Raw genomic sequence first — 144,179 nt, forward strand, 5'->3', positions numbered from 1 at the left:
TTTCTGTTCCAAATTTCATCAAAATCGGTGTTGCAGTATTACAGCAACCAGCGAACAACGCTGATCATAATGTTGAACAAAAGTAATACACTGAACTCTTATTTGTTTAACAAAAGTTAACCCCCCAACGATATAACTCCCCAACTTGATAAGATTATAAAAATATTTATGCTCGCGAAACTTTACAACAAAATTCATAAACAAAAAGGGGGAAAATAAATTCTTATATTATATAATTTTCTCTTTATCTCATGCTACAGGTTCATAGTTATTATGAAAGTTTTGCTGTGTAACGGAAGTTGTTTTGATTATGGATAAAGTAGTTCCTGTTGTGTTTCAAAAGTGCAGAAATTCTTAGCAGAAAATAAATTTATCTTATGATAAATATTAGGCTAGGAAACATTATGATGCTGAAAATTTGATTTGAAAATCGAGATTAATAATTTTGTTATCAGTTGCCGTAAGTTGCAAATATTATTTTTAACCTACTTCCAAAATACTAGGAGGTTATACAAGATGTAATAAAAATAAGTGATAATACTTTAGGGTGTGTACGTGTTCCCTGTAGAGAGTTCACTGTGAAAGTAGCAGCGCTGAAAGACGAAATTTTTTTTTCACTTTTGTATGGGCAAGGGCCTGAGCGTCACGAGTTTCCCCATACAAAAGTGAAAAAAGTTTTTGGTCTTTCAGCGCTGCTACTTTCACAGTGAACTCTCTACAAGGAACATGTACACACCCTAAAGTATTATCACTTGTTTTTGTTACACCCGGTATATATATATATATATATATATATATATATATATACTAGATGTCCCGCGCGGCTTCGCCCGCGTATATTAGGAATTTCACAGAAACCGTACATTTTCAAACAAAAATAGCTATAAGTACTCCTTCACGTGGTCTACTCTATATAAGTGCCAAATATTGCTCCAGTAGTTCGTGAGATAAACCCTTTCTAATATTTTCCCCGTTTTTACTACATTTTCCTGAGTTTTTTCGGTCGTATTAGTCTTAGCGTGATAATATAATATAATATAGCCTATAGCTTTACTCGATAAATGCGATATCTAACACTGAAATAAGTTTTTAAATCGGACCTGTAGTTCCTGATATTAGCGCATTCAAGCAAACATACTCTTCAGGCTTATAATATTAAGTATAGATTTTTTTAAATTATCGCTTGACAAACTCGAGCCTCGATCTTAAAATCTATGAAAAGGCTCATAATCATGGGACGATGCATGGTATAATATTATGGTAGTGATGATGATGATGAATGTAATTTGCATAGTAGCATATGCTTTCCGTTCTTAAAACAACGCCGAAACTCCCAAACTTGTATCTATGAAGAATCAGGAGATCTCTCAGCACCTTCCGAACCACGGTATACCAGGTGTACTTCGGTGCAAAATCTTACTTGTTTGTAGCATATGCTTAGAATCATAGACATAATATAATACGACAGTATATATTATGTCTATGCTTAGAATACTTCTCACGAAACCGAAGTCACCACATGTTTCCCCATAAAATTTGAGGAGTTCCCTCGATTACTTATGGATCTTTCATCAGATCACCACTTTTGTGAATATAATACCAAATTGGGATGATACCCTACATACCAAACGAAAAATTTTGAAAATCGGTAAACAAACGGCGGAGTAATCGTTGAACATAAGAAAACGAACATAACACCTCCCCCATTTTGAAAGTCGGTTAAAATTGTAGCCTATGTGTTATTCTGATGTATAAGCTATATTATTGTAAAGTTTCATTAAGATCCGTTCATTAGTTTTTGCGTGAAAGAGTAACAAACATCCATACATCCACACATCCATACATCCATACATCTATACATCCAAACAAACTTTTGCCTTTATAAGCAGGTTGTAACCAGGAGGGAGTTTAGTCCGTAGGTTACTGGGTAACAGCACAGTAAAGTTGGACATATCCGTATGGGCCGGCCAATAAGGAATCCATGAGGATTCTCCCGCCCTCCCCGTGGACATACAAATTTTGATACTATTTTTACCTAATACCTTCTTTAGGGGTGGAATTTTGAAAACTTCATTTTTAGCTGATGCCTAAATAATATAATATTTTAATCAGCACATGAATTGAATAACAAATTTTTTTTCAAATTAATCGTAGCACCATCTGTCAGGACAAACTAAAATTGAAATAGAATAATATTGACTGCGATGATAGCGCCGTCCGCCGGATCTAATGTAAAACATTCCAAAATCAACAACTCCTTATAAATAAGAAATTAATTGAAAAAACATTTTCCAGTAGACCAAACTGTAAATCTAAACCATTCTCGAATCTCCACGAACACACACAAAAAATTTCATCAAAATTGGTCCAGTCGTTTAGGAGGAGTTCAGTCACATACACACGCACACAAGAAATATATATATTAAGATATATATTTTTTTTTTTATCAAATTCTATTGTCTAAAGATAATCTTCTCTATAATTTTCTATCTGTGGCTTCTTTAGGAAATTGACAATCTCTCTAATCATATTTTATCATCATCTCTACTCTGGAAATCACTGTTTTGAATTCTGAAAGTATAAAATTGTGATTTGTGGCTTTTCCAAAAACAAAACGCTTTAGGTTCTTACTCTACCTGCAACTTTTACATTTTATTAATTGATGGAGTTCTTACTAATAATTTAAAATACGCGCAGAATAATATAATTTACATATTTTTAATAATACGATCATTATTATTTGCATATATTTTTTATACTTTATCTCTAATTTTATATATACTATAAACTGCACCTGTGACGAATCAAAAAAGCTTGATCAGCAAGTGACAGGTGTGGGAGCGGGACAGGGAGATGCACTAATAAGAGACGGCAGATGTGACGCTGACTTTTAAAGTAATGTCGACCTTATAACCATAGTTATAAGAACGAAGTAGTTCTGTCGATACGGGAAGGATTCTTCTCAGAATAGCTAATTCATGTCATGATTTTAAAATTTAAGTATCATTGCAGTCAACACCTGGTCAATTTGATGTTATTATTGTGTGGTCGCACGGTTTTGATAGAGACAAGTGGCAACATTTTTGCATTTATTCAGAAATCTGACTAGACATTGCCATCATCTACTTATTAGGTATTAAATGGCATAGGAGCCGTTTTGTTCATCTTAAAAAAGGTGGCGATTTTTTAAGTTTAATCAAAAATAGCTAAGTTCATCTCAAATCAAGCATTTAGCACTTTTTATGAAAAATGATGTTCAAGTTTCTACACTTCTACCGGCAGTTCTGGGGTGTAACAAATTCTTTTCATCTCTACTAGAAAATTCATTTGATGCGAAGGAACCGTACATTTTTCGCGAATAAAAAGTATCCTATGTTCTTTCCCGTGACTTAAAGTATGTCCATTCCAAATTTCAGAAAAATCGGTTTAGTGGTTTCGGCGTGAAGAGGTAGCAAACAGACAGACTTGATCAGCATTTATAATAATAGTATAGATTCTTCCAGGCGACCTATTAAAAGTACTCGTACATTCTACAAACATAATATTATTATAGCTGTTAAAGTTCAAGTTGCAAAAAATGTAAACCCTTTTTGACCTTTGACGAAGAAAGTCGTTTCTTCACCTTTTGTGAGTTATTTCATACTTGTTGTGACAGCTTCTATATTATTCAATGTACTATCTTTATCTTATATCTTTAAACGAGCAATTCTTGTATATAAATATATATTTGGAATCTCGGAATCGGCTCCAACGATTTTCATGAAATTTAGTATATAGGGGGTTTCGGGGGCGATAAATCGATCTAGCTAGGAATCCTTATTGAAAAATGTCATTTTAATTGTGTTTTATCAAATACCGAGCAAAGCTCGGTCAAATAGCTAGTTTTTATTATAGGTACTAGGTTTTTCTGGCTTTGCTCCCGTGAAATTGGCAGACTTTGATTTTTTGTTTTAATGCCCTAGGGATGGAATTTAATCGTATGGCGGGAGGTTAAAATTTAATTCAACTCGAACCAGTAAGTAGTTCCTGAGTTTACTGCGTTCAAACAAACACACTTTTCACCTATTATATTATGCCCACAACTCCATTGCGTCAAAATTCGTTTATAGCGGGGAAATCGTACTTTTTTGCGAGATGAAAAGGACTTAGAATACTATGCCTAATGCCCTTCTCAGGGAATCAAAGTCCATAAGAATCTCCATGCCTTTTCCACATCAGTTCAGCCGTTCAAGCGTGAATACTAAAGAGGTAACAGACAGATATATACATTTTCGCATTCTATACTATCTATACTATTTTTTTTATAATATTACAAAGCGGAAGAGTTTGTTTGTTTGTTTGAACGCGCTAATCTCAGGAACTACTAGTCGGATTTGAAAAATTATTTCAGTGCTAGATAGCCCATGTATCGAAGAAGGCTATAGGCTATATTTTATCACGCTAAGACTAATAGGAGCGAAGAAATGGAGGAAAATGTGGAAAAAACGGGGGGAAAATATTTTAAAGGGCTTATTTGTACGCGCTAATCTCAGGAACTACTGGTCCGATATTAACAATGCTTTCAGTATTAGATAGCCCATTTATCGAGGAAGGCAATAAGCTATATTTTATCACGCTAAGACTAATGGGAGCGAAGAAATGGAGGAAAATATGGAAGAAAGGGGGGAAATTATTTGGAGGGGCTTATATTCTCACGAACTACTGGAGCAATTTTTCTGTTATTTGGCACAGATAAGAAGTAAACCACGTGAAGGATCATAGGCTATTTTTTTGGGACTAATTTGTCTGTGAAACATCTAATTATCACGGGCGAAGCCGCGCGGAACGTCTAGTAACTAGTTTATAATATTAGTACGGGTGGATACGTCTCGTTATTCCCGCAACTCAGTCGCGCCGATATTAGTTTATCGCGCGGGAACCGTACATTTTCCGAGACATCAAAAGTATCCTATGTCCTTTCCCGAGGCCGTAGCCAAAGTCCCTTTCGTTAAAAACGATGACGAAATTCGTTATCAAAATGTATGGGATTTGACATTAGTCTTTTTTTTCATATAACGGCACTTCGGCTATAACCATGGCCAGTGTCGAGTATAATATTATGGCGGGAAAACAATATTCTTTAATACAATTTTTTATTTAATATCGTCAGGTCAGTTAGGTCCAAAGTCTAGTCAAAGTCTAAGTATAAAGTCAATACAGTCAAGAAGTCAAGTCGGTCGATTCAGTAAAGTGGTAGGACGCTTTACTGAAACTTTTGATGGAGTTTTGGAGGGAACACAAAAGAGCACGTTTCTGGTTACTACATCACTTTCCCACACTTGTGCACGATAACGAATATTTAATGGTTAATATCCTACCAATATTACACATTAAAAACCCAGATAACACAATTTTAGGAAAATAATATAAAAACACAACATCACTCTTTCACATTATCCCAAAAACTCCGACATTAGTCTTGGCTAGCGAAATGTCATTTAGCGATGACTTATGTCAAACCGCATCCATATTGAGGTAAAGTAATTTGCAACAAATTATGTTCTGACAAAATTGTTGTATGACGTATAGTTTCCGAGTTTTCGGGAAAATAGTGTTTTCACCCCTTTTTTCAAGATGGCGGCCGGGGGACAAGGGCGGCGACCCCACAAACTTGAGGTTAAGCTTCTATTGACCCCCCTAACATATCCCAAAAATAAAATTGCGTCCTCTAATAAGTGCAATATTTGGTCCTAAAATTGTAACATTTCAATGGACTATAGGGCCTCCGGCCCCTGAAGCATCTCTTTACCAAACATCTAAATCTGTTCAGCGGTATAAGCATGAAGAGGTAACAGACAGACTGACAGACCGACAGACAGACACACTTTCGTATTTATGATCTTATATTTAAAATTCTCGTGTCACAATGTTAGGCCGCGTACTCCTCCGAAACGGCTTTGCTGATTTTAACCAAATTTTATATGCATATTCAGTGGGTCTGAGAATCGGCTACTGGGTACTTATTATACAGTGTGTAACAAAAATAAGTGATAATACTTTAGGGTGTGTACGTGTTCCTTGTAGAGAGTTCACTGTAGAAGTAACAGCTCTGAAAGAAGAATTTTTTTTTCACTTTTGTATGGGCACTGGGTGGGGCCCGAGCGTCACGAGTTTCAACATACAAAAGTGAAAAAAATTTTTGGTCTTTCAGCGCTGCTACTTTCACAGTGAACTCTCTACAAGGAACTCGTACACGCCATAAAGTATTATCACTTATTTTTGTTACATCCTGTATTGATAAGTGCATTTGTTGAATAAATAATAGTAAATTATTACAACTCGAGACTGACGACCATTGTTTGTGCGACGGGATAGCGATGGACGTTGCCATGGTGACATACTTATTTAGTCACTTCAATTTTTTTTTAATGAAATAAGGGGGCAAACTAGCAAACTTTCCATCAGGGTCACCTGATGGAAAGCAACTTCCGTCGCCCATGGACACTCGCAGCATCAGAAGAGCTGCAAGTGCGTTGCCGGCCTTTTAAGAGGCAATAGGGTAATAGGGGAGGGTAGGGAAGGGAATAGGTTAGGGATTGGGCCTCCGGTAAACTCACTCACTCGGCGAAACACAGCGCAAGCGCTGTTTCACGCCGGTTTTCTGTGAGAACGTGGTATTTATCCGGTCGAGCCGGCCCATTCGTGCCGAAGCATGGCTCTCCCACGTATAAAATAATATGGGCGAAAATGGGACAGCTAGTATTAGTACAGGAGTATGGATGTAACTAGTTTGTAAGAAGTACCTATTAGTTGTTTACAAGCCATCGCAATGTAACAGTATCCGCGTCTTACAGTAGTACGGCTTCGATGTAATCAGGATTAGTCTGATCGTAGCGATTAACTGGACTTTGTTGATAGTGGAGGTATCAGGTGGCAGGTAGCAGCCAGGCAGTCACGAGATAGTGAAATTGAAGAATACGGAAGGATAAAAAATCGGCCAAGTGCGAGTCGGACTCGCGCCAGAAAGGTACCGTACCGTTAAAGAGAAAAAATAGGCCGAAAATTGTGTTTTTTTGTATGGGAGCCCCCCTTAATTATTTATTTTATTTAAATATTATTACTAATTATTAAAGTACACATATATTAAAGGCCTTTGTGAAAATTTCAAGTGCCTACCTCTTATCATTATTGATTACGAGCATAAAAGACCAAAAAATCACGTTTGTTGTATGGGAGCCCCCCTTAAATATTAATATTATTTTGTTTTTAGTGTTTGTTGTTATAGCGGCAACAGATGTACACAATCTGTGAAAATTTCAGAAGTCTAGCTATAGTGGTTCTTGAGATACAGCCAGATAGACAGACAGACAGACAGACGGACAGACAGATGGATAGACAGACAGACAGACAACAACGAAGTCTTAGTATTACTATTGTGGCGGTACCCACAATTCGCCTAACATTCCTGCATCGCGCTATCGAAGTTTCGGAGAATGACGTCAGTGGGCTTCGGCCTGACCGAGCATGCTATCTCGCTCGGTCGGAAGATCTTCCTTTTCGGCCGCCACGAACAACGTTAAACTATATATATATATATATATATATATATATATATATATATATATATATATATATATATATATATATATATATATATATATATATATATATATATATATATACAGGGTGTAACAAAAATAAGTGATAATACTTTAGGGTGAAGGGGAAACTCGTGACGCTCGGGCCCTTGCCCATACAAAAGTGAAAAAAATTTTTGGTCTTTCAGCGCCGCTACTTTCACATTGAACTCTCTACAAGGGACACGTACACACCCTAAAGTATTATCACTTATTTTTGTTACACCCTGTATAACTAAAAACGGGAACTACTACTAGTTCCCGTTTTTACCCTTTGGGTACGGAACCCTAAAAACGGTAGTTTAAAAACCTAATCAGTTTTAAAAACTTTAACCGTACTATAAAAAAAATACAACATTTAGATAAAGGATAGCCGCGGTATAATTTCTAATTAAACACCTCATTTTATGTTAAAAATGGAATAGTATTTTAGCCGTTATGAGGTCACACATACAAAAACTAACCAAATCATTCCCTTCTTTAATAAGCACGTAAAATTCGACTGCATTTTGATATACCCAGTGTATTATACTAGTAATAATAATGTTTATTGGAGAAATGTAAAAAAAAATCTCCCGATTCAAAATTAATAAGTGCCAGTGAACAAAATGCTAAGGTCGGGTTGCACCAGAGGCGTGGTTAAAGTTAACCTTAACTTTCCAACAAGATTATAAATGAAAGCGGGCGGGGGCGCTGCTGGTAAAGGAGAACTGGCAAAAATGGCGTTTTTGTATGATGACAGCGTTAGTTCCTTTTTTCGTCACGCGCATTTAAAACCTTGTCGAGCTCTATGGTTATGGTTAAATATGGCGTCTTGATGGCGTCCATTTTAACTTTAACCAAAGATTTGACATTTTGCATTGTAGTTAAAGTTAAAGTTACAGTAATTATCTGTTAAAGTTAGTTGGTGCAACCCAACCTAAATATTGAACCGATCAATTTACTGGAAGTGTCACTTTCTAACAAAAAGATAAATGTAAACATTTTCCAGAACTAAGCGGGCTGATGATAATGGAATAATGCTAGGAACTAGATTTCAATCAGTCCACCCATTTGCTTTGTCCACGCCTTTTTTTGTTCATCAAGGGCATGCGCATGGGCGTACCGAGGGGGGGGGGGGGGGGGGGAGGGCAACAGCCCCCCCCCGGATCATGTTGACGTCCCTACTAAGTATATTATCTAGTTCTTTCATCTATAAAAATAAAAAATAATAAAACGAATTTTTGCCATTTGTTTGCAATAAGTACAATATTCTTACAACTAAAAATTATTAATTTTTTATTCTGTATAAACACCTAGCTTATAAAAAATCTGATTTGCCCCCCCCTGGCCCAGAATCTGCGTAATTTGCCCCCCCCTGGCCCAGAACCTGGGTACGCCCATGGGCATGCGTTATAGCGCAGCCAACATCGCACGTGAGGCATGCCCGCGTCGCTATGACACTTTTCTTTCCAACGCGGGTGGATTTTGACGCATTCAATTACTGAATATGCCAAACGAAAGTTGAATAAAAAGATGATGAGGAAAATTAAAGATGAAATTGCATAGTGCGGTATGATTTTGATCTAGTTTTTCAGCTCAGTGCTGGAAAAAATAAATTTCTCTATTTCATGAAGGGTGCAACTGGCCTAGTGATTCCAGTGGATTGATTGGTTCAATATTTGACATTCAGATTCCTGACTCTTATAATTATTAAGTTTCGTATCGGGATTAAAGCGTCCGTGGCCTAATGGGCAGACCTTCGGTTCGCACTCCTAGAGGGTGCAGGTTCGAACCCGGGTGGAGGCGTGTACCTATGAGACATTTCCTGATCTCAAGTACGTAAATACGGACGCTCGTACGGTGCAGGAAAACATCGTGAGGAAACCCGCACATAGTTGGTCCCAGACGTATTGACTAGTTCTTTCCTCTGGACTAGGCCGACTATGATGTGAGAATGCCGTATGCGCTTGGGCAACCATACGGACATTTAAAAATCTTGTCCCAGGCACTACAGTATTTGAGGAGTGGTTACTTCGCTCTGAAAAATACTGTATAAATCATCCATAACGGATGTAAAGGCCTAGTTTTTTTTTATCGGGATTCCTGACATTAAAAAAACAATTTCATATAGGGGGTTATTTTCTTCGTCATTTAATATTATTATTTGTAAGTTAACATCAATCTTTTTCTATAAACAACATTATCTGGGGATTGTTTCTGTAGACATGGATGGAATCTTTTATCTTCGTCTACAGAAATATTATGTTTTATGAAACGTTTTACCACAAAAGGTGTATTTTTCCTCTGCTGGTAATTTTTTGCGTTCATTAGGGGTGATTAATTGCTTTAGCTAAAAACGTCTGAGAAAAAATTTGGCCCTTCAGCCTTCAATGGCTCTTCAAAATTTTGTTTTTCACTGACCAGTATTTAGAATCTTTAAGATATTTTTTAACCCTTTAAAATGAACTTAAATACTGAGAATAAAGTAGAATGTTAAAATAAGAAATTTAAAAAACAACCACAACAAAACTATTTTAGGTGTCAGGAATCAGAATGAAACATTTTGAATCAATTGACGAAAATTGACGACCTCTGTGGCTCAGTTGGTGGCGCGATGGTAGCGCAAGCCGGGGTCGCAGGCCGGACGGAACAAAAAGTTTTCAATGTCCCTGGGTCATGGATGTGTATTAAATATTTGTATGATATAATAAAAATCTTAAATATATGTAGAATATAAAAAAGTATTAAATATATTTCCGTTGTCTGGTACCCGTAACACAAGTCCTTCAGGTACTTAGCACGGGGCCAGACTGACGTGGTGTGATGCATCCATAGTTGAACTCGCCCGTATCGATCGATCGATCTGTCTCGATCTGTATCTATCTTGATCTATATCTACCAAAATTGATTCGTCCAACTCAACACGGCATAACGTGAAGAGTTAATAGACGGACAGAAAGTCATACTTTGTCATTATTATATTATTAGTATGGATCTCTCACAGAAATACAAGGATCTAAAACACAAGATAAAAGATATATAATAAACAAGTAGACGTTACAAATTGCTTTCAAAAATAGAACTGCATAGCGACTGCGGTGGGAAAAAGACAAAAGATGTCAGACAGAGATGAAAGATGCAACTGAAATAGATCGATCTTGTTTTTTGTGACAATATGAGGACAAACATACCGACATCTTGAAATAACTATCTGTATTTCTTTTTGTTTTGAAGTCGATTAGGATTTAGGAACGACGCGTTTGTATACGAACAAAATGTATTCTAGAGTTCTCACAGTATGAGATAATTATAAAATCTTCGAGTCTGTGACATTGTAGGTGATCTATGGATCTACTGATCCGATTTTAATAAAATTTCAGCAATCGAATTTCACGTTGTCTTTGAGTTGTCATGCTATAACAATTTTGAACTTCTACCAAAAATTTTATAGAAATTCCTCCGTGAAGTTTATTAAATTAACATCTAACTACCGCATTCAGAGACATGTTTTAATGACGATTATACGTCAATTTAATGAAAAGTTTGACTGAAAACTTTTAGGGCTCATGTCAAAAGATTCCTTTAATTATAATTAAGTAATTAATTTCTCTAAGTGCGACGGTTAGATCTGAGACACCATGTTACATAGCGAATTGTTATTTTATATTTTTGCTAGGTAAGTGCTAACTTCGGTGTCGAAACCATCGATTGCATTTTGACTAAGTGCCCAGTTACCTGTAAAGCCTGAAAAATGCAGCGCAAGCAGTAGTTGTACCATTTTTTTAAATTTTTATTTTATGAAATAAGCGGGCAAACGAGCAACCGGGTCACCTGATGGAAAGCAACTTCCGTCGCCCATGGACACTCGTAACATCAGAAGAGCTGCAGGTGCGTTGCCGGCCTCATAAGAGGGAATAAGGGAGAGTAAGGAAGGGAAAAAGGAAGGGTAGGGAAGGGAATGGGGTAGGGGATTGGGCCTTCGGTAAAGCGCTGTTTCACGCTGGTTTTCTGTGAGCCCGTGGTATTTATCCGGTCGAGCAGGCCCATTCGTGCCGAAGCATGGCTCTACCACGTAAAAATTCGAACGAAAATAAAATAAAAACTAAGCTCCCACTCTTGAATATAATCTTTTCGAATAATTAAATGTTTTGTATCGTTTTGTTAAACTGAAAATAATTAAGAAGACACTTTCACAATCATTAAGGGACAAAAAGATGTGACGCCCTACGCGCCCTACGCGTCTGAGGGCTCAAGCTAGGGTTGTGTCTTTTGTGTTTTTTTTAATAGAACGTCAGACTATTTTCCTAAAATTTAAGTCTGAAATATTTCCTATAAATAATCAGTACTCAAGATGCATCTCGGTCTCAAGACACGGTTCAGGCTCTATGATTTGATGAAATTTTGACAGCCAACCAGGCTGTCAAAATTTGGACCAATCATAGAGCCGAATCACGTCTTGAGACCGAGATGCATCTTGAGTATTGACTATTTATACCGGCCTTAGACATAAACATCCAAGATGTAACTGCAATTTCTTTTCATTTGTTTATCGCACGGTAAAAAATGTAATTAAATTTTTTTTTTTTTCTATCCTCGCACTCAAAATATTTTCATAATGAAATGATTAATAAACTAAATCATATTATGATTTTTCTTAATATTATATTACATTAATTATGCTTTTTGTTAAGAATTATATTTTAATTAAAGGTGTTGAAAGTGATAAAATAGTTTGCTGTCTGTAGCAAATTGAGTGGTTAACTGGTTAAATGATTAGTAAAACTGCTGTTACAAAATTAATTATTTATAGGAGCGTCCAGATTTAGCGTTTTGTATTTTTGCCGTGATCGTTCGACTCGCTCGTCGATTTCACGTCCATTTATTTAAAACCCATATTATTTAAGCAACGCTTTCCACTACCATTTAGCATAAACCTTGACCAACACTGACACAAAATCTTTGGCACCAAGGAATCCAAGGATTCGGGAATGCTTATCGTTGGCAACCCTATAGACTCCCTGTATGTCGCTCAGTGTTTGTATAGCGCGCGGGTCGGCCGCATGTCGATACGAATTTAGAATTGTTTACGTTTTGAATATCGAATCGTTTGAATAATCGAACATTGTTTTATTTAATTCTTGAATTTACGGTCATTTTATTATTTAATTTTTAAACACTGTTGTTTGAACTGACAATTGAATTTTGTTTGTGGATTTTCGTAAAATGTGTGAGTGAATTTCTGAAATGTTCACGGATTTCACTGCTATGGTAAGTGTAATTATTACTTTAAGTAATCAAAAGTAAAGTCTACATAGCTTAACGTAAAACCGTAATCTTTCTGATGTCGGTTACTTCAGCAACAAGTATTTTTATAATAATTAATAACATTGCCATAAAAATAATTCAAGACGTGAGTGGAAGAATAAGGTAAGTGACATGAAAAAACTTCCCGTTTTTTGCCTAAATGGAGGCTTTAAGGCCGGAAAAATAATTTGAAATAGAAAAACTATGGATATATATGTGTAGCCAGATATATTAGCTAGGTTATGAATGAGATAAGTTACAAGGTTTATTAAAATAATATTAAGAAAAAAAATTAGTTATTGTCCGTATGTTACGAAATGTTACTTGTTCGATTCTTCCACTCATGTCTTCAATTGTGTAAGAATTATGTATAATACAAGTACTATTTTAATAATATTGAAGAAGAGTCTTAAATATACTTGCTTATACCCGCGGATTCGTCCGCATTTGCATTAAATTTTGTTACCTTATGGTGGTATTTTGATTTTTTTAACCGACTAAAATAGGGGTGTAGTTTCACGTATCTTGTCTGTCAGTCTTTCAGTCAGTTCGTGGAGTCGTAGCTTCCAAACGGGTGGACTGATTTTGATGTAGTTAAGTAATTGATGCCTATTAGAGAGACACGCATGAAAATGTCAGTAAGTATAGAAAATCCGCAGCGTTTCGCAGTGGACAGACCTTTGGCAGCAGGGCTACTGGCGCCTGTGTGCAAAAAAAGGATTTTGGTGCCCCTTTAGTCAATTTTTTTGGGACCTTGAGTTTAGCGCCCCTAAAGATGGCAATTTGGCGCCCCTAGAGGATGGCGCCCGTGTGCATTGCACACATTGCACATATGATAGCGGGGGCCCTGTTTGGCAGTGGTGTCTTCTTAAATGTAGTTTATTTCAAAACCTTAAAAAGCAGCGCCTCATCGTGTCGCGTAACGCGTTGCCAACAGGTTTTACACAGAAACCAGGCTAGATACAATTATTAATACAGTCTTGGAACCGTACATTTTTATCCAAATTTCAGCGATTGTTCATTAGTTTGAACGTCAAGACTCAAGAGGTAACAGACACACTTTCAAATTTATAATAATATTAGTATTTATTATAAATTTGAAAGAAAGCTTTTATACTTAAATTAAGTATACTATATCTTCTTATATTATATAAAAATGGATTTCCAAATGTGTTAGTCGCGCTAAAACTCGAAAACGGCTGAACGGATTGGGCTGATTTTAGTCTTAAAATATTCGTAGAAGTCCAGGGAAGGTTTTAAAGTGACACGAAGTTCACCGGGACAGCTAGTTAAGTATAAAGCCGAAGTGTTTGGCATTTGTTTCTTTGTTTAAACGGTGCTAATCTGAGGAACTATTGATCTTTTTGTGCTGGATAACTAATTGGAAATGTATTTTTGTGCTGGATAGTCTGTTATGCTGTTTCTAATACGAGCAAAAAGTCAGAGGAAAATGTGAAAAACACGGGGAAAACTATTTGAACGCGCTGACCTCTAGTACTGGACCGATTTTTATCTTATTTGGCACAGATATAAGGGGCGTGTACGTGTTCCTTGTAAAGAGTTCACTGTGGAAGTAGCAGCGCTAAAAAAAATTTTGTTCTTTCAGCGCTTCTGCTTTCACAGGAAACCCTCTACAAGGAACTCAAACTCAATTTTTTTTATTCAGAAAAAATATTTAGCAAATGTTCTCTGAACGTCCACATGATGCCTACCACCGGTTCGGGAACTGACCCGGCAAGAAGAACCGGCGTAAGAAACTCGTACGGGGCATACTTTTTTACCAAAAAAGTGAGAAAAAACTAATCTTTTAAAATAAGGATTACAATACACACCCTAAACTCTAAAGTAAAGTAAAGTACACCACAGAGTTGGATATTGGCTATTTATTTTGTGGCCCATTCGTGCCGTAGCATGGCTCTCCCACGTTAGTTAGTTTTGTGTAAGCGTCGCCACATCTTATCACGTTTCAACCTCAATCTATACTAATATAATATTATAAATGCGATTGTGTGTCTGTCTGTCTTTTACCTCTTCGCAGTCAAACCGCTAAACCAAATTTGGTCTTTGGTTTCGAAATACTTTCGAGTCCTGGGAAAGGACATCAAAAGTATAACTTTTTATCCCGGAAAATGTACGGTTTTTTTTTTATGAGATAAGGGGGCAAACGAGCAAACGGGTCACCTGATGGAAAGCAACTTCCGTCGCCCATGGACACTCGCAGCATCAGAAGAGCTGCAGGTGCGTTGCCGGCCTTTTAAGAGGGAATAGGGAAGGGTAGGGATGGGAAGGGAAGGGAAGGGAATAGGGTAGGGTAGGGAATAGGGGATTGGGCCTCCGGTAAACTCACTCGGCGAAACACAGCGCAAGCGCTGTTTCACGCCGGTTTTCTGTGAGAACGTGGCATTTCTCCGGTCGAGCCGGCCCATTCGTGCCGAAGCATGGCTCTCCCACGTATAAAACGGTTAAATAAACTGATTTTGGCGCAATCGTCTTTATTCTAGTGAGTTATATTTACAGTGACCCAAATTTAGTCCCTCATTTCCGTTTAAGTATTAATTTGTAAATTAATTTATACATTGTTTGTCTAAGGACCCCTACCTTTAACTTTTGACCCTTCCAACCTTAGTATAATCCCTTGTTTTGTAACTTTTGAGGGCTTTATATATAATCATCATGATCAGTGCCAGAACGTTTAACTTAGGGTCAATTCAGACCGCAACCCGACGCGCAGATGCATTTCTGAATTGTATTGATTTGACAGATTGGCAGGACATCTCACGCGATTGAAATCTGTCAAATCCATAGAAATTTAGGAATGCATCTACGCGTCGCGTTGCCGTCTGAATTGACCCTTAGATGACGCCAGCAACCCCTTTGCGCCAATATTCGTTTATGGCGCAGGATACATTTTTCCGGAATAAAAAGCATCCTATGTCCTTTCCCGGGATACAAATTATCTCCATGCCGAATTTCAGCAAATTAGTTTAGCGGCTTAAGCGTTTAAGCGTGAAGACGTAACAGACAGACAGATAGACAAAGAAACAGACAGACCAAAATCATAACCCTATCTTTGGTTTTTAGTCCATTAAAGGTCTGTTTCACCACTTCCTGATAAGTGACGAATACGCTATTCACCAAATAACTTGACAGATCAAGTATGGAGAATCTGTCAAAAAAGTTGTGAATAGCCTATTCGGCACTTTAACAGAAATTGGCGAAACAGGCCCTAAAACTTTTTTGTTATCGCGTCAGGTAAAAACCTAACCCCGCTTTTTGTAGTCAGATACATTATTTTTAACAGAAAATTAAAACCGACTTCCAAGGTAAAATATAGAGAAAGGAAATGTTTGTCAGTGGATTAACTTTCAAGCACGCTTTCAAGTAATCAAATACCATTCATCTTCACGGGTTATGATTACAATTTGACATTTGTACTTTTTAAAATACAATAATTAAAAAAAAACGTCAAAATGACATTACAGCTTTTTAAATTGTGTTTCAAGAAGTCCAAAGTCCAAACGTTAAACTAGAATCCAGCCATGTTAAATATAATATTATAAAAAAATAATGCCTGCACACTGATTTCGGCGACTGTGGCCTGTTCACTAAGCCAGCTACGAAGTGACTTTATAGTGCTGAAGTGTATACGCAATACACAAGAGCACACTCTCTTCCAAATGATGATGATTGTACGATCTTTCGCTACAGCATCACTTTCCAAACACAAACATAATTCGTCCCAGTTAAAGGACGTAACGAAAACGAATAAAAAGGAAAAAGAAAGAAAAAAACGTAACCGGTAGCGTAGCACCTGTTGTAAAGGGCCCATTCCCAGGACTAGAACAGGTTGGTGCCCGAAAAAAACTAAAAAAAAAACTGTGAATGGTTGTTTTTATTTTCTTTTTATTGATTTAGGAAGGTCGTGCCGAGGTTGTAATTTGTTAGGAATATAATGCTTTAACTTTTAAGTTATGTAAGTTATCCATACTAATATTATTTTAAGTAGGACAGTTTGTCTGTTGCATTATGCTTAAACATTTGAACTTTTTTTGTTTTTTGGTATGGAGACAATTTGGCCTAGGGATTTTTTTTTCTCTGGACAATATCCTTTTGCCCGATTACAGCGAAACTAAAAGGAAGGTATTGTCTTACGCATTTGCGTCGGCCCTTAAAATACCTTTACGGTAACCACGACAATACGAAAGTATTATTTCTCACCAGTTTTCTATAAGACCGTGGTGGCTTTCCCACGTTTGTAGACCACCATGCATAAGTGCGAAGTAGTAAAATATAAACTCATTCTTTTAGTGACAATAAAACCTTTACTATATCCTTTGTAACCGGTTTTTGTTGGTTTCAACTGGACATAATCGGATTTTTCTACGAAATGACAATTAAGTTAAATGGTAACACTTATTTAAGACATAAGTGCCCTTCCAGGCCTAGACCTAGTATAATGAATACCTTTTTTTATATAATTAGCCAACGAGCAAACAAGTCACCTGATTGAAAACAACTACTGTCGCCCATTTGCTTAGTCCACACTATGCCTTTTTCTGTTCATCAAGGGCATGCGTTATAGCGCAGTCAACAGCGAACGTGAGGTATGCCCGCGACGCATGCCCTCTGTCCGTAACCAAAACTTCAAAAATGACAATATTGGCGTTGCATTCCTTGACGCATTCAGTTACTGAATGCGCCAATTTGAAAGTTGATGACGAAAATTTAAGATGAAAGTGCACAGTGTGGACATAGCTAACATTAGAAGAGCTGCAGGGCGTTGCCAGCCTTTAAGATGGAATACGCTCTCTTCATGAAGGTTTGCAGGTCGTATTGGCCAGGAAATTTGGTATGGAAATACCTTGAGTCCCGGAAAAGGACATAGGATACCTTTTATCACGGAAAAAGATCTCGCGCGATAAACGATTTTTGACGCAGCGGAGTTGCGGGCGTTATCTAGTCATGATATTTCGATTAGACTTGTGGTAAACGCAATCGAAACTATATACTAATGGTGATTGAAAACCACATAACGTGTGGGATGAAAAAGTCTGATGAATCTAATAACTTTTTTATTTCCGACAATTGTTACAAAATGGCTGGCTTGGCTCGAGGTGTACAGCGGGGCTAAAATGGTCGCTTTGAAGAATCATAATATGATTCATTTTTCTAAAATCTCAAAATGCAACTCTGCTTGCAATTCATTTCTGTATTTTTGTACTGATTTGACATTTGTCAGTTTGACAGTTTTGACAATTCATTTGCTGAATTGATTGAAAGGCTAATAGTGACCATTTTAGCCCCGCAGTTCGACAAGGATTTATTTGAACGTGTGTGACATTGACGGTAGCGCTGCTGGTAAATGAGAACTGTCAAACACATGTCAAAAATGACGTTTTTGTATGATATAAGCGTTTAGTTCCTTTTCTCGCCACGTTCAAATAAAGCCTTGTCGAACTGTACACAAAAAGTGTTTGGATTTTTTAAATAAAGGATAAGGAATAAGCCAAGCATAAGTCAAAAATAATAAGTAGTACTTTAAAAACCGACTTCAAATTGTACGTAATTAAGAATTGAAATTACCTATCTCAAAAAATACCGAATCGATTTTGATGAAACTTGCACTATTCCCTAAGTTGAACAATACCTGGTACAATAAAAAAGAATCATTTAAATCAGACTTGTAGTTCCGGAGATATGCATGCACAAACATAACAACGTACACTTTTGAAATTTGGCACATTTGTTCAGAAGCTGATATAGATTAACATAATTATTATGCAAAACCTGGGCAGTTCTGGAAATATTACATACATACGCGTCGAATGTATAACCTCCTTTTTTGAAGTCGGTTAAGAAAACCAACACAACTATACTAATATAATATTATAAATGCGAAAATCTGTCTGTCTGTTACCTCTTGAGTCTTGACGTTTAAACCACTGAACCATTTTTTTCAATTTTGTTTTTGTTTGGATGGTTCAGCGAGTAAGATTTAAGAGCTCACCTGACTCTAAAAATCAAACATCGTCCTTCTCTCTTCACACTCACGCCCGTCTTTCATATGCCAGGTGAAAAAGGACGGCGCGGAATCATCGCCGAGTTAGTTTTACTTGAATAAAAGACGAACGATAATGATTATGAAAAAAGTGTTTTGAGCAAATTTAGGTTTTATCAATACCTTTTTAGATATTAAAAAATATTAAAGAAAAGACAGCAAACTTCGAAGATCCTTAAGCAAAAATGTGTCTAAAACAAGGTTTTTTGTAAAAAAGAATCAATCGAGCATTTTTTGAGTAATCGTGTTTTCGTCTTAAGCATTTAATCTTTATGAACTGAAGTTACTTGTGTCAAAAAATCAGTTTTCTAGACCTTACAGATTTTGAGATCTAGGTTAAAGTATGTAGTCAAGTTAGGGTCATATGGGCTCTTAAGTATATGGATGTGTCTTATTACGCGGTAACCTTTTGACGTGGGAGAGCCATGCTTCGGCACGAATGGGCCGGCTCGACCGGAGAAATACCACGTCCTCACAGAAAACCGGCGTGAAACAGCGCTTCCGCTGTGTTTCGCCGAGTGAGTGAGTTTACCGGAGGCCCAATCCCCTACCCTTTTCCCTTCCATACCCTCCCCTATTCCCTTCCGTACCCTCCCCTATTCCCTTCCGTAGCCTCCCCTATTGGCTATTCCCTTCCCTACCCTCCCCTATTATCCCTTAAAAGGCCGGCAACGCACCTGCAGCTCTTCAGATGCTGCGAGTGTCCATGGGCGACGGAAGTTGCTTTCCATCAGGTGACCCGTTTGCTCGTTTGCCCCCTTATTTCATTAAAAAAAAACCTTACATTTTTCTGCGATGAAAAGTATCCTATATCCTTTTCCAGACATATAACTTTCGCATATTTATAATATTAGTATACTATTAAAATACCATCGGTGTAATCCTTGGTGGTCTATGCTATGTCAGCAAACTAATTGGGTAATATAATATTACATGTACTATAATATGATATTGTGGCACGTTATATGTTGCATATTGATACTTGAGAATATCAAATTTCCTTGATGAAATTATGCCCTGAATGAGGAATTTACAGGGTGTAACAAAAGTTTTATACGTGGGAGAGCCATGCTTCCGCACGAATGGGCCGGCTCGACCGGAGAAATACCACGTTCTCACAGAAAACCGGCGTGAAACAGCGCTTGCGCTGTGTTTCGCCGAGTGAGTGAGTTTACCGGAGGCCCAATTGTTCTTTTAGCGCTGCTACCTTCACAGTAAACTATATACGGGAATCGGGATACATGCACAGTACGTACCGTACATTTCGTTTATCGCGCTAGAACCGTACATTTTTCCGGAATAAAAATCCTGTGTCCTTTACCGGGACTCAAAGTATCTTCATGCCGAATTTTAGCGAAATCGGTTCAGCGGTTGTGAAGAGGTAACAGACAGACAGACACACTTTCGCATTTGCAATATTGGTATGAAAGTATGGTTTCTATAGCACTTCCGCATTCTCTATTTTTAATTTCCTGTAAGACCGGGTTGCACCAACTAACTTTAACTATAACTTTAACTATAACATTAACTTTAACTACAATACAAAATGTCAAATCTTTAGTTAAAGTTAAAAATGGACGCCATCAAGACGCCATATTTAACCACAACCATAGAGCTCGACAAGGTTTTAAGTGCACGTGGCGAAAAATTTAAAAGGAACTAACGCTGTCATCATACAAAAACGCCATTTTTGACAGTTCTCCTTTACCAGCAGCGCCCACGTTCATTTATAACCTTGTTGGACCAGCTGCCATCTGTCAATTTCTCCAGGCAAAGTTAAGGTTAAAGTTAAAGTTAACCTTAACTATAACCATAACTTTAACTTTAACCACGCCTCTGGTGCAACCCAACCTAAGTGTAAGCTATATTTAACTAAATACACTTCTAACGATAGATAACTTTGTATAGATCTTTATTGATCCTATTAGCCATTTAAGGACTCATTAAAGCCCGATCTACCGCCAGACAAAAAGCATAATGGTATTTCCTGTAAAATAATTACGTAACATACCTGGTGATAATAGGCTTATACGGGGAAAAATGTAGGGAGTAGACTTGTGAGTTGATTTCAGTTTTTTTTATGAAATAAGGGGGCAAACGAGCAAACGGGTCACCTGATGGAAAGCAACTTCTGTCGCCCATGGACACTCGCAGCATCAGAAGAGCTGCAGGTGCGTTGCCGGCCTTTTAAGAGGGAATAGGGTAATAGGGGAGGGTAGGGAAGGGAATAGGGGAGGGTAGGGAAGGAAATAGGAGAGGGTAGGGAAGGGAAAAGGGTAGGGGATTGGGCCTCCGGTAAACTCACTCACTCGGCGAAACGCAGCGCAAGCGCTGTTTCACTCCGGCTTTCTGTGAGAACGTGGTATTTCTCCGGTCGAGCCGGCCCATTCGTGCTGAAGCATGGCTCTCCCATGTCATAAGTTACAATCGAGCTTAGAATCGAATACACTTTTTTTTTAATTTTATAAAATATTTCCAATTATTTTGAACTTTAGCTAAGTTTTCATCTATTCAAACCTGATTCTTCTTAATTTTCATGCACTTGATTAAATTCTTCTCTATTGCTGCTAGTACTACAACACGAAATTTTCTGCAACTGAAACTCAATTATTTTCAACTTGAACTCAATTCTCATCAACTCGAACTAATCCCCCCGACTGAAAAAAATCTCCTGAACTCAGTTCTGTTTATGTCAAACTAAAATTTTTCTCAACTTATAGTATAAGTTGAGAAAAATTTTAGTTTAGTTTGACATTGTTTTCAACTCAAGACATCTCTCCCAAACTCAAACTTAATTTTTTTAACTAAAAATCAAATACAAATTTCCTCCACTTACACTAAATTCTCCTCAACTGAAACCCAATTTTCCTCAACTCAATTCCTCTCAACTCAAACCCAATTTTCCTCAATTTTTTTTTAACATTTATTTCGTGCTTAACCTAGGTTTCACCTCACTAAGGCCTAGGTAATGGTAACAAATGTGCGGTGCTAATGAAACTTAATGTCCCACGTGTTGCGTCGCCGGAATTACAACATTCGTTACGTCGCTACATTTTTGTCGCTCGTACTTAATTATTTAATTTAGCATTAAGGGTCAGGTCAGACCGCAACCGCGTTTGTATGGATTTGAGGAACTTGCAAGATGTCTCGCGCAGTAGCTTTGTCCACACTGTGCCTTTTTCTGTTCGTCAAGGGCATGCGTTATAGCACAGTCAACAGCGCACGTGAGGCATGCCCGCGGCGCATGCCCTCTGACCGTATCCAAATGAACAAAAATGACAATGTTGGCGTTGCGTTCCTTGACGCATTCAATTATTGAATGCGCCAATATGAAAGTTGATGACGAAAATTGAGGATGAAATTACACAGTGTGGACACAGCTAATTGAAATCTGACAATTCAGTACAAATTTAGAAATGCATCTACGCGTCCCGTTGCTGTCTGAATTAATCCTAAGCCCTAAGGGTGGTTCCACACTGAAACATGACGACTGACGAGGTGACAAAATTATAGAGAGGTGTTATAAGTTTGAGGTCATTCCATCACAATGCGAACCGATCCTTAGATATACTTGCCGTTCGCAATGTTGGGTTGCTTTTTAATTTGAATGGCTCATATTTAAAAAAAAACTACATCGAAATATGTCCTCCTCTTAGATGCCACGAAGACACAACCAACAGTCAGACACGTCAAACTTATAACACCCCTCCTTTTGAAGGGGGTTAAAAATGCATCGCATTTCCTCGTTATGTTTCAATGTAAAAAAGTGTGGCACTCGGGGACTGCCGCGGTAAAGTTATTGCATAATGCATTGTATATTTTATCAACTTATGCAAAATTTCGCATACGCAACCCAACTAGTCGCTCGCGAACAAACACCGTGCCGAAAATCCTCGGAAACGCCGTATCGTCGGAGTGGGGGTGTTAAGTTCTTTTCGTTACGGAATTTCTTGATTTGGTCACTGCACTCAAAGCCCGCGATAAAACCTAGTAACACTAGATAAAGCTAGGAATGTACATAGCTCCTATTTTTCCTGCTTACACTCATGATATCCATAAGCTTTGTCCACACTGTGCCTTTTTCTGTTCGTCAAGGGCATGCGTTATAGCCATTGACCTCCATTATACATATAATGGAGGTCAGTGGTTATAGCGCAGTCAACATCGAACGTGAGGCATTCCCGCGACGCATGCCCTTTGACCGTATCAAAAAAACAAAAATGACAATGTTGGCATTGCGTTCGTTGACGCATTCAATTATTGAATGCGCCAAAACGAAAGTTGAATGAAAGAAGATGACGAATTTAAGACGAAAGCGCATAGTGTGGACATAGCTATACGGTATAGAATTACGGTAACACAATTTTTGGACAATTGTATTTGGCCTTCGCAAATCTAATAAGGGTTGGTTCAGTTTATTGACTGTAACTTTATTGATCATTCATCATCATCTGATTGCCAGAATAATAGGAATTAAGAACCTACTAGTAGGTAGAGAATAGAGATCCATGGAATATTACAAATAACGCTTAAACGCTTGGACGTGGGAGAGCCATGCTTCGGCACGAATGGGCCGGCTCGACCGGAGATATACCACGGGCTCACAGAAAACCGGCGTGAAACAGCGCTTGCGCTGTGTTTCGCCCAGTGAGTAAGTTTACCGGAGGCCCAATCCCCTACCCTATTACCTTTCCTACCCTCCCCTATTCCCTTCCATCCCTTATTTCCTTCCCTTCCCTTACCTACCCTCCCCTATTACCCTATTCCCTCTTAAAAGGCCGGCAATGCACCTACAGCTCTTCTGATGCTGCGAGTGTCCATGGGCGACGGAAGTTGCTTTCCATCAGGTGACCCGTTTGCTCGTTTGCTCCCTTATTTCATAAAAAAACCGCTGAACAGATTTCAATGAAACTTGGTGTAGAGATGTGAATATCAGGAAGGATATGGAATCATCCTAAAAATGTGCGGTTCCAACTCGATAAACTGGTAGAAATAATTTAAAGCCACAAACTAGTCAAAACTTTTTCACGCACCTTAAAAGACTACAGTTTCCCAGAGTTTTTCGCATATAGTATCAGAAAAGTTGATAGGGTCCTAGCATAAAGTTAATATACCTAGCGGTATAGAGCAACAATTTCGAGCTGTCAAACGAAACCGAAATTGGTTTACATCTGGGTGTAAAATTAATATGTGTACGTATAAGTACACTTTTATTTAGGAATTTTGTATGTTTTTGATGAAATAAAGAATTTTTTATTTTATCTATTTCACACTTACAGAAGCATCTTTCTATGAGATTAAATTGTCAACGTGCCGATAAGTGCCGACTGGACGTGAAAAAAGGAGTTATGCTGTCATGTATCACACGTCTCTTTTTACCACGCAGTGTTACTGATAGTGGCATCACGCTTGCTCAGGCCTTTGTTTCTCTATTCCGCTAGGTATATTAACTTTATGGGATCTACGTAGTTTGGCCAGCTGACAGATCACAATTACATGGAGTTGATATGATACGGCGAAACGTTGGTCTGTCAACTGCCTAGGAATCAATTTCCTCGATGGTTCATCGGAAAGGATTGTTTGTCTGTTTGCAATGAATCGACTTTGGAACTACTATTATAACGCCTTTGACGTTTTGTATACAGAAGTTAAATAGGATCAGTTGCAAAATGTACACCTCCAACGGGACTTCCATTAGTAATAACTAGCTATATATATATATATATATATATATATATATATATATATATATATATATATATATATATATATATATATATATATATATATATATATAAGCGGATGGGTGTATTGCACACTGTGTCGGGGCGCAAAAATCGGCCTCCATACAAATTGTATGGAGGCGGATTTTTGCGATGAGCCCCGGCACGGCCCGTATCAGTGTGCTCACTCCTAAGATATAAGATAATAACACATCCATCCATACTAATATTACAAACGCGAAAGTGTGTCAGCCTGTCTATCTGTTCACGCTTAAGCCGCTAAACCGAAGTTCCAATTCCCGGTAAAGGACATAGGATACTTTTTATCCCGGAAAAATGTACGGTTCCCGCGCGAATTACTGCGCAACGGAATTGCGGGCGTCATCTAGTTAGATCATATATTTTGTTACACTATTTAATCCTGTTACTGCTATGAATTACTTTTATGGTAAAACCATGCCTTTATATGGAAGTAATATCATAGTATGTTGCAGTTATAGAATACAGTTATATTTAACTGATTTTGTAACGGTTAAAGTTACTAACGAGTTATTTAATGTGTATCGACCATAATTATTCCAAACTAGAATTTCCTGAGACTTCGCTTATCGCGCGGCAAATAACTTTATGGAAAAAATAGTCCAGCTCTGGGACTCAAAATAATGATGAAAACAAAATGCGCCAAAATCTATTCATATTTAGTAACAGAAAGAAATTAATGGTATTTAGTAAAGGAACACATCTTTTTCAATCTATACTCGTAATATTATAAAGCGGAAGAGTTTGTTTGTTTGTTTGTTTGAACGCGCTAATCTCAGGAACTACTGGTCCGATTTGAAAACAGTGTTAGATAGCCCATTTATCGAGGACGGCTATACGGTATATTTTATCACGCTAAGACTAATAGGAGCGAAGAAATAGAGGAAAATGTGGAAAAAACGGGGAAAATTATTTGAAATTGCTTATTATTTTAAAAACTACTGGAGCAATTTTTATGTTATTTGGCACACCTGAATAATAGACCACGTGAAGGGACATAGGCTATTTTTTTGCGGAAAAATGTACGGTTTGCTTGAAAATCCTAATTTACGCGGAACATATTCTAGTTTACAATCGGAACATCTAGTTTACAATAATAGTTGTTGATAACCTGGGGGGTGAGCCAAATTCTTTTCGTTTTCGCTTCGTTATAGAATCGCCGATGAAAATGTATGGAATTGACATAAGCGTTCGTTAATATGACGTTGACGTTCGACTCGTCTAATGTCAATTCCATACATTTTTAATCAGCGATTCTATAACGAAGCGAAAACGAAAAAGTTTCGGCTAAATGGCCAGAATACCATTGCGTACGAATTCGTTAATCGCGCGGGGACCGTACATTTTTCCGCCATCATAACACGCTGGTTATTAGATAAACTTCTGTCAAAAAACACTCGAAAACCGGACTGTCACTTTTACGAATACGTAGCTATTTTAACCGACTTCAAAAAAGGAAGTTATCAATTCGACGCGTATGTATGTAATATTTCCAGTACTGCCCAGTTTTTTCATAATATGATCTACGAGTATATCAGCTTCTGAAGAAATGTGCCTTTCAAAAGTGTATGTATGTATGTTTTTATGTTTGTGCGCGCATATCTCCGGAACTACAAGTATTTAAGTGATTATTTTTTATTGTACCAGGTATTGTTCAATTTACGGAATACTGCAAGTTTCATCAAAATCGGTTCAGTAGTTTTTGAGATAGGGAATTTTAATTCTTAATTACGTACAATTTGAAGTCGGTTTCATGTTTTTTTTAATATGAAATAAGAGGGCAAACGAGCAAACGGGTCACCTGATGGAAAGCAACTTCCGTCGCCCATGGACACTCGCAGCATCAGAAGAGCTGCAGGTGCGTTGCCGGCCTTTTAAGAGGGAACAAGGTAATAGGGGAGGGTAGGGATGGGAAGGGTATAGGGGAGGATACTCACTCGGCGTGAAACAGCGCAAGCGCTGTTTCACGCCTGTTTTCTGTGAGAACGTGGTATTTCTCCGGTCGAGCCGGCCCATTCGTGCCGAAGCATGGCTTTCCCACGTATAACGTACTATTATAATATTTCTGCTATCACGCCGAAGCCTGCTCTTAGTAATAATTATTTATATTTTTAACCATAAGATTACATGCAAAAGGCGTGGTTCCTGCCATCTTAACGTGGCCTAAATACATAATGACCAAAACAACTTCCTCATTGATCATAAAGTAGCCGATCTTGTAATTATGCGCGGGCATGCTGTCTTGTAATTAATTTTAATTCATATTTTAACTGTAGGTTACTCGTTCATTGAACTAGTTTGTCCCGTGGCAACCGTATTTACATATTTACGAAATAATATCCTTTCTTAGGACTCGGAGATAAAAACTACTTTATGTCCTTACTACACAAAATACCTCCATACCTTACATTTGAAATTACCTATTGGCTATTTCTTTCTTATTTATAATAATATACGAGCTTCTGCCCGCCGCTTCGCTCGTGTTAAGAAATATTATTATATACAAACTTTCATCCCCTATTTTAGCCCCTTCAGGGTCTATGATCAAAATCCTTTATTAGCGGATGCCTACGTCATAACATGTACCTGCATGCCTTTCAGCCCGATCGATCCAGTGGTTTGGGCTGTGCGTTGATAGATCACCATGTCACTCAGTCACCTTTGAGTTTTATATATATATATATATATATATATATATATATATATATATATATATATATATTTGGACTTTTTTAAGACAATACACTACTGAATAACTAGAAATAATAGTATTTTAATAAAAAGATAAACCCGACTTCAAAATTGTAAGTAATTGCGAATTAAAATTCCCCATATCAAAAACTACTTAACCGATTTTTATGAAACTTGCAGCAATCCCTAAATTGAACAAAACCTAGTACAACAAAAATATAATTACTTAAATCGGATTTGTAGTTCCAGATATATGCGAACACAGACATAAAAACATACCTACACACATGATACATACCTACTGCATACATACATACATACACTTTTGATATTTGGCACATTTGTTCAGACGCTGATATCTAAGACTAAAATAATATGCGAAAATTGGACAGTTCTGGAAATATTACATACATACGGATTGAATTGATAACCTCCTTTTTTGAAGTCGGTTAAAAATAAAAATTAAGGATCATAATAATATGATAGATCATAATCTATCTAATATACAGTGTGTAACAAAAATAAGTGATAATACTTTAGGGTGTGTACGTGTTCCTTGTAGTTCACTGTGAAAGTAGCAGCGTTGAAAGACGAAATTTTTTTTTCACTTTTGTATGGGCAAGGCCCGAGCGTCATGAGTATCCCCATACAAAAGTGAAAAAAAATTTTGGTCTTTCAGCGCTGCTACTTTCACAGTGAACTCTCTACAAGGAACACGTATACACTTTAAAGTATTATCACTTATTTTTGTTACACCCTGTATAAAAATCTCGTGTCACAATGTTAGATATTGTATTTTGACGTCAAGAAGTGTTATAAAACCTATTTTGACTAAACGAATTTGACTTTGACTTTGACTTAGATTGCGCACTCCTCCGAAACGGCTTTACCGATTTTAACCAAATTTTATATGCATATTCAGTGGATCTGAGAATCGACTTCTGGGTACTTTTTATATTGATAAGTGCATTTGTTGAATAAGTAATAGTAAATTATTACAACTCGAGACTGACGGCGACCATTGTTTGTGCGACGGGATAGCGATGGACGTTTCCATGGTGACATACTTATTTAGTCACTTCAGTAAAATAATACCGGCGAAATACTTTATATGATAAAGAAACGTATGCCATCATAGATGAAGATAATATTATCTTTGTTCTGAATTTCTGATACAAGCTTATTGAACACCAAAATATGTGTTTGTACAATATGTTTGTGACAGCCCTACAGAAATTACTAGAACAACTCAACAGAATCGACACACAGAGCGGATGTTTCCCTTTGTTCCGCCGAATGTACTCGCTTCAGGGTTGACACAACAGAGAAAATGATTTTTTGCAAAGTTTATCATACAATTTTGTAGTTAAAATACAAACATATTTTAATGAAACATATTCTTTTACTTCGAACAGACCTAAATCCAGTTTACACGATTTCTTAATTTTAAAGAAAAATAAAATATAAAAATACCAGGCAAATGCAAGGAAAAGTCTACCAGTTATTGATAAATAAGTACCAATTTTATCGGCGAATGCGAAATCATTTAGCTTTAAAAGAAAACTAGGCCTTTACATCCGTTGTGGACGATTTATATACAGTATTCTCAGAGCGAAGTAACCACTCCTCAAATACTGTAGTGCCTGGGACAAGATTTAAATGTCCGTATGGTTGCCCAAGCGCATACGAGTTATGACTTCTCGCATCATAGTCGGCCTAGTCCAGAGGAAAGAACTAGTCAGTACGTCTGGGACCAACTATGTGCGGGTTTCCTCACGATGTTTTCCTTCACCGTACGAGCGTCCGTATTATGTACTTGAGATCAGAAAATGTCTCATAGGTACACGCCTCCACCCGGGTTCGAACCTGCACCCTCTAGGAGTGCGAACCGAAGGTCTACCCATTAGGCCACGGACGCTCTTTAGCCATAATATTATTATTATATTATTTAGCTATAATGCTGCTTGGAATTTATATTACAAAAAATACAAAAATACAAAAATCTTTATTCACGAACTTAAAACACTATATTACATACCGCCATGTCCATAGCAAAATTAAATTGTTGAGCACCATGAAAATAAGATTTTCTTTCAGAATTTAACATTCTGTTCGCTTAATTCCCAGAGTACCGAGATTTTTTGCTAATATTATACACATAAGGATGAAACTTCGTCAATTAATCACTACGGCCTGTGTTCGACGCTAACTCGATTGGTTCACAAACACTGCTTCACAAAGCTCCGCCAGGGTTGCCACTGCCGAGAAAATGTAGTTACAAAATGTAACTAAATTTTGTAACTACATTGCAGAAGGAATTACGTTTTGGACATGTATATTAAGTTGTGTGAATCTGTGTCTGTATGTTACCTCTTCATATTTAAAATGTTGAGAAAAAGATTTTGTATCTTGCAACAGCAATGCGAAAGAGGAAAATTGTATAATACTGTCGAAACCTTATTGCACAAAATGTTTGATGTGTTGAAAAATGTCATCTAAAAACGGACAAATTACTGCCTCTTCTGCGTCGCGCCGGCAGTCTTATATACCTCCGTCTTACAAACTGTCAGTCAGGCGGACTCAGGGCACATGCAAGAACGTCGAACTTACAATTTTCTACCCATCCATAAAAAATGTTTTTCAAACTCCTAAAAAGGAGTAAAAATTAAAAAAATCACAGTTTTCTTTTATCTACCAACCCTAACAATGATAACATAGGTTCGAGGAGGAAGTCTAGCAATGCTGAGAAACCTGTCCCATGCCAATTACCTATCTGAAAAGACATAATTTAATGGGGCCTTAACTATCAAATAATGACTATGTGGACAACTGTCCATACTAATATTATAAATGCGAAAGTCTGTCTGTCTACTACTATGGTAGGTATAGTAATACTAATTGATGCCCGTAACTTTGTTGCACCAAAATTCGTTTATCGCGTGGAAACCGTACATTTTTCCGGGATAAAAAGTATCCTATGTCCTTTCCTAGGACTCAAAGTATCTCCATGCCAAATTTCAGAAAAATCGGTTCAGTGGTTTTAGCGTGAAGAGGTAACAGACCGACACACTTTCGCATATTTATAATATTAGTATGAATGGGACAGTGTCTGTTTGTATGTAAGCTTAAGCCGCTGAACCGATTGTGATGAAATTTGGTATGGAGATACTTTGAGTCCCGGGAAAGGGCATAGGACACTTTTTATCCCGGAAAAATGTACGGTTCCCGCGCGATAAACGAGTTTTGGCGCAACGGAGTTGCGGGCGACATCTACATAGAATTTATCTAAGTATAAACGTATCATCATAGTTTATAGGTTCAACCACCTCTCCAGTGGGCCCAGTGGCTTAGAGCGTGGTTCTTGACTCGTCCGGTCGTGGATTCGATTCTCATTGGAAAAATATTGTTTCCAATTTCGTTAGGGCCAAACAGGCTAATCACCTGATTGTCTGACAATGATGATCCATGCGTCGGATGGGCATGTAAAATGCGCCTGACCTAGAGCCAGTCGTGTCATTCGTCCCATATAATATAAAATTCTCGTATTTGTTGCCAAAGTTTCTCGAATTGGCTGGACCGAATTTGGCGATGCTATGTGTGCTTAAAGCTTGCCAGGTCTGCTAGTTTAGTAAAAATAGTAATATACTCTGTGGAATTATATATTGCTATACAGTATGTACATAAATCTATGTAATGGGGGATTATTACAGCTCGTTTTTGTTCTGTCCTTAGCTGGGACATTATCATAATCACCTTCCCATAATCACTGTAGAAAGGAGAATGGCAAGTCTTCATACATTTGCTGCCTTGCGTTAGTATACTTATTTCTACATATTTTGTAAGATGAACCTTCCTATATGCACTGTAGAAAGGAGAATGGAAAGTTTTCATATGTTTACTGCCTGACTCATGTCCACGTTTGTGATATTGAAGTTGGCATCTTTCACTGTGGAAAGGAGAATGGCAAGTCGTCATACATTTTCTGCCTTATCCATGTATGTGTAAATGTTTGAAATTATATACACTTTTGGGATGGATAAAAAATTTAAACTAGCATCAGAAAAAGTGCACATATAAAATATATTATGTGTGCTGGTGTTTGTTATTCGCTTTTGTCTGTTAGGCCTCAACTACTAAACTTAGCGTATACCATGACGAAATATTTTAGAATTGAAGAACAAACTGTTTATTTTAGGATCATATCAATATCACTTTAAGTGTTTCATTCTTGCGGTCACCCATCTTACTCCACACCGCGGCATTGCTTAACATATTAAAGATCTATCTTATAAAAAGATCTTTCAATACCACCAAAAAAGACCTCTGATTCCAAACCAAATCTATTGCACTAGAGTTCCATCTTAAATGGATATGTAACTTCATCCACCATTTATAGAAAACCTTGAGAACAGTTCCATTTGTTAGTGACAAGGGATCTATCTATAATGGTTGAGTTTTTCTAAAGTTCAATAAACTCTGGTTACGACTTACGACGATATCTGGATAATAGACTTTGTACAGTGTTTTTAAAATGCGAATGTGTGTTTGTATGTCTGTAACGCCTTAGATATTGAACCAATTAAAAAAATGTACCTTAATGCTTTGGTCTCGGAGGACCTATAGTCAAAATGGAGATACGAGGCACCAGCGGCCATTGACCTTTTGGAGTAAACATGGACGGCTTCTTAACGGTTTTTAGGGTTCCGTACCCAAAATGTAAAAACTTAGATTTTACACTTAATTACTGAGACTTCGATGTCTGTCTGTCCGTCTGTCTCCAGGCTGTATCTCAAGAACGGTAATAGCTAGAGAGTTGAAATTTTCACAGATAATTTGTCATGTATTTCCGTTGCCGCTATAACAAAAAATAAAATAAACTAAATATTTAAGGGGGGCTTCCATACAACAAACTTGGTTTTTTGGCATTTTTTGCTCTATATCAATAATGGCTACACGTAGGTACTTGAAATATTCACAAAATACCTATTGGTATTATTACTTTAATAATATGATAGTAAAATTAAAATAAAATAAATATTTAAGGGGGCTTCCATACAAAAAACACGGTACGGAACCCTTCGTGCGCGAGTCTAACTCGCACTTGGCCGATTTTTTTATATTTTTTTCACGATGATCCGCACAAATCCGAAGGCGGAAGCGTAATAAAATATAAAATTAATTAAAAATGTAATCCATGACGAAGCGGGCCGGATTATTTACTGATTAATATTTTATTGTTATTCGTTGATGCCGGAACACGGATCAGATATAAGCTACATTTTCATGATAGGCTACATTCATGCTTTTTGGATCAGGTGACGCCGCGTTAAAGTAAACAATCGGTTAAATATATCTACTTCAAAATTGGGTTATACAGAGCAAGTTAAATAAAAGCTTTTAAAAACCGTGTTGAATATGTTTTAGATTGCTTGTTTTCTATGAGAGGCCGGCCCGGCCTCTCTTAGAAAACAAGCAATGGAACAGCAAAAAATGGAAAGGCGTAAGCGACAAAATGGTTTTTGTCGAGTACTTAATTTATAAACCATAAATACATTTCATATAAGCTATGGGCAAATTAAAGTGTATGCTTAAACTAATCTATGTACAAATTTTGGAAGCTTAAATCACTCTCCTCTGTTGACAAAATAGGAATCCCTTTTTTACAGAGGTCTTTTTGATTGATTATTTTGTGTTATAAAAGTTGACCAATCGTGTTATGCTATGGATAATCCAAAGATTAAGACATGATGAATACTGACAATGAACTTTAATTTCTTAGCTTTAGTCATTGCTGAGAAAAATCGACACCGCTACAGCCAAATTATCAAGGCGTCGCCTTATGATAAAAGGATTCAAACTATTTTAATACGTTTGTTTTTATCTTCTACACCTACTTCATATTATAAATGCAAAAGTATGTCTGTCTTTACCTCTTCACGCCCAAACGCTGAATCGATTTGGCTGAAATTTGGTATTGAGATACGTTGAGTTCCAGGAAAGGACATATGATACTTTTTATCCCTGAAAAATGTACGGTTCTCGCGCGATAAACGAATTTTGGCGCAACGGAGTTGCGGGCGTCTTTTTTTTATGAAATAAGGGGACAAACGAGCAAACGGGTCACCTGATGGAAAGCAACTTCCGTCGCCCATGGACACTCGCAGCATCAGAAGAGCTCCAGGTGCGTTGCCGGCCTTTTAAGAGGGAATAGGGTAATAGGGGAGTGCAGGGATGGGAAGGGAAGGGAATAGGGGAGGGTAGGGAAGGGAATAGGGTAGGGGATTGGGCCTCCGGTAAACTCACTCACTCGGCGAAACACAGCGCAGGCGCTGTTTCACGCTGGTTTTCTGTGAGAACGTGGTATTTCTCCGGGCGAGCCAGCCCGTTCGTGCCGAAGCATGGCTCTTCTAGTCTATTATAAAATTTTAAACTAATGCGCAACCCCTCGCCTTCTGATTGGTCAATAATCAGTCAGTTGTGGTTTGTTTAAATAAATAAATAAAATAAAAAATGTTTTATTTCTGAGTAAATTTGAATCAATTTTTTTCAGAATGTCTACCTGATGCCTACTACCGGTTCGGGAACTACCCCGGCGAGAAGAACCGGCGTAAGAAACTCGCACGTGTTCCACTTTTTACCAAAAAAGTGAGAGAAAAATTGTTCTTTTAAAATAAAGTTTACAATTTTGTAACTTAATATTATATACAATGTCAACATACATAATTGTGAGTCATAATATAATAATGTAGAAGTAGCCTTGCAAGGAGCCATCCTACTCCCAAGATGTGCCATCTTCTATGACATCATTGACCTTATAATAAGCTTTGGCACACAAACGCTCTTTGACTACTTTTTTAAATTTATTAATGGAAAGATTTTGAACGTTTTCTGGGATTTTATTGTAAAGGCGTATACATTGACCTTTAAAAGATTTACTGACTTTACTAAGTCTGATCACTGGCATGTCCAGCTTGTGCTTATTTCTAGTATTTCTACAGGGAATGTCACTTTTTAACTTTAAATTTATTTATATTTTTTCTAACATATATTACATTATCCAAAATGTATTATCCAAAATGTAATGTTTGACGTACATGTATGAGAATACGAAACATACTGTAGATGTGATATGTAAATAACTCACTTAGAAGTCAATAATAATCTGTTTATTGTCCACACACATACACTATTGTTTAAAAACACAGAAGGAATAATAGGATAGCAAGCACAGAAGAGTAGAAGAAAGTCAGTAGTAACAGTATAGAAAGAAAATTAAGCCAAAAACTAGCATAGCATCCGCGTCGCAAAGCGTGAAAAAGCAGACTGATCGTCGAGCGAGCGGGCGCGGCCGGCGGCGTGCGTCGGCGCAGCGACTAGCCGGTTCTCGGACGCGCTCCTCGCACTCGTATGCTCCATCTCATTGACGTCACCGCGGTCACTTGTCGTGCGCGGTTCCACACTACGTTTTTCGACAACGGCACGGCACGGCACGTAATAGTTTATTTGACGTTGTGCATAATGTTATTAATAGTGTAAGTATTATATTATTTTATTTAATTAAGATAGGTTTTTATATTACTTTTATTTATTTTTATTTTAACATTATAAATATATTTTTATACATAATGTAAATATATAAATGTAAGTTTTTATTGTAAATAATAAACGTAATAAAACTATAAATATATATTAGGAGGATCCCTACATCACTCCCCTCCAGAGACCGTCACTACGGACGATAATAATCCGGGAATCTAACTTGTCTTCCGGAACGAGTTGTTTTTCGCACAAAGTGATCGCTCTGCGGTGACTGTGGTGGTTCTTCTGGAGGGTCAGTTTGTGGTGTATATGTATCGGACAGTAGATAGGCTGGTTTGATTCGGTCTATACTTACTGTCACGGGTTTACCCTTAACTAAAATTTTAAATACTTTATCCCCTCTCTCCACAACTTCATACGGGCCAGTGTACGCAGGATATAGTGCTCCTTTATTAATTTCTTCCCTCAAAAATATGTGACTGGAGGAATTGAGGTCTTTAAATATAAAGCATTTATCGCGCTTATGTCGCGATGCAGGTACGGGTTGTAATTTATTTACAACGGAACGTAAACGGGCAGTGAAATCGGTTATATCCGTCGTGCCGTTTACATTACTATGGAAGAATTCGCCTGGGAGTCGCAATGGCTCGCCGTAGACGAGTTCTGCCGAGGAAGATTGCAGATCTTCTTTGAAAGCGCTCCTAATGCCTAGGAGAACGATAGGTAACGATTCCGTCCAATTATGGTCAGCGTGACATTTTATAGCCGTTTTAAGCTGCCGGTGGAATCGTTCCACAAGACCGTTGGAGGCTGGGTGGTAAGCAGTGGTTCGACGATGTTTGAAACCAGCCACCTTGCCTAAGAATTGGAACAGTGACGATTCAAATTGGCGTCCTCGATCAGATACTATGTCGAGAGGGCAACCAAATCTAGCGATCCACATTGACAATAGTGCCTTACCAACTGTCTCCGCTGTGATGTCCGCTATAGGTACGGCCTCAGGCCACCTGGTGAAGCGGTCTACGGCTGTTAGACAGTAGCGGAAGCCATTAGATAGTGGAAGGGGCCCTACAATGTCAATGTGGACGTTTTTGAACCGTTCACGAGGCAACGTAAAAGTTCCGGTTGGCGCTGAAACATGTCGCGTGATTTTTGTGCGTTGGCATGGTAAACAAGTTTTGGCCCAATTTCGGCAGTCCTTTCTTACACCGGGCCAAACGTAACGTTGAGCCACTAATTTAGCTGAGGCATTGGCGCCGGGGTGAGACATGCTATGCAGGCTGTCAAAAACTTGTTTCCGCAAGACTTTGGGAACATAAGGTCTTGCTGAGCCAGTGCTGACGTCGCAGTATACCTCAGTGTTGTAGCCGGGTTGTTGCATCTTTTGCAGACGAAGAGATGTTTCGTCGCGTAGAAGCTGTGACAACTCTGGGTCAACATCTTGGGCTTTTGCGAGCTCTTTGAGATCGACTGGACTTTGTAACTCGTTAATTCGCGACAATGTGTCAGCAACAACATTATCCTTGCCGGAAATGTGCTTGATGTTGGTCGTGAATTGCGAGATAAAATCCAGATGCCTGTACTGACGCGGGGAACAATTATGTTTCCTCTCGTGGAAGGCATAGCACAGGGGTTTGTGGTCTGTATAGACGGTGAAATGTCGGGCTTCCAGCATGTGGCGGAAGTGCTTTATCGCCTCATAAATGGCCAGCAGCTCGCGATCGTAAGGCGAGTATTTCTGCTGGGCCGGGCTGAGCTTTCTTGACCAAAATGCTAGGGGTTGCCATACTTGGTCTTTATGTTGCTGTAACACGGCACCCATTGCTGAGTCAGATGCATCTGTGGTGAGAGCAAGTTTGGCTTCGCAATCTGGGTGTGCTAACAACGTCGCGTTACAGAGGCTCTCTTTGGCGATTTCAAAGGCTTCCAGCGATTCACCTACGAGGTAAACTGGTTGGGAGCCTTTGACTGAGCCAGTCAACAAAGCATTTAATGGTCCCTGAATTTGTGCAGCATTGGGCAAAAATCGCCTATAAAAGTTCAGCATGCCTAAAAATCGCCTAAGTTGCCTGACTGTTTTGGGCTGAGGGAAATCCTTTATAGCCTGAACCTTAGAAGCAAGCGGCTTAGTGCCTGAGGCTGAGATAAGGTAACCCAGAAATTGCACTTCGGGTGCACCAAAAATGCACTTCGAAGTGTTGATAACTATGCCGTACTTCTGCATACGCTCGAAGAGAAGATGGAGATGCTGTTCATGCTCTTCCTCTGACCTAGAGAACACCAGGAAGTCATCAAGATAGCAATAACAAAAGTCTAGCCCTCGAGTCATCTCATCCACGAATCTTTGGAACGTTTGACCTGCGTTTCGAAGTCCAAAGTTCATGAATGGGAATTCGAATAGGCCAAAAGGCGTTGTTATTGCTGTCTTCTGGATATCCTCGGTACTTACTGGGATTTGATTGTAGGCCTTGACGAGATCAATTGTAGAGAAGACTGTACAACCTGAGATGCTATGAGCAAAGTCCTGGATATGTTTGATGGGGTACCTGTCCGGGATAGTTCGAGAGTTGAGAAGTCGATAGTCTCCACAGGGGCGCCAACAATTATCTTTTTTGGGCGCTAGGTGGAGTGGAGACGACCAGGGACTCTCGGATGGACGTGCAGTACCGCTGCTCAGCATCAGCTCGAACTCTTGCTTAGCAATTCTAAGCTTGTCCGGGGCTAACCTTCTAGGGGAACAAGAAATAGGTGGTCCGGGCGTTGTTCTTATGTGGTGAACTGTGCTGTGTGTTACGGAGCGTGTCGTGCCTGCCGGTTTTAAAATATCAGGAAATTTTGAAAGTAACGCGTGATATCTAGTGTTGCCAGACGGAATTTTGACGGAACATACGTCGCTAACCATATTGGCAATATAAGCTACAGATGAAAGCGATGTCGTATTATCTATTAAGCGTTTGTTATGTACGTCTACAATCAATTTGTAATGATTAAGAAAATCTACGCCTATAATAGCTTTCACAACATCAGCAACAATAAATTTCCATGGGAAACTGCGCCTTAAGCTAAGATCTAACTTAAGCTCTATAACACCATAGGTCTCGATGATACTTCCGTTGGCTGCAGAAAGTTGGAAGGTGGTCTTGGCTCGTCGTTCACGCAGCGCAGATCGGGGGAAAACGCAAACGTCGCTTCCGGTGTCCACCAAGAATTGGACTTTCGAGCTGCGGTCTGTGATGAAGAGGCGACCAGTGGATGGTAGGCAGTCGTCAGTCGCCATTATCGACCGCCCTGCGCGTTTCCCGAAGTCTTGAAGTCACACGGTTTGATACATTTGTGCGCCTTCGCACCATACTTGCTGTGGTACCAGCACAGGGGGTACTTGCGGTAATTTGAGTTTGACCTGCTTGAGGACCTGTGCCGGCTACGGTCTCTTGGACGATGTTGGTTGCGAGGACGACGCTCCAGCTGCATGGTCAAGTTCCTGACGGCCTCCTTCAGCTCAGCTATCTCTAAGGCCATGGCCTGGGTACTTGGGCCTGGAACGCTTGCTGCTGCGGTTTGGAGGGTAGGCGACACGATGTCTTGGACTCTGTCTGCTAGGTCTGCGAGGACTTCCAGTGAGCTCGCTGGTTGTGAAGCCAATAACGTTTGAATATTGCTCGGCAGACGGCTGCTCCAGATGGTTTGCAGGAAATCGTTTTGCACCGACGGTCCAGCCAAACTTTGTAAATGGCGCAAAAATTGGGATGGTTTTCTATTCCCGAGTTCTTCGTGCATGAGAAGTTGGTGCAGCTTCTTCTCACGGGACGCAGAAAGACGCTTAATCAGCTCTTGCTTCAGCTTCTCGTATTTATTCGAAGACGGTGGGTTCGTTATAACGTCCTTAACCTCCTTCGAATATTGCGTTTCCAAATTACTTATGACGTAATAAAATTTCGTCGTGTCCGAAGTAATATTAGATATGGCAAATTGTCCCTCAATCTGTGCGAACCATATTTCGGGCTCTTCGGGCCAAAACGGTGGTACACGTATTCCGACACGGCAAATGTCGGACGGTGCAGTGGAAACGGGATCTCGTCCGTGTCGTGTACTCGGACCTTGCCGTGCGCCGCCATTATCTGACACGTTCGATTTTGCAGTATCACTGTCACTCATGATCATAGTCTAGTACTTGCGTTTATCCTGAGCGTCTTCAGAAGGGGTCACCAGTTGTAGATGTGATATGTAAATAACTCACTTAGAAGTCAATAATAATCTGTTTATTGTCCACACACATACACTATTGTTTAAAAACACAGAAGGAATAATAGGATAGCAAGCACAGAAGAGTAGAAGAAAGTCAGTAGTAACAGTATAGAAAGAAAATTAAGCCAAAAACTAGCATAGCATCCGCGTCGCAAAGCGTGAAAAAGCAGACTGATCGTCGAGCGAGCGGGCGCGGCCGGCGGCGTGCGTCGGCGCAGCGACTAGCCGGTTCTCGGACGCGCTCCTCGCACTCGTATGCTCCATCTCATTGACGTCACCGCGGTCACTTGTCGTGCGCGGTTCCACACTACGTTTTTCGACAACGGCACGGCACGGCACGTAATAGTTTATTTGATGTTGTGCATAATGTTATTAATAGTGTAAGTATTATATTATTTTATTTAATTAAGATAGGTTTTTATATTACTTTTATTTATTTTTATTTTAACATTATAAATATATTTTTATACATAATGTAAATATATAAATGTAAGTTTTTATTGTAAATAATAAACGTAATAAAACTATAAATATATATTAGGAGGATCCCTACACATACTATTTGATAGTATCCGCATTCGATCGCAATTAAATTGAAGTTGAATAAAAAAAAAATACCTGCAGTACACCTGATGATGATTTTTTCGAAACCGGTCGTGTATTTAACAATTTTGTAATAAATATATTAAAATAAAGTGGAATAAGTGCAAGGAAAGTGTATAATTAGTTAATTGAAGATGAATTTCCACCAAGAAGTGACAGTACATTCAATATCATATGAATTAAAATAACTTAGTCTTTTTAAAAGGTATTATGTTATTCGCGAAATAATCACGCTGTATACTCGCAGATCTATTTGAGAACATCCTGTGAACGGTGCATATCCGCTGCACCTGCTAGAGTATACCACAATATAACTACCATACAGTTGATTATTATCTTCTAAACTTTGCAAAATTATTAATATTATCATAACAAAAAAGTAGATCAGCATCTTTAATTCAATAACCTCTCTCAACACAAACTTTTAAGGCTTAAAGTTGGGTTTTAAGGATATTGGCATTAAGTCATAATGAAATATTAAAAGAAGGTCCAATGCGATATCTTTACGAAACCTCTCACTACGTCGTGGTACTTGGTTCACGTTCAGAAAATACGCGCAAAGTTTTGCACTATTAAGATACCGTAAATCACGCTTGTGTGTATGAGGATAGTCTACTGTATAATATACTTATATTGTGACATACGGATGCAATTTCTCCTGTCTATATAAATAACGGGCGAAAGGTTATTATAACGGATACAAGTCCTGAGGCTACTGTCGATCGGCATGGTGATTGCGACAGATTTGGAACAAGTATTTGACAGCAGATTTTTTTAAACAAATCTACTGTCATTCACGTGTAAAAATTTTTGACATTTCACATAATATTTTCTGTATAACTGTCAAATTTCTGTTGCATAGCTGTCGCAAGATAAACACCCTGCGTTATAGCTTTGACAATTTGATAAATATTAAGAGTCCTACAAGGATATTTCATATTAGTAGAAACTTTAAGAAGTTTTCTGTGTCTCCCACATCTCACTCACTCCCACATCAAGACACGTGATCTGATCAAATTTTGTAAGCGTAGGGAACATAATATTATACAGCCAACGTGCCGAAGGAGAGGTAATATCCAGCACTCTTCCCACCGCCTGCTTCTGCTGTTTAGTATTTCTTCTGCTTCACCTACTCACCTCCTCGACTGTCCAGCTCTACTACAGATCAGGAACAGGCACCTTGGTCGCCACGAACACTTATCCACAGAGGAAATTCGTGGCACCAACCCCAACCATATCGTTCAATACGACGACCTCTGTGGCTCAGTTGGTGGGCTGTTGGTAGCTCAAGCCGGGGGTTGCGGGTTCGAATCCCGCCGACGGAACAAAAAAGTTTTCAAAAGTTCCTGGGTCATGGATGCGTATTAAATGTGTGTATATGTATAGTATAAAAGTACTAAATATATTTCCGTTGTCTGGTACCTGTAACACAAGTTACAAGGTGTGAAGCGTCCATAGATATTATAAAAAAATATATATGAGCAGTATTGGGTTGGGGATGTTACTTTAGTGCGAAGGAGTCACAATAGATCCTTATGGGTCGCAGTGACGTAAGGTTAATAGCGACCTGCCTTCTTAAAAAAAAAACTTCTGCGGACACTCTGGTTGCAAGTGTCTTGAGGTAATTTCGTATACTTACAAAATTTTTGTCAGATTTATTTGCTGTGAAACTTCTGTCGCATAGCTGTCGCAAGATAATATCTGTCGCAATCGCGGGCAAAATGAGTTTTGTATCATGTAATGATGGCATTGATAGCAAACATATGAGAAACGTGATGTTGTCCAATATGTCGAGATTACAATATGTAAACAGACGGACAGACAGGTGAAAATTCAATTATTGGGAGCTTTTGATGTACTGCATTAAAGGATAAAGCAAGCATTGACGTCCCATGTTGCGTTTTAATATGCTCTGTATTTTTTTAAATACTTAATTAATTTTGCTGTCAATATTGTCTATATTCGAAATGCGGAGATGAGGCACGAACGGCCATTGACCCTACTAGTCTAGGAGCCAAATGCGAAATGCTCAAAATGCGGAGATGAGGCACGAACGAGCAATGACCCTTAGTGTCTAGGAGCCAAATGCGAAATGCTCGCATCACGGTATTCTGTTAATTATTTTGAACTCTTATGACAGAGACTATTAATATAGAGGTAAAAATTAATCTGAATAATTCACGGCAACTTTTGATAAGTCCAAACTTGGTAGCAAACTTATAACGCAGCAGGCATGCTCAGTTGTAACAAAGTATACAAAATGCGATAATATTTTTTTTATGAAATAAGGGGACAAACCATTTCTGTGGGGACAAACGAGCAAACGGGTCACCTGATGGAAAGCAACTTCCGTCGCCCGTGGACATTCGCAGCATCAGAAGAGCTGCAGGTGCGTTGCCGGCCATCTAAGAGGGAATAGGGTAATATGGGAGGGTAGGGATGGGAAGGGAAGGGAATAGGGGAGTGTAGGGAAGGGAATAGGGTAGGGGATTGGGCCTCCGGTAAACTCACTCACTCGGCGAAACACAACGCAAGTGCTGTTTCACGCCGGTTTTGTGTGAGAACGTGGTGTTTCTCCGGTCGAGCCGGCCCATTCGTGCCGAAGCATGGCTCTCCCACGTCTAAAATGTCAAAAATTTTCTTTTGAATTAAAAACATTTTCCACTTATTTGTTTTCTTCTTAAACTAAGTTCAATTTTGTATGAAATATTATTGTGTAACAGTTCCAGGGAGTAACATAATATAATGTTACTTTATTGTTGATTCGCAGAACGCTTTGATGTAAAACAGACGCTATAGTACTAAGGTTCACTCGGCGTAACTGGGCGGTAGCGGTCATTGACTCCCTGTCAAAAACTTGTCATCTATTATCTATTATATTATATAAAACTCAAAGGTGACTGACTGACTAATTGACATAGTGATCTATCAACGCACAGCCCAAATCACTGGACGGATCGGGCTGAAATTTGGCATGCAGGTAGATGTTATGACGTAGGCATCCGCTAAGAAAGGATTTTGATAAATTCCAACCCCAAGGGGTTCAAATAGGGTATGAAAGTTTGAATATTATAATACTTCTTAACGCGAGCAAAGCCGCGGGCAACAGCTCGTTTTCTATACAAAGCCGCGATTGCCAACATCTGACACCTTATTGTCAATCGCGGTTTATATAGAAAATGACAAGTTTTTGACAGGGAGTCAATGACCGCTACCGCCCAGTTACGCCGAGTGAACCTTAGCAAACGTAACGTACGCAAAATACCTAGGAAATTGTTATTTGAAAATATTTACGGTGTTCGCCGTATGTTTTTCAGGGATAAAACGTGTGTATCATCGTTTCCCGGGACTCATATCATCTCAATAGCAAATTTCATCGAAATCGGTTCAACGGTTTGGGCGTGAAGAGGAAAATACCAAATTAAGTTTGTCAGCACAGTTGACAGCCGAGATTCATTTAGTTCGCACTCAGTTGATACTTGATACGCTATTATAACTAGTTAAAAAAATATATGTTTGAGATGGAACAGCAGAAAATGGAAAGGGCGTAAGCGACAAAATGGTTTTTGTCGCGTAATTTAAAAACCATAAATACATTTTATTAACTAACTAACACTATGGGCAAATTAAAGTGTATGCTATGTGTAATCTAAGTACAAATTTTGGAAGCTTAAATCACTCTCGTCTGTTGGTAAAATAGGAATCCCTTTTTTTAAAGACGTATTTTTTTATTATTCTGTGTTATAAAAGTTGATCAATCGTGTTATACTATGTGTAATTCAAAGATAAAGACATGATGAATACTGACAATGAACTTTAATTTCTTAGCTTTAGTCATTGCAGCTGTGAAAAATCGATATCGCTACAGCCAAATTATCAAGGCGTCGCTTTAAGTACGATATTTTAATTTAAACAGCATCTCAAAAATGATCTTGAGTATAATATAGGGAGAGCCATGCTTCGGCACGAATGGGCTCGATCGGAGAAATACCACGTTCTCACAGAAAACCGGCGTGAAACAGCGCTTGCGTTGTGTTTCGCCGAGTGAGTGAGTTTACCGGAGGCCCAATCCCCTACCCTATTCCCTGCTGCAAGTGTCCATGGGCGACGGAAGTTGCTTTCCATCAGGTGACCCGTTTGCTCATTTGCCCCTTATTTCATTAAAAAAAAACTGATAAGGGCGGTTTATATACACGGGCCCAAGAGTATAATCGGTAAGATCGGTTTATTAACGCAGGCCTAAAACTTTTCGCTACCGTTTTCCGGAAAAATTGCGAAAAATCGTCGAAACTCGACGTGAATCCATATTCATTCAGCATTCCATAATTGAGCACATGAGCGGATGAAGAGGGTAAGTAACAATTTGAAAATGTAGTTTTTAGGGTTCCGTACCCAAGGGGTAAAAACGGGACGCTATTACTGAGACTTCGATGTCTGTCCGTCTATCTCTCCGTCTGTCTCTCTCTCAGGCTGTAACTCAATAACCGCTATAGCTAGACTTCTGAAAATTTCACAGATTGTGTATTTCTGTTGCCGCTATAACAACAAATTATACTAAAATCAAATTAAAATTAATATTTAAGGGGGGTTCCCATACAACAAACGTATTTTTTTTTCGTAATCAATAATGGCAACAGAAATTTACATAAAGGCCTTAGTTGTTTGTCTACTTTGATAATTAATAATAATATTTAATTTAAATTTAAATATACTATTATAAAGAGGAAAGATTTGATTTTTTGTTTGTTTGTTTGTTTGTTTGTTTGTTTGTTTGAGTCGAATAGGCTCCGAAACTACTGGACCGATTTGAAAAATTCTTTTACCATTGGAATCCTGCATTATTTCTGCTGAACATAGGCTAATTTTTATTTTGGAAAAATATAAGGTTCCGTAAGATATTTGGGATTTTCGGACGCAAGGTTTAAAAAATCAACCAGAAAAGTTACTTATTTTGCGTACGCTGCCTAAACTATAAAAGATAGAGGCATAAAATGTTCTAAGTAATTATAGATCTTTTAAATATCTACAAAAAAGTCCGCGACACACTATACCTATCTATGTTGAGTGAGGCACAATAACCATTTTTTTATTAAAAAATCTAGATTTTTTTTTGGACTATATTTAAATGCGTTTATTTAAATCATGCTATTGACCCTTATCAAAATAAATTATTTCATCACTAAGTACAGTTAATGTAGATAATATTCGGTCTTTGAATGATTAAAATTGGACGTTTGGTTTTAATGTTATGGCGAAATTAAAATATTACGATTTCTGCTGCACGTTGCGAATTGGGCGTCAAGGCGCGATGCGCGGGTGTGCGGTAGGGGAGAGATTTAATTATCAGTGCCACAGACTCGCCCGGAGAGTCCACGTAAATATTACCTCGATCGTGGGAATCGCAGACACAATAGATTTTCAATAGTTATGCGACAGCCGGGTGCTGCTTTATTGATTTGATATAGACTATCGTGCTTCATTATTATAATCCTAATTTCAAAAAAGCTTTAAAAGTTATGACTACGAAAGTAATATTTTTAGAACTTTTTAAAATAAGTTTTGAATGACTATTATTTTTGATTGCTATTATAATTAATTAATTTCTTTAACTATAAATCTCCAATAGCGGCAGCCGGCTGCCAGCATAACAATTGAAGATCTATTGTGTCTGCGATACCCACGATGCCGATGCACGATGGAAGTATTAATGCATATTTTTTAATCCACAGTATTTCTGCTGAATATAGGCTATATTAAATGGGAGAAAAAAGGGAACCGTATTAAGTGTTAATAATTGTGTAAAAAATCTACCAAAATATTCCTTCTTGCTTATCCATACTAATATTATAAATGCGAAAGTATCTCTGTCTGTCTGTCTGTCTGTCTGTCTGTCTTGCTTTCACGCCAAAACTACTGAACCGATTGCAATGAAATTTTGTATACAGTTATTCTAGAGTCTGAGAAAGGACATAGGCTACATTTTGATGTGGGAAAATATCTTATTTCCATGAAAATTTCGATGAAAATGAATTCGCATTGCGCGTGGCCAGCGTTCATCCCGGGGGTCCTGGGTTCGTGTCCCGCAGGCGGAACAAAAAGTTTTCAATGTTCCTGGGTCTTGGATGTGTATTAAAATAAAATTTCAAAAATCTTAAACATATTTTATGTATAATATTATAAAAAATCCAGAAATATATCGATGGAATGAACATTTTAGTTCTAATACGATTCAACAGATGGCGTTTTATTTTTTACTTTATTGTAACATAGAACTAATCATACTTATTATATAGTTAGTATGTTTTTGTTTATAGTTTTTAATACGTTAGAATATTATGTTTAATAATATTATCACTTGGTATAATAATAATCAATCTATCTTATCTTATGTAGAACTCCTACTGCATTTCTAATCCATACTATCCATACTAATATTATAAATGCGAAAGTATCTCTGTCTGTCTGTCTGTCTGTCTGTGCGGAACAAAAAGTTTTCAATGTTACTGGGTCTTGGATGTGTATTAAAATAAAATTTCAAAAATCTTAAACATATTTTATGTATAATACTAGCTGTTGCCCGCGACTTCGTCCGCGTGGACTTTAGTTTATAGCGCGCGGTGTCAACAAAATTTGTGTCAAATTTAAAAACTTTTTAATACCCTGGTAAGTGCTTCCGGTGTAGCGCGGCCCTTAATTAATCAAAATACCCAAAAACAGCTATGCAGTGTGCACATAATCTATACTAATATTATAAATGCGAAAGTATCTCTGTCTGTCTGTCTGTCTGTCAGTCTCGCTTTCACGCCAAACGCCAAAAGTATCTCTGTCTGTCTGTCTGTCTGTCAGTCTCGCTTTCACGCCAAACGCCAAAACTTCCGAACCGATTGTAATGAAATTTTGTATACAGATAGTCTAAAGCCTGAGAAAGGACATAGGACATACTTTTTTACTGGAAAAAAGGGTTGTAAGGGGGTGAAAATGCGTAAATTTGTTCAAATTAAGTTAGTTCCAACAATTCATAATAGATGGCGCCGTGCGTCTTCTACATCGCGCTGACGCTTGCTCAAAAGTCTTTCTATAAGACGTGGTATCATCTTTTTAAGTTTCGATTTTTTTCGATTGTTACCTATATCTATTCTACGGTATTAAATAACTCAGTACTTTATCTGCAGTGACGTAACCTTAAATCTATCAATGATAAATAGTTTATGGGTAAAGTTGTGTAATTGGAGGGCTAAATAAGCTTTAAAATTTGGCATAAAGTATAAAGTTTAATATAAAAAAATGAAATACTTATTGTGTGCACACTGCACAGCTGTATTGATTTAAGGGGTACCAGGGTTTTTTTATAAAAGCTTTTGACACCAATTTTGTTGACATCGCGCGCTATAAACTGAAGTCCACGCGGACGAAGTCGCGGGCAACAGCTAGTATTTAAATAAAATAAAAAATTAAGGGGGGCTCTCAAACAAAACAAAAATTTTGGCCTATATTTCCTCTATGACGGTACATATTTCCTCTATACGGGATCCTTCGTGGGTGAGTCCGACTCGCACTTGGCCGATTTTTTTGAATAAATGACAGGCTTCAGGATCGGGAAAATGATTATAAATAAAAAATAAGGATTCTTTATATAGCTATTGAGCTACATAATATTATATTAGCCAGAAGATGAACTAGGTAAGTTACAAGGTTTGTTCAAAAATTTGACGACCTCTGCGGCTCAGTGGTGAGCGCGTTGGTGGTTGCCGGTTCGAATTCCGCCGACGGAACAAAAAGTTTTCAAAGTTCCTGGGTCATGGATGTTGTATTAAATATGTGTATCATATAATAAAAATCTTAAATATATGTATAGTATAAAAGTATTAAATATATTTCCGTTGTCTGGTACCTGTAACACAAGTCCTTCAGGTACTTAGCACGGGGCCAGACTGACGTGGTGTGAAAAAAAATTATAAGGGAAAAAACAAAAGTAACTAGATGATTCCCGCAACTCCGCTGCGCCAAAATTAGCTTATCGCGCGGGAACCGAATTTTTTTCCGGGATAAAAAGTATCCTTTGATGTCCTTTCTCTACTCAAAGTATCTCCAAATCAAATTTCAGCAAAATCAGTTCATCGGTTTAGGCGTGAAGAGATGACGGATAGACCAACTTTATGACTATTTATGACAAATGTTAGTTACCCGGTTTATCCACTTGTGTCTTCAATTGCGTATCTCACATTCGGACTTTTACGGACTTTTGCGGAATTATAGCTAGCCTTGGATACGGTCCAGAAAAACTTCAGGTTGGACTTTTAAAGTAATTTCATTTCTATTGTGAAGTGATAGAGTAGAGAATGGTTTAAACTTATATCGGGTTAAAATTAAACCCGAATAAATATTAAAACGCTGATATTTGAACTGTATGTGTAACTATTCGTTAGAGGAATTCATAATTCTTACAAATTTTTACTGACTGAAATAAAATCGGGACTTAAAATATACAGGGTGTAACAAAAATAAGTGATAATACTTTAGGGTGTGTACGTGTTCCTTGTAGTGAGTTCACTGTGAAAGTAGCAGCGCTGAAAGACCAAAATTTTTTTTCACTTTTGTATGGGAAAACTCGTGACGCTCGGGCCCTTGCCCATACAAAAGTGAAAAAAAATTTTGGTCTTTCAGCGCTGCTACTTTCACAGTGAACTCTCTACAAGGAACATGTACACACCCTTAAGTATTATCACTTATTTTTGTTACACACTGTATAAAGGCCGGCAACGTACCCGCAACTCTTCTGATATTGCGAGTGTCTATGGGCGACAGTAGTAATACCTACTCTTCATCAGATGACCTCTTTGCTCGTTTGCCCCCTTATTTTATAAAAATTCTAAATAGTAAACTACTTAAAAAAGTTTTAGTATTTTGTCACATTTTTTATAGTCTGAAAGAAATAAGATGGCACCAGCGGTTATTGACCTTTCTACTCTAGGAGCCATGAGCAGTAAGCACATTGCTCGCACTATTTTTAACTTAAAAATTAAAATTAACCTCTTGTTTCTTAACCTCACACAGACTTTTATAGATTTATATCGGAAAATATTATGGTAAATCTCATAATTATAATCTCAAACTTTTTAATGAGTTCAAATATATAAATTACTGCATACTCAGTTCTAACCGAGTACGTCAACTACAATAATATTAATGATATTAACTTTAAATATATAAAAATAAGTCGGGTTTTCCTTCCTGACATTTTTTTGCATTCGTTGAAAAGGTCTCGGGCTCCGTGAGGCCTATAGGAAAAAAAATCAGAAAAAACTTAAAAAAACAGAAAAAATCAGAAAAGCAGGACAACAGGGAAAATCATTTTATGGCAAAACAATGTTTGCCGGGACATTTAGTTTTAAATAATATTAGAGGAAGTATGATAATAATAAGATATGAAAGATGTTAAATGATTTTGGTTAGCCTTGAATGTCTGTATAAATTGTGAGTTCTGTGTCCATAAGTCTGTCTACAGGCTACAAACAAACTCGCTTTTCTAGTTACTTCATTAATTTTAATTACTTTAACTAGACAGTAAAAAGTCAGCACCAACCATATAGGGTGAGGGAAGAAATAGTCACAATGGAAGGTTAATAGCATATTGCTTTCTCATGAGTCATGAACTATTATTTTACTATAACGGATTATTTTCTTTAAAACATCCACTTACGGAAGATTTATTTAGTAGTTAAGTTTAATTTAACGAAGATTTTGAAGGAGTATGTTTAAAGTGAGTTGAGATTAAGCCCGGCCGCACATTGTCCGAATTCTTACCCTATTCCCTTCCCTACACTCCCCTATTCCCCTCCCTTCCCATCCCTACCCTCCCCTATTACCCTATTCCCTTTTAAAAGGCCGGCAACGCATATGCAGCTCTTCTGATGCTGCGAGTGTCCATCGGCGACGGAAGTTGCTTTCCATCAGGTGACCCGTTTGCTCGTTTGCCCCCTTATTTCATAAAAAAAATAAGCCAATCTTGCAACATATAAGTACTACAGTGGCAGAATGTTAATAAGATTTAAATAGTTTATGTTATGCCGTTACAAAGTTTTCATCTTACCTAGCTCCGTGTAAATTTAATTGAATTGACCGCCATTAGCCACTTGAATTAGCTGAAAAGTTTCCAAGGAATGGAGATACGGCCGCGATACACACGGCTAACAAGAACGGCGAACGTTATTATAATATAGTACCTGGGCGCCCGCTTTGTTTGGTAGTTCTTTTTTGTTATATCGTAATTTGAATATGCCAAATCCATCGTCGTTTTAAAGTACATAATATATAAATTAGATATTTAAAAAATATATAAAGAATACTAAGAAATAAAGACAAATAAAAAATAAAATTTTCAAAATAACTATAATCGCCCGATCGGAACCGCTCTTGGCCACTATAAGTATAGTACTCGTATGGAACCCCTATGACTTCACCTTTTTATGACATGCGTCACCAAACAAAGTTTACCATCTACTTTTTATAACTACAAAACAAACATAAAACGATAATGTGAAAACTCAAAAGCATGTGTTTTTCCAGACATTAGACCTCTCTAGGTCACCTGATGACATGTTTTCACCCCGAAAAGGTACCGAATTTCAGCGAAAACGTTAGAGCCGTTTACGAGTAACGAGATTCCCGGTCATAAATAAAAATGTACAGTTTCTCGAAAATAAATTAACATAGAAGTTGCCAACATCTAGTATGATATATAGATTTTTTTAAATAACTTTGTCAGGGGTTAAACTTTTGGCGTCGGTTAAAAATGCTTTATAAACCCCAGCACCGTATGTATAATGCAAACGAGAGGGCCCCGGCTTCGTATATTATTCACTTTATCATTACAAATGGCTCTCTCGGTGACTGCATATCCTGGAATATCGTGGTATATATACGAGATATAGTACGTGGATATCTATGTTTATATCTAGGTTTATTTGTTACATCCTTTCGAACATATAGTTTACATGTTGAGTAGAGGCGATAGCGGTCATTGACCTCATGACAAAAATCTTGAGGCATTTTAAAGTTTCCTTTAAAAATTATAGTTTATAGCAATAAAGCCAAGTGAAATTAATTAGAGAAGTGTATGAGTCGCTTATAGAGTTGTGTGTGTAGCAGCACTGACCGCCCCTTGACTGCCCATATAAAATAAAAAAAAGTTATATTTTCATCGCTGACTACTTTCATAGTGTGAAAGTAATATCACTTTGTTTTATTACACCCTGTTTAGCCCGAGACTCAAAGTATCTCAATTATCGTCAAAAATAAGGAACATACAGACAAAATACATATTAATATAAGCATGGACTAATTTATTTTCTTTTGTTACAGATATGAATTGAAATCATGGAGAAAGTCGGATGAGAAAACGCAAGAAATGGAACAGAAATATACTCATATAAAAATTAAAAAGATAAAAGATAAACTAAAAATAACTAGCAGAAGATGCAATCCCTTGTTTCTTCTATTGCGGATATTCCAGAATATATTAATACAGAAGACATGGACATTTCAGAGTATTTTCATCCTGAAGATATGCATCATGTTGCTTATAAGTTGTGTCAGTGCACACAAGGAACAAAAGTTCGCTATGGAGCCACAAGATCAAGTAATAACACTTGTTATATAGACCCTGGGACGCTTGCCCATACAAATCACAAAAAATGTATCTTTCAGCGCTGCTTCTTTTTCAGTTAACTCAGTATAATAATGTGTATGTTACATCTTGTACATGTGACAAGATGTGCATTTTGATAGATATAACAGTACTATGATGGCAATACTGTCTATGTTCCCAATCGATATTAATCATTATAGTGATCATATACATACAGGCATGGCCCCCGTTAAATATCGCATGTCCATCATTGGCCACGTTAAAATAAATTTCCAATAACAGAATACAACCGAGCGAACTTATTCGATTAAATTTCACCATTTCAACAATCAACGCAAAATCCCTCGAAATTCAACCGTAAACTCTCCGAAACCCCCAGGTGTAACCCCCCTAGGGGTTGACCCCCAAGGGGGTGCAACCCCCCAATTATTTAAATCGGATTCGTAGTGTCCAGAAATTCATCATAATTGGTACACAGTAAAATAATTATTGTCGTGTATTTTGGGAGCGAAAATCGTGTCTATAATTTTGTTTATAATTTGGTCAGTTTTAAGCGTCGAATACACACGTCCTGCAGGCTGCAACAAATAAAACTAAAAAAGTTACACATTGCAAAGTTACGAGTCCTCAAGATATTATATTAAATAATAGCTGTGTCCACACTGTGCACTTTCATCTTCAATTTTCGTCATCAACTTTCATATTGGCGCATTCAATAATTGAATGCGTCAAGGAACGCAACGCCAATATTGTCAATTCAGGGACTAAAAGCGGTACCGTTATAAAGGGTAAGGGTATATACCGGTATAAAATTACGGTATTGCTTTGATTTAAAGGTTGAGTCAAAACGGTTGAACTTCACCATTGCGTACCGCAAAATAATGGAATATAACTTAATTTTTACGGTACTGATATATCTCTTTATTTTATTGCTACCCCAACCGAAATGATTTCGGTACCGAAATTATTTCGGTACCGAAATAATGCTAGGTGACAACATACGCACCGGTGCGGCGTTGCCAATTCGCAACTATCATATCATAATATTGTACAATCGAGGGTACAATTAATATTCATTTCAAACTCTTCCTGCACTTGAATGGAGTGGCAACACTATATTATTAGGTATTGTTTTAAAATTAACGTCCTGCTTGACCTTTAAGAAAGTATAAATGCAACTCAAAAAATTTGAGTAAGGTACGCGTATGTGCGCGTGCCACGTGGTGTGTGTTGAACTGTAAACGGACGGGATGAATATACAATAATTATTATTGCGAGCCCTGACGTGATACTTCGGCGGGAGGCGTAGCCGGGTGGAAAGAAAACCTTTATTTTACAGATTTAGATATCTAAAAAAATAACGATACCGTCATTTTGCAATACCGATATATATCAGTACCGTTATTTAAAGGTTACCGTAATTTAAAGGTATGACGTCATACCGCTAAATTTCTCTACCAATATTTTCCGGTTATGCAGTCCCTGATTGTCATATTCGAAGTTTTGGATACGGTCAGAGGGCATGCGTCGCGGGCATGCCTCACGTTCGCTGTTGACTTCGCTATAACGCATGCCTTTGACGAACAGAAAAAGGCACAGTGTGGACAAAGCTATTTAGTTATTGAGATTAGAAATAGGCAGGCGACGAGCATTTTTGCTAAAACGTGGCCCCGTGCGAGTTTCTTCTTGCCGGGTTATTTCCCGAACCGGTTGTAGGCAATAGGCATCACATAGAACGTTCTGAAAAAATTTGATTCAAGTATGTTTTCAGAAATAAAACAATTTTATTTATTTCATTATGCTATGTAATTTTTTTTTTTATGAAATAAGGGGGCAAACGAGCAAACGGGTCACCTGTTGGAAAGCAACTTCCGTCGCCCATGGACACTCGCAGCATCAGAAGAGCTGCAAGTGCGTTGCCGGCCTTTTAAGAGGGAATAGGGTAATACGGGAAGGTAGGGAAGGGAAGGGAAGGGAATAGTTGAGGGTAGGGCAGGGAATAGGGTAGGGGTTAGGGGATTGGGCCTCCAGTAAACTCACTCACTCGGCGAAACACAGCGCAAGCGCTGTTTCACGCCGGTTTTCTGTGAGAACGTGGTATTTATCCTGTCGAGCCGGCCCATTCGTGCCGAAGCATGGCTTTCCCACGTCTGAAATTTTTACATATTTTTACATAGCTCCTAGAATAAAAAGGTCAATGACCGCTGGTGCCATCTTAATTCATTTTGACTTTAGTTACAAGTATAACAAAATATATTTGGTTAATTTTACTATAAATAAATGACGTGATCCCATGTAAACGCACCTTGAGGTGGTTATGATTTATTGGACAGAATTTGCCTAAATTAATATTGGCGAGCGTTTTTCCATTTTCCTGCGGTCAGATTTATTAGCCGACATTGGTTATCACAAATATTTGGGTTATACACATTTTGTCGTAAACTTTTTGTAGAGAAGGATATCCATATTAAACATAATCTTATATATAAAATTCTCGTGTCACAATGTTAGGCCGCGCACTCCTCTGAAACGGCTTTACTGATTTTAACCAAATTTTATATGCATATTCAGTGGGTCTAAGAATCGGCTACTGTGTACTTTTTATATTGATAAGTGCATTTGTTGAATAAATAATAGTAAATTATTACAACTCGAAACTGACGGCGACCATTGTTTGTGCGACGGGATTGCGATGGACGTTGCCATAGTGACATTCTTATTTAGTCACTTCAATAAAATAATACTTGCGTCCGAAATACTTTATATAGCAAAGAAACGTTTGCCGGGACAGCTAGTATGTATATAATTATACTGACAGACAGCTGAGACTCTGTTGCATTTATTACCCGACTACGGCGAAGCAAAAAGGAGGGTTATGATTTTGACCTGTATGTATGTGGGTATGGATGTTCATCTGTTCCCTCGTAACTTGTAAACTGCTTATCTTATTTGGACAAATGAGGTGTCGTTAGAAGCCTCTTGACTGTTCGCTGGTTATATGCTACCATGACATCACATTAAATTGACTGTAGCACCATCTAGGGGACTTAAGGTAAAGAACAAAAAAATTATCCTGACAGTGTCGTGTGGTACCAACTGAAAGAGCTTTATTAGCACATTACAAAATATATTATGTTAACATTATTATACTGTACTCGGCGAAACATGGCGGTAGCGCTCATTGACTCCTTGTCAAAGACTTGTAATTTTGTATACAGGGTGTAACAAAAATAAGTGATAATACTTGAGGGTGTGTACGTGTTCCTTATAAAGAGTTCATTGTGATAGTAGCAGCGCTGAAAGACCAATTTTCTTTTTACTTTTGTATGGGGAAACTCGTGACGCTCGGACCCTTGCCCATACAAAAGTGAAAAAAAAAATCGCCTTTCAGAGCTGATACTCTATCAGTGAACTCTCTACAAGGAACGCGTGCACACCCTAAAGTATTATCACTTATTTTTCTTACACACTGTATAAACCGCGATTGATGATGAAGATGTTGTCAATCGCGGCTTTGTATAGACAATGACAAGTTATTGACAGGAAGTCAATGACCGCTACCGCCATGTTTCGCCAAATACAGTATAGCTATTTCTCACGGGTTTTAAAATACCTAACTAAAATGATATCCACCATTCCCTGGAACTCATTAAAATAATTTCGAGATTATATATATTTCCATATAATTATATTTCCATATAATAACAATATAATGTTGATTTATCATTTGTGGCTGGACCGCGTACAATTCAAATATTTTATTTCGTTTCATTTAATAAATGTATGAGAGAGATTTAGGTTTTTCTCTTTTTAGGACACTGAGATTTGAAATTACAATTTGAAATACCTGTAGTTAAAATGGGGAGATGAGGGATCAGTGGTTACTGACCTTACCTTATATAACTTTAAAGCAATATACCACATATTCAGTTTTAATGCTTGCAAATTACGTATTTTGACATGAGGGCAATGACCGTTGTCGCCTCAAATCACTGTTTAATCTATACTTAACATCTCAAGGAAGCGAGCAATCTAACTTTTTGGCCATCAGTTCTGGAGCGCTTTTCACACAATTTTTCATACAGCAAATGCGTTAGCAATACATACAGCAAATGCGTTAGCAATACGACAGCGATTCGATACGACAGTGACGGGTTAAGACTACTTGATGTCCTAAGCAATTCATGCCTGTGGGGCCCCCTTATGTCAACTAGGAATCGGTCTTTGAACCGATTCTTAGTTGACATAATTCTTCTGTTGCCCCCTCAGATGTGATGCCCTAGGCACTACTTAATTTGATTAAGGGTTAGTCCGTTACTGAATCCGACATCTTTAAAATTGCTTCTATTCCAGAGTGCTGTGGTGGGATCCAGGGTGACACTGCCATGTCGAGTAGTGAACAAGGTTGGGCAACTGCAGTGGACGAAGGACGACTTCGGATTGGGCACCCATCGTCACCTGACGGGGTACGAACGGTATAAGATGATTGGGAGTGATGAAGAAGGTAAGACTGCTATTGCTGCTGGAACGAAGTTCCTTATCGCGCGTTGCGAAAGGGGGCTAGACGGAAAAAATTAAGACCAAAAGTTGTAACGACACTTATTGCAACTTCTCTGTCTCTCTCTCTCTCTCTTATAGAAAGCAACTTCGTTCTATTCGTGTGTCCCTTGACACCTCTCAAGTTTTTTATAAAATAAGGGGGCAAACGAGCAAACGGGTTATCCGATGGAAAGCAACTGCCGTCGCCATGGACACTCCCAACATTAGAAGAGGTGCGCTGCCGGTCTTTGTTGTGGGCCTGTTTTACCCCACTATGGTGAATCAAACGTGACGTGACGCATTCAATAATTGAATGTATTATGTCAAACGAAAGTTGAATAAAAAGATGATGACGAAAATTGAAGATGAAATTGCAAAGTGTGGACCTCAGAACATGTGGTGTGGACATAGCTAATGCGTAAACTTGACTTTTTTAACTGATATATATTTTTTTTGTTTTAGGCGACTATTCTCTAGATATCAGAGACGTAACTTTGGAAGACGACGCGCTCTACCAATGCCAAGTCAGCACTGGACCAAAAGGTGACAATTTCATTTTATTAGATTTTCTCTTCTAAATCTGAGGATTTTCTTAACAATAAAAATAGAGTTATTTTTCTACCATTTGAGGTGTGTATGTAAGATCTGATAGAAAGTACAATATTATTTATCTAGATTCTAGATGTTACTCTCAACTTCTTATGCGGGAATCGTACATTTTGCAGAGACTAAAAACATCCTACGCTACGTCCTGTCCCGGGGATCAAAGTATCCATACCAAAAGTCATCAAAACCAGTTGATCGGCTCAAGGGAAAGTGTCTAAACACACTAGGCCGAAGTTACGCGGCGGAAATTCCGTATGATTACGACCGGAATGTATTTTAAATTACCGATGACACACTATTCCGTCGCGTTCCGTCCGTATTTTGTATGCGTTCAACATTGCGGACATGCGGAATTAACGCCGCGTAACTTCGGCCTAGTGTGTTTAGACACTAAAACTCTAGACAGTAGACAGACATACTTTCGCATTTTCTCCTTACCTCCTTCTTACGAATAACATTTTTTTATGCATTTTAAAATGCATAACCCGGCTAAAGAAGAAATAAGTTCATTTAAAAAAAAAGCCCTAAAGTTTCATTTTACGCAAAATTCACCCTTTTAGTAATTACATCAATATATTTAACCTCTTACCGTATTATCGATTTTCTCTTGAGTCGAGTGTTTGCTGGAGTGCTCAGTCTACAAACCATAGTGTCCATGTCAACAAACACGCTGCGTCCACAAACTATAGTGTCTATGTCATACAGAGAGCAAAGAAAGAGCCAGTTTTGCGAGCCAAAACAAAGATACAATAATTGTGGTACAAAGTACAGAAGACGACGACATAATATCTTATAGATTTAAACGAGCAATTCTTGTAATAAATCTTTTCATGAAATTTAGTAGGTATATAGGGGTTTCGGGGGCGATAAATCGATCTAGCTAGGAATCATTTTTAGAAAAATGTCATTTTATTCGTGTTTTATCGATCACCGAGCAAAGCTCGGTCAAATAGCTAGTTATTTTTAACTAGAGTGGTCTAAGTAACATTTCTGACATAATTAGATTTTATACAGAATATCAAATGAAAATCACTAATCTTAAGGAAAATAATACTTCTGAAGAATAGTGGAAATCACAGTGACGAAAAAGTATAAAAGTATTAGGTTTTTTGAGTACAGTGTCCGTTTTTGCATAAAATGTAAGACCGCTCTAGTTTTTACTAACGTACAAATTACAAAACATTTATATATTCAAAGTGGCCATTTTTGTTGTTATTTGAGAAAGAACTACGGAAAATCAATGCATCAGTTCTTCTGCTATTCTAAACGCGTAAGACTGTATGTATCTCTGTTTGTTGGCTTGTTTTGGAGATACTTCCGAGGAGAGAGAAACATAGCTTATATTTGTCGAGAAAAAACGAATCATTCCTGCACGAAAAACAAATTAAAGCGCAGCAAAGGTACGAGTATATCTATAAAAAAATTGAGGAACATTATAAGCGACTCGCGCTTCTTCTCATCACTTGTACCACACATTTGACCGAATTTAAATAGAGTTCTGAATTAAACGGGATAGAGCTGTCTAGACAACTCTATGTCACCACCGTAGACTAGAAACTGAAGAGAAGTGGCTACAACAAGTAATAATAATATCGATAGAAGCTTCACACCAAGTCTGCCTGACCCGTGGTAAATATCTGAAAGACTTTTTTTTTTTTAATTAAATAAGGGGGCAAAAGAGCAAACGGGTCACCTGATGGTAAGCAACTCATGGACACTCGCAACATCAGAAGAGCTGCAGGTGCTTTGCCGGCCTTTTAAGAGGGTATACGCTCTTTTCTTGAAGGTTTGCAGGTCGTATCGGTCCGGAAATACTGCTGGTGACAGTTCATTCCAGAGTTATACAGACTTAATAATATTTTTTTTTTTATTTTTTATTTTATTAAGGCAAAAACAGTTTTTTACAAAAATTATTACATATATGATTACAAATGAACCTAAATTACCATAATATGTTATTAAGTCTACATTTACATGTTCCATTTACAAGTAAACCTAAAAATTTCGCTTTATTCGTCCGTCCGTCCGTCCATCCGTCCACTCGTAAAACCTTCGATTATTTTGCATAAAAATTGGCGAAATTCTGTCCAGCTGTAGATTATATACACGATGCATCAATTTTGGCATCATAAAATTATTTATAACATTTGTATTTAAAGGGTGGCTCCATATATTTATATTTCTGGTCGCCCTCCATTCTTTTGTGTGGAGGTAAAATTTTTTCATCCCATTATGTTAGGTGCTATTGAATAGGTCTTTTTAAACAAAGCCAAAGTGTCCTACATGATTTCTTTGATATTGTTTGCCATTTTCGAATAATAATAATAATTGGCTTCTAAAGTTAGGTACACTTTGTCATAGTAAAAGGAGGGGAAGTAAGTTATCTTCATACAAAGGCACCGCGCGTGGCTTGTATGTGTGCGCCATAGTATCAATGCGTCGCCATGTACGGCACACAACAAAATCTCGGCGAGTTTTAGAGGCTGGTACCGCCGAGATTTTGTTGTGTGCCGTACGTGGCGACGCATTGATACTATGGCGCACACATACAAGCCACGCGCGGTGCCTTTGTATGAAGATAACTTACTTCCCTTCCTTTTACTATGACTTTTGCATTTACAATAGAACGACGTATCTACTCCTTCCTATATCTACATTCGCAACTATGTCCTGTTTTACATACAGAATGTATGCAACTACTATGCCACTTCTAAAGTTAAATATAAATCAGTTATGCATAAAGTCTATTTAGTTATTCTCGTATATAACTCTCAGTTAATTTGATTATCAAAGTTCATATTGTTGAATTATGTTATAAAGTGTTATGTTACATCACCAGTATTAAACTGGAGTATATTTCGACAAGGCTTTATTTGAAAGTGGTTGACATTGACGGGAGCGCTGCTGGTAAAGAAGAACTGTCAGACACGTCATGTCAAAAATGACGTTTTTGTATGATAGAAGCGTTTATTTATTTTTGTCGTCACGTTCAAACAAAGCCTTGTCGAACTGGGCCTGTAGACAGGTGGCAAAACGCTAACGCTAACGCTAACGCTACAAAATGTATGCGATTTGACATAAGTCATCGCTTCGCTAGCGAATACTAATGTCAAATCCATACATTTTGCAGCGCTAGCGTAAGCGTTAGCGTTAGCGTTAGCGTTAGCGTTTTGCCACTTGTCTACGGGGGCTGTATAGTTTGTCTACTACTTTATTTCTTAAATCAGAGGTTCCCAAACTTATTTTGTCTACTGCCCAGTTTGAGAACAAATTATGTTTAAGCGCCCCCATTGTTTCAATTCAAAATGCATCTAGATTAAATAAATCACCCTCCAAGCCTCTACACAACGCCCCCATTTTTTCCTGGGACCCGCAAGGCCCCCTTTTAGACCTTGAGCGCCCACAAGGCGGCGTTATCGCGCACTTTGGTAAAGGCTGTTTTAAATTATACACACTAATAATATAAATCCGAAAGTGGGTCTGTCTGTTACCTCTTCACGATATGGAGTACCATATGAAAGTATTCTGATGAAAGTTAGTACCTACGGATAGGTACTTATTATGCAGTTTACGGTTAAAATAAATACCTATGGGTTACTTTAACTACGTTGTCCCTCGTATGGCATAATATGACTAGATATCGCCCGTAACTCCGTTGCGCCAAAATTCGTTTTGTGAAAAATAAATATTTTTTTTTTTTTGTTTTATGAAATAAGGGGGCAAACGAGCAAACGGGTCACCTGATGGAAAGCAACTTCCGTCGCCCATGGACACTCGCAGCATCGGGAGAGCTGCAAGTGCGTTGCCGGCCTTTGAATAGGGTAAAAGGCACAGTATGGACAAAGCTATTAGGAGAGTCCATTTAACCCAAAAAAAAAATGGGTGTTATTTTTTAATGACATATTTTATCCCATCTAAAATCGCTGCAGAACGGTCACTCGCTGCGGAAACGATTGAATACGACTTGATTAAGAACCCAGGTTCAACTTACATTATATGAAGTTTTTAAATCGGAATCGGAATCTATACGGGGGAGAGCCATGCTTCGGCACGAATGGGCCGGCTCGACCGGAAAAATACCACGTTCTCACAGAAAACCGGCGTGAAACAGCGCTTGCGCTGTGTTTCGCTGAGTGAGTGAGTTTACCGGAGGCCCAATTCCCTTTCCTATCCTCCCCTATTCCTTTCCCTTCTCATCCCTACCCTCCCCTATTACCCTATTCCCTCTTAAAAGGCCGGCAACGCACCTGCAGCTCTTCTGATGCTGCGAGTGTCCATGGGCGACGGAAGTTGCTTTCCATCAGGTGACCCGTTTGCTCGTATGCTCCCTTCTTTCATAAAAAAAAAGAAACCCGCGCCGCTACACTTCGCGCGCGCGTTGGTTAAATAATTATTTAACTTTAAGGCTCAGTAGTCCCTAAAATAAGCAGGTCGATGTATGTCAGTACGAATATCGACTTTAAGGACATTAAAATAACATTCATATCAGCGCGCCTTGTACAGTGGCTGTTACGCGCTCGCCACCTGCCTTGATAATAGAAAATAGGAGTAAAAACCTTTTATTTTTATTTTTTAGTATTACACAAATCAAATATATCAAATCGTTTACGTTGGGTTACGACACATATACTACATTTTTGTTTTTTCTAGAAAGTGTGTAATTTAGCCATAAAATGATTTAATTATGAAATACAGCGTTATAACACTTATAACAGTCATCTTTGAGATTTTTTTCTATCGAGCAGAATTTTTCAAATTGTATACCTTTGTGTATTAAAAAATTTCTCAATTTTAAAACGGTACTTATTTTATACTTAAATAATGACATTTTCTTTACTAAAAACGTGTTTTGAAAACCCATTTTACGTAGTTGCAACAACCACAGCGCCGAAATCAATTGATATTTTTTTTCAACTAATATAATAGCCAAATATCACGTCCTCGAGTGTTAAACATGTCTCACCAGTCATGCAGTATATTTTATCATCCAACTTATCGAATGCGAGTGCTAAAAATATTTCCAGTTATCCTAAAACCTCATCGAAAATTCAAAGCTTTACGAGTATTCTTTTGAGTGTATTTTCATGGTTATTCATAATATCTGGAGTACAAGACATAAATAATGGCGCACTTAGGATTTTAGTGCTTACTTATGTTCTAGACTGAGCTAGGTTTCCTTTGTTTGAAGATAATCTACATTACGCTTCGAGAAACTTCATGTTAATATCTCTATATTCTTACTCCAACATAATATAAATGCGGAATTGTGTGTCTTTCGGTCTGTCTGTTTTCGCACATTTGGTTTTAATTTGTCCGCGAAATGAATTCGAATAACGCAATCAAAGTATCTCCATACCAAACATCGTCAAAATCGTTGCTTTCCATCAGGTGACCCGTTTGCTCGTTTGCTCCCTTATTTCATAAAAAAATCGGTTTAAGGATAAATAAGTGACAGAGAGATAGTGTCCGGTAGAAGTTTAGTAATATTACCTTTCTTTAAGAACTATTTTCCTTTAATAACTATACAGAGTGTAAAAAAACAACATCAATTCATTTTAGCGCCTCTGTGCTCCAGTGGCTTAGAGCGTTGCTCTTGACTCGGAGGTCGTGGGTTCGATTCCCGCGTTCGAAACATAATAGTATTATTTCCAAGTTTGGTTTGGACAATGCAGGCTGATCACTTGATTGTCTGACAAGTAAGATGATCCATGCGTCGGATGGGCATGTAAAAAGTCGGTCCTGCGCCTGATCTCTCGCCAGTCGTGTCGGTCTTCCTTCCCACTGGTTACTAAAGTAAAGGAATAGAGAGTGCTCTTGTATACTGCGCACACACTTGGACACTATAAAATTATTCCTGCGTAACTAGCATGGTTTCAATGAAACCGGCCACGGTGTAGGAGTTATTATTTTACATGATCATTTTTTATTACAGGGGAACCGGCAATTCGCTCCCAATACGCTCGTCTCATGGTGCTGGTTCCGCCGGAACCACCTCGTATCATCGGTGGTCCCGTTGTAACCGCGGTGGAAGACCAGGATATAAACCTGGAGTGCGTATCGGTTGGCGGGAAACCTGCAGCTGAGGTTTGTAACCTTTACATAATATGGCTATTGGCCTTAACCTTTAACTGGTATCGGGGGTCAAAAGTTACCCCAGGCGTTCGAATTTTCTATGATATCTTTACTATTTAAACATTTAAAACTCTTCTGATTCTGTGTCATCTCGTTACGTCGGGTAATGCGGCGGATGACGAACGTACGTGGCTCTACTGTTGCTGAAAGCGGAGTTACATACAGTGCTGGGGTCAAAAATTACCCCCGATATCAGAAGTATATGTTATTTTTAACGGAGGTACCGTTGTCATGGTTTTAAATATTTTTTTTCGATACATCGGGAATTTGAAACCAAAATTAGACTTTATGAAATAAATACTTGATACGAGTATAGATCTTTTTTATGTAAGGAAAAAAATATTATTCATTAGTGTTATTGGCCTTAAAAGCTGAAATTTATTAGGTTGAGAGATTTATTTCGGTATAAAAAACTAATTAATTTGAAAAAAAAGCTGTTTTGATATATTTTTTATGTTTCATTGAAGTGGGGTCACTTTTTACCCCCGATACCAGATACGTTGAATTTTTTAGCGAAACCAGCTAAGGGTTAAGGCTCAAGGCAGAGGCGAAACGAGCAGTTTCAGTGTCATATGATTTTAAAATCATATGACACTGAAACTGCTCGCCTCGCATAACTTACCTTAATTATACGCTTAACCTAGCTTAACATTATCAATTGTATTACGGGAAGTGTTCCGAGGAATTATTCGAAATACCTCCTGCAACTTTTCGCCATCGTTCCACGCGAATTCGTTCATCACCTTAAGAGGATACACCAGGGGCTAGAGAAATGAAAAAAAGTACGTGTAATATCTATAGCTGTCTCCCTTACCTCAAGCCTATACCGCAGACCGCGATAGATACAACTGCAGAAAATTCAGAAAATCAACGATTCGTTGTCCCCTGATTCCTTCTCCAAAACTTAACCGATTTAAGTATTTTTTTCATTAAATATTAAAAAAAAGGCTTGAGCTGTGTTCCTATGTTTTGCTTTTTTATGTATAATCTAGCCAAATCTGTTTTCTGAACGTTTGAACACAGCGGAAAATCTGGCCATCTTTTTGGGTTTTTGAACGGTCATATCTTATTCAATGATTAAATTATGAAAAAAAAGAAAACATAGGGACATTGTATTAGTGGCCATAGATATTCAGGAAAAAAATTATAACTCTACTAGCATTATCCAGGGAGGAAACAGGGGACAACGTTTGTATGGAAAAAATGGCGGTGTGAAATCCTCTTAATGTTGAACTTAACATGTACACCTAATAGTTTTCTTCCTTATAGGCTTAATTGTCTGGTTACATACTAACTATTTAATAATATACCCTGGTTTCTTACTCTAGATCACCTGGGTGGACCACGAAGGTTCTGTCCTGGGGCAGGGAGTCACCTATTCCGTGGAGGAGATGGCTGATCGAAGGAGGTTCATTGCCAGGTACGGTGCTACTGGATACTTTCTAGCAAGAGAGAATCCGGATTTCTGCCAAAAATCTCTCTTGATTAATCGATTTGGCTCTCTTCAATTATGGCAGGATTAAAAATTAAGAATTTCAGTTTTTCATTCTATTGTTAGATAAAATATTATGCTTCCTATGCTTAGGTCTTAATCCGGAACCTATTTCGGCTTTCAACTATTTCAGCGTACATTGTTTACTATTTGATAGGAAACACTAAGTGGAAACCAGTCCCAGACGTATTGACCTGCTCATTCCTCTGGACTAGGCCGACTATGTTGCGAGAATGCCTGTATGTGCTTGGTCAACCATACGGACATTTAAATTCATGTCCCAGGCACCACATTTGATGAGTGGTTTCTTCGCTCAGAAGATACTGTATAAGTCATCCACAACGGATGCCAAGGCCTAGTATTGTACATTTAATGAGTGGTTTCTTCGCTCAGAAGATACTGTATAAGTCATCCACAACGGATGCCAAGGCCTAGTTTTGTACGACAGTTAATGAGTGGTTTCTTCGCTCAGAAGATACTGTAGTCTGTATATAAGTCATCCACAACGGATGCAAAGGCCTAGTTTTGTATACTGTTGCTAACAAACTCTTTCAACGCAGATCCATCATCAACATACGTCCCAAGAGGAGCCATCACGATCAGACATTCACCTGCCAAGCTCAGAACACTGCGGATAGGGCTTACAGATCCACTACTGTAAAGATTAAGGTCAGTACATCTAGATTATAAGACCTAGGATTCGTGGCGAACCGGGTTTGTAAAGAAATCCTAGGAGTGTAAGGTGACCCTTATATGTATAGGGTTCACTGTGATAGTATGGGCGGCGACCAAATCAAGAAATTCCGTAACGAAAAAAACCTAACACCTCCGCTCCGACCGGCAGAGCGGTGCTGCGTTGCCGTGCATCGTCTAACGTCGTTTCAGTTCGGCAGACTACGGCACGGTGTTTGTGTGCGTGCGACTAGACGTATGCGAATTATAATTGCATAAGATGATAACAAATGCTTTGCAATAGTTTAACCGCGGCAGTCCCCGAGTGCAACACATTTTTTTTGTGATTTCTATGGGCCAGCGCCCGTTTTTTTTTATGCATTGCTCATGGTGGCACCGAGGCGTTGGCTCCCATCTGGCCGTAGTGGCCGAAACACCCATGTCCTGTCAGCATCTGCACCATCCGATAGGAGAGGGAGCCGTTACGCACGCTGGTACGATGCGCCACCCAATCCTCCAATACTGGACGAATTGCTGCGACCACTCTGTGACCGGCAGTTGGCGATGCCATTTGGTCCTGCCAGTTGCGCATGATCAACATTCGCGCCCGGCGACGCCATCGGGCTGCCTAATCTATGGGCTAGAGCCCCAGCAGCGTCATGATTTGTCCATACAAAAGTTTTGAAAGCAGTGAACTTTATACAAGGCTTACATAGTACATACACAGTAGATACATACCCTAACCGAAAGTATTATCACTCTGTTTGGTTACATAAGATAAAGGTAGGATATAGACTATTCTAGAATCTAAATCCTACCTTTATTCCGCAACCTCTCGCAAAAGTCCGCCAAGTCGAAGTACAATAATTACGTTTCTTGAGATATTCCCTCCCTCGTCATAAAATTATTACCTTTTCTCATCCCTAAATAAAGGATAAGACGCTGATTTATGCTGTTTGTTTTAGCCTGGGCTGTTCCTTTTTATTTTACCTTCCTTTACCATAAAAATGAGCCTTATGTATTCAAAATAGGGCCTTCTCATAACTAAATAAAATAGGCCTGAACGGCGCAAAACAGGCTGTTCAGGGTTATTTTACCTTTCTTTGTCGTTAAAATCAGCCTTATGTCTTCAAAGTAAGGCCTCATCAAAGGTGTGAAACGCGTTATACAAAAAACTTGATCCAGATGTACATTTCGCAAGAATTTCGTTTTTGTTGCGAAATTAAAAAATGTTAAGTTATGTAAAGGTTATCTTGTTTGAATAGGATTTACACCAAGCACTAGCAGAAAATTGGTGTAAAATAATGCTTTATGTTTAAGTTTGATCGTACAATTTGCACAGATTTTTTTTATAAATCTTAATAGATTTGAAACAAATACTTTCAGATCTTTCAGAACGTGCACCAACATTCTGAAAGTATTGCCTACTACCGGTTCGGAAACCCGGCGAGAAGAACCAGCGTAAGAAACTCGCACGGGGCCACTTTTTACCAAATAAGTGGCTTTTTTTCGAACGCGCTAATCTTACGAACTACTGGAGAAAATTTTATTGTCATTTGGCACAAATATTAAAGAGTAGATGATGGGAAAAGCTACATTTTCACATTTATTTGTGGGAGAGCCATGCTTCGGCACGAATGGGCCGGCTCGACCGGAGAAATACCACGTTCTAACAGAAAACCGGCGTGATTCAGCGCTTGTGCTGTGTTTCGCCGAGTGAGTGAGTTCACCGGAGGTCCAATCCCCTACTCTATTCCCTTCCCTACCCTCCCCTATTACCTTCCCTTCCCTTCCCTACTCTCCCCTATTACCCTATCCCCTCTTAAAAGGCCGGCAACGCACTTGCAGCTCTTCTGATGCTGCGAGTGTCGATGGGCGACGGTAGTTGCTTTCCATCAGGTGACCCGTTTGCTCGTTTGCCCCCTTATTTCATTTTAAAAAATGGCTTTATTTTTGCGGGAAAATGTACGGTTCCCGTGAAATTGCTCATTAACGTGGGCAAATATCCATACTAATATTATAAATCCGAAAGTGTATTACTGTCTGTCTCTTCACACCCAAACAGCTGAACCGATTTTGCTGAAACTTGGTATGGAGATACTTTGAGTCCCTGGCAAGGACATAGGATACATTTTACCCCGGAAGAATGTGCGGTTCCCACGAAATTCCTCATTCCGGGCAGAGTCGTGGCGATCGTCTAGTACACTCATAACAGTCTTAATGAGGAAAAACTTGTTTCCCTGAACATTTTCTTCTCAATGACTTTTCGCTCTGATAACTTTTATGTTCCCCTTACAATTAACCTGTAATTTTATTAGCGATGTTTTCGTATTAAACAGAAAGGCCTCGTGGAAAACTCGAACAATAAGAAAAATCCCAAGTCTAGCTGTAGCGGTTCTTGAGAAACAGGCTGGAGACAGACAGACAGCGAAGTCTTAGTTATAAGGTTTGCAGGTTTTTACCCTTTGGGTACGAAACCCTAAAAAGTTGTAAATATAACGATTTCTCAAGTAAGTATGTCTGTGAGTCTTCAGTGAGAGTTCACGCTTAAACGGCTGAACCGTTTTAGATCAAATATAGCACGAAGATATTTGAGGGACGCGAAAAGACAGGATAGTTAGATTTAGATTGCGAAAAAGTGTACGGTTACCGCGCGATAAAAGAATTAGGGTGTACAACAGAATTGCGGGCGTCATCTAGTAAGATAAAAAAACAAACTAGTTTTTTTTTATCTTTGGCTGCATTTTTTCTTTCACCTAAACGCAATTGGACATAGAAATGTTCAAGTCCTTACTCCCTATAAAGCGACACCATATTTTACAGCGTCGAACCCGCAATTTAGGGTTCCGTAGAATCGTTGCAAACTTTTATTATATACCTAGATGTCATTTTTACGTCAGATTTAGTTCTCTTCTGCCCTGACTCCGCTTCAAATAGGCACAAAAAATAAGTCCAGCGTACTTGTATATTGGAGGTTAGTGATTTTTGCGTCGATTTAGTTCTCTTCCCCCGCATTGGGGGCACTGATTCCGCTTCAAATAGGCACAAAAAATAAGTCCAGCATACTTGTATATTGGAGGTTAGTGATTTTGCTCACAACCTATTGTTTTTATTATTGATATTTGCTAACAGGTTTAAATCTTTTCGTTATAGTTATTTAAAAATTGTAAACTGTATTTCATTAGTCATTACATTCTTTTTGACAGCTGAAATTCTACTGAACCCAAGTTAATATTTTGAACTCCGTCAGTCCAAATAGAGACGTAAAAGAAAATAAACACGAAAAAGCCTATCCATTTTAATTTGACCCCTCAATTTACTGAGTTCTCGGCGGATTACTGGCAATACTGCTGACTGGTATAATTGTATAGGTCAGGATATATTGGCGTGGGTAAAGGAAAATTTGTGACGATGCAGCGAAGAAGTGAAAATTTCTTTTTCTTTTTTTGTTATTTGAGTAAAACATCTGAAAAAAAAAACCTTTAATAAGGGAAGCTTAGACTTTTTTGGGTGCGTTTTAGGTTGAACGATGAGGCTTAAAAAATATTGTCCCCTTTTGAACCTCTATTTATTTTTTAAAACCAAAAGCTTGTATTATTTGTCGGTTCTCCAAAACCTACTTCAACGGATTTTTATAAAAATTCACTAGGTAGTAATTTAACACTTATGAAAAAATACAGATGAATTATCTAATAATAATGTGTTTTCGCGACTTCGTTCATCCGAAAATTCGCACTGTAACCGTACATTTTTAACAGTAAAACCTATCCTATATCTTTTCCCGGATCTCAAAGTAACTCAATACCAAATTTAATCAAAATCGGCTCAGCGGTTTATGAGACAGACACCGTTGTGTTAAAAACAGAAATCAGCTAGGGGTCTCTGGAATTTCAAATTAGTAATATTAAGGCACTGATTAGGGATTTCGGTATAATGAAAAGGTGGGCGTCGAAAAAGGTTTTATAGCCAAAATAAATGAGACGCCCTTAGATAATGTTTAATGGTTTATTAGAATTTGAGCACCTTTTATAAAGTCGTATCATTGTAATGAAGTTCATGCTAATGTAATAAGCCTTAGGTAAGGTAAGGTAAGTAAGGTGTCTATGTCATTGACAAAACAGATGCAGCAATATTAAGACGTGAGTGGAAGAATCGAACAAGTAACATTTCGTAACATATTATAAATACTAGCTATTTGACCGAGCTTTGCTCGGTATTCGATAAAACACGAATTAAATGACATTTTCTAAAAATGTTTCCTACCTAAGTCGATTTATCGCCCCCGAAACCCCCTATATACTAAATATCACGAAAATCGTTGGAGCCGATTCCGAGGTGCTGAAATAAAGATGTGATTAACCAGATATCGGCAGATTTGGAGCCGATGGGTTTGGGAGCACACACCGTGCCTTCCGACATTCACAATAATTCTGATATTTGGCAGGTGACGCTTGTCACCTCTCAAATATCCATCGTCAGTACCCCAATCTGGTACTGGCCGCTCCAACAGATAACATACATTATGAAACTTATCTCAAAATAAGTTGCCAATAGACAAGTTAACCGCGCACGCCGTTATATATACATATTATAATAAAACTTGTAACTTCTCTTCTTCTTATCCCAGCTAATATATCTGGCTACCCATATAATCCACAGTTATTCTATTTCAAATAATTTTCCCGCCCCTCAAGCCTCCATTTAAGCAAAAAAACGGGTTGTTATTTCATCATTACCTTATTATTGTTATTAAAAAAAAAAAGACATCCGTTGCGCCAAAACTCATTTATCCCGTGGAACTGTACATTTTTCCGGAATAAAAAGTATCGTATGTCCTTGACCGGGACTCAAAGTATCAGCTGAATCGGTGCAGCGGTTCAGGCGTGAAGAGGTAACAGACCGACAGACAGACTTTTACATATTTTACGAAACGTTAAAGATGATGCTCGCAACTCTGTTGCGCCAAAAATCGTTAATCGCGCAGAAATCGTACTTTCCGAGATAAAAAGTATCCCATGTCCTTTCCCGGGACTCTTAAAAGTATTTCTAAACCAAACTTCAGCAAAATCTTCAGTAAAAAAAGTATGATTAGTTTGGGTGAATTTTTAAATGAATATACTTACATTGTTTAACAAAAATAAGTGATAATACTTTAGGGTGTGTACGTGTTCCTTGTAGAGAGTTCACTGTGAAAGTAGCAGCTCTGAAAGACGAAAAATTTTTTCCACTTTTGTATGGGCAAGGGCCCGAGCGTCACGAGTTTCCCCATGTAAAAGTGAAGGTTAAGTGATTAATAAAAATACATTTTATAAATAGACGACAGACTTTTGTCACCAACTTTTTTTGCAACCTAATACTGTTAACTATGACCCTTCGTAAAATCCCTAAAATCACTTAACCCTTCCAATGCCGGCATTAACTAATCAGCCCTTTTTAGGGCTTCGTCTAGACTACGTGTTGACTTAGGTCAGTATCGTTTACTGTAATTGAACTCTTAAATCTGGGGGCATGGTAGCGCCAAGCCAAGTCGAGCAAAAATATTAAATAAAATTTTTTTTGTTCCATGTTTTAACCTGATTGAATATTCGTGTAGGCGGAAAAATATACGTTGGATTCTTTAAAAGTTATGCCGGCTGTTTAGTTTCGTTTTCACTTCAGCCGGCACTCGCAGAGTGCAACCCGTATTTTTTTTAGGGTTCCGTACCCAAAAAGAGGGATTAATAAGGTTTCGTTATCTGTCCGCCACCATTCACCAGGCTGTTTTAGCTAAACTGCCTTACCTGCAGCTTAGAACCAGCATTTAAATAAAAGAATGTTAAAACATTATTATAACCTTTAAATTAAACAAGAACTTTGCCCTTTAAAAATGCACTCCATTCGGAAACCTCTAAAATAAACGTATAACACGATTTATAAAGTTGGACGAATTCGCGCTCCTAACTATGCTAACCGTATTAAAGGCGGTTCGCCGGTATTTTACCTCTAAAATGTCCTTTATGATAACGCAATAAGGCTCATAATCTAAAGGCCTTATGCCCTCTAAATTTTAGAAGCGAGAAAAGATAAATTGCTCCAGTGCACGCGATTTTAATATTAAGTGCTATGGAGTTAGGGTTTGTTTTGTGATGCACTAGATATGCGGGTAGATCTAAAATAAAACGTAATTGCATAGCTAATAGCAATCATAGTGTAGTATATCAAAGAGAATATACATAAAAAATAATCAGTATGTAGTAGAATAATATGTTAACCTTCATAATGTACCTGTTTCGGTGGCCGGTTTCATTGAAACCAGGAGGATTTTACAGTGGCACTTGGCCACTGTAAGAACCTCCTGGTGTGCTTGGTGTTGTTTTTTATAAAATAAGAGGGCAAACGAGCAAAGGGGTCACCTGATGGAAAGTAACTACCGTCGCCCATGGACACTCGCAACATCAGAATTACTGCAGGTGTGTTGCCGGCCTTTTAAGAGGGAATACGCTCTCTTCTTGAAGGTTTGCAGGTCGTATAGGTCCGGAAATACTGCTGGCGACAGTTCGTTCCAGAGTTTTACAGTGCGCGGCAGAAGTTACGCGAGAAACGCACGGTGACTGCCACTCATGTAGGTGATAAGGATGGTATATTATTTTTCGTGTGGGGCGATGGCGAAAAGTTGCACAAGGTATGATTCCGAACTTTTTTGCGCCTGATCTCTCGCCGGTCGTGTCGGTCTTCCGTCCCACTGGGTTATGAGAGTAAAGGAATAGAGAGTGCTCTTGTGTACTGCGCACACACTTGGGCACTATAAAATTACTCCCGCGTACCTGGCCTGATTTCAATGAAATCGGCCACCGTCACCGAAACCGGTGTGGGAGCTATTATTATTATACCTACCTAGCAAAATCTGTTCAAAGGTTTGAGCGTGAAGAGGTAACAGACAGACATACACTCTTTCACCTTTATAATATTAGTAGGTATGGATACTGTGATATGTGAAAACTATAATAATTTCTGTTGCAGGTACAATATGCCCCTCGGGTTCGGGTCACCATCAAATCCAAGGCGCACAATGGCAGGATAAGAGAAGGAGATACTGTGGTGCTAGGTAAGGAGCTTATTAATATTATAAGCTAGCTGGCCCGGGGAACTTCCTATCATTTCCCTCATAATATTAACCTTCCCTGGACTTTATTTTTTTATAAAGTCCTAAGCCACATGGCGGGTAGATTCGACACAGAACGATATCTTTTTAACAACCTAGAAACTCCACCCAGCTTGAGTGACCCCTCTCCACCAAGCCAATGTCACAACATCTAAAGGCAAAGGGTGGAGCAGCATAAAATCTAAGGAAATCGGAAAATGTCGGATCTACTGGCCGCCACACCGACTGGGACCTCACCGTTCAAAACATTAATATTATTATTAAGTATGTAATTTATAAAACAATAAATATGTATTTATTTATTATATGTATAATATATTACAGTCTATTCTATTAAGTATATATATACACATATATATATTATATTATTTATATATATGTAAAAAAAAAGTGTCCATGGCGTGAAGGACCACAATTAATTAAAATTCATAATATTATTTCAATTATCCTTGGTGCGAAAAATCTGAATAATAAAATAACAAAAAAAGGATATGGACGAACAGTCCATAGACGGCCACAATTGTATAATTAAAAAAAAAAAAAGAAAAGAAAAAAAACCTTCCCTGGATATCCACGAATATTTTTAGACTAAAATAAGCCAAAACGGTTCAGCTGTATTCGAGTCTCAGCGAGACTAACAAAGTTTCAAATTTATTTTTGTTTATATGTAACATAGAAGATGTGAAAGTGTGTTTGGCTGTCTGACTGTTACCTCTTCGATGTGTTAGGCATTTCAGCATCCAAGTGGGTAAACCGATTTTGATATCTACTTATATTTTTTTTTGTTTGAAAGCGTAGGGTATCTTAATCCCTTACTTTAATGATATTATTATTGTTTAGGTTGTCAAGCTAGTGCGAATCCAAACAACTTGACTTACAACTGGTACGTGAACAATATGCAAGTTACTGGCGCAATTGGGAACGAACTGGTAAGAAAATAAACAAAATAATCTTTTTGAGTATCTTCATCCATACTAAGGGTCACCGCAGATTTTGTTTAATGAAATAAGGGGGCAAACGAGCATACGGCTCACCTGATGGAAAACAACTTCCGTCGCCCATGGACACTCGCAACATCAGAAGAGCTGCGGGTGCGTTGCCGGCCTTTTAAGAGGGAATAGGGTAATAGAGGAGGGTAGGGATGGGAAGAAAAGGGAATAGGGAAGGGTAGGGAATAGGTATGGGTAGGGAAGGGAAGGGAAGGAAATAGGGGAGGGAAGGGAATAGGGGAGCGTAGGGGATTGGGTCTCCGGTAAACTCACTCTCTCGGCGAAACACAGCGCAAGCGCTGTTTCACGACGGTTTTCTTGAGAACTCGGTATTTCTCCGATCGAGCCGACGTATACAATAATTTCAAGTTGGCCGACTATCGAACAACTAAATTGCGTAGTTTCACAATTCAATTGGACAACTTTTTAATTGTAGATAATCGGAAAGGAATCGCATTTCTGATACGATTGGTGTCCAATTAGTTGTACAATTTAGTTGGATGCAATGTGCGAGCTCTTATAAATCGCTGTAGTTATTGGTATACTATGCGATTTTATTGGCCAACTTGAAATTGTAAGTCTGCGGTCGCTCTAATATAATAAAGGCGAAAGTGCGTCTGTTACCTTCTCACGCCTGAGCCCCTGCCCCCTGAACCAATTTTGAAGAGGTTTGGTGTGGAGATACTGAATTCCCGGGATAGAATGTTGCATTATTTTTATTACACCAAAAAGTACGGTTCTGTAACAAAGTACATTTACGTGCTAGTTACGATTTGCGGGCAATATCCTTAATACCTTAGCTACTAATATTATACATTCAAAAGTCTGACTGTCTGTTATCTCTTTACTCTTAAGTGTCTAAGCACACTATGCCAAATTTCCGCGGCGGCGAATTCGGCCTGCAATGTATTTTAAATTACCGATGACACCATGCCGAAATTCCGTCGCGTTATATTTTATGCGTTTGACATTGCTGACGCAATCATACGGAATTTCCGCCGCGGAAATTCGGCATAGTGTGTTTAGACACTTACGCTTAAGCGACTGAATAGATTAAGATTCTTTGGTATGGGTATATATACATAAGTGATAGTTTTTGTGACGACCAAAAGGTACAGTGAATAATAATAATAATAATTTTAAATTAAAAAATTAGTTAAGGTGACGCCGCGTTATAGTAAAAAAAACCGTGTTGGATATGTTTTAGATTGCTTGTTTTCTATGAGAGGCCGGCCCGGTCTCTCATAGAAAACAAGCAATGGAACAGCAAAAAATGAAGAGGGCGTAAGCGACAAAATGGTTTTTGTCGCGTAATTTTAAAACCATAAATACATTTCATATAAGCTATGGGCAAATTAAAGTGTATGCTTGAACCAATTTATGTACAAATTTGGAAGCTTAAATCACTCTCCTTTGTTGGGAAAATAGGAATCCCTTTTTTTACAGAGGTCTTTTTGATTGATTATTCTATGTTATAAAAGTTGACCAATCGTGTTACGCTATGGGTAATTCAAAGACGAAGACATGATGAATACTGACAATGAATTTCTTAGCTTTAGTCATTGCTGAAAAAAATCGCTACAGCCAAATTATCAAGGCGTCGCTTACAAAATTCGCCACAAGCGGGCGTCGTCTATTTCTTAAATAAACTTTAGTTGTAAAATAAACTTATCATACAGAATGTGTAAAATTTGTCACCAAACTTTTCTTTGGAATATACAGCGTGTACATTAATTTTCGAGCCAACACTTGGCTCACGTATCTTGGCTCTGCGCGCACCTGCAATATGCATTTTGTATAAGTATCATGCTACAAGCAAACATTTTGAAAGTAAGGATGAGTCCCTAGGTACAAATTGTATACGAATTAAACATCTAACTTAAAGCTTCTGTATGTCATAAAATTTCCAACTTCAAAACCGATTTTATGATGAAATACAGAAGGTATTTCATGATAAAGTCGGTAGTGTATGCCTATTTATCTGTCTTCCTTTCCTATTAATGTTTAAGACGTTTAACCATTCGTGATAAAATGTGTAAAAATTATTTTATCCTCGAAAAATGTGCGGTTGGCACGTCGAGTTAATTAATTTTTTTAACAACAGTAAAATACGTACTTTGAGATTATTTTTGGCAATAAATAATCGAATTCCTTTTTTTAATCAGAGTTCTTTTTTCGCTACTAATGCAAAGGCCAGAGATTTTCTATGTATTAAAGTCTGGCATTACTTTGGATTGTAAGCATTCGACTTTACTTCTTTAAACTAGCGAGTACCCCACTAGGGCACGCATGTTGGAGACATTTTATTTGTTGTCACAACCTGTCCTTCCTCTAGAAAAATACCAACTACGGTGATTTCTTTAGAATATTGATACACTTCCGTACAATCGCGTTCTCGAAATGATTTTATATTTTCGTATATTTTTACCTTGTAAATGTTATGTTGTTTGTTTCTGGTATATTTATTTGTAGCTTTGGAAAAAGTTCGTAGCTTTAGTAGCTAAGTATTTTACCCGACTTCCGGAAAGGAGGATTTTATATTTGTTACTTTTTTGCAGAAAAATACAAGGCTTTGAACTGAAATCTAACGTAGACTTATTTATTTATTTAACGCAATAATAAAAAAAGTACTATTTAAATAATTTATACACAACAATTTGACTGTTAGTAAATGCTAAATCGATTAAGAAGGAAATTCGATTTCATATAATACCGTATTGAATCATTATTTATCACGCGGAAACCGTACATTTTTCCGGAACCCTCAATTTAATACCGGAACCCTCAATATATACCCTCAATGAAAACTACCCTCAACTACCCTCAGAGAAAGGGCAGATGTCTTTCTCTGAACTTAAAGTATTTCCGTTCCCATTAAAATCTGAAAATCATTTCGTGAAGAGCTAACAGAGAGACACTTTTATTTGTATGGATTGTTAACATGTATCCTTTTACAGATGCTATCGAACGTCTCCAAGGATTACAACGAAGCTTCTGTCAAGTGTGAGGCGCATAACATCGTCGGAAGGAGCTCTGATACGAAGACATTGGAAGTTGCTTGTAAGTATACAGGTCTACAAGGATATGGCCAAATTAGGAAAGCCGCCATCTTGTAATTATTTGAGAGAAGCCCCGTTGGGAGGTGCTCTGATATCAAGACTTTGGAGGTTGCATGTAAGTATACTAAGTATACGTACATGCTTCCAGGTCGACAAGGATACGGCCAAATTAGGAAAGCCGCCATCTTGTAATTATTAGAACAATAAAGTACGTTTGTAGGAGCTTCGATACAAAGACATTGAAAATTGTTTATACTTATAAACAATTTTCAATGTCTTGGTATAAGTACTCGCGAGTCTACAAGGATGCGGCCAAATTGGAAAGGCGCCATCTTGAATAATACTTGATAATCAAACGGCAAGCCCAGTTAGTAGTCGTCTTTCGACTTTTTGAGTGACAAAAGTCATCTACTTTATGGTGAAAATGTTCACATTGGTAGTGCTGTTCATCGTTTAAGGCGAGTGATACTGGTGCTAACTATTGTATCAATTAATATCAATGTAAGCACGAACAATAAGGGTTCTTAGCCAAATTGCAACTGATACTTTCGACAGCAAATTTAAAAACAAAAATGTAAGAGATTTGACAACGCTTCGCAACTGCCATGTCACTTAGCGACGACAAATCTCAACCATTTATTCAACTTTATTATCGAAATTATCGAATACAATTATACTAAGTACCCGCAATATTATGTTACCGCATCAAACTATTTTGGAATCAATTGGTATAAGTAGCTGTCTCAAATGTCAAAGCGTCTGATACAGACTTAATTGTATCGATTTGTTGTACAGGCTGATCATATTACACACTGGTTTTTATCCGACTACAGCAAAAAGGAAGGGTGATGATTTTGGAAGTCTAATGTTTGTATGTGTTTAGCGGCTTAAATTTACAATTAATGAGGGGTTAATAGATTTGTACTGATATATTATGATACTTTATCAAGTTAAGTTAAGGTGTGGATAGACTATCCGGCACTTATCAGGAAGTGGTGAAACAGGCCTTAAGTCTTTTAAGACCGGGCTGCCAAATTTTGCTGTGTTTTCTAATAAGTATTACGATAACAGAAGACGATTGACTGAAATGAAATTGAGATTTATTTAATCATTGCATTGTACATTTATCTGATATTTGCCTAACGGAAAACACGTTTCACTTATTTTGACTCGATAGTTATATTTTTCGAAATTATGAATCTTTCTGGCCTTTTCAACAAATATCTGTTACACTTATTGATTAACTATCATTAAATAACTTGCACTACTACAATCACACACTTTATAAAATAATGGCTAAAGGAAATATTAGTATTGTATTTAATTTTTAAGTAATCATCAAAAACATTTTTGGGACTTACGAAATTTACTTGCGTGCTATGCGGTAATCGTTGTTACGCGATATCTTTCACTATTAGCTGCAGCGCAAAACACAATTCTCGGGGTACGATTCATGATTCCATCATTATATCACGATTGGAGGATAGCGGGGTGTGCAGGCGGGGCTAGCGTGCTTTGATATTTTTGGTAGTCCGGTCTTAATCAGTGAAAAAAATTACCACCTTAAGAGGAGTCCACACCGCCCTTTTTTCCATACAAACGTTGTCCCCTGTTTCCTCCCTGGATAATGCTAGTAGAATTATAATTTTTTTCCTGAATATCTACGGCCACTAATACAATGTCCCTATGTTTTCTTTTTTTTTCATAATTTAATTATTAAATAAGATATGAACGTTCAAAAACCCAAAAAAATGGCCAGATTTTCCGCTGTGATTTTCAAACGTCCAGAAAACAGATTTGGCTAGATTATACAAAAAAAAGCAAAACATAGGAACACAGCTTAAGCCTTTTTTTAATCTTTAATGAAAAAAGTACTTAAATCGGTTAAGTTTTGGAGAAGGAATCAGCGGACAACGAATCGTTGATTTTCTGGATTTTCTGCAGTTGTCTCTATCGCGTTCTGAGGTATAGGCTTGAGGTAAGGGAGACAGCTATATATATTACACGTACTTTTTTTTCATTTCTCTAGCCCCTGGTGTATCCTCTTAAGGTTTTCCTTACCGGAATTTTATAACTATTAGGTTCGGTTCTGTGGTCTTTTCTAGTCGTATTTTGCAGACAATATAATTATTGCTACTTTATCACATTTTTTACTTGATTTAATAAGATTTTTAATTTTATACTATTCATGTGATTGGAAATAATGTTCGGTGTCAGATAGAGCAAGCTGTACTTTGGTCATGGCTTGTCTCAGTTTTTTTTTGACTCAAAATATAAAAATTAAAAAATATTTTCGTAACCACCCTGTATACGTGTCACGCTACCCGTCAGGCGTCACACGGGCTATTGACGTCACGCGTCACGTCGCCGGCGACTATCAGACGTCATGCGAGGGCAGATTATGAATTTTGTTTAAGTAGAGCTGTGTTAAGTTTGAAGTAAACTATCAGAACAATGACGTGATTATAGGATAGTGTACTTACTTACGCAACTAGTGCGAACCGTACATTTTTCCGGGATAAAAAGTATCCAATATATCCATAAGTATAGGTGAAAAAATAAAGCTACGCTATAGGTACCTAACCAAATTCTTCGTTTCTTCATTAGAATCCTCAATAAGATGGCTTCCTCAAAAGAAGATATACAAATATCCCCCATTCGACTTTCATTACGAGGGCTTCGAGGGTTATATTAAGTGGTGGGGTAATTTAGACCCCCATACAAACAAACGAAGACGTAAGTGGAAGAAGTGGGTAACTAACGATTTGAAAATTTTGGTATTTTGCATTTATGGAGATCTTAGGACTAATAAAATAATTTGAAATAAAAAATGTGCATTTTATGTATAGCCAGGTATGTTCAATGATGAAGTATGTTAGTAACAAGGTTTGTTCAATTATTATTATAAGGAAAAAAAAAATATCCTCCTTACTACTACTTGTAAAGAGGAGAGATTTGTATTTTTTAAATTGTTTGTTATGAATAAACTCAAAAACTCAAAACTGCTGTGCCGATTTCAAAAAATATTTCACCATTAGAAAGCTACATTCACCCTAAGTAAGATTATATTGTTATACTACATTTATTTTTCATGAAATCCATAATTTACGCGGGCGGAGCCGTGCGGAACGTCTAGAACCTGCTAACCTTCAAGAAGAGAGAGTATTACGCTTAAGAGTCCGGCAACGCACCAGCAGCTCTTCTGATGTTGCGGGTGTCCATGGGCGGCGTTAGTTGCTTTCCATCAGGTGGCCCGTTTGCTCGTTTGCCCCCTTATTTTATTATAAAGAAAGGTTATAATATAAGGTTATAAAATGTTACTTAATGACATTGTGTATGCGAGTCATGATGTTACATAATGACTCGCATACACAATGTCAGGTTGTAGATATTAATAATTTAGATTTGAAATTATCTACTATGAAAAGAGATAAGTACTTCTTATCTCATTTTTATAAAAGACGTATAGCCAAGTTGCTATTTAACTTTTTGTTTATAAAATCAGCCAAGTATTTGGCTTCCTCGACTACTGCTTTTATTGAGCAGAATATTAGTCATATTTTGAACGAATTGGAATATGTTCCAAATATTTCTTTAAATTAGATAATAAGACAATGGAGGAAATCTCTTGCAGAAATAAATTACCTTTAAATAGTCAAAATCCTACCAATTTAATAGATTCAAATATAGTAAGTGAAAATAATTGTAATTTAATTAATCTGGTGCATCAGAATTTACAAGGTATGGTAGGTAAAGAACTTGAAATTGAGTTATTTTTGAAGGAATTTAACATTGATATTATGTGTATATCTGAACATTGGTTTAGATCACATGAACTCATTTTCAACTTCAATGATCACCAGATAGCAAGTTCGTTCAGTAGAGAAAATGCCATTAGAGGCGGCTCTTTAATATTAATCAGAAACAATTTTAAATTTAAGGAACGTAAGGATATTGTGAGTCTCTCTACTGAACGAATAATAGAAGTGGCCTGCATAGAGCTGAACCATCTAATAATTGTAGGCGTATACAGGCCTCCATCAGGGTTATACGAATCTTTTGAAGTAACTATGGAACAAATTTTGTCAAAAATATGTGCATCTAACAAAAAGGTTATTATATGTGGCGATTTTAACATTAATTTATTAGATTTAACCTCAACTACTGTTAGATTCACATCTTTATTTCAATCGTATAACCTTTACAGTTTGTTTCAGGAACCAACAAGGGTCTGTGAGACTACAGCCACTTGTATTGACAATATATTTACTAATCTTATTCCAGACAAAAAAGAAATAATTAATAAGCTAAGTTCTGATCACTGTGGACAAATAGCCTCTTTTAATATCAAATGTGACAGTGATGCGAAGAAAAATCTTGTGTTTATTCCTGTGACCACAAAACGTATTGAGCAATTTAGAAGTAAATTAAATTCAAATATCCATTTATTGGACAGCTCACATAGCTCTGATGAAGCTTTTAATAAATTATTTAAGGTGATAAGAACTCAATTTAATTCAATATTTACTTCTAAAACGGTTAGAAACAGTAATAAAAAAACTAAATTTATTAATTGGGCAACAAAAGGAATAAAAATAAGTAGGAAAAGATTATATGACTTATATGATGAAAGGTGTATTAACAATAGTGAAGTATTTAAAGCATATGTTAGAAACTACTCAAAAACCTTCAGAAAAGTTTGTAAAGCTGCTAAAGCCCTATATATAAAAAATAAAATTAAAAACTCTAAAAATAAAATCAAAACAACATGGCAGGTAATAGCGGGTGAGACTGGAAATGTCACCTGTCGTAGCTCTGATTTTGAACTATACTTTGAAAATAAAAAGATTACTAATGATCAAGAAGTTGCGACGGTCTTTGAAAAGTTTTTTGCTGACATTCCGGTCTCAACGACAAAAAATTTAAATTCTTCGTCTGAAGCTGCCGAAAAGCTACTCAGAGACAATGTAAAGGAATGTGATGTCAATTTTAAGTTTAGAGAAATTAACCCCAGAGATATTATTGATACCTTTAAATTGTTGAGTATCAAAAATACTGCTGATCTCTGGGGCATGTCCACAAAAATTATTAAATCAATAATTGACATCGTAGCTCCTCATTTAGCAATGATTTTCAATGACTGTATAAAAAATGGTGTTTTTCCTGACTTAATGAAGCATAGCAAGATTGTTCCTTTATTCAAAGCCGGAACTAAATCGGATCCCACGAATTTCAGGCCTATATCAATTCTACCGACCTTTAGTAAAATATTTGAAAAAATTATTTTAAAACAATTACTAGTACATTTTAATTCTAATAATTTATTACATGATAATCAATACGGATTTACTAAGGGTCGATCCACAACGGATGCTGGTATAGGACTCCTTTGCAGTATTTTTGAGGCTTGGGAGGAGTCGCAGGATGCCTTAGGTGTTTTTTGCGATCTCTCCAAAGCCTTCGATTGTGTTGAGCATGCTACATTGATCAGGAAATTGCGCCACTACGGAATTAAAGACTCTGCTCTCAGCCTTTTGACTTCTTACCTTAAAAATAGGACTCAAAGGGTTGAGGTTAATAGTAAAAGGTCCAAAGGAACCAAAATAGAATTAGGTGTCCCACAGGGATCTATATTAGGCCCATTTCTTTTTCTCATCTATATAAATGACTTACCTTATCTAGTTAAGCATAATAATAATGAGATAGTGCTTTTTGCTGATGACACTTCACTTATTTTTAAAGTGAAGCGACAACAGTCGAACTACGACGAGGTAAACAGTGCTCTCTCAAAAATAGTACATTGGTTTAATGTTAATAACTTACTTTTAAATTCTAGTAAAACAAAATGTATAAAGTTTACTTTGCCCAATGTTAGGCAAGTCCAAACCAATGTAGTATTAAATGATGAGAAGATGAATTTGGTAGACAACACTGTATTCTTAGGTATTACACTTGATAGTAAATTACAGTGGGGTCCTCACATTGTTAATCTTGCAGGTAGGCTCAGTTCTGCAGCATATGCAGTCAGAAAAATTAGGGAAATTTCTGACGAAGATACGGCACGATTAGTATATTTTAGTTATTTTCATAGTAGGATGTCATATGGAATCCTTTTATGGGGAAACGCTGCCGACATTAATACAATATTTGTGCTGCAGAAGCGAGCCATACGTTCTATTTATAAAATGTCTGCTTTAGAATCTCTGAGAGATAAATTTAAAGAAATTGGTATTCTAACTGTTGCTTCTCAATACATTTTGGATAATGTAATATATGTTAGAAAAAATATAAGTAAATTTAAAGTTAAAAGTGACATTCACTCTAGGAATACTAGAAATAAGCACAAGCTAGATATGCCGGTGATCAGACTTAGTAAAGTCAGTAAATCTTTTAAAGGTCAATGTATACGCCTTTACAACAAAATCCCAGAAAACGTTCAAAATCTTTCCATTAATAAATTTAAAAAAGTAGTTAAAGAACGTTTGTGTGCCAAAGCCTATTATAAGGTCAATGATTTCATAAACGATGGCACACCTTGGGAGTAGGATGGCTTCTTGCAAGGCTATTTCTTCATTATTATAGGACTTACAATTATGTATGTGGATATTGTATATAATATTTAGTTACAAAATTGTAAACTTTATTTTAAAAGATTAATTTTTTCTCACTTTTTTTGGTAAAAAAGTGGGCCCCGTGCGAGTTTCTTACGCCGGTTCTTCTCGCCGGGTTAGTTCCCGAACCGGTGGTAGGCATCATGTAGGACTTTCTGAAAACATTTATTTTAAATTTATTCAGAAATAAAACAATTTTGATTTGATTTGATTTGATTTGTTAGTTATCCTCTTCTTTCACTGAGGTCTTCAAACGTGGTGTTATCACAGTCAATTGCTGGCAGAGGGTTAGGAATCCCTCGTCGTTAAAACTTCTTATTTTTAGCGATCAATAAAAAAAGCTTCAAGTTTTTGTGTGTATGTGTGTAGGTAAATTTTGTATGTTGCGTACAAGGTTAAGAGCCTGTCCAGATGAGGCATTTTACGCGCGAGCGAGCGACTCGCGCGTTTGACGCGCGTTCCCGAGATACTACAGCTACTGTATAATATATTGCGTCCAGATGCCTACGTGCGTTTTTAAGAGGATACACCAGGGACGAGAGAAATTGAAAATAGGTATTTGAAAATGTATTGCTATCTCACCAATCTCAAATCTCCCACCGCAGAGCGCGATAGAGAAAACACGACAAAAGTTCTAATAAAAGAACAAAAAATCTTCGATTCGTTGTCCGCTGATTCCTTCTCCAAAACTTAACCGATTTAAGTAATTTTTTCATTAAGAATTAAAGCAAGGCTTGAGCTGTGTTCCTATGTTTTATTTTTTTTGTATATTCTAGCCAGTTTTGTTTTCTGGGTGTTTGAACACAGAGGAAAATCTGGCCATTTTTTTGGGTTTTTGGACGTTCTTATCTTTTTTAATAATTAAATTATGAAAAAAAAGAAAACATAGGGACATGCTAATAGTGGCCATAAATATTCAGGAAAAAAATTATAACTCTACTAGCATTATCCAGGGAGGAAACAGGGGACAACGTTTGTATGGAAAAAATGGCGGTGTGGAATCCTCTTAAGAGCCTGTCCAGATGAGGCATTTTACGCGCGAGCGAGCGACTCGCGCATTTTACGCGCGTTCCCAAAATACTAGAGCTACTGTATAATATATTGCGTCCAGATGCCTACGTGCGTTTTTAAAATCGCGCGTAAAACGCTTGCAATGAGCGGGACTCTCGACTCGCCCGTATAACGCGCGCGCGACGCGCGAGTTGAGATGCTTGGGTGCCATTGCAGCATCCAGAACTACGCGCGAGTCAGTTGCGAGTGGACGTATTTCATGAAAATGATGGAGCATGATAACTTCGATACGGAACCATTTATTGACGAAATTGAAAAAAAAGAGGCCATATGGAATATGGAATCTTCAGATTATTCCAATAAAGTCATAAGGCGCAGGAACTGGGAAGAAAGCGTCGAGATTTTTTGTGAAGCATGTTATTTCGAAGAAAAAAAACTTTAGGTAGTAAAAATTGGCTTATAATTAACTGATCACCAGAAATAGTAACATTTCACAGACAAAAATAGTAAGCGATCACCAAAATACAGACCAAAGATTTAACATCTTAAAGCCAAAAATAGTAAATGATCACCAAAATAAGTAAATGGTCACCAAAATTAGTAAATGATCACCAACATTATACTAGCATTTTAATGTAAAATGATCACCAAAGATTTATTATCTCGCTATCCCATTTATGCAAAATGACTCCAAATAAATCACTGTTACAACCAAAAGTAGTAAACGATCACCAACATTATACGTTAGCATTTTAATGTAAAATGTTAACCAAATATATTTTTATTCAGCAAATATCCTATTAAAGAGAAGAAGACAGATAGACGGACAGACATACATCGAATTCTTAGTAAAAGAGTCCCGTTTGTACCCTTTGGGTACGGAACCCTAAAAACGGGACTCTATTACTGAGACTTCGATATCTGTCCGTCTGTCCGTCCGTCTGTTTTTCTCTAGGACTAATATTGCTATACTGTGTCTAGGGCCTAGGCTGTATCTCAAGAACCACTCCAGCTAGACTTCTAAAAATTTCACAGATTGTGTATATTATTTGTTGCCGCTGTAACAACCAGTACTAAAACAAAATAAAGTAATTATTTAAGGGGGGCTCCCATACAACAAACGTTATTTTTGGCCTTTTTTGCTCGATATCAATAATGGCAACCGGTAGGCACGTTGATATTTTCGCAAAGGCCTTGATTATATTATGTTAACTTCAATAATTAGGTAATAATAATAATAATAAAATAATTTAAAAGGGGTCCCATACAAAAACACAATTTTAGGTCTAATTTTGTTCTATAACGGTACGGAACCCTCCATGTCCGACTCACACTTGGCCGACTATTTTGTTAATAATATGCTTACATGTTTTGTCAATCGTAGTGATTTATTTGGACAGAAAATATATCGCATTGATTTGCTCACAAGGATTTGGTGATCATTTACTATATTTGGTGATCATTTACTATATTTAGTGATCATTTACTATATTTAGTGATCATTTACTATATTTGGTGATCATTTACTATATTTGGTGGTCATTTACTATATTTGGTGATCATTTACTTTATTTGGTGATCATTTACTATATTTGGTGTTCGATTACAATTTGAAGTGTTGTCGTGACTAAAATAGCTGGTAGTATTGCAATTTTAGACTTTATTTTTTTGGTGTTAATTATCTTTTTTTGGTAAACAAGTTTAGGTTTAGGGTATCAGTGCATTTTTTGGTGGTCATTATATTTGTTCCCGTAAAAATTTGTGTGTAGTAAAGCCACAAAACAACTGCTCTTTCCGAGTCCATGTTTGTGACTGGCTGCTGAATCCCTCCCAGCGTTTTACACGCGTAAAACGCGCGCAAAAAGCCTCATCTGGACAGGCTCGAAATTGAAACGCGCGTATGGACTACGCGCGCAAAACGCCTCATCTGGACAGGCTCGAAATTGAAACGCGCGTATGGACTACGCGCGCAAAACGCCTCATCTGGACAGGCTCTAAAGATTTTAAAGCACCGGGAGAAAAGAAGGCCGTGTCCTAAATTTGAAGTGTTTATGCGTCTCTGTGTGAGTATGTCTGGAATTATCTTTATCAGATGCATTCTTGCATCTAAACGGGTGGACCGATTTAGATCTAGTTTTTAAGCTAGTTTTTATTACGGGATCAAGAAATTTCGTACCGAAAAGACTAAACACTCGTCTAACGCTTCCCTGGTCTAGTGGTTAGAGCGTGGCTCTCGACTCCGGAGGTCGTGGGTGAGAATTACGCGTTGGAAACATGTTATTTCCATGTTTGGTTAGGACAATGCAGGCTGATCACCTGATTGTCTGACAAGTAAGATGATCCATGCGTCGGATGGGCATGTAAAAAAGTCGGTCCTGCGCCTGATCTCTCGCCAGTCGTGTCGGTCTTCCGTCCCACTGGGTTATGAGAGTAAAGGAATAGAGAGTGCTCTTGTGTATTGCGCACACACTTGGACACTGTAAAATTACTCCTGCGTCACAGGCCCGGTTTCAATGAAACTAGCTACCGTGACCGAAACCGGTGTGGGGAGTATTATTACTTGTCTAACGTCGTTTCAGACAGTTCAGTTTGGCAGACTTCGCCTTGCTCTTTGTGCGTGTAGACTGCTAACTGCAATAGCTTTACCGCGGCAGTCCCCGAGTGCCACACGTATTAAACAACATATAGTTAATTTTTTCTTAATATAGATCTAGCCTAACAATAGCAAATTAGAAAAATGTCATATAAAATATGAAAAGAAACAAAAACATAGTTTGTGAAATATTTAGGAATGAAATTGGTCTTTCTAGTGTTAATTAACCCTCAATATTCTTCAACAGACGGCCCGGTGTTCAAGATCAAGCCACATAACGTGGAGGCTGATGATGGGGCCTCGGAGACCCTGAGCTGTGTCGTCGACGGTCACCCCCGGCCGAAGACACTGTGGCTGCGGTATGAACACGATAGGGTTATTGTGAGTACAAAATATATTAATACTTCATTATAACTTATATTTATAAATAAACTAGCGACCCGGCCCGGTTTCGCATCGGGTATAAAATATATAGCTACTGAAAAAATGATTAAAATCGATTCAGCAGTTTTGACATGTAGTCGGTATCGCCGTAAAAGCTTTTTAAATCTGTCATATCTTCGAAAATATTCATTGTAAAGGGCCATTATAATATTATAGGTCTACAAAATCAACAATATATTTAAGTTATTTAATTAGATAAGGATTAATGCTGTATTTATTAAAATTGCTTCGAATATTGGCCATTATATTTTGTCGTAAAAAGAAAATGACAAAAGAATGTTATTGTGGTATATCCATAAGAGATAGACATATACCATCGCGGAGTTTTCTGTAGACCTTTTCAATGTGTACAATACTTGGTACATTATTTTGATAAATCTCGTAGGGTTTTCAGCCTGCGTTTGCAATGTAAGCGGAAAAAATGTAATTATTTACGATATCAGATTAGAAATCCCAACAATAACAGTATTTCTCCACTATTTAATGAATGTTATTATACCTTTAACCTTCCTTTTGAATCAGTCTATCTATTAAAGAAAACCGCATCAAAATCTGTTGCTTAGTTTTAAATCTATATTTACATGAGGGACATGAGGGGAAAAAGCGACTTTATTTGATGTCTATATCTATACAATACATATTTTTATAATATGTATTGTATTATAATTGGAATCTCGGAATCGGCTCCAACGATTTTCATGAAATTTAGTATAGTATATAGGGGTTTCGGGGGCGATAAATCGATCTAGCTAGGAATCATTTTTAGAAAATGTCTTTTTATTCGTGTTTTGTCGATAATCGATAAACTGAAAAATATGACTCTTCCTGACATCTATTGGCGAATAATAATACTATATTATTGTGAGCAACTAATCGCTTTAACGACACAACAACAGCTAAAGCTATTCCAGCAGATGGCGTTGTTAAGTAACACGAAGTCAATGAGTGTTTGCTATACCGAGCAAAGCTCGGTCATCCAGGTACTATTAGTATAAAGAATCCATAGTCAAGAATCAATGTCAGTCCTAGACAAAACTCCTTTCAAATACTTCACCATGCAATTTCTAAATGCCTTCATACCATACAACCGCAAGTCGAAGAACAATCACGCAGAAATAACGCGGGGTATTATTTACACCGCAGCTGGGGGGTTAAGTAGGAACGGTTTTGGTTTCAATTACGCTAATGTGTTTATGGTTTTGCATATGAATACGCGGAATGGGGTAATTTTAGCACGTCTTAACCGTTAGCGTTAGTTTCGAGAATGTGATAGTACTAGATCAGGGTTCCCAAACTTATTTTGTCTACCGCCCACTTTGAGAAAAAGATATTTTTTGGCGCCCCTTTTGTTTTTTTTTTTTTTTTTTTATGAAATAAGGGGGCAAACGAGCAAACGGGTCACCTGATGGAAAGCAACTTCCGTCGCCCATGGACACTCGCAGCATCAGAAGAGCTGCAATTGCGTTGCCGACCTTTTAAGAGGGAATAGGGTAATAGGGGAGGGTAGGGAAGGGAAGGGAAGGGAATAGTTGAGGGTAGGGAAGGGAATAGGGTAGGGGTTAGGGGATTGGGCCTCCGGTAAACTCACTCACTCGGCGAAACACAGCGCAAGCGCTGTTTCACGCCGGTTTTCTGTGAGAACGTGGTATTTATCCGGTCGAGCCGGCCCATTCGTGCCGAAGCATGGCTCTCCCACGTTTCACCTACTTTTAAATTAAAGCCTCTATACAACGCCCCATTTTTCTGGTTCCCATCCCCCCCTTTAGGCCTTCAGCGCCCACAAGGGGGCGTTATCGCACACTTTGGGAAAGGCTGTACTAGATGACGCCCGCCCGCAACTCCATTGGCCCTAAGTAACCGTATATTTTTCCGGAATAAAAGTATTCTATGTCCTTACCCGGGACTCAATGTATCTCGTTACCAAATTTCAGCAAAATTGGTTCAGCGGTTTAAGCGTGAAGAAGTAACAGACAGACAGACACACTTTCGCATTTATAATATTAGTATGGTTGGATGGATAGCTATGATAATGTGTCTCACACCACGTCAGTCTAGCCACGTGCTAAGAACTGAAGGACATGTGTTATTTTTACCAGGAAAATAACTCAAGGCAACAAAATTAACAAACTCATTGGCACAATTTTTACTCTCTCTATCTTTACTTTAGCAGATAGACAGATCTGCTAACTATTAAAGAGGCTGAACCAACTAAGATTAAAATATATGTTATGGAGTAACGTAAGAAAAGTACATAGGATACTTTTTTATGACGGAAGAAGTAACGTGTCCCGAATTTCGGCGAAACGGAGTTCTGTCTTCTGTTATCGTATCATCCTTTTCTTGCTCTTCTTCATTATCTCACTAATCGTCTTCTTACAGAGAGTCGGCAAGGCATCGAACCTCAGCATCACTGTCAGCAAACAAACCGCTGGGCAGTACTGGTGCCGCGCCAGCGTTGACAACTATCAGGACATAGAGGCAGTCGCGGTTGTGTATGTTAAAGGTAAGATAGCTCCTGACTACTCCTGAGTAACAGGTATTGGACTGAGAGCGAGTGTTCGGTAGAATTACAATGAAGTAGGAAACTCCACATCAATACCAGGTATACTGTTTTACTAGCAGTTGATACAATGGGCATTGGGCATTGACTTTCCTTTTTTTTCCTAATTCTTAACGAGGATTCCTTCGCGACTCCGCCATCTCCGTGATTAATAATCTCTCAGGAACTGTACATTTTCCCGCAAAAAATAGTCTAGTAGTCTGCCGAACATTCGCTCTTAGACTATTATAAGCCTTAAGATGATGCACACTATTTACGAACGACGTGGCTTTAGGATCTTTGCCGCAAGCGCCCGTGACTGATAAATAATAATTCAAATAAAATTCCACTTTATGACCTAGCATTAAGGTCGCTAGTCGCTTCTCCAATGTCGTTAGAAAATCAAACCTACAGCCTATGTCATGAAAGTGGCATTTCATTTGAAGTTTTGTCGTTCGCGCTCACTTGTGACAAAGTCTTAAAGTCCGAGATATCGTATAGTTTTTGATCAACGATTTTGAAACATGGCCGTTTCAACTATTTATCTTTTCCAGGTCCACCGAAAATCCGCTCCAACCGTACACAATACGGCGTAGAGGGAGATAGCGTGAGGATTGAATGTATCTCCTTCTCTGTCCCCAAGCCCGACCTCGTCATCTGGACATACGGTGGCAACGAGATCAATTCCTTCCATGATCATGTGAGTATTATCATCATCATCATCAGTATCATCTTCATCTAGTACACTCTTCATATCGAAGTTCGACATGTTGAAATTCTTCTTGGGCTAATTTCTCTAATTTTGGGTAGCTACATTTGGTCCTTTCTTTTATATTATGTAAGTAAGTATATCATCTATATAAAACGCCTCCGTGGTGGCCAGTGGTTTGGAGCGTGACTCTTGGTTCAGATGTCATGAGATCGATTATCGTGTTGGAAACATGTTATTGCCAAGTTTGGTTAGGACAATGCTGGCTGGCTACCTGATTGTCTGAGAAGATAATCTATTCGTCGAATGGGCTTGTAAATAGTCCTGCGCCTGATCTGGCGGTAGTCCGTCGGTCCTACTCGTTTATGAGAATAAATGAAGAGAGAGTGATTTTGTGTGCGCACACACTTGGGCACAAAAAATTACTCTTGCATAACTGGCCTGGCTTCAATAAAACTGGCCACCGTCACCGAAACCGCTGCGGGAGCTATTAGTATGATAGATATTTTGTTGGTCAGATCTCAGACCTACCCAATAAGCACTTAAAATTTTACCAAAATCCGTCCAGCTGTTTCGAAGAAGTTTTGCAACCAAAGCATCAAGCTTCATTACAATCACAATACTAAGTCTGCGTCCAGACTCCAGTATTTTTATACCCATGATACAAAATATAATTTAATGCTTCACAATATTAGCATAATATAATATTATTGGATATCGTGTTTTAATCTTGTCTTGGAATGGGACAAACATCTCCCAAGGGAGATGAATATTGTGGGCCACAGACAGAAGATGGGTAGACATGACGCGAATGTAGGTCGCTCTTTGTTGATGATTTTTTATTGATGATGACTACGACAAAGTAAAAAAAAAACTAAGTAGAGGCATTATTATGAATAAATTAATATAAAAAAATATAATTCCCCAAACAACTTGTACTATGACAGCAACTTTTGTATTAAAAAAAACCTGGTTGTTTTATACAAAAATGCTAAGGTGATTTTAATATGAAACATCATTTTTAAAGATGAAAGTTACTGCCAATAAAATTTGGCATAGGTAGGTAAAAAGCTTACTTGGATTTTCTGGAATGTCTCCCCATTCTTAGCTCTTCTTTCAAAACTTATTGCATACTGTGCCATTTCATATTTTGTAATCTATTTCATATGGATACTGAAATCTTGTATTGGTAACGAGATTTATTTCATCATCATCCTAACAATATAATCAAACGTTAAGTTCGGACTGCAACGTGACGAGGCAATGCGATAAGTTTTATATTTAATTCATTCAAAAATGGTAGCCTAACAACCATACCGACAAGTCAATTTAATGTGCTTTCCCTATTTTCTTTGTTGTAGCTAAAATTGAATGTTGACTGGCCCATTATAATTTTTTTTTTATGAAATAAGCAACTTCCGTCGCCCATGGACACTCGCAGCATCAGCAGAGCTGTAGGTGCGTTGCCGGCCTTTTAAGGGGGGATAGGGTAAAAGGGGAGGGTAGGGATGGGAAGGGAAGGGAAAAGGGGAGAGTAGGGAAGGAAATAGGGTAGGGGATTGGGCCTCCGGTAAACTCACTCACTCGGCGAAACACAGCGCAAGCGCTGTTTTACGCCGGTTTTCTGTGAGAACGTGGTATTTCTCCGGTCGAGCCGGCCCATTCGTGCCGAAGCATGGCTCTCCCACGTATCGCAACGTTTGCAAATGCAAATGCAAACGAGCGTAATTTGTGAGTCGCAGAATTTCTGCTGGCAGAAATTCTGCTAATGCAGTTTCATACAAAAGTCCTGTTTCATTCACACTAGCGTAATTTTGTGAGTCATGATTTGTATGAAAAGAAATTTACGGGGCAGAAACTCACGACTCACAAATTACGCTCGTGTGGCTTCGCCCTTAGGCCTTAAGGTTACAATATCCGTGTAGACTAGATGCATCTTTTGCGTATAACGTTGCATTGTACCATTCCAAACGACGCACAATCCTAAATTGTACTATCGTTGTTTTTCTAAGATCTGCGTGAAATACCAGGCTCAGAATGACAATGTATGAAATAATTTTATTATAATTCTCCAGAAAAACTTACAGCTATGCAATAAAGACAATTAAAACAATTAAAATTAACTATGAGCTAATAACAAGTTTTCACCAAAGAATTCTATTTAAACTGAGGTAGAAGTGGTGTACTCTAAGAAATGTCATTTGAAAAGCAATCCTAAAACAATACACTCAAAACATTACTCACACACAGAAACTAAAAGTATATCTACGTAGTCAAGTGCGAGGTGCCAATATGCGAGATAACAAGAGTGACAGGATGTAGGCCTATGACATTCGGTCATACCGAACGCAAGCGTAACTCCCCGAAAGATCAAATGCCCGCAAGTACTGACTGCAAAAAAGTCTTTATAAATAAAGATTTTTTTTGTTATTAAGTTTATTGTTTTTTATAATAAAAATATTTTATATACCTATACAATGCATTGTATAGGTATATAAAATTATGTTACCGTTAGAATGCGGAATACGTTAATGTTCAAATTAACTAGATAATCTGCAGATTTCCTGATACCATCCGGAAAATTGTGAAATTTAAATCAAAAAAGCTAATTTTTGTACTTTACCTAGTTAGTTTGCATAGTAACGAATGGTACATCGTTGAATTGCGGAAGACAGTGAACTAAACACTTTTGTTACGCTCCTTCGCTGGCACCCCTCTGTTCCTATGTTCGACGATTTGGCCTGTTATATTTTATCAGTGGAGTAACATTAACAACAACAACATTGAAGTTAATATTGAATATTTTATCGTATTATATTTTATCCTTGGTTTATTTTTTTCTTATTATGGCGCTTCGGCTATATTATAACCATTAACCATGGCCAGTGTCAAATAAGTGGCGGGAAAACTATGTTCTTGTAACAATTTTTAGCATCGATTTTCTATTTGGTAAAGTCCAAAGTCTAGTCAAAGTCAAAGTAAAAGTCAATGCAGTCAAGGACTCATATCGATCGATTCAGTAAAATGGTAGACGCTTTACTAAAACTTTCGATGGAGTTTAGGAGGGAACACAAAAGGCACGTTTCTGGAAGTTGCATGATAATAAATATCTAATGGTTAATATTCTACCAATAAAACACATTTAAAACCCAGAACAATCTTAGGAAATTAATATAAAACACATTAACGTCACTCTTTCACAATCTAAGCTAAACTCTTCCTTCGTTTATGTCCTAAAAATTAAATTCAATAATCCCTATACCTACAACTAAATAATATTATTTATTCAAACAAGAACCTGTTTTATGCAATTTACCGTATGCATGGTCAGTAGTCTGCAGATTACCTAGATATTCTGAAGATTATCTAGTAATGTAAGAATATAATCATATTTTTGCACTTTACCTGACTCACCCAGATAATCTGCAGAATACTGCGTTAATCTGCACTCAACTGGCTTACGCAAATTAACGGTTACATATAAGTACATACATACATACATAGCCTGTGAGACCCATTAATTTTATTTTTTGCTTTGCTGTAGTCAGGTAAAAAATATTCATCTATTGTGAAGAACTATGATAGTTACCTGTGAAAGGTAATCCCTGAAGATTTATTTGTATATTTTTTACAAAATCTTATAACACAAGATAGCATTTTGCCTTTGATTACATTTAGAATCTGAAAATAAAACTAAGTTTGTTTTAAAAATTTCTTTGCTAACCGTACACACTCGCATACGACCGTCGCGTACAGCGCGCCAGTGAAGACTGACTGCAATGGTGTGAATTAGCTCTATTGGAACGGCGGAACATTTGGTGCGTATGGCATGTCTACATCAGTTTAAATAGAAGTCTTTGGTTTTTACATATAAACTAAAAATTAATTAAATACTCAACACAATCCATTGACTTGTGCAGTAAGAAGAGTAATTAAAAAAAACAAAACAATAAAATATTATAATTTTATAACAGTCTCAAGCATATTAAAAAACCGCACATTATACAACGTTTGCTAGATCAGCTGGTAATCTATACTAATATTATAAATGCTTACTAAAGTGTTAACTCTTCATGCCTAAACTGCTAAACCGATTTCGCTTGTTATGGATCTACTATTAGTCCCGCGTTAGGACATAGGATACGTTTTCCCCCGAAAAAATGTACGGTTCCTTTACGATAAACGAAATGGTGACCGTCATCTTGCGGTAAACAATTTTAATGGACTTAAATATTAGTTTAAAACAAGAAATACACACTACACTTAATGAACAAGAAGTTAAAGAGAATAATAAAACCGCAGAATAACAAATTACATAATAATTGCCGCGGCTTACGCTAAAACAATTCAAGAACGTTTTACATGCCTTTGTGCTTTCCTTTTGTTGGGCTGATGAAAACTAAATATTGCTTGTTCTATGCATTTAGCGTCTTTGTATGAAAGAAGAGGGTAAGAATAGTGTGTATTGATAGACGTAGCCTTATATCTACTTAAACGAATCTTGAGTTCTATTTTCCGAACGAAATTACACTGCGTTGTGTCGCCGCACCGCGAATCGCGGCGTTTAACCAACGTAATTTTTTTTATGTTGCGGCTCCTCCCGTGTAAGTGAGGAATTTAGCGGAACCGTACATTTTTTCACAAATGGTAGTCTACGTCCTTCCCCATGGTCTACTCTCTGCTTGTGTTAAATTACTTAAAAAGTCCAGTGGTTTGGGAGATTAGCGCGTTAAAACACACTCCCTACTAAAAAGGGTGTTGTAAGTTCATACTTGTCTTCAGAGCCCCCGCTACCATATGTGCAATGTGTGCAATGCATACGAGCGCCATCCTCTAGGGGCGCCAAATCGTCATCTTTAGGGGCGCCAAAACCAAGAATCCAAAAAATTTGCCTAAAGGGGCGCCTAAATCCTTTTTTTGCACACAGGCGCCAGTAGCCCTTGGGGGCCCTGCCTGCCTTTCTGAGTCTGTGCATGGAATTGTAGCATCCAAACGGGTGGACCGATTTTGATCGAGCTTTTTACGTTTTAAATTTCCTAATTTAACATAATATACAAAATGATGATGTTTTATATCGATGGCCCCAACGAATAAACGTGCAATCGAAAAAAGACAACTTTTCAGGAAGCCAAAAAAACGTTTGGGACCACATAACTTTGAATACATAATAAATAGACAAATATAATGTATAATCAAATTAAAGGTTAAAAAAATATCTTTCAGCTCATATATTTATTAAAAATCAAATATTAACGGTTTACCACATATTTAAGAAAAACCATATTAAATTATTATTCTAGTGAATAATATGTGACTTGTTAACACTATTGTATTAATGCACGTTTATTCGTGTCATAAATTAAATTTTAACAAGTGCAGTGAAATGTTGCATGGTTATTCTACGTATATTTTTTCCCCCTGAGCCATGCTCTGGTCATTTACACGCTTATTCTTGTATATTTTGTTGCTTTTACATGTTTGTAAAGATAAAAGCCCGTATATTAGTGTTAAGAAGATTGACTCATTATTTATGTCTTACGACCTTATTAGTGCATGGTATAAAATGTAAATATATACTAAAATAATGAAATGGAAGAGTTTGTTTGTTTGAATGCGCTAATCTCAGGAACTACTGGTTCGATTTGAAAAATTCTTTCGTTGTGACATGTCTCATTTATCGAGGAAGTATATAAACTATAAATTATCACTCTAAGACTAATAGAAGTGAGTAAACGTAGGAAAACGTGGAATAAACCAGGAAAATTATTTGAAGCCACTTATCTCGCCAACTACTAGATCAATTTTTAAGTTATTTGGTACAGATGTAGAGTAGACCATAACGTGAAGAAACATAGGCTATTTTTAGCGGAAAAATGTACAGTTTACGTTAAATTTCTCATTTATGCGGGCGAGGCCGCGTGGAACGTCTAGTTAGCTTATATTTTCTTGTTGACGGTTCAGTAAAAAAATGTTGTTGACCTTTTCTTGTTGTTGACAAAATATATTGACCTCCCTCGCGCCTATACGAGGACACATACATATAAAATGAAGTACAACCTTGCTTATAGATCCTTCAAGAGAGAGATCACTCGGACAAAGAAACAGCACGTCAATAGTATTGGTGAGAGACTCGAGTGCCTTCCTTTGGAAACCCGTGAATTTTCGTCTCTGGTCTAAGCTATTGAAGGATATTTCTGAAAGCCATCCTACTATCCCTACAAGTAGGAAATGGATCGTTGGCCCACGACGCAAAATACAAAGACCATCTTCTGGGTAAGCTCTTTGCTAAAAACCGCCGACCATACCACGATGCAGGGGCATCATGTCGGATATTAGGTTACATTAGCGCTCAATGTGAATAGCCCTGCGTGCCCTTGATATCCAAAAGTCGAGTGGGCCTGACGGAATCCCTCCTATTGTGTTGAAAAAGTGTGCTTTAGAGTTGGCTCCAGTCTTAACGCGTCGTTTTCATTTCTCCCACTCTTGTGGCATTGTCCCGGTTGTCTGGCTGTCCAAGGTTGACAAAGGCTGTCTTCTAAGAAGAAGACAGCCTTGGTGTATCCGATCCTCAAAAAGGTGACCGCTCAAATCCTTTCAAATACAGACCGATCGCTAAAACCTCCGTCTTCTCGAAGATAATGGAATCCATTATCAGCTCTTTCGATACTTGGGCGGCCAAACATTATTAAGCGACAAATACGTCAAACAGTACGGGTTCCAAAAGGGTCGCTTAGCTGGTTATCTCTTGGCGTACCAAACTCATCGTTGGGCTCAGGTGATTGTGTGGAAAGGAGAGGCATTGGCTGTTAGTTTGGACGTGGACGTGGAGTTTGGCTCAAAGCGCTACTATCAAAGCTTCCGTCATAATATGGGATTCCCAAGAATTGATGTAAATAGGTCACAAGTTTTTTGGCAGATCAATGACAATAAGTTACAGACCAACGGCATTTATTGCTATGCGGATGATAGTACAGGTGATACCCTATCTACCGGTTTCCACCATATTTCTCGGCTGAATGCTATTGACATCGAAACGATATGTCTTAAATAGAGAATTCACAGGAGAAAGTATCTGAATGGGGTAGACAATACTTAGTCCAATCCAACCCCGCCAAGTCTGCGCGTTCAAAACTAAAAGTAACCAAAGGTCGTTTATCTTCGTTTTCAGGGCACCTCTTTAACAATCCCCTCCCAGCATTGAAAAACTTGACGTAAGCATATCAAGCGAAGTCCAGTTCCCATGTCATCTAGTGAGTGATGCCAAGTTAGCCTCGAAAAAACTTGGTGTTCTTAACAGGACGAGACAGTATTTCAGTCTGGACTAATGTCTGCAACTCTAAAAGATGCAGGTTCGGCCTCACATAATACTGATCAATACTTTTCTCGTTTCTGGGCCCCCAACGAAGGGCCGCTCGAATTTCTGACTGCCATAATGTTTCAAACAGGCTGAATCCCTTTGAATTACGCCGAGATGGAAGTGCTCTGAGGAATTGTTCGGAATCATACCTCCTGCAACTTTTCGTCAACGTTCCACGTGAAAAATATACCATCCTCATATACCTTGATGAGTGGCAGTTTTCCACCGTGCTTTTTTCGCCTAACTTTCTGCCACGCACAGTAAAATTTCGAATTAACTGTCACCAGTAGTATTTCCGGACCTGCAAACCTTCAAGAAGAGAGGATATTTCCTTTTAAAAAACCGGCAACTCACCAGCAGCTCTTCTGATAATCTTTACAATAGCTCTTCGAATAACCTTTAAGAAAACAGAAAAGACAAGAGAAAATAGTAAAAGATAATAGAATAGCTGTGATTATTATATTCAAAGTTTCGCCATCTGCAATGAGGCATTACTCATAGAAGTCACTTGCATTTTTACACGAATAATCATGCAAGAGTTATAACCCAAAAGAAATGATAGACATGTGCGCCAGATTATTTTAACACGTTTTTTCTGGTGAACTCAAATTAACAAAGAATCCGCAATAAGCGCATGTTTTATTATTAATATGGTTTAAGTTATTATTTTTTCCGTACAATAAAGGTCTACATTGCTATAAAATCGTTATTTTAAGTCAAAAAATTTACATAGGTGTATCATAGGCTATGCAAACGAAAAATCAAAAAAAAATTTTTTTGGGTAAGAGCTCTTGCACGTTTATTCGTTGGGGCCATCGATATAGACGAATGCGTAAAGAGTCCGTATACGAAATTTTGCCGATTTCGCTGATTAACAGACGTGATTTAACAGTTAAAATACAGTATTTCTATAAGTTTTAATGCACAACATGTAAGATCATTTCAATTATAATATCTAATGTTGGAGCTAGATGTTTGTTTTTTTTTAAGTATTTTTAAATAATCCAACTCAAACCCTCGACAGTTTTGTGATTTTTGCTGTAAAAGGTTTAGAATATCATTTGTTTACGGATTGTCTTGACATTTTAACGGTATGAAAAAAATACAATGTACTGTTGAGAAAGTCGTCTATACAATGTTGGAAATACTTTTTACCACTTTAATATGAAATAGTTTAGTAAAAAAATATGTTACTCGGCAAAATTTTAGAGAAAATTGCTGTTAATTTCGGCAACTTGGAGCTGTAATTCATAAAAAGAAAACGACAGAAATAATCTATGATAAAATTCTATCCAATTCGAGAAAAAAGAAAAAAAAAAGAAAAGCAAATTGTGTCAAAAAATACGATTCAAAACAACCTAAATCTCACATTAGTCTTGCGGTGAGTAATATAATATGAGATTTAGGTTGTTTTGAATCGTGTTTTTTTGGCACAATTTGTTTTTTTTTTTTTCAATTTTCTCGAATTGGATAGAATTTTATCTATATAGATTATTTCGGTCGTTTTCTTCAAAATTTCGCCAAAATTTCGTAAACGGACTCTTCAAACAAATCTTTTATTCTTTCCAAAAACTTCTCAGATTGTTATTTTTTTTTTATGAAATAAGGGGGCAAACGAGCAAACGGGTCACCTGATGGAAAGCAACTTCCGTCGCCCATGGACACTCGCAGCATCAGAAGAGTTGCAAGTGCGTTGCCGGCCTTTTAAGAGGGAATAGGGTAGGGAAGGGAAGGGAATAGGGGAGGGTAGGGAAGGAAATGGGGTAGGGGATTGGGCCTCCGGTAAACTCACTCACTCGGCGAAACACACCGCAAGCGCTGTTTCACGCCGTTTTTTTGTGAGAACGTGGTATTTCTCCGGTCGAGCCGGCCCATTTGTGCCGAAGCATGGCTCTCCCACGTATAAAACCAGGATCAGTATTCCGCATATTTTCTCCCCCTGTTTTGTTACGTAGTATATGTACCTACAGCGGATATAAATTCTTTCCCCAATTTCCGTTGTCGCCTGGCGCGGGAATGCTTTGCCGAAATATTTATCTCCCCGAATATGACCCAAACAAGACAATTTACACCAGCGGTGCTCAACCGTCTTTTGTACGGACCGCAAATAAGTTTTGGTGCATCGCGGACCGCAATTAAAATTTTAAGCCTTGGCCTTTGAGCGTGGCGACCGAATCAAGAAATTCCATAACGAAAATAAACCTAACACGGGGGGGTGTTAGGTTTGTTTTCGTTCGATAGCTGTGCCAGTCGGTGCGACGTTATCAGACTTCAGTACGGTGTTTGTGTTTGCGACCAGACGTATGGGAATTATTATTGCATAAGTTGATAAAAAATTATATTATGTTATTGCATAAAAGCTATTGCTTTACCGCGGCAGTCCCTAAGTGCCACACGTATTTCGCCCATGACTATTAACAATGTCGGATGTGAAAAACGACAACTTTACAGGAGAGCGATTCAAAGTCTAAATTGTGCATAACTTTTTACTTATTTCAAGTAGGATCATGAAATTGCAGGGTAATACTATAAAAGCTATTTACGTTTGATATGTTATTATGAGTATCTCGTATTTTATGCCTAAATATGAGAAAAGTCACTTCTGACCTTTTTAACGGGGTACGTGTAATGCTGATTTGTCGGAAGTGCCAGAACCGACATTGTTGCTTGTAGAATCGATGATTGCTTGTCGGAAGTGGCATTTACGACATTGTTAAGTGATAATTGTTAATTTAAAAATATGTCGCATGTAGAAATTACCAACAAAAACGACAACAATTTAAAGAAAAAAATAGTTTTATGGATTTCTGTCAAATAAAACGTAAAAACAATGTACGTATGAAAATACAAAACATTTCTTATGATTTAAATAATTCGGAAAATCAAATTTTCATCCGAAATGAAAACTTACTTAAAACATTGAAATTAAAAATTATTACCGACACTATTTTGTTGACTTTTGATAGCATAACTTAAATTAACTAAACAAAATAAAAAATAAAAAAATATATATTAATTATACAAAGAAAAAGTTTGTTTTATTCGTATGTTTGTTTTTATTGAATGGGCTCAATAACTACTCAACAAATTTTAAAATTCTTTTACTTTTGGAAAGCTACATCATTTGCAAAGAACAAAAGCTATGTATTATTCTGAAAAATATTAGGGATCCTACCGAAAATAGCAAAAATATAACCCAAAGTGGTAAAAATTTGCCACAAATTTCATTATTTCGCTTCCGCTACGAAAAATACTGATGATACATCAAAATAATGTTACACATGTTTATAGTACTCATCATTATCTACAAAAAAGCCCAGGGCAGCTTATGTCTATCTTTTATGTATTAACCATTACTTTCATTAAAAAGTTTACTTCAAATCATCTTCTTCTAGCATGACTTTTTTTGCATATTCGTTATTAATCCTTACCTACATAAATATCAAAACATTAATTGGAATTATGTGAAAAATAGAATTGTCCTTTAAATTATTACCATGAGCCAAATATTTTAGAAGTAAGGTTTGATTAAAGCTCAAAATAAGGCGCCCGCGCCGACGCGGCAACGGCGGCGGCTACCACGAATGTGTAATGGAAAATATTATATTTGCAAGTCGAACGACTGGCTATCGATCTCATCTAGATCTTCCAAATATGCTGGAGAGATGATAGTGCCTAAATGTGTGGGGAATACAAAAAGTATTGACGAAGGACTGAGTGTTTTGCAGGCCCATGAAATGAAGTTCGCGGAGTCAAGTAGTTCTTAAAAATTTCTACATTTTAGGATACTTATGTACCACCACATGACAGCCTTGCTTACATGAAAAATTGAGATTAGTAGGTATTTATCAAATTAATTATTCAAATGCAGTCTTCTTCATCCGAGATTTTCTCTGATACATTGTGGTATTTTAAATAACATTTTAGATATTATTTTTGGGAATTATGTCACTTTTACATAATTAGAGTAAATCTTTATATTTGTTGCCTACCTTTTTTTTTTTTTTTGCTTAATAGCAAAATGCCAAGAAAGTCTGGCTTTATTGCGTCTACTAGTCACCAAATCGCAAAACCATGAAAAATACGATTAATAAATAAAAAATTATATTAATTCATTACGTATGACATGTGCCAACAAAAACCTAATTTTCGCACAAAAATTACCCATTTTAAAGCCTTTTGAAATTTCTTAAAAGTCGGTAAGCAACGACAGATATGGTACAAACTACAAGCGCCATTTAATCAATAAGAAAAGTAAATGAAATGATTATGATTTAGTACTACCGACATTTTACCAATTTATAAATCCACATAACAATGTCAGAAGTGGCACTACCGACAATTTAACCACTTATAAAACCGATTAAAAATGTCGTATGTGGTACTACCGACATTTTACACATTTGAAAAACCAGTTAAGAACGTTGGATGTGGTACATCCTACAATTTTAGTTACCTACGATAAATTAATGTTGATGAAGTTAAGAATTCATCTCATAATCAAATCTAAAGCAATAAAACATAAGCTTTACTGTTAAAAATATTATAAAGAATAGTAAATACCATTTTCCGCACTAGCTTTAGCTTTGGACATAATATTACCATCAGCATTTTTTGCCTTTTACTATATTTTTCTTCATTTCGTTGAGTACCAAGTTTTAATTGGCCGTGCTGATCTTGTAGACATTGAAAATGGCGTCGAAAAGTAAAAAAATATAACTACGGTAGCAAAAAAAAACAAGTGACAGCGCGACGTCTATTCCCTCCGTTAACATAGTTGGATGTGGCACATCGTGCGCTCTTACTCGCTTCCGCGTTCCGTTAATAACGTAGGTAGTGACTATATGACATTGTTAGCGGGCTATCTTAGTAATATACGACATTTTTAATGTGACTATTTCAGAAACTACGCATAATATAGATTTTTCTTTTCAGCTCATGATAGCCTTGGTTATAAGGACATATTTTATGAAATAAAACAAAAATGACGATTTTGCACATCCGACATTGTTAATAGTCATGGGCGATTTTAGGACTATAATAAGAATGTTCTTCAAAATTAGCGATTTAAAAGTGGAAATAATTCACGACTTTTACGACGAATTCGCGCTATTTTGCCGGTGGGCGTAAGAGGATACCACAGCGGCTAGAGAAATGAAAAAAAAGTACGTGTAATATCTATAGCTGTCTCCCTTACCTCAAGCCTATACCGCAGAACGCGATAGAGACAACTGCAGAAAATCCAGAAAATCAACGATTCGTTGTCCCCTGATTCCTTCTCCAAAACTTAACCGATTTTAGTACTTTTTTCATTAAAGATTAAAAAAAGGCTTGAGCTGTGTTCCTATGTTTTGCTTTTTTTGTATAATCTATCCAAAACTGTTTTCTGGACGTATGAACACAGTGGAAAATCTGGCCATTTTTTTGGGTTTTTGAACGTTCATATCTTATTTAATAATTAAATTATGAAAAAAAAGAAAACATAGGGACATTGTATTAGTGGCCGTAGATATTCAGGAAAAAAATTATAACTCTACTAGCATTATCCAGGGAGGAAACAGGGGACAACGTTTGTATGGAAAAAATGGCGGTGTGGAATCCTTCACGCGGGCTACTGCTAATGTCCTGGCAGGCCGCAGGTTGAGTATAGCTGGTTTACACGGATTCCGAGTGGGGCATAAAAATAATTCCTCTCCAATTCCGCTACGTGGAAGTTATTTGCATGAAATAACTGTTACAAGCTGTAATCGAAGAATTACAACGAAAGTTTAGGTTGGAGCACTGGTAATCCTTACTTCCATACTCTTACTTATACTCTTCACGCTTTTCTTTTCAGATTCTTTTAGTTTGGACTTTTCTTTTTTTTTTTTTTATGAAATAAGGGGACAAACGAGCAAACGGGTCGCCTGATGGAAAGCAACTTCCGTCGCCCATGGACACTCGCAGCATCAGAAGAGCTGCAAGTGCGTTGCCGGCCTTTTAAGAGGGAATAGGGTAATAGAGGAGGGTAGGGAAGGGAAGGGAAGGGAATAGTTGAGGGTAGGGAAAGGAATAGGGTAGGGGTTAGGGGATTGGGCCTCCTGTAAACTCACTCACTCGGCGAAACACAGCGCAAGCGCTGTTTCACGCCGGTTTTCTGTGAGAACGTGGTATTTATCCGGTCGAGCCGGCCCATTCGTGCCGAAGCATGGCTCTCCCACGTATAAATATTTCGGATATTTTCCATCGGTTGTAGACATGGGAGTCCTTCTCGAAAAAGTCCATAAATGCTTCAACCATGAAAATGTTTGATGTCTTTTTTCTTGAATCCTTGAATCCCTTCACACATCAGGTTTTCTTTAACATTAACAAGGAAATGTTTTACAGGAATTTGCCTTCTTGGAAGAATCTTTAGATGGCGGTCTGACAAAGTCTACTCTCGTCATCAGGAAGAGTAGTGCCAGCCATTTCGGTGTCTACAATTGTACGGTCTCTAATGCCTATGGGAGTGACAGCATTGATATCAATTTGGTTCCTGACAGTAAGTTCTGATTTTATTTCATTTTGCATACTTTAGTTTTTTTTTGTGCATTTCATTTAGTTTATTCACTGTATTTGATAAGTACGTAACACAAACATTACTTTGTTTTGTAAAAACATTAATATTGAACAACTTCGGTTATAACATATAACATACAGCATTGTTAACATAAATTCCTAGATCATCTTAGGATTCTATCTGTAACACACAAGCTTGTAAATCTATAAGTGTTGAAGGTTTATTATTTATAAAATTGTCATCCTTTACAATAATTTTATTTTCCTCTTTTTCATCTCCTAATACGGTATCTGTTTCTTTTCTAAAATAATCATCTCTTTTTCAGAATCTATGAATCTAGTCATCGTCATCTCTTCCGGTGCCTTCATCACCGTCGTCATTCTTGTCATCATGTTCATCGTGATGCTCTGTCATCGGCGGGTCAAGAAGGCCGATGACAAGAAGCCTGACATCACTGACATGAAGACCTGCGTAGACAAGTTTAAAGACTGCGACAGGAGCGACAATATCAGTGACCTGAAGTTGGAGCTCCGGCAGGTTGAGGGTAGTTGTGATATGGTAAGTGCTTGCTTTATAGTATCTTTCTTTTTTTCTATGGTTCTGTCTTTTGTGTGTGTGCTGTGTTGTGTCCATAAAGTTAATATTAACATAAATTGGGTTCATCTGCGTGTAAAAATATGTGTACGTACGCATGATTACACAAGCATGATTGAACATGATTTCTATGAGATTAAATTGTCAAAGTGCAGCACGTGCCGACTGGACGTCAAAAAAAAAGAGTGCTGCTGGCATGTATCACACGTCTCGTTTTACCACGCAGTGTTACTGATAGTGACATCTCTCTTGCTCAGGCCTTTGTTTCTCTATTCCGCTAGGTATGTTAACTTTTGGTTGTGTCCTACGAATAATATATTTTTTTAATTTTCGTAGGTTGTGTCACAAGTTGTTATTTTTTAAATTATTACTTTCATTATTAACATGCATTCCCTTTCATTACTAATGATAACTTCCTAGTTCTATTAGTTTTTACCAGACCGTGCAAAAGACTCTGGTCGTGTGTGTTAGTAAAATTTAGAGCATTATCGTCTGTTAAGATTTGAGCTTTAGTGATATCATCATATACTATATAAAATTCTCGTGTCACAATGTAAGTCACCGTACTCTTCCGAAACGGCTTTACTGATTTTTACCAAATTTTATATGCATATTCAGTAGTCTGAGAATCGGCTACTGGGTACTTTTTATATTGATAAGTGCATTTGTTGAATAAATAATAGTAAATTATTACAACTCGAGACTGACGGCGACCATTGTTTGTGCGACGGGATAGCGATGGACGTTGCCATGGTGACATACTTATTTAGTCACTTCAATAGAATAATACGGCCGAAATACTTTATATGGCAAAGAAGTGTTTGCCGGGACAGCTAGTTAAATTTTATTTTTTTAGAGTTCTGGGTCAAAATGGCGTAAATAGAATCATTGTGTTAACTAAGCTCTATATTTCAGGACGTATCAACCCACGAAGAGACCGAGTTTCGGTCTACCCTCCAGCTCACCACCAACTTGGGTCTACCTCTCGCCGGGCCGGTGCCGGTACCAGAGACATATGACAACAAGCTGATGAAATACCAGAGATATAGTGGCGACTTCGATCAGCCCATCAACAATATACATTTCAAGGTGAGTGAAGATCTAGACACGCGTTAGAGTCCAGTCAAGTTCAAGTTACGATACCTTGTGTTACCTATAATACCTATGAGGCAGCGGTTCTCAAACTTTTTGATGGCGGAACCCTTTTAAGTTTTAACATTGACAGATCCCCAAAAAATTGAATGAATTATCTCCATGCTGGGATTAGACGACATTTATAAAAATATTTTATGTATGGCTCGTGGAGCCCTTTAAATATTCTACAAGGCTTTTGCGAAGCCCCAGGGCTCTGCTAAGAACATTTTGAAAATTGCTGATATAGGGCATATATATTCTATGGGCCACGTTATCTACGTGGCATCACCAAGACTTGGGGTTGTTTGGGTTCCCAAACAGATAGAGATTATCTCATAGAACAGATTTTTCCAAAGTGGCATTAACTATGTGATTCAGTAATAGAGATTTACTGTATATAATAATGTTTTGGCACGAATGACTCGACCAGATAAAAACCACGACTTCACAAGTAAAAATTCTCGTGTTGAGTTTTTAATTGGGCTAGTATTATGGGCGACATCAGAGTTGAGTCATTGCTGCCCATTAAGCAATCTGCTTACTAGATACCTGGTATTTTTTTCTCTAGTTAAATGAAACAACTGGCACAGAGAACACTCAAACTAGGGATACAATACTAGCACAGTAAGTAAACATGAACAATTTAGTTTCACATTCGTCGAGTAATCAGTATTAAGTCCAGGCATATCACAAATCCCCGTTATTCACACTCGCTGCGTCATCTGTTTGTGTCACAGTAGAAATAATATACAGTAGGCAAGCTTTATAATAGATGTAAATCAGATGAATGCACATATTCGTGTGATTTCTGCAGGTCTGTCAAGTCAAAATGGCATGTCTGGTAGGTCAAAATGATTACTTAAAGTGTTCCAATATTTTATTTTAGATGTCATAAAAGGCTCTTATGTCAGATGGAAACATATATTTTGTCAGTTTCCTATAGAATGACATTCTGTTGAAATGTCAGATAGGTGAACTTTTAGAAGATACTGTGGATCAGCTTTTTTTTTTAATATTGTACAATTTCCTCAGTTAGTGTTGCCATTATAGACCTGTAGATGATTTGAAGTAACAAAATACTATCGCACGTCACACGTGCCTGTACCTGAAACTTGTCTCTGTGTTGAACGTGTTTAATTCTAAGGACACGGCACATTTATCCAACTGTATGATGTTTATACTATGCTGGTACAGCGATATTTCGGTTGACAATGATTCAGTGGCATTCGGAGGATATTTATATGCGACGATAGGCGTAAATATAGGCATGGTATGTCGAGGTAAAAAGGACAAAATTGGAGCTACTTTGGCACTGTTTTGGGGCCATTTTAGCATTTGAAATAGAACCTTGACATTAATAGTATTAGTAGAAGCCATGCTGTATCCTTAGTTTTTAATTATTTCGAGTGGGTAAGTATGTGGAACTCAAAAAAGTTCGAGTTTAAATTCCATTTTGTCAGTAGTTTAAAGTCCTTGATGACCTTGGGTTCTATTCCCCTGTTGCGGCAGCAAATTGATTGGAAAAATGCAGATTGATTGTCAGACAAGAAAAATCCATACTTCTGATGGACACGTAAAAAGTTCCGCATCTGATTTCTTACAAGTTATGTCGATGAAATAATACGAAAGAGACTAAAACCATTTTAGTAATTTGTAAGTAACTATTTTTTTGGAATTTAATGATAAATTAAAACCCGCTAAGTGCTAACAGAATAAGATTCAGAGTATGAAGAAAATATGTTTCACGAAGAAAAATATTCTTTTTCATAAAAATGGTTATAAAATTTGGCCAACATTATGCATAAAAGCACCAAGATAAAATTGAGGTCCAAAATCAAAATGTCACAAAGTGGAAAGCATAACTTTGCATACCAAGCGAAGGTCGAATATTTTATTCATGTAACAAAAAAACTATAATTAAAATTCAAATATTCCGAGTATTTTGAATAATATGGAGTCTTATAAAGTACACGGGAAGAAATAATTTAAAACGTGACCAGGATTTATGATAAGAAAATGTAAAGTAATACGGTAACAGAACGGAGTTTATTATGCTTCTATTTCTACTTCCGTTGTATTAATTTTTCATAAAGTTTTTAGAGTTCCCTTTTGAACTTCTACCTGGCCTTTTCATAATTAACGGATTTGAGGTAAAATTAGAAGTGTATTCAAAGAATATTTCATTATTCTGGAAGACGTTTTGCCTCTAGCTACGCTGTAGTTCAAAGTTTTGGATTGAAATTTGAAAATTCCTTGGAACTTATTGTTATATTATTAATTATATTTCTTCAAGAGGTTGTCTCGCGGAGAAAAAATACCAGGAAAATTTGAAAATTTGCAAATGTTTCACCTCTACATAGAATTAGTTGCTGTGACATAAACTTTTTACAATTTAAACTTCTTAGATAATATGACAGGAAGACGTCCATCGGAGAGAGTGCATCAAGAAATCTTAAATGTTTTTATTATATTTCAGGTGTATTTAATTTTCGGCATGTTTAATTTTATATCGTTTTATGACATACATTATTTCAATCCATCCAATCCATTTACTGGATCTCTCTGGATCGGACATTATATTATGTATTCTGGCTATTTTACACGGAACCTGCTGCAAGTGACGAGCCAAAATTAGGTTGACCACTTTAATTTTAAATTCCTTACTTATGACATGTTGCATTATACGGTTCTTTGTTCGCTCACACGCGATGGTTTCGGTGTGACATCTATGTTGGGTTTTAAAATATTAATCGTTTTATGCCATAATACATTTAGTAATAACTAGTATTAGTTGGTAATAAATAATAATACTGTTTTCTAATTCATTCTTTGTTTGACTTCAAAAAAGGAGGACGTTTCTCAATTCGACCCTAATATAATCTCGTATCGAATAGTATACACTATACAGTAAGATATTATGGACGTCATATTTTTATGCATCTAGATATAATATGCAAAAACTGATGCTGCATTCCATCTGCTTATTTTCCACCACTACTAGGATCTAAGAGAAAATAAGTAGAGTACTCACAGAAAATTGCGCATTATAATGATGATAATGACCTTATGAATGATTTAGATAAAGGAGAAGAGATCAACAAAAATGATACCCATGATGATGAAAATCTAACATCACCTCCATTTTCAGACGCAAGACCAAAGCGCCTACGTCCCATACGTGGACTACAGCCGAGACTACGCGCCACCATCTGACTCCCTCACCGGATCCTTGTCTAGGAGTACTGACATGTCCACCTACCAGAGCCACTGTGGGTCTCTGAATAGGCAGGCGAGCTGCGGACGAATTGGCGCTATGGTGGGACCAGATGGTAAGTTGGTGTAGGAATGGTACTGTAACGCGAAAGAGTCACAATAGATCCTCAAGAGTTGCAGTGACTTCGTGGCTCTCATATCCTGTTGTTGTGGGTTCGATTCCCGCGTTTGAAAATTGCTGTTCCCAAGAGTGGTTGGGCAGTTCTAGTTAGTCGGCTTTGATTTCTTACGCTAAAGTCGATAGTCGCTGTGCATGTATCATTACTTATCTTAATGAACACTCATCATCATCATCATATCAGCCTATAGTCGTCCACTGCTGGACATAGGCCTCTCTCAATGAACGCCAAGATGACCGATCTCCTGCTACTCGCATCCAACATGGGCCTGAAACTGAACAGAGATGAAGAGAAAATGAACACTAGAAAACATTATTTATTATTATTTTGAAGTATCTCATTTCTTCATCAATAAGTCCTGAAATATTTAACTCTGATCTGAAGTAAATTCAGGCTGTTACCTTCGGACTATTTCTATCTATCATTATTGTTATCTTTTTCTAGATATTATCATGTACCATATCAGTCTCTTCTATATTTTCTAAATCTTCCTTTTCTATAATATCTTCTGTGTTATCATCTACCACATTTTTATTATGTTTTGTATAATACCACGAGCTTTTACCCGCGGCTTCGATCGAGTTAAGAAGGATTATTATATACAAACTTTTATCCCCTATTTTATTCCCTTGGGAGTAGAATTGATCAAAATCCTTTCTTAGTGGAAGCCTACGTCATTACATCTACCTGCATGCCAAATTTCAGCCCGATCCGTCCAGTGGTTTGGGCTGTGCGTTGATAGATCACTATGTCAATCAGTCTGTCAGTTTTATATATATAGACAGATAGATATAGATTATCTTCTATATTATCTTTTGTACAGTGATACCGATGGCCAACCCCGGTGCTGTGATGAGCGGTGTCGACGTGCGTTACGCTGCCACTTACGGCAACCCCTATTTGAGGGGGAGCAATGGACCACCGTTATGTGAGTATTTCTATTATTTCTTGTTTTTCGTGTACTGCTACTACATTGTTAACTGTATTCTGTACATCCATATAATTAAAATTGTAGCTTGCATTATATTTTCCAAGAACTATTTTTGTAGGCCGACTGTATAAACATAAGATTTCATTATATATAAGCCAATTTAAACGTCTGTAAAAGTTAATTGTCGAGTCATTATCAACTTTCATAATATTGCCTGTTTCGTTCTGAATATTAGTAAAAAGGAAAACAATATGATAAGTTAGTAAAGCCACAACAGCAACAACATGGGGAAGCCAACAACATGGCGAAGGAAATTTATTAGTTAAAAACATTGTTTAAAACTTGACACTAATTTGAAAAATGAATAAATTGATTATGTTCCTGGCAAAATTCATTTAAAGTGATATTTTGCCTAGTAAGTAATTGCTAAGTATGATAACATACTAATTATTTAAAAAAACTCATCACAAGTCACAACTCTTTAGAAGCATAATTTCTCCTTCAAGATTTTTATAAAATTCTTGATAATAATAAAGAATTTCTTTACAGCTTACGTTGGACAGAGTTTGCAGTCGTCTAAGAATGCACCGCCACCTTACTACACCCTACGGAATAATAACCATCGAACGACAAGTAAGTATATTTTAACCCCCGACGAAAAAGGGGGGTGTTATACGTTTGACGTGTCTGTCTGACTGTTCGTGGGATTGTAGTATCCAAATGAGTGGACAGATTAACTCCTAACAAAAAAGGGTGTTGTAAGTTTGATGTCTTTGTGTGTGTGTGTGTGTGTTTGTTCGTAGCATCTAAACAGGTGGACCGATTTTGATCCCGTTATTTTTTTTGAAAACGGAAACTGACTTCAAATCGGGCTATTCCGTAATGAAAAGAATCTTATGTCCTTCCCGTTCAGTTGCCTAATCTGTCTGTACCAAATTTAATCAAAATCAGACCAGTAATTTTAGACCCTATTCCACGCAAATAAACTTTTCCTCTTTATAATAATTATAAGTAAAGATATAATAATATTATATTTTCATACCATACTTTATAACTTTTGTTACATTGAAATTTCACTTCTTCGAATATTCCTCCAACTTGTCAATAAGTATTTAAAGTAATGGGTCTCTCACAGGAGCTCAGAAACTCTCAAGTCCATCATATTTTATTTAAAATATAGAATTTTTAAAAAACATATAATGACGGGTGTTTAAAAAAATCTGTGAAGAGCTTATGAATGTACTATCAGAGGAAATGATTCCAAGGCAGATTGTAGATATACTTTATTAGGTATGGGTAATGTCCAAGGGCATACCTGTTTCGAGAAGATGGTCGGTCTGGTACATTGAAACAAAAAATCATGGAAATTTACTTTAATTCTGACTGAAAATATATTTTGTTTCCAATCACTTCATTTTGCGCATAGTAGGTAGCACGTTTTTAATTCCCACTTGCCAGGGGGGCAAGTCATAATCTGTTAACTTGGGTAGATCGACTAAGTTCTGTCATTGACAGACATCTGGCTATGATTTTTCTCAGATAGTACAAACATACCAAAAAAACATGTCAACATAAATTTCATCAACTATGAACAGCATTTTTAAATGCTTTTTTTGGGTCAAGATTTGGTCCTTAGCACAACGTCATCTATGTAGAGTCATATTCGTCTATAATTTCCTATGAGCGACGGCGAATGACAGCTTTGCAATAGGCTAGATGACTATTTTTTTTTCTTATTGGTAATTGAAAGACCCTTAAAAAATAGAAACATCGCTGAAAGAATGACTCTGATAGCTTAAAAATTCACCAAGATATGACAATTCAAACATCTCATAAAATAGACCTGCCCGAAACGCTCCATACAAAGTGCTACGAAAGACTGACGTCACTCTTTCGTAGTTTGTACGTATCGGGAGACAACTTTGTTCGATAGGTATATCAAATATTGCGTTTATGAAAAGTGGTTTCATAACAAAAGTTGCTTTTAATTGCATAAGTTATCGATTGGTATACAAATATTAAGAAATTTTATTGAAAAAAAAAATCGACTTGATTATCTAACTTTAAGGCGAGGATAAACCCCAATTTCTTATTCCGTGACGCCCGGTTTACCTAGTTCCAATATAATAACGAAGTGTTAAAGAATATGAGATATAAAGCACAATATTTAAAATACCTTAAACCATAAACATTTTAATAAAACGTAATACTTTGGCTGTAATTAATTGACAAACTCACCTCCGAAAAAACTCTATTTTATCGAAATATAAGTATTAACTAGGATAATTATACATTTTATTTGAATAAATTGTTAGTAAATCTATATTAAAATTTCTTTAACCGAACAATTTTGTTTCTTAATATTTATTTCCAAAGATATTAAAAAAAAACATGAAAAATAGAGAAGATCCGTCCGATTTGTTACAGTTTTATGCTAAGCTAAAATTAATCTTATTGCGATGCCTATACGCTTGGTCTTTGGTTGTGTGCAAGGTTATCGTTTTTGATTGAGATCAATCCCCGCCTTAAAGGCGCTTAGCAAAAAAAATAAAAATGCTATCGAGCTGTAATTTTGGGAACACTTATTTTTCACCGTGATTTCTTTATTTTATTAACAAAATTCGCTAATCTTTGACCTTGTCATCATCCCTATTATGGATAAGAATCATGGTCCAACTTTGACAGTCTTAAAATAATAAGCATCAAAACATTTCTCATTAATTAGTTATGTAATACAACACTTTTCAAGAAATTAATAATTGAATGTAATTGGATACTACCTCAGCTCCGTCTCTTGGGAGCCTTCAGAAGACCTTTATAATATTTGAACACAAATTTGAAGTATTCTCTCTCTAGCTCTCTCCCTCTCTCTTTCTCTATTTTATTAGTCCCGCCGACGAAAACTGAGGGGGGCTAACCATACTAATATTATAAGTGCGAAAGTGTGTCCGTCTGTCTGTCTGTTAACTCCTTAGACCCAATCCGCTGAAAAGATTTTGTAAGGTATGGATGTACTTTGAGTCCTGGGAAATAAGATACTTTTTATTCTGTAAAAAGTTTTTTTTTAATGAAATAAGGGGGCAAACGAGCAAACGGGTCACCTGATGGAAAGCAACTTCCGTCGCCCATGGACACTCGCAGCATCAGAAAAGCTGCAGGTGCGTTGCCAGCCTTTTAAGAGGAAAATAGGGTAATAGGGGAGGGTAGCGATGGGAAGGGAAGAGAATGGGGGAAGGTAGGGAAGGGAATAGGGTAGGGGATTGGGCCTCCGGTAAACTCACTCGGTGAAACACAGTGCAAGCGCTGTTTCACGCCGGTTTTCTGTGAGAACGTTGTATTTCTCCAGTCGAGCCAGCCCATTTGTGCCGAAGCATTGCTCTGTCTCGTCACGTGTACAGTTCCCGCGCAAAAAAATATTTTTTTAACAACGAACTTGCGGCCATCATGTCACATAAGAGTTTGGACTGTCTATTTGTCTGTCTGTTCGTCTAGAAGGAAAATACAGACAGATACATGCATCTTCCTATATTGATAAAACGCCTAGGAAGTTGCATGTGTCTGTCTGTCTGTGTATTTGTCGTTGTATCGTCGTATATATAGTTATATTTTTCCGATATAACACCTATTTCTTTCTTCCAGGTACAATAACTAACCCTCCATGTTCATCATCATCACGCCCTGTCACCAGCCCACCTAACACCAGCTGTGCTCAGCCACAAGTAAGTAATGAGTCATATGGCTTATTTTGTGACAATTTGATTAAGATAATATTGATTAGATGACAACTTTGATATTTTCACCGGTTACTCTTTGCGCTCTCATAATGAGAGAGAGGGGGATCTTTTAATGTACAAATGCACGGTGTATACGGGCTCATAATTATACATTAATTTGCCCTTGTCCAATACACTACTCGAGTGCTTTTTCAAAGAAGCATAAAATGATGTACCTAATTCCATACTTCAGAAAATCTTTTCGCAGCGTATGAATCAAGTTTCGCTGTCTTTGTATGTCGTAATGTTCCTATAAATCTCAATGTGTCAGGCAAAGACAGGCAAGTAGGTATTGTAAGTAATATTCACAGTGCAAATTTTATTATTCCCTGGACCGTATATTTTTCTGGGATAAAAAGTATCCTATGGTAAAAAGTATACTCCGGGACTCTAAGGACCTTTTTCACCACTTTCTGACAAAGTGCCGAATAGGCTATTCACAACTCTTTTGACAGATTCTCCATATTTCACTATCCACAACTTAACTTGACAAGTTAAGTGGTGGATAGCCTATTCGGCACTTATCAGGAAGTGGTAAAAAAGGCCCTAAGTATCTTTGTACCAAATTTCAAGAAAATCGGTTCAGTGGTTTGGCCGTAAACAAGTAACAGATAGATAGGTCACACACTTTCGCATTAATAATTTTAGTATTAATTTCCACGTAATTGATATAATACTATAGTTTTGTAAGCTTATTGTAGCTCACTATAGTCTGTCAAGAAAGTGAAGAAATTAAAAAGTGGCAACATCCTAGTGTCATCCCTTTCAAATAAATCTAAGAAAAAAGGTAGAGTAGGGTACAATAGCTCTACCATGAGTTTAAAGCTATAGTATGGCGATTTTAGATAACATTTTAAACTTTCGCGTTGCTGCGAAAGGGGACTGAGGACTGAGGGGAGGGAGGGCCCTCGTGACCACGGCCGTTGCAACACGGCCGAAACGTCGAGAAAAAGTATGTACTCGTAGTAGCATTACTACTTAAATAAGTCGCGTTAAGTCCCGATTAAAAAGTTTAATTATGGCGATTTTAGTTCCGCAAGTAACCGCTAGAGGCGCTGTAGAATTTGCCATAAGTGCTAAAAATTTACGTAGTCGGTATCGAGTATCGAAAAATACTATAGCTTTAAACTCTTGGTAGAGCTACTGGTAACCGTTCTAAAACTTTAAGAAAACAGCAACAAAATATATCTATTATAATATTACTTGCTTTAATTATATTCTTGGTGAGACCGCATCGTGGTTTCGTCAAAGAAATTTTACTTTGTAACATTAACCCTGCCACAACTCTTTGACAAGTTTTTTTTTTAAATTATAAATTATAATGAACGTTATTTAGTTATTACATACAAAATAATTTTAAAGCGATACGTAAGCTTTATGTTTTAAAAATAAATTTAGGCTGTCTTTAATAGGCTTTTTCCCTTTTAGGGTTCCGTACCCGTGGTAGAAACGCGTCCCTATTTCTAAGGCTTCTACAGAGTGTAACAAAAATAAGTGATAATACTTTAAGGTGTGTACGTGTTCCTTGTAGAGAGTTCACTGTGAAAGTAGCAGCGCTGAAAGACCAACATTTTTTTTCACTTTTGTATGGGGAAACTCGTGACGCTCGGGCCTTGCCCATCCAAAGTGAAAAAAAAATCGTCTTTCAGCGCTGCTACTTTCACAGTGAACTCTCTACAAGGAACACGTACACACCTTAAAGTATTATCACTTATTTTTGTTACACACTGTATATTCTGTCCGTCTGTCTGACAATCTGTCTCTCATCAGAGCGATAGCTATTCTCTGTAACCAGTCAGTAGGTGATCATTGACCCTCTGTCAAAAAAACCTAGAAACCTAGACTAGATAGGTCAATGACGGCTGGCGCCACCTTTTTTCATTTTGACTTACATGAAGTTTTTTTCCGCCATAATTGAAAAGAAGAAGACAGTTATTTTCCATGTATTCTCTGCGGGGCTAAAATGGACGCTTTGGAGAATCATTTATTATGAATCATAATATGATTCTCTTTTTAAAATCGCAAAATGGTCACTCTGCTTGCAATTCATGTCTAGTAATTCGTATTAATTTGACATTCATCAGTTCGACAGTTTTGACAAGTCATTTGCTGAATTGATTTAGAGAAATTGCTAAATGTGACCATTTTAGCCGTGCTGTTGTTTTATTAGCTATCCTTTTCGCACATCCTAATGTTATATCACACAAACTAAAGCAACGTTTTATCTAACCCAAACAGGGATTTAGGGAAACTATTTCGAATGATAAATTTCTATATTAACTCGTTGACAATAATTGATAAACTTGGTTGTATAATCTTATTAACGCGTTGTCGAGCTTTATCGGTGGTAAAGTTATTCTATTAATATCTATTAAATTACGTTCAATATTAAAGTGAATATTGTTTGGTACTACTAGTATAATATATGCTGTGATATTATTACTTTACTGTACTCAGCGATACATGGCGGTGGCGGTAATTGACTCCCTATCAAAAACTTTTCATTTTCTATACAAAGCCACGATTGACAACATCTGACACTCTATATATAGAAAATGACAAGTTTTTGACAGGGAGTCAATGACCGCTACCGCCATGTTTCGCCGAGAACAGTTTATGCGTTACTATTATTTTTAATCTCTAACTGAAAACTTTATATTATTATGTTATAAGTTTGATGTGTCTGTCTGTCTATGTGTGTGTGCTCGGTGTGTCTGTCCGTGGCATCGTAGCATCCAAACGGGTGGATCGATTTTGATATAATCGTAGTTAAATTAGTTTAGTCGTAGTTTTATACGTGGGAGAGCCATGCTTCGGCACGAATGGGCCGGCTCGACCGGAGAAATACCACGTTCTCACAGAAAACCGGCGTGACACAGCGCTTGCGCTGTGTTTCGCCGAGTGAGTGAGTTTACCGGAGGCCCAATCCCCTAGCCTATTCCCTTCACTACCCTCCTCTATTCCCTTTCCTTCCCTACCCTCCCCTATTAACCTATTCCCTCTTAAAAGGCCGGCAACGTACTTGCAGCTCTTCTGATGCTGCGAGTGTCCATGGGCGACGGAAGTTGCTTTCCATCAGGTGACCCGTTTGCTCGTTTGCCCCCTTATTTCATTAAAAAAAAAGTCTTTACATACTCCTTTTGGCTTCGTAGTTGAGTAAAAATGTGTACTGTGGGATATAACTTGTACTTGCTAGCAACATTTTAGCCTCTGTCGCCACTTCTGTATCTAAAATCTATTTCTCCCAAGAGAGTCGTAAATTTTTCCAAGCTATAAAGTCCAGCGTTTTCACTGTTATTTATATCAAAATACGCCAAAATAATATCCTAGTTACTATGACCCATACCCATGAATCTATAGTTCAAACGGCGAATCTAGGCACAATTAATATCTGTATAGCATGAAAAACCTGTGCCTCGTTTTAATGATTATTATCTCTTGGTAACCTGCAAAATTTTGTAATTAATTTCTAATATTATATGATTATGTCTTTCCTCGTGGTTTATAACTTTCATCAGAATTTTTATTTAAATCATAGGTTCGCAAAACATTTTTTTTCTACTGCACACTTTGAGAACAAATTATGTTTCAGCGCCCCCATTGTTTTAATTTAAAATGCATCCAGATGAAATAAATAACCCCCCAAGCCTCTACACAACGTCCCAATTTTATTTTTGGGTCCCACTGTCTCCCACACCGCCCCCCTTTAGACCTTAAGGCGAGGATAAACCCCAATTTGTTATTCCGTGACTCCCGGTTTACCTAGTTCCAATATAATACGAAGTGTTAAAAAATATGAGATATAAAGCACAATATTTAAAATATCTTAAACCATAAACATTTTAATAAAACGTAATACTCTGCCTGTAATTAATTTACAAACTCACCTCCGAAAAAAATCTATTTAATCGAAATATAAGTATTAACTAGGATAATTATACATTTTATTTGAATAAATTGTTAGTAAATCTATATTAAAATCTCTTTAACCGAACAATTTTGTTTCTTAATATTTATTTCCAAAGATATTTAAAAAAAAACATGAAAAATAGAGAAGATCCGCCCGAGTAGTTACAGTTTTATGCTAAGCTAAAATGAATCTTATTGCGATGCGTATACGCTTGGTCTTTGGTTGTGTGCAAGGTTATCGTTTTTGCTTGAGATTAATCCCCGCCTTAAGCGCTCCCAAAGGGCATTACCACCCACTTTGGGAAAGGCTGATTTAAAATGTGCTCAAAAACAGGAGTGCTGGCAGAAGTTAAAAAACAGTAGGAAATGCATTCAATTTCGCCGCGCGGTCAATACACGGGGACATTGCTTCCTTATTATCTTACCTTGGACTTGGATTTTATGTCTTCTTCTTTCTCTTCTTTTAATCTCTTTCTACTAAAATGTATGCCTGCTATTACGTTTCCACTTCTGCCGACACGTCTCTCGGAGTTCAAAATGTTTTTTTTTTATATTTCTGACTTACACAACTTTGCCTCCAGGTGCCTAAAACCCCGCCGTCGTCCCTCCACTACGTGCTGCCGTCCGGACAGAACGTGATGACCTCATCTCAGATATCTACCAAAGGTACCGCAAAACTTTTGCTGGCTTCTCACGGCGCGTAATATACGAGCCGCGCCGCGTCAGATCGAGCCACGCGCCGTGTGAAGGGGGTGGCTGGAGGTGGCGCAGGCTGGCTCGAGCAGGCGCGTCCGATCCGATTGAAGTCGGTAACTTTAAAGGCGCGGCTCGGCGCGGCTCGAGCGGCTCGTGATATTAGCGCCGTGTGAACGGGTAGCGCAGACTTGCTTGTTGGCTCGTGCTCGCTCGTACAAACCGGCCCGGCGTGGCGTGGCGCGGCTCGAGATATTACGCGCTGTGAGATAGCATCCAGAGATTGCTTGGCGAACTGACGCGAAATCAGCCTCTTAGTGAAAGTCCTCTGTGATACCGCGGATGTCGGCGAAACTGGACGAGTAATAACATTTCATTATTTTTTTAATGAAATAAGGGGGCAAACGAGCAAACGGGTCACCTGATGGAAAGCAAATTCCGTCGCCCATGGACACTCGCAGCATCAGAATAGCTGCAAGTGCGTTGCCGGCCTTTTAAGAGGGAATAGGGTAATAGGGGAGGGTAGCGAAGGGAAGGGAATAGGGTAGGGGTTAGGTCAGGTTATATATCGCTGTTTCACGCCGGTTTTCATCTATGTATAATATCGGTTCAGCTGTTTAAGCGTGGAGAGACAAACGGACAGACACATTTTCGAATTAATAATACTGGTAAGGATTTTTTAATTAAAATGACGTAAGTATGAACTGCAAATTTTTAGAAACTTGTGTTTTATAGTGGATACCATAGACCATAGAAGCAAAGTGACTTAAGCGATAAACTCACGTTTTTATGAACGTAGAATTACTTAATAGGATTAGACGGCAAACAAGCTTATGAATCACCTGATTATCGTTCGTCGCTCCTTAGTCTTAAGTGAACGGTCGGTTTATACCGAAACGCTATGACTGACGATTTTAAGCAGCTTTTGTATTGCCTTTATCGTGAGTGTTTGAGCGCGGTGACCGAATCAAGAAATTCCTTAACGAAAAAACCTAACACGACCGGCACAGTAGTGCGGTTTTGAAAGTCGTGCAACGTCTAACGTCGTTGCAGTTCGGTAACCTTCGGCACGGTGTTTGTGTGCGTTTATTGTAAACATATTATAACCTCCTCTTTTTGGAAGTCGGTTAAAAATGCTATACAATAACTTTACCGCGGCAGTCCCCGAGTGCCACACTTATGTCTTAGTTTCTTTCCCAGTACTATTTATTATTCGTAGGTTTTGTATTTTTAACCGACTTCCAAAAAACGAGGAGGTTATATTATGTTCGGCTGTGGATATAATATATATTTTTTTTTTATATTTTTTTGTATTCTAATATTTTTTTCTTTGCAGGTAACGGGTCCTTGTCAAATATTACCCACGTGTAACTCTAATTTTACCAAAAATCTTCAAGATATAGACGTACAAGTATCAATATTATAATTAGTATTAATGTTTGACTGAAGCCATTATTAATATTATTAAAATAAATAATGCGTTTTTATAATGTATTAATTAAATAAATACTACAGAAGAAATAATAAAAATAAGTTATTATTTGTTTTGTGGCTACAAAGCTAGCTAAATGGTAAATAAATTAATTCTAAGAATTTAGACATACGTAAATGCTCAAGCGTCCACCGATTTTAAATAATCAGATTTTTTAAATTTTGACTTATTTAACTTTGGCACGTTAAGTGCCTAAATATTGCCTATTGTAAATATTATTGATAAGCAAATTGTATTATAAAAATCAAATGTTTTCCTAGTAGTGTTATAAGTTGGATCTTATTTTTTATTTCTGGCTGATCTTGAAATATTGACTGATTTAGAACTAATAACCCAATCTTGTTAGCATAACAATTTGGTCACCTTTAGTTGAAGCCGTAAGTGGGAGAACCAGGTTAAGTAATAGTTTCTGACGTGGGAGAGCCATGCTTCGGCACGAATGGGCCGGCTCGACCGGAGAAATACCACGTCCTCACAGAAAACCGGCGTGAAACAGCGCTTCCGCTGTGTTTCGCCGAGTGAGTGAGTTTACCGGAGGCCCAATCCCCTACCCTTTTCCTTTCCCTACCCTCCCCTATTCCCTTCCGTACCCTCCCCTATTCCCTTCCCTACCCTCCCCTATTACCCCTTAAAAGGCCGGCAACGCACCTGCAGCTCTTCTGATGCTGCGAGTGTCCATGGGCGACGGAAGTTGCTTTCCATCAGGTGACCCGTTTGCTCGTTTGCCCCTTATTTCATTAAAAAAAAAAAAAAAGTAAAAAAAATCCGATTTTTGCAAAAATTGAGGCTTCACGACCAAAAATTTACTTGAATGAAAAAAAAATAGATTTTATGTGTAGCTAGACGATAAAGTAGGTAAAAATTACAATGTTTGTTCAAATTATAAGGGAAAAAATGAGTCATAATAATTGTCCTTTTATAAGAAACTAGCTGTCCCGGCAAACGTTTCTTTGCCATTAAAGTATTTCGCCCGTATTATTTTATTGAAGTGACTAAATAAGTATGTCACCATGGCAACGTCCATCGCTATCCCGTCGCACAAACAATGGTCGCGAGTTGTAATAATTTACTATTATTTATTCAAGAAATGCACTTATCAATATAAAAAGTATCCAGTAGCCGATTCTCAGACCTACTGAATGTATAAAATTTGGTAAAAATCAGTAAAGCCGTTTCGGAGGAGTACGGTGACTAACATTGTGACACGAGAATTTTATGTATAAAATGTTATCTGATTCTTCTACTCACGTCATTCATTATCGGACTTGGAAGTTTTCGTTAAAATTAACGAATAACATGTTTTATAAAAATATTCCTCACAAAGGAATAAGACCTAAAGTATTTATGAAAGCAGTTTCTAATTTGAGTCTGTGATAAAAACAAGAAATCTCGTAATTAAAAATACTTGCCAATCTTTAGTATAATTAAAGAATTTGGCCTACAATGAGATGAAAATAGGCTTCTCTTTTATTATAACTTTGAAATATAATATAAGAATTAATGAAGTAAAAACTCTTAATATTTTATTGCAAGGAAAAACACAATTTTTTTATTGACAGTAAAATACAAAGCCCACAAAATTATAGCTATTTTAAGTCAATATAATGTTTAACCGTCCTATCCAACAAAATTATAACTATTTTTAAATCAATTTCTTGTTTTAACCGTCCTATAGTATACGATTCTCAAAAAGCGTTCGTTAATATGAAGTTGATGTTCGACTCGTCCAATAGCTTTGTCCACACTGTGCTTTCTTTTTGTTTATCAAGGGCATGCGTTACAGCGCAGTCAACATCGCATGCGAGGCATGCCCGCGACGCTAGGACACTTTTCTTTCCAACGCTGGTGGATTTTGACTCATTCAATTATTGAATATGCCAAACGATAGTTGACTAAAAAGATGATGACGAAAATTGAAGATGAAATTGCATAGTGTGGACATAGCTAATGTCAATTCCATGCATTTTGATCGCCTAATTGACTATTCTATAAAGCGACAAATAAAACGTCTTGGCTAGAGGCTCTGTACTTATCTAAATGTCTCATATTTTCTTAATTAAGAACGTCCAACGTTGCTAAACGTTCCAAGTTGATTATTATTAAATTTAAGCTATCTTTAAGGACACTTTGATATTTTTAAGAAAATTTATTTATAAGCGAACTCAAGAGCCTAAACTTGGATAGATGTCAAAGATAATTAAGATTTTTATAATTATCACTTTGAACTTTGAACAGATTATGTTTCTTTTAAAGGGTATGTTTCTGAAATGTTTTCCATAAAGTTAATATACCTAGCGGAATAGAGCAACAATCTCGAGCTGTCAAACGAAACCAAAATTGGTTTACATCTGTATGAAAAATATGTGTACACAAGCATGATTGAACATGAATTCTATGCGATTAAATTGTCAACGTGCGGCACGTGCCGACTGGACGTCAAAAAAAGAGTGCTACTGTCGTGTATCACACGTCTCTCTTTACCACGCAGTGTTACTGATAGTGACATCTCTCTTGCTCAGGCCTTTGTTTCTCTATTCCGCTAGGTATATTAACTTTATGGTTTTGGATTATTTTGTGTATGTAGCGCCCTCTGCTTTGAAATCTGCGTGATATTTGCTATTATAAGAAGTAGTCAATAATTCTAATATTGGTCATTTACTGGACGGGCTAGGGTTGAAAAGCGTCATTTTCTAAGTTTTCCTATCAAACGTTATTATAATATGGATTTAAATATTTTATTAATTTATCACATTGTCATATCAGGATGTGTGTAATGTCAATTTGTGCGATATAAAAACATTTTTTTATTTTCTTCAAAAACGTACTTACTCGCTTGTTGTGTACTTATAGCAAATAACTCACTCCGTACACGTGAGCGTAGATCGTTTGTAACTGACTTAAAAGTGGAAATTTCTAGAACAAAAGTTAATTCAATTTTATACAATATAAGCTGTAAATTTATCATCTGTCTCGAGTACGTGGTGTTGTGATTCTTGGCTCACGGCGTTGTTGCCCGCCATATTGTTCGAGAAACAACACTAATTTAATTAAAAACTAACCAATTAGATAATGATAGAAAAGAAAGGGGCTAACAATTGCTCCTTGCGAAACGATGTGTGAGCAGCTCTTTAATCAGTGCACTTTTGTAAGTGCAGGATTCAGACAGTGTGGGGCCTGTAGATAATTTTGTGGGGCACGCTGCCTGTTTTTCCTAATAAATTAAACGCAAATAAGGACGAAATTAAAAAAAAAATGTATAGTCTAAGTAGATGCCATATAGTTTGTGATTTGTGATGATATCGTCAATACAAAAAAGGCATTAAATAGCAATTTTCGGTTTTTAACTTAACGGTCAAAGTCTAACAGAAAATTGATTTAGTATTTAATAATAATCTTAATACCAAATTACAAAAATAATTTCAATCAACTTTAGATTGCTAAGGATAAACAAGCGGATCGAGCGAGCAACGCAGTATAATTTTCTAGCATTTATTGAGTTAAAACAAGCGTTGGGGGGCAGGGCCCATAGCTTTTGCTCCATTTGCTACGCGGCTAATCCGCCACTGCACTTATACAGAGAAAAGCTTTAAATATTAGCAAACGAAAGAATAACTATTTCACAATATTAAATTGACATGCGTATAAAAAGGGGGCTATTCTGTAAATTATTATTTTGTTGCTCCTATGTTTTATAACTTTTTACTTATTTTGTTCAAGTATTAATTAGTAAATATTTAAAATGTCAGAGAGAGAAAGAAATAGAGAAAGAGAGAGATAATATACGTCTGCAATAGATCGAATATATCTCGATTTAACGCAGTGATAACGCAATGCAGAAATGATGCGGCAATTTCGAATTTTCGTCGCTCTGAAACTACTTTTAAATTACTTTTGAAAATTTTGAAAAACTACAACCTAATAAATTTTTTGTCGTTGTCTGATACGTTTAGAAGACGACTGGTAGAAAGACGATAATATAGTATATCGATGGTTTATTTTTTTTATTAGGGGATGATTTGTATTTTTACATTTAATGTATAAAGACTTTAAATATTCTGTTGTATTTTAGCGATTTTGAATTTTGTAATAATAGTTAATCTTGTATGATTGTCTTTTAATTTTTGCTCTTTTATAATGTAGAAATAACTATTCTATAATTTTCATAAGACTGCTTTTGTATTTTGTGTAGATAATAATGTAAATATTACTGTAAGTTTTCCTAAAAATGTTTTTCGATTAGGTCTATTCTGGAGTGAGTTCACAACTAATATAATTTTATTCTCCGCCTTACTTTATCACGAGACTAGTCATGTAATTAAAATTTTGTCCCATTTGATATTAAATAGTTTTGTGACTTGATTGAACCCACGGTTAACCCATTTTGTTTCTCAAAACAAAAAAAAAATCTGTGCGTAAGCAAAACCACTCACTGATTTGCGATGGATAGTTTAGATAATTTACAAATGAGTGGCTAAGGGGTAAAATTTTAAATTTCACCCCCTTTTTCAGTGAACCACTCATAGAATAGACCCGCTTTGTAAATTGAATTGACTGTGGTATTAAAATAAAATGTTTGATCAATTTCAATTTGTTTTATTCGTATTTTTGACCTTTTTAATTTTGTTTCCACGAAAAATTATTGTATATAATTTTGTATTTAACGAAGTGAGCTATTTTCAGTATTCAAAAAAATTACAGTGACTATGCAGAATGTCGTAAGATCGAAAACAATATTACAGAACAGCCAGTTTTTTTGTGCCTACAAAATAGAGTCTTCTAGCTTCTTAGATGCAATCATCTTTAATAAATCGTTAATTTCATTTAAATTAAGATTTCATATTATAAGCCCTCGAAACTAATCACTTGACACTCTCAAAGTGTGTGAAGAAATTTAAAATTTTCAAAAACGTGCAACTTATTGAATAAACACATCAATAAAGTACAAACAAGGTGTTTTACAGAGACAAAGGCACGCGTAATTCGCAATGTATCTTATATCTTTTAACGAGCAATTCTTGTATCGGCTCCAACGATTTTCATGAAATATAGTATATAGGGGGTTTCGGGGGCGATAAATCGATCCAGCTAGGAATCATTTTTAGAAAATATCATTTTATTCGTGTTTTATCGAATACCGAGCAAAGCTCGGTCAAATATCTAGTATATTATTATGATACAATTAAATTTTTAAAACGGGTAATATAATATCATCTAGTTAAATGGACTTTGCCAAAATAGATTGTAAAACTTTACGTTACCCCCTGTTTAGTTTAATGCCTAGTCTCCCAACTGTATACACGTGTATACTGTAAACAATGTATCAAGTGGTGCTGTCACTCCGCCTGGCGTGAAATTGGCTGATCGTACCGGAACGGATGAAGGACTTGTGAGTAACCTTTGGACGTTCCTTAAGGGATAGGGATTTTGTTTTTTTAGCCCGCAAAATGTGTGAGTGTTTGTGATCTAATAAAGACAGGGTTTTCAAAAAAATAAATTCAAAATGTAAGTTTGAAGGTGGTGCGTGCGTGGCTTAGTAAAAAAGGGTTTAAATTAAAAAAAAAACACACTTAGAATGTAGCTTGTGATTGTGTGCATGATCCACTACAACAACATTTATTTTTTCCAACACACATTAAAGTATTAGTTTCTTTTTGTGTTTGTGTGTGATATGAGTGTGTGTGGCTCGTAAGCCACACATCAGTGTCTGTTGTGACAAAATTCAAAATAATAATATTATAATATGCAAGTTTTGAATTTTCAGGTATATGTTACTGTAAAAGCTAGAATCCTAAGATTTTCTAGTAAAACCTACCAGTTCCTAATGGTAAATGCCCCAAAAGGTTTGCGATATGAACTTTTACCATCATTTAAATTATTGGTAAATCTTGGGATTTACGGAAGGGTTCTACACCGTTAAAGAGCAAAAACTTGCCAAAAATTGTGTTTTTGGTATGGAAGCCCCACTTTAATCTTTATTTTATTTTAATATGATTATTAGTTGTTAAAGTATACATAATATAATAATATAACCATAATATATTTCTCCCTTAGAAATATATTTGTGAAAATTTTAAGCGCTTACCTGTTGCCATTATTCATTACGAGCTATATACAATGTGTCCCGACACCGGTGTCCGATCCTTTAATGTCAATTTGTCGATAAAATATGTCTATGGCATATTTTATCGACAAATTGGCTCTCAAATTTTTTCTCTCTCTCACGGTTGTAAAATGGCAGCCATTTTAATTTTTCTCAGGCTTTCACACTAATCTGACCAGTACTTCACATGTAAATATCCTATGAAGATAAAAAAGGTCTCATTTGATAGCTGAATTTGTGGACTACGCTTGCATAGGCAATATGTTATAAATTTCGTGGAATTAAATATAGAAAAACCCAAGTTTAAGAAAAAAAATGTGTATTTTTTATTAATGGCTTTATGGAGCAGCTTTTTTGTAGAAAATCTAGCATTTTAAACTGGTTCTTTTTTATTTTAAATAGATGAAGTTTTCATCTTCTAAAATTCTTTTACTTCAATGCTCTAAGTCATATAGTTTAGAAGTTATAATGATTTTCTTATGATGAGGTGGTCAGATTAGTATGAAGCCAGAGCAAAAATTTTTTTTTAAAAGTTGGAAAAGAAAAATAATTTGAACTCATGATGAATGGCTTATATTAGTGACAAATTGGCTTTCAAATTATTTTTTTCTCCAACTTTTGAAAAAAAATATTTTTCTCTGGCTTCATACAAATCTGACCACCTTATCATAAGAAAATCGTTATAACTTCTAAATTATCTAATTTAAAACATTTAAGTAAAAGAATTTTAGAAAATGAAAACTTTCTCTATCTTTTAAAAATAAAAAAGAACCAGTTTAATGTGCTAGATTTTTCACAAAAAGCCATTAATATATTTTTTTTTTTAACTTGGGTTTTTCTGTGTTTAATTCCACGAAATTTAAAACATATTGCCTGTGTAAGCGTAGTCCACAAATTTAGCTATCAAATGAGACCTTTTTTATCTTCATAGGATATTTACAAGAGCAGTTCTGGTCAGATTAGTGGGAAAGCCCGAGAAAAACTAAAATCGCTGCCATTTTACAACCTTGAGAGAGAAAAAAAAATTGAGGGCCAATCTGTCGATAAAATATGCCATAGATCACGACATTAAAGGATCGGACACCGGTGTCGGGACACATTGTATAAGATGATCTGATTTTAATGCGGTTTTAATGTTTGGAATGTGACGTGATAGAGATTATTTAACTGTAAATAAAGCAAATGGGACACCTAAAATGCTTTCCTGCCTGTTGTAAAAGCAGGATTAAGTTTTACAAGTCATAAAAGTATGAAATAATAAGCCAAGTGCGGGAACCGTGTTTTTCCGGAACAAAATGTGTCCTATGTCATTTCCCGGGTCCCAAAGTATCTCCATACCAAATTTCGGCAAAATCGGTTCAGCGGTTCTGGCGTGAAGACGTAAAAGACAGACAGACTTTCGCATTTATAATAATAGTAATGGAAGTATGCAGTTTGGATGCTTAGATATTTGAAAGGCAAATTATGAGATAAAATTACCCTACGGAAGCAAACTCTGAAATATTAATAGAATTTTCCCCAGTATCAAAGTTGCGATTCTAACAAGATTTCGCTGCAGCCTTAGCTTAAATTTTGAACTGAGCTTAGCCAATTGACATTTCTTAACTCATTTTTATCTGAAACGTGGATCTTGAGAAAGTTTAATATGACCTGATTGCTAGCGCTGAACATTTTTAAGTTTTCACCCCGTATTTTTTGCTTAGGGGTGAAAATTTTTACACTTCTTTTTTTGAGACAAGGTGTGTCTAGTTGTCTACTGATGATATATCTTTATAGTCCTAACCCGTCGATTGTGTCTCGTTCACCGGTGAGCGTATGGGACTTGATGAATTAAGTCACGATGATAATGTTACCTAACGTTACCCTTTAAATTAAATTACAAAACTACTCACCACACAATCATCACCGCCAGGTGATGATGACGAGTAATAATGATGATCTGGCCTGGCCACCGTCACCAAAACCGGCGTGGGAAGTTATTACTATCATAACGAACCGGTGGTAGGCATCAGGTAGACATTCTGAAAAAATTTGATTCAAATTTACTCAGAAATAAAACATTTTTTATTTATTATTTATTTATTTATAAGTATTGAAGTCAGTGAGGATGATTCGTGGTGATGTTGATTACAAGCGATCATTACTTATGGTGACGACTAGTGGTGATGACTTATGGTGATGATGATGAACAAAACGGTTCCATTTCTGTTATGATAAGTATTAACATTAATGATTATTCGTGGCGGTGTTGATTACTAGCGATCATTAATTACGGTGACGACTAGTGGTGATGACGACTAGTGATGATGATGACTAATGGTGATGATGATGAATACAACGGATCCATTTCTGTCATGGTAAGTATTGACAGTGATAATGACTCGCTGTCATTGAAGACTATGGTGATGCTAACTAATGGTGATGATGATGAATAATTCCATTTCTGTTATGATAAGTATCGGTGCGGTCAGAGGACGGCGATTGAACGTAAACATAGCGCCATATTGCTCTCGATTCAATATAAAGTATACTTCAATACATCTTTGCTAATATTAAATGGGAAAGTTTGTTTGCCTGATTACCATGTCTGTCTGTATATTACCTCTTCACGATAAAACTGATGAATTGATTTTGTTTGGAAATAAGTAGGCAGGTTAGCTTAAACAAAGAGCAGCATTTCTCCGTCAAGGTCTGATCACAAATAGGAAATGAAATAAGTGGAAAAGTTTAGTAATTTAAGACTATCTACATCATCATCATCCTCATAATATCAGCCTATAGTCGTCCACTGCTGGAGATACATACATACTACGACATATTCCAAATTGTGCTTTTTGTCTCGCCCAGGAATCGAACATTTAATTGGTATATTATATAAGGTTTATCCTAACCCAAAGAATATTAATACCAAATTTCATCAAAATCCGTAAAGACTAAAGATGCTTAAATTGAAAGATGTAACAGACACACTTTTTTTAATGAAATAAGGGGGCAAACGAGCAAACGGGTCACCTGATGGAAAGCAATTTCCGTCGCCCACTTGCAGCATCAGAAGAGCTGCAGATGCGTTGCCGGCCTTTTAAGAGGGAATAGGGTAATAGGGGAGGGTAGGGAAAGGAATAGGGGAGGGTTGGGAAGGAAATAGGAGAGGGTAGGAAAGGGTAGGGGATTGGACCTCCGGTAAACTCACTCACTCGGCGAAAGTTGCGCGGCGGCGCTGTTTCACGCCGGTATTCTGTGAGCCCGTGGTATTTCTCCGATCGAGTCGGCCCATTCGTTCCGAAGCATGGCTCTCCCACATCATATCTTCACAATATTAGTATGGTGGCCTCAAATATTTCCATCCAACTGTACCTAATAGGAACATGGGATGCAAAATTGAATTGAAGCTCGAATAATTATGTTGAATGTCCAACTGTCCTCGCAGACTACTGATGGGGTGAGCTGCTACATTGGGAATTATGGAGACGAATGTTATTACAACTCTGATTAAACCACCTCCCCAAAAACAGAGAAAAAAACCGATTTTCTAAAATTAGCAATGGCTTTTCGTCCCCAATGTTCTTAATCCTTTTTTTGATCCCGGTTTTTTTAATAAAATTTTTAAATCGGGTAAAAAGTTTTTTACCAAGTTTTTTACCGATTTTTAAGTTTTTTTACGCTTTTTAAGCCCAGATATTTTGCAGGTATCATAATATTATGTTGAATGTCCAGCTGTCCTCGCAAACTACTGAATGATGGTCTAAAGGCCTCTGAGCTGCTGCATTGGAAATTATGAAGACGAACGTCATTATAACTCCGATCATTTCCACATTACAAATAAAAAATCTGAAATAAGCAACGGGTTTTTCAGCCCCAATTTTTTACCCCCAGGGCATTTTTATCATCCCAATTTTTTAACGCCTTTTTTTACCCTGGATAAGGAGTAGACAACGCCTCCATGGTCCAGTGGCTTAGGGCATGTCTTTTGATTTGCCATTAACTCTTCGTCGATCGATCTGGCAAAAAGTTCTGTTAGGACAATGCATGCTGATAACCTGATTGTCGGATAAGATGATCCATAGGTTTGATGGGCAATAGGCATGTAAAATGTTCTGTGTCTGTTATCCATCTACTGGGTTTTGAGAATAAAGGTGAGCAGACACTTAGGCACTATAAAAACACGTCTGCGTAGTTATTCAACATGCGCATATATATGCGTGACTGACTGACATGCCTGCCTAGCATAAGCCAACGAGATATCTCACTCTGTTTTCTCAATTCTCAATTGCTCAATTCCACCTCTAAGGGGTTAAAATAGGGGGTGAAAGTTTGTATATAATAATACTTCTCAACGCGAGCGAAGCCGCGGGCAAAAGCTCGTTTATATTAATTTCTGTGCGGCGTGCGGCCGCAAACGTAAGCATTAGAAATTTCTTCCCCAAACCATCAAATTTGTCGTGACAAACACACAGACAATGCTACAACAGGCCGGTAACGGAAGGCTGTAGCACTTCCGGCCTAATTCACACATACATTTCCCTTTGTCTTTGTTTCACATGAAATATGAAACAAGTTGAATATACAAAGTGCACTACGGGCTCACGGAAAATCGGCGCCAAATTTGTTGCGGGGCGTGCATAAAGTACGGAAGACATTTTAACCCATCAATTCCCAAGCGGCAAGCCGGCTGCCGTATAACAATTAAAAATCTATTTTGTCTGCGATACCCACAATGGAGGTGTTAAAGTATTTTTAAGCCCGACGAAAAAGGGTTGTTACATGGTTGTTATAAGGTTGACGTGTCTGTCTGTGTGTATGTCTGTTCGTCAATTTGCAGCGTCAAAAACATTTTATATCACTTCTATTATAACTAGCAAGAACTAAACTGTACATCTTTTTTAATCCACTACAGCCAAAAAAAGGTGGATGTGCAGAAGTATTTTTAAGTCAAGATAATCTTCTCGTATTATAAAAAGAAAGAAATTTATATGCTGTAAGTTGTGACCCTCTAAATAGCTTTGTGTAATTTATGAATAATTAGAGTCCACATCCTGAGGATGCCCCGGTGTTGGGGACTCGACGCGCGTTTCGACGCGCGTCGAGGTTTTCAACCTGCATGGTGGTGAGGGGCCTTGCACGGATTTGCCAACATTATTGCTTGAATAATTATAGTATTGGATCCGACCGTAAAATCCTGCATGAATCGTTTTTTTCGATCAAATATATTTTAAAATAATCTTTAGAACGTATAGAAAGGATTAATTAATGTTGGGTTGCCTTGTCAAAAGTAGCCGCAAGTACCTCTAATTAAGATTATTGTTCATAAGATAAATGCATAATTCGTATGAATATTTTTTTCAGTCAATTTTACATCATTTGAAAGAAAATGACGAGACAAAATAAGGTATAAATGGCTCCAGTGCCGAAAATAGGGCGGTGCCACCGGTGCCCAGGCACAGGGCGTAGACTCTAAGGGGGCGCAAGAATGGCCAGAACAGAGGGGCCTATACGTAGCATTGCTCGGGTACCTTTAATATCTAAAAAAGAAACAGGGGCGCAGTTATAGAATCTCGCACACGGCACAGGGCGCAAACAGACATAGTTCTTCATCAAAATTGAAGCATCGATTTTTTTAATAATTTTGATACAAAATTTAAGTTTTATGCATTTTGTGCATGAATATCCATGGTTACCAGTTGCACGATAGCCGCAAACTGGGGTTGCCATCACTTTTGTTTAAGACAAATGTTCAGGCCTACAATTATTATGCCTGGCAGAATTTGAGGACGTCGAGAACCCGCAAGATTGCTATTTTTATTTAACAGGCGTTTTTATTTTTATGCGTAGTGTCCTGTCATTCCTTCTTAGTTCTTATTTTTCTATTGAATACACGCAAGTTTGTATTACGGGCTTTCATTTTGCTCAATTAGAGGTACTTGCGGCTACTTTTAACAAGGCAACCCAACATTAATCCATTTTATACTTTCTAAAGATTATTTTAAAATATATTTGATCGAAAAAAACGATTCATGCAGGATTTTACGGTCGGATCTTAGGATATTACTATCTCTATCACTTACTAAACTGAAGATGATCAAAGTTACAAACACAAGAAAGAAATTTCGTGAATTTATTTATGCTGTGAGTTGTGACCTCCTTTTCGTAATTTATGAATGTCACTGAATGAATGAATGCCCTATATCACTTACTAAACTGAAGATGATCAAAGTTAGCTATTTGAATCAAAGACTTATTCTGTGTGGCGCAGTATTTGGTGGAAGCGATAACGTTGCAATGACGTTATATGTCGTAGACTAGGTACTCATTTTTGGCAGGCATCAGCAATTGAGATACATTTTAATCGCTACGATGAAATTAATAAGTTTACCTAAAATTTTAAGGTGCTTTCAGAGAAAGTGACTAATTTAGGCATATATGTAGTGTAGGTAGGTAGGCATACTTGGTAGGACTATATTTATCAAACCCAGTCGATCAATACTTTTAGTATCACGAGTCACGACAAATATTACCTAGTAATTTAACATAACCCGACCAAAAACAAAGGCCAGCCATTCCGCCTTTAAATCAATTTACATTTTGTACATATTTTTACTTCATCATGCCTTCGGATTTTTTTACCATCATCTTACTCCAAATAGTATTTTTAGACAATGTTTTAACAGCAGTTTCTACTAGAGTTTTTTTTATATCTTACTCCCTGGTAAGAACTAAGAATGTTATAAAAAGCATATTTTATATCGATCAAACTTTGTTCTTGTAGAAATGTTAGAACATATTTTATGTGGATTGATCTCCCAGAATAAGGCTATGTTTGTTATTAATCAGTGTATTGTGTGGGACAATAGACGTCTGTGTTTTGACACCGATCATTACGTATCCTTTGAGCTGGCTCGTCTGAGGTACCTATTGTTATATGCCAACACACGAGATGATCTACACTAATAATATAAAGCAAAACTGTGTCTTTTGCCACCGCACAAGTTTATATTGCATAGCTTTTATTGCGGGCTTTGAGTGCCGAGACCGAATCAAGAAATTACAATTGCGACGTTAGCGTCGTTTCAGTTCGGTAGACTCCGTCACAGTGTTTGTGTGCGTGCGACTAGACGGATGCAAATCATCTATCTATACATTTATACAAAACTCAAAGGTGACTGACTGACATGGTGATAGCTATCAACGCACAGCCCAAACTACTGGACGAATCGGGCTGAAATTTGGCACGCAGGTAGATATTATGACGTAGGCATCCGCTAAAAAAGGATTTTGATCATTTCCACCTCCAAGGGGTCAAAATAGGGGATGAAAGTTTGTATATAATGATACTTCTTAACGCGAGCGAAGCTGCGGGCAAAAGCTCGTAATTGTATAAGTTGATAAAAAATGCTATGCAGCTTCAAATTTATAAGCCATTGCATAACTTTTGTCGCGGCGACCGAATCAAGAAATTCCGTAACGAAAAAAACCTAACAACCCCACTCAGAACTCAGAAGTCGGTATACATCGTCGGCGCAATTTTGATCTGCTCTATAAAGAAGAGATAAAGAGAATCTGTTTGCTAAGCCCCCTGCACTCTCTCGACTTCCAATTAAAATTCTACCCACTAACTAGGCTTAACATCCGTTGTGGATGATTTATACAGTATTTTTTCAGAGCGAAGTAACCACTCCTCAAATATTGTAGTGCCTGGGACAAGATTTTTAAATGTCCGTATGGTTGCCCAAGCGCATACGGCATTCTCGCATCATAATCGGCCTAGTTTAGAGGAAAGAACTAGTCAATACGTCTGGGACCAACTATGTGCGGGTTTCCTCACGATGTTTTCCTTCACGTCGTCGTCGTCGAGCGTCCGTATTATGTACTTGAGATCAGAAAATGTCTCATAGGTACACGCCTCCACCCGGGTTCGAACCTGCATCCTCTAGGAGTGCGAACCGAAGGTCTACCCATTAGGCCACGGACGCTCTTTCTGTACCCACTATTAGTACAATATTAGAATTCCCATACGGACATGAAAATTCGAAAGCAAAAAGTGCAGTTCGCTCGATTTATGGTCGAGTGAGAATTTACGATCGAAGTTTGGCGCGATTTACGACTGGTTAATGAACTTTGCTGAATGGGGTATAAATGACCCAGAATAAAGGATGGGACTATACGGGATGTGAATAACCCCGTTCCTAAAAAAACGGGTTGAATTTTGGGAGTGATGGCAAAAGAAAAAACTAGGAACGGGCAAATAGGATTTAAAGTGGTAGAGCCATGCTTCGGCACGAATGGGCCGGCTCCACCGGAGAAATACCACAGGCTCAGCATGAAACAGCGCTTGCGCTGTGTTTCGCCAAGTGAGTGAGTTTACCGGAGGCCCAATCCCCTACCCTCCCTTTCCTACCCTTCCTTACCCTCTCCTATTCCCTTCTTCTGATATTGCGAGTGTCCATGGGCGACGGAAGTTGCTTTCCATCAGGTGACCCGTTTGCTCGTTTGCCCCCTTATTTCATTAAAAAAAAAACATTTTTGGCTCGCTATAGAAAACGATGTTTATCACTTCCTTTCCTAGTCCGCGGCAGGCTCCCTCGGTCTGATGCATTTTCAATCATAGCCACGTGACCCTGAAATATCTTTAAAAATTTTACCCTCCTAAAAACTGAACTAGTTTTCCCCCTAATTTTTATATTCTTAATAGTTTAAACAACTTTTTTTTTTTTATGAAATAAGGGGGCAAACGAGCAAACGGGTCACCTGATGGAAAGCGACTTCCGTCGCCCATGGACACTCGCAGCATCAGAAGAGCTGCATGTGCGTTGCCGGCCTTTTAAGAGGGAATAGGGTAATAGGGGAGGGTAGGGATGGGAAGGGAATAGGGGAGGGTAGGAAAGGGAATAGGGTAGGGGATTGGGCCTCCGGTAAACTCACTCACTCGGCGAAACACAGCGCAAGCGCTGCTTCACGCCGGTTTTCTGTGAGAACGTGGTATTTATCCGGTCGAGCCGGCCCATTCGTGCCGAAGCATGGCTCTCCCACGTATAATCTTTATCTAATAAAGATCTCAGAAGAAGAAGACTCAGTTGATTGTATAATAAATAAAATAAATGGATTTCTGACGTTTTATAAAACTAGCTATTTGACCGAGCTTTGCTCGGTGTTCGATAAAACACTAATAAAATTAAATTTTCTGAAAATGATTCCTAGCTAGATCGATTTATCGCTCCCGAAACCCCCTATATACTAAATTTCATGAAAATCGTTGGAGCCGATTCCGAGATTCCAATTATTTGCTCGTTTAAAGATACAAGATAAAAGACCGTAGGTATATTATACAGCACATGATACAGATCAAAAAAATCACTAAGACAAGAGTTTAAAATCGCTTTGATTTCGAAAATCCCATGTACCCTTTTGAATTTTTTTTGAATGACTTTTAAATGACTATAAAACCCTCCCCAATAAATATCAGGTAGATAGTAAAGCGATATTTTATAGAGTCAGTAGAATATACTGAAGTGGGAACGCGCCTCTAAATACAAACAAAATTGATTACGTGCGGCGCATTGGACGGTTCATGCGAGAGATACAAGCTGGTAAATCCGCCAAGGTTTGTCACCCTATCTTGCGACAGCTATGCGAAATAAATTTGACAGAAGATATTGCACAATAGCTGCTGTCGGCAGTTACAAGTTAAAAATGAAGTCAGCACGCTGAGGGTTTAGGGGCGATTGAATCTTTCGGAGTATTTAGGGTCAATTTATACTATAATAGCGCAGAGTCGAAGCATTATTAAAACTGAACATAACAAATTCAACCTTAACTCCAAAACGTTAACGCACTTTATTACTTCTGAGAATTTAAAAAGGCGGGCGCATCCGCGCGATTTCGCGTGAATGCGCCCGACCAACGCTGATTGGCCTCGCAGAAGTAATTATGCGTTACGCTCTGGAGTTACGGTTGAATTTTCTGTGTTCAGTGTTTGGGAATTCGCTTCGCTTCGCTTCGACTCTGCGCTATTATAAATTGACACTTAGAGAAGCTTTCCGCATGCATTACCTGACTGTGTGGTATTGGATTCCTTATACATGACAAAGGCTTCATATCATTCATTTTCGGATTTTTCAAAAACTATTTGTACCAAGGAATTATTCTTAGTCAATCACGCCTTACAACATTTTTTTACTTTTATTATAATTATCTTACCCCATGGTTTTATGTAAACATTACAGTTTCTCTTTTTTTTTTTTGGGGGGTGAAAAGTAGATAAATAAAATCTAAAACGTCTATCGCATAACACCGTCCCGCTGTCCAAACAACGTGAGAGGCATTGAACAAATATTAATTTTATTAAACCGTTCACAAATGTGCACAGAGCTAGATGTTTGCTTTACAATTTTATTTTAATTACATTATAAAAGAACCTCCTTTTTTGGAAGTGTGGTAAAATTTGGACTCGATGTATTCCATACTAATTTTATAAATCCTATAGTGTATCTTTCTGTTATTGTTTCACGCTTAAATCACAATGATGATTTTGATAAAACAAGGGGTATTTTTAAATGGATCAAGCAATGAGCATATTATGGAGTTTTTCTAGTTAAAGTTTTTTTTTCAGGGCGAGCGAAGCGACTCGGTATATCCCACAATATTTACATTATGTGGTACACTTTACGGAAAAACTATCACGCCTATTGATTTGTGCTTTAACATAGTAATTTTATTTATATCTAGATGTGTTATCATCAGGCAGTCAAGGTGTGAGGACGCGAGCCCTCACAAAGCTCGGCTTTTAGCTAGTTATTAATTTTTATTCAGTATAAAAATTGAATATATTTTCGGCACATTAAGATTGTAATAATTATTTTTGGTTTCCATTTTTTATCCTCTACAATATTTGTCTGGATAACCTCTACAGTATTTGTGACATTTTTCTACAAAATGGCGGCAGCATGGGCGCCATATTGGAAAGCATGTTAAAATAAAGTGTGCGACATATTATCGGACGTACAATTAAATCGAAAACATACGTATTGTAAATCGAATGGAATGAGTGTTGCCAGCAGCTGTTAAACTGAAAATGTTGCTACATTTGTATTTATTGTTGTGTTATTGTATCAATGTTGCCTTTTACAATCCATGATTAATTAAATGCAAAAAAATATGTCTGTCTGTAAATAATACTGAATCGATATTAATGAAACGGATTCATTTTGTGTTTCGGTGAAATATGTACGGTTTATACTTGATAAACTTTATTTTTAACAAACTACAATTCTTTACGTTTAAGTTAGAGGATTTTTAAGACGTTATAACGTTATTTTTCTTATATTTTCAGACTAGAAAGAAAAGATATTCTGTTCATTCCTGATGCAACTTCTTCTAATATCATTTTAATATTATCTTATTGATTTAATTCTTCCTTAAAAATACATTAAAATCGTTTAAAAACATTGCCTATGTATCTCAATACAACACTACTAAATTATGGACACCCCATATTTTGTCAAAATTAGATGTGTAGTTTAACCGCTACGAGGACATGTGTACCGAATGAAATGTTTTGTTTTTTATGTAATATGCTAAATTGTAGTTAAATGGATTGTAAAGGTGATAATATAAATAAACGAAAAATCGGGTTAGATCATAAAGTTAATATACCTAGCGGAATAGAGAAACAAAGGCCTGACCAAGCAAGATGTCACTATCAGTAACACTGCGTGGTAAAAAGAGACGTGTGATACATTGTATCACACGTCTGTCTTTTAAAAAAAGCTTACCACGCCGTCATGACATGACAGCAGAACTTATTTTTTGACGTCCAGTCGGCAATTATCGGCACGTTGACAAATTAATGTTCAATCATGCTTGTGTAAGTGTAAACCAATTTCGGTTTCGTTTGACAGCTCGAGATTGTTGCTTTATTCCGCTAGGTACATTAACTTTATGGGTTAGATCGCCAAATTTCGGCAGAATTTCACTCGACCAACACAATAGCACACTTTACCGTAGGTGGGTAAAGCTCCCAAAATTTTGGCAAAGTTTTACTCTGGCAACACAATATCGTATCGCACGGTGTAAATCAGTGCTGTGTGTCGATTCGCGTCGGCATATTTGTCGGGATGTAATTTACAGCAGATTTACTTGATGCATCGGCCAATTTTACGAAGGCCGTTCTAGAAAATATGGGCACTGTAGTGTGGACTGTTCATTAATGTAAGGTGAGTTCTGAAATTTATTCCAGTATACTGGCTCATGACGTCATGAATTGAATTATGTGCTGGTGTACCTATGGTGAAACCTTAGGTACACCAGTGTTATGTGTTATGTAAACATTTTAAAACTCTTGTCAGGTCACCTGATCTTATCAAAAATTCGTAAGTGTCAATTTATACTAGCGCAGAGTCGAAGCGTATCGAAGCGTCGAATTATTAAAACTGAATATAACAAATTCAACCTTAACTCCAAAGCGTTAGGCCGTCTTCACATTACATCGCAAGCAGTGCGGCTTGCGATGTTGCGGCAGCCGCGCGACTGTCATTTGTATAGAAGTCGCGCGGCTGCAGCGCCAATCCAATAAACTTTTTTTAATGAAATAAGGGGGCAAATGAGCAAACGGGTCACCTGATGGAAAGCAACTACCGTCGCCGATCGACACTCACAGCATCAGAAGGGCTGCAGGTGCGTTGGCGGCCTTTTAAGAGGGAATAGGGTAATAGGGGAGGGTAGGGAAGGGAAAAGGGGAGGGTAGGGAAGGAATAGGATAGGGGGTAGGGAAGGGAAAAGGGTAGGGGATCGGGCCTCCGGTAAACTCACTCACTCGGCGAAACACAGCTCCAGCGCTGTTTCACGCCGGTTTTCTGTGAGCCCGTGGTATTTCTCCGGTCGAGCCGGTCCATTGGTGCCGAAGCATGGCTTTCCCATGAAGAAAAAAAAACTAAAGTTATTTCTTCTCTACGACGACGGGAAACAAATTTTAAAGGCCATGCTAAGCGGGCAGGGTGTGCCTATGGCGTGACCAGTGTGACGTAATAATTGTTTTGGCCAGGAAACGTGATCTGATCGAAATTCGTAAGACGAATGGGGAGTAAGCCGTCATCGCAGTGAAGTCCGCGTTACAAACGAAAGAATATGCCAGCATGATTCCTGCTGATTGATGTACCTGCTGTTTTTCTTTTTGAAATAATAGATATACGTTTCAATACTTTGCTTGACATAACTTTAATAGATGCACATAATAGTTAGGTTATAACAATGTTAGTGTAGTTATAACTAAAAGTGTGCCGCGAGAACTGGCACGAATGAGTATTCAGACACCTTTAGTTGAAAGTTTGAAACTCTATAACTCACATCTATATGTGAAATATGGCGAAAGTATGTCTGTCTGACTATTACCTCTTCACGCTTAAACCGTTGAACCTATGTATTTTTCTGGCGGGATGAAGATACTTTGAGTCCCGGGAAAGGACATAAAATTTATCCCGAAAAATGTACGGTTCCCGGGTTATGAGTTATGGCCTCCGTTAGGTGCGTCATCTAGTAAGAAGTATTCATTATTGATCTGCTGTTTATTTGTGAGGCACATATCATTACAATAATTAATTAAAATAATGAAAACCATATAATACGAAACATTATTAACATTCGCTCCTTCTCATTTCGTTTCAGAATAATGCCCACAATGAATGCATATCAAAATTTAAATGCTCTCGTGGGTATTATTCTGATGGTGGGCGATATTTTATCACCAATTTTATATTAAACATCTTAAATCAAATAGTCAGGGTTCCCTAGAACATTTTTTATTACTATCAAGCAAATTTGACAAAGCAAACAACATTTTTATATGCGAAAAATCTCGAAAGTGGTAGCTAACAGAGATAGAAAGGATTTCATACTTTGATTTGATGGCCCTAAAATGTATGTTACTCTTATATTACTAATAACCTATCATTATACAAAAAATCAGCTGGTTAGGGTTCCGTTTTAGGGTTCTGTAATCAACAAAACTTGGTTGACTATCTAAAACCTCCGTGGTCTAGTGGTATAGAGCGCGGCTCTTGACTCGGAGGTCGTGGGTTCGATTCCCGCGTTGGAAACATGTTATTTCCAATTTTGGTTAGGACAATGCAGGCTGATCACCTGATTGTCTGACAAGTAAGATGATCTCTCGCCGGTCGTGTCGGTCTTCCGTCCCACTGGGTTATGAGAGTAAAGGAATAGAGAGTGCTCTTGTGTACCGCGCACACACTTGGGCACTATAAAACTACTCCTGCGTAGCTGGCCTGGTTTCAGTGAAACCGGCCACCGTCACCGAAACCGGTGTGGGAGCTATTATATTGACTATCTAATCTCCTAAACTCATGAAAAAGCAACCTTCCGCATTTTCCAGATAAGGATGCTGGAAAACAAAATGTTTTGATATCATTTGAAAATTTCTCTGCACGGTTTGGTCTGTTTCTAGCATAGAAATAAATCAAGATAGAACGGCGACGCGCGTGCGTTGCTAAGGAATCGCTCGTGTCAATTTTTGCTTTGCTTTTAGTTAAATCAAATAACTTACCCGTGGCAAGAAATACCTCCTTTTGACCGATTCACTTTCGTACTTCTGTTTTTACAATTATTAGACACTGCACAATGAGGCATTTTTGCACAACCGCGAACTCTATATTATACAGGACCCATACACGCCCTAAGTATTATCACTTAGGGCCAGGCCGCAACTGCACTGCGTTACGGCGTCGCATCGCAAAAAATACATTGCTTTGACGTCGCAACGCAGTGTTGTGGCCTGGCCCTTAGTTCTGTTATGGCCTGTTCATTTTTGTAACAAAAAATATATATGTTTTAACAAATTTAATTTAACTTAAATATCGAATGCTTCCATAATACAACCCCAGCATTCGGCCCGAAAATACGGGATTCCCTGAATTATTGAGCAGCGCATGAAATGCAGTAAATATATCGTGCAATAGCTCAGTTGTGCTGATACATTAATATGCGAATTATTAGCTTATACGTGCTTTTAGCTTAGCTTATACGTGCTTATAGCTTGGCTTACGTGCTGTTTCAATGAATGGTTGCGCATTCGTTTAGCGTTCGATAATTTATCGCACGTTTAGAATAGACGATTAATAGGTGATAATTTGTATGGGTAAATTATTTCACTTGTTATTTTTTATGACTATAAGTAATGAATTATTTTACAAAATGTGGAACTAGCTGTTGCCTTCATTGAAACGACATTATTTATCCCGCAGAAATGGTACGTTTTTCCGGTATCAAACTATCTTCACAGCAAACTTTTTCAAAACAGATTACGCATTTTTGTGCATTAATAATAATTGTAATAAAAAAGCTATTTCAAAAAAATATGTCTCATTCTGAGACCACCTAGAAAGTATCCTCTTTTCAATAATAAAATAATCATCAAAATCGGTTGACAAACGGTGAAGTTATCCGCGAACAAACATAGAAAAACATAATACCATTTTACTATGATAATACTGTTGAAATGAGAAACCTCCTCTATGTCCTTTCCTATTTCCTCAAAGACATATCTTCATTCCTTTCAGCTAAATCGGCTCAGCGCTATAAGCGTGAAGAACAGACAGACAAACACACTTTCACATATATAATATTAGTACGGATTTGGCAAATGCAATTTACAACTCGCTTAATTTTCACAATTACAAAGCCTAAAGAAGAACGTTATTCAATATTATACCTTATCACAGGGGCAAAGGGTTTGAAATCGTTCGATAATTCACTGTTTATTTAGGTCAGGTAAATGTCTATATTGTTCTAAAATATTTACATACAAACACCACCTGATATTGTACAAATTATGAATATACTGGACAATAATTTTACAATTGAATGCATAATATTGCATACTTCCATACTGATATCATGAGTATAATAAACAAAAATAGGAAATTAATAACTATGAAAGGAACGTTCATATACTGAAGATTATTGCTGTATTTTTATTATATATGATATGATATTGTTACGGTACATGGTATACGGACACGTGGTGCGCAAGTACATACTCGAACCTTCTAAAAAGGTCCAATGTTTGTTTACGTGTTTGCCCTTTATTTGTTAGCGTCTTTGAATTTAGACCTTATGACTGAGTCCATAAGGTCTAAATTAAATTCAACTTACTGCACTTATCGCAAGGACGGCAGTTTTATTGTGGTACATGCCCGAGCCGCCTAGAAATTTCCCACGGTTGTTTACTTGTTTACGTGAATCGGGAAATTTCTGGAATTCGTCTCGCCATATAAAAAGAGCCGCAGGCAGGCCAGGCAATTCAGTTAATTCTAAGCGATCTTCGAGGCGACATCAAGTGATCAATAGTGAGTGAACCAGTGAAACCTGCGACTTGGCTACGACCTAGGACAGTGATAGTGCTTAGTGATTGGACCTAGTGATTAGTGTTTGGACTTAGTGCTAAGTGTTGTGACCTAGTGTTTAGTGCAGTGTTAATAAAGTCTTCAAGAGAGTCACCAGGTCTTTCTCTCCAAATCCTCGAACCCTAGCACTTAACAACTGGTGTCAGAAGTGCGATTTAGAGATGCCATTGACTCCGAGAGAGGACTTCAAGGGGAGTGTCAGGACAAGGGCGCAGCGAGCTGCTGCCATTGACTCCGAGAGAGGAGTTGCGGAGGCCACACCCACTGGGGACCAAGCTCCGCCCACTGAGGGACAGGCCCCACCCACTGGCCCCGCCCACATGGCTCCGCCCACTGGCCACGCCCACCAGGCTCCGCCCACTTTGGCTGAAGCCACGGCCACTGGCTCCGCCCACCGGGACACGCCCACTGGCCACACCCCTCAGGCTCCGCCCACTTTGGGCATGGCCACGCCCACTGGCTCCGCCCACCAGGCCACGCCCACTCAGGCCACGCCCACTAGCTCCGCCCACCGAGCTCCGTCTGCTCAACCCCTGCCTACTGGCTCCAGCCACCATGCATCGCCCGTAGCTTCTGCGGCCCCTCAAGTGGCTCCCCAATTACAAAGCCTAATTGAGTTAATTCAGGCTCTGCAAGAATCACAAGACCGCAAGTTCGGCGCTTTACAAGAATCACAAGACCGCAAGTTCGGCGCTTTACAAGAGTCACAAGACCGCAAGCTCGGCGCTTTGCAAGAGTCACAAGACCGCAAGCTCGGCGCTTTGCAAGAGTCACAAGACCGCAAGCTCGGCGCTTTACAAGATTCTCAAAGAGCTGAAATTCGCGCTTTGCAAGAGTTACAAGAACGCAAGCTCGGCGCTTTGCAAGAGTCACAAGAGCAACAAAAGGACCTCCAAGAAAAAGCGCTTGGAGCTATAAAGGATGTCAGTGACACGGTGGTTAAGCTTCGAAAAGATGTCGACGTAATGGACGAACGAGTTACGGGGTTAGGAGTGGATATGGAAAATGTGAAAACTAGCCTCACAGAACTACAGAAGTGGAAAGTGCGCGTGGAAACCACAGGAATCGCGACGTCTAGTGGAACTTCCGTAGTGGTACAAGGACCAAGAGTTAAAGTGCCACCATACGACGGTACTACTTCTTGGAACGCTTATCGTCAGCAATTCCAGACGGTTGCTTCTGCCAACGGATGGAATGATGAACAATGCCTGACCGCTCTCACAGTTGCGCTCAGAGGGCAAGCTTTGTCGGTCCTAGAAGCGCATACAGGAAATGGGTTTAAAGACCTGATGGAGGCACTTGAATCCAGATACGGGGAGCGACACCTGGAGCACGTGTTCCGTGCCCAACTGCGTGACAGAGTCCAACGCCCAGGAGAAGGACTACAACAATGGGCGTTGGAAATAGAAAAACTGGTCAAGAAGGCACACCCAGGAGCCGATTCCAAGATGATCGACACGAACATTGTGCAAGCATTTGTCGACGGAATCAGGGACCTAGAGGTCAGAGCTGCAGTGAGGCTACGTCACCACACCTCGCTTAAGGAAGCATTGGTGCATGCTTTAGAGGTCGAGGCTGTTCGGCGTGACATACGGCAGACATATAAGATCCGCGAGGTCTGTGAGGAAGTCAAGGAGGTTAAGGCTCCTACGAAGAGAAGTTCTGGAGCCATGTGCTACAAGTGCGGCGAGAGGGGCCATCTTCAGCTTAACTGCCCGCAGAAAGAGACCCAAATGGCAAGGATGAAAATGCTCGAGGAACGTCTGGAACAAATGGAGGAGCTGCAAAAAGCAAGGGGCCTCGTTCCCTGCCCGGGATCAGGGAAACGAATAAAAGCCAGGACTAAGGGGCGAGTGCTGGCTGACACGGAGGAAGC

At 37.6% G+C, this 144,179-nt stretch overlaps 2 protein-coding genes across 2 annotated transcripts; one reads left to right on the forward strand and one right to left on the reverse strand.

Annotated features, from left to right (window-relative positions):
- Positions 1-12,829: 12,829 nt before the first annotated feature.
- LOC121738060 (irregular chiasm C-roughest protein-like) lies at positions 12,830-119,746 on the forward strand. The gene is made up of 22 exons (XM_042129880.1): positions 12,830-12,866; positions 51,162-51,438; positions 55,801-55,951; positions 56,449-56,529; positions 62,525-62,676; positions 64,053-64,144; positions 64,777-64,885; positions 71,888-71,972; positions 72,870-72,958; positions 75,976-76,078; positions 86,540-86,673; positions 89,116-89,239; positions 89,830-89,975; positions 103,708-103,861; positions 104,205-104,437; positions 105,389-105,562; positions 108,756-108,936; positions 109,823-109,927; positions 110,480-110,563; positions 113,570-113,649; positions 118,194-118,278; positions 119,642-119,746. The coding sequence occupies exons 2-22, from the start codon at positions 51,208-51,210 to the stop codon at positions 119,674-119,676; spliced, it is 2,628 nt and encodes an 875-aa protein (XP_041985814.1). The 5' UTR covers positions 12,830-12,866; positions 51,162-51,207; the 3' UTR covers positions 119,677-119,746.
- Positions 38,229-39,107, reverse strand: LOC121738251. The gene has a single exon (XM_042130202.1). The coding sequence runs from the start codon at positions 39,105-39,107 to the stop codon at positions 38,229-38,231; it is 879 nt and encodes a 292-aa protein (XP_041986136.1).
- Positions 119,747-144,179: the final 24,433 nt, after the last annotated feature.

This window comes from Aricia agestis, chromosome 22 (assembly GCF_905147365.1).
Source record: "Aricia agestis chromosome 22, ilAriAges1.1, whole genome shotgun sequence".
Taxonomy (NCBI): domain Eukaryota; kingdom Metazoa; phylum Arthropoda; class Insecta; order Lepidoptera; family Lycaenidae; genus Aricia; species Aricia agestis.

Excerpts from the sequence above, each read along its gene's own strand:
- LOC121738060 (XM_042129880.1), top strand. The coding sequence starts at position 51,208 with ATGGAACAGAAATATACTCATATAAAAATTAAAAAGATAAAAGATAAA. Across the intron at positions 55,952-56,448 it reads GATTGGGAGTGATGAAGAAG|GCGACTATTCTCTAGATATC; the intron begins GTAAGACTGCTA and ends TTTTTGTTTTAG. Across the intron at positions 72,959-75,975 it reads GCGCAATTGGGAACGAACTG|ATGCTATCGAACGTCTCCAA; the intron begins GTAAGAAAATAA and ends ATCCTTTTACAG.
- LOC121738251 (XM_042130202.1), bottom strand. The coding sequence starts at position 39,107 with ATGAGTGACAGTGATACTGCAAAATCGAACGTGTCAGATAATGGCGGC.